The 144179-nt window shown below is 34.2% G+C and overlaps 1 protein-coding gene across 1 annotated transcript; it reads right to left on the bottom strand.

Moving 5' to 3' along the window:
• Positions 1–54104: 54104 nt before the first annotated feature.
• Positions 54105–122356, bottom strand: NEIL3 (nei like DNA glycosylase 3). Its single transcript, XM_051964262.1, has 10 exons — positions 122134–122356; positions 105127–105254; positions 83932–84066; positions 82879–83092; positions 75930–76004; positions 73947–74113; positions 71300–71469; positions 68506–68962; positions 55894–56068; positions 54105–54606 (listed from the first exon to the last, which is right to left on the bottom strand). The coding sequence occupies exons 1-10, from the start codon at positions 122290–122292 to the stop codon at positions 54424–54426; spliced, it is 1863 nt and encodes a 620-aa protein (XP_051820222.1). The 5' UTR covers positions 122293–122356; the 3' UTR covers positions 54105–54423.
• Between the last annotated feature and the right edge of the window lie 21823 nt (positions 122357–144179).

Below are 144179 nucleotides of genomic sequence, written 5' to 3'. Positions count from 1 at the left end.
GTCCCTCAAAGTGCCCATCCATTCTGGAATGTCTGAAGAAGTTATGGTGTATGATTATAATGGATTACTATTATGGATATAAGAAGTGATAAAAGAAATAGCTTCAGAGAAATCTGAGAAACTGTATAAACTGATGCAGAGTGAAATAAGCAGAACCAGAAAAACCACCAACAATACTGTAAAGTAGTTTAAATACCAACCACAATTTCAGAGGACTCAGTGAAATAGATTCTCCAATTCCTGACAGAAAGGTGATGCATTCACTGTGCATATTGAAACACACACCCCTATATTCATATACACATACACAAACACACACACAGAATGCATGTAGTTAGAATTTTGTTTGATTATATTTGTTTTTAGAAAAGGGATTTGTTTTTCTTGCTTTCTCAAATGTGGGTAGGGAGGGAGAGAGAAAAGGTAGAGCTTCATTTAAAAAAAAATAATTAAAAAATTAAAGATGAATACTCCAATTCCTGGGGACTTAAAGAGAAAAGATAGTTTTCACACAGGAAAATTGTGTCTTTAGTTTGTCAATATCTGAATATTTTCAAGTTCTCTCCCCATGTTTACAACATTTGCCTCTTTGATTTCTCTTCTAAGAAACTACTGCTTCTGAAGCATGGAAATAACTTGCAATAAGCAAGAGATGGATGATGAGGAAAAAGAAATATATAACTTTCTTTGTCAATGACAAAGGAGGAAAAGGATGGGGGAAATATTATGCAACCATGCAATAAATAAAGCATTTAGTGACTACACCAATAAAACAGATTTGAAAAGCAAATAGTGTTAAGTTTTTTTAAACTAAACATTATATAGTAAACTCAGCACAAATTGGGAAAGTATAGTCTTTATTAGGGTTTTCTTCAATTACATCATAGAGAAAATTTACTGAAATTTATTAAATAGCCACAATGAGGATGTTTATTCCCCAAACAAAAATAAAATGACTATCATTCCTAAAGGAAATCAAGAAAAACCTCTGCCTGTCCCCTTTTATAACACTAAGAAATATTTTTCTCTTCTTCAGGCTTGATTTATAACTTGATTTTTTTCCTCCAGCCCCTGAAGTGTAGAGTGATAGAATTTAGATCTGAAAGTGTTCCGATTACTTGGATTCTCTCATCGATGGTTAAATGTGCTATTATCATAAATATGTGTCTTGTCTCTACATCAGGGTGAAGTGGTCATGCCTAGGGGAGAGGGAAAAATAGTTCTAAACTTCTCCATGTGATTAAGTGTAATTCACCAAACTAGATGTGGGGGGAAAAAAGGGACTAAATTAGGTCTATAAAGGACCATCAACCTGAGAAACTAGTTAGGTTTACCTGAAATGAGGAAAAGCAAATTGTTCCATATTTCAAAGGATAATAGCACTTTTCTGATATTTTGCAATTATCATTAATCAGCAACATTGGCCTATAATCCCCATTATCTCCTTTATACCTAACTTATTTCAAAATGACTAATCCTATAGCATTTCTGAACATGCTGGCAGCTCTCCACACATAAATACTGCATTAAACATCATACACAGTCTATCCCCTGGGCAATCTTTGAATTTTTTATAAAATCTGCCCACTGATCCATCAGACCCCAGTGTTTTCCTCCAATTTCCATCATCCCTTTTGGACTTCTGGTATAGCCAGTTCTGCTATTTAAATTCACCTTGGCATTTGAGTGTTTGGGGAGAGTGTTAATGGCTAGATAGGCTTATTCAGACTGAACTTATTGCAATTGACTTACCTGCTTTTAAATGTAATTCTTGGTGAGTCACCTGTGAATTTAGGCCATTTTGCTGATGTTTTTGATCGTGGCCCATACAACAAAGCTAGTCTGAGTGAGAGGCAGTGGGGTATAGTAGGAAACAAGCCAACCTGAAATAAGGAGACAATGGGCAAGGCATTTAATCTCAGTCTCCATTTTAGCATCTGTAAAATGAGAGCAGAATTACTTATACTTTCTTTAGAAAGTTGTGATGAGGAAATACCTTTTTAAGCTAGAAAATGTTTTTAGAGAATGGCCATTTATTTTTGCTATTTTAAAACTTCTGAGATCTGTTATTTGATTTATATGGGTATTCCTTCCATCAACACAGATTGCAGTTGTTCTACACATTAGTAGTTGTCTTGAGTTACTTCAACCAAAAACAAAAGTTCCTTACCCTTTGTCATCTAGGGAATAAGCTTGTCCACACTTAGCTGTGATGGACCTCAAAGGATAGATATACAATTTGCTGTTCGTATTTGTAGCCTTCCTTACTTGATAATATCATCCAGGGTTTGTATTCCATTGGTATGTGTAGCTTTCAAGAATGTGAGTTATTCATTTCCATATCAAAAAGAGGCATCAAAGTATCAATATCTTCCTTCTAACACTTAGGGCCTCTGTGAACTTGGGCAAGTCACTTTAGTTTGCTATATTTCCATGTACTTATTTGCCAAATGAAAATATTAGATTAGATGGCCTTTGAGATCTCATCTGATTATGGATCAATGATGTATGATCGTGTGATCATAATTATTTGCTAATTTTAATTCTTACTCCCCTAATATTCATATGTAGTACCCAATAATGTTGATAGCAGGAGAGAAGGTTCCTTACTCAAGTCAAATGAAACAGGAATTATAAAACAGAGAGTACTTGAAGAAATAGAACATGGAGATTTTAGTACAGTTTCTGGTTTAAAGTAGTATCCATTTGAAGTAATCAAAAGTGCTAAATTTGTATGGAATTCTTTATAAACTGGTAAACTTGCTAGTGTGCATTGTCTTAAGATTAGGGCAGGGTAGGGATGAGGGACTCGAATGTTGAATTCTCCAAATGTTTCACATAACTCCCTACATAACTCCACATACACATACAAGGACACACATATGTTATATCTACATGTACATGTGTATGTTTATGCACATATACAATATACATACATGCATACAAATACACACATGTATATTTGTATACATATATACATACAGATGACTAAGTAGAGAATAGTTTTCCTAGAACACAGAGAAAGCCAGTCTAGATTATTAAATTGCTTCAAGCATTTTGAATTTGGGTAGCAGTATCTCTTCATTAATCTTCTTTTTCTAGGTTATTTTACCTGTCAGTCAGGTTTATTAAGAACCACTGGGTGGAAAATTCACTGTCACTGTCCTTTTTGATATGCTCTACCACCAAGTTTCACAAGCCAAGCCAGCAAATTGTCTAAAATCAATATTATGATCTAGTCTGCCCTATTTTCACAGTCAATTGAAAAGCAGTAGAAAATATTCTGAATTTGGAATTAGAGAACTTGGGTTCTTGTCTCAGCTCTACCACTTACTAGCTGTATGATCTTGGATAAGTCACTTCACATCTCTGAGTCTCAATTTCCTTAGCTTAAAAATCAAGGGTTGGAATAGTTTCTAATATCCTTTTTAGTTCACAATCTATGATGCACAAATCAATGATGGGGAGAGTAGTGCCAAGGGAAAAGTCAAAGAACAAGATGAAGATTCTTTAAAAGGTTTAATTAATAAGGACCATTGGCAAAAAAGTGTTACAGACTGTTAAAAATCTGTTGTAGGCCAGAGTCAATCTGTAGACTGGCCTTTGGGAAAGTCTCAAAATCAATTGAAATCTTCCTCATCTGAGATAGTTGTGAAATTGGGAGGGGGAAGAATGAGGAGTGATAAAATAATGATGGTATCAGGGATGAGAGAATGCTACTGAATTGAAGGACTTACATTATTACTTATTCCTTATTTGATTATTATTAATATAGCTATGAATCTAGGGAAGTGAATTTTAGTGAAAGAATTATAGCATCTTTCTTAACATGGGACCATTCTTCAATCAATCCATTCCTATGTGTAAGCACAATAGACAACTGTTTGTATGATGCTATTTTAGAGGGTAGTTAATGATAATAATAATGAATTCTAAAATTAAAATAGGAACTTAAAGCTTACAGATCACTTTTTCTTATTTGCTCCTTACAACAACCTTATTAGATAAGTACTATAGGAATTATTATCTATGTTTTCGAAATGAGTATCTGAAACTAAGGCTTAAGTGAGATTAAGTGATTGTCCTTTGGTCACATGATTAGTAAATGTTGAAGGTGATATTTGAACCCAGGTTTTTCTTGACTCTAAGTCCAGTATTCTTGTGGTACAATATAGAGGACACTGAATCATGAGATCTCCAGAATATTGTCAAAATTTGGTTTTTTTAGTTTTTAGTTGTTGAGGGGAGTATTGAGGAGTAAGAGATGATATTAATAAAAAGTCACAAATGTCAACAAACTTTCTTCAAGCATTTATTAAGAACTTATGCCAGGTAGTTTCAGCTAGGTGGTATGGGGATAGAACACCAGTCCTGAAGTCAGGAGGACTTGAGTTCAAATCTGGCCTCAGACACTTAATACTTCCTAGCCATGTGACCCTGGGTAAGTCACTTAACCCCAATTGCCTTAGGGGGGAAAAAAACTGCACACAAAAAATAACCCACAAAAAAAAAAAAAAAAAAGTACTTATGCCAGATACTGTGCTAAGTGTTAAAAATATAGAGAAAGGTAATAAGTGGTTTGGCCTAATAAATAGTTTGTTTTAACTTCAGTAAAATCAGAGAAAAGAACTTAATTCAGTTTTTCCTTTTCCTTTTTGCAGATTGTAGAGTCACTGCACTTCTGAAATCCTGATGCCTAGAAAGGACTCATTCCTGAAAGATGGTGTCACTGAATCAAAAAATTCTGGATATGGCATCTTCTGTTTGGTCAGAGTATGTATGATGGAAAATGACCTGGAAAATGAAAAAAGATGTGCCCACAAGAGATAAGCCCATCTTTTCCCCTTTTATAAGTAACCAAACAAATAAAATCTAGCTGCCTGAAAAAAAAATCTCCTCTCAATTCATCATTGGTAGAAATTGGTAGAAAGGAGAATTATTCAAGATGAATAGGGCAGCCTAAATCTTCTTTGCTGAGAGTACTCTTCCATGAACATAAGAGGAACATTTAGCAATGTATGTACATAATTATTGAAACTCGGGCAGCGGAATGTAGCCTTCGTCTCTTGAAAGAACTTGAGAAAATGTCAATGATTTAAATAAGGCTCTCCTGCTATGCCAGACCAATTAGGTGACATGTCAAGGACAGTGCTTGCTAGAAACAGCTTTTTTACCATGGTGACAGAGAAACTTAGTTAGAAATCAAATGGAGAAAAGTCACTCTTTATATTTCTTGGCATTTGATGAATTTGTGGTATTGACGTAAAAAGTTTCAGTATCTATAACATTTACAATAAGAGCATAACATAGAGGGCTTGGAGGTCAATTTAATAGCTCTTGATGACAAGAATACCGACAGAAGGCCAATGTTCTTTTCCCATGATGTCCTCCAGAAGTCTTAATATGACGGAGTGTCTGGAAGCTGCCTAACCATAGTTTCATCATAAATTTTGAGTGATGAACCACTTTCTGCCAGCCCTATACATCCCCCAGTGGGTTCCAAATATACTGATGGAAAATTCTGTGATGAATACAAATCACCCATAAAACCATGATATGCCATGCTGAATAACAAGAGAATAAAGATTAGAATGGAAATGAAACCTTATACAAGAATGTTCTCTTAGGAACTTTGGCCTTCAATTTAGAATTTTTTTTTGAAGGTGAAGTATTCTTCAATCAAATAATATGGTCTTGGCAAGGAAAAGGGCTGAGTCCTTCTAAGATACTGGAGCAAAATAAAAATGGGGAAATGATGTAGTAAGATTTTGAGGATGGAGTAGGAGAGAAAAGGGAGCTCACAACAGATGTCTTCTATTGTTTCAACAAAATAGAAGGTGAGTTTTGATGAAAGTGAGGGGCTAGGAGATAGTGTAGAAAACTTGAGGAGAGGAAAGATTTAGAATAGTAGTTGCCAGTAATATAGATAAAAACTCATTCAGAACAGAATAAAAATATTGGCATATAGTAATGAGGGTCCAGCTGAGAAAAGTTAACATAAATTTGTAGTGCTTATGGTCAGCATGGTGCCTAATAGAATTTGCCAGCATGTAAATAGGAGCTGAAAAGGTCAATGATGGGGGTTACTCAAGATTGGAGTTTCATAAAGAATGAGCAACAATAAGACAAGAGGACAAATGATTTGAGAGTAGAAGATTTTCATGACTGAACCAGACAAACATTTCAGTGGAGCCAGAGTAAGGATAGACTTAGATAATAATAAGTAGGATAAAATTGGATTGGAATTGGAGATCACAGGATAAAGAATAGGATTATGGGGGGTGAGACAGAGAGAGAAAAGGAGAGGGAAGGAAAATAGAGGAAGTGAGAGAAGAAGAGAAAAGAAGAGGAGAGGAAAATGTAAAATAAAGGAAATTATTACTAATGGGAGGAGTTTCAGAGCTTAAGATCATGGATCAAGCACAGTTATAGATGATGTTAAGATTTAAAATGTGACAAAATACAAATGTCTATGTGAATTAATCATGTAACTCATAGGCATAAAATTGATGAATTGAGAGAGCTGGGTGATTGAGGGGACACCAATGTGATATATCAAAGTTCGCAAGGGTCAAGATTTTGAGCTAAATACTGAAGTATAGAGGAAAGAGAGAGAATGATCTGGCTGGACATTTAAAAAAAAACAGCAGTCTGTATCTGGAAAAATGGACACAGGGAGAAAACCTCTGAGGAGGCTGTGTTACTGAGTGTTAAAGGCAAAAAAACATTTTTGTCACTTCTAACTGAGTGTTAAAGGCAAAAAACATTTTTGTCACTTCTCCTGGCCCTATTTTTGGAGATCATAAGAGAAAGAATACTTAGTGATAGAGAATTCCAGAGACACAGGGGAAAGCAAATTTCTGTAAATACTAGAAGATACCAGTTTATAATGATAAGAGTTAAAATGGAGAGTTTGTTAGAAACAGAACCCAGGTTTTAGAGGGCACAATGGAAAGAGAGGGCAGATTATAACATATATTGTAGAGGGATAGGACTAAGGTACCTGGGGTGATATAGCAAAGAGAAAAATGTTTTCACTTTTGTTGTCAATAACTGAATCATTTGAATATATAGAACAGATGTTGAGAGTTTACCAGCCATAAGAGAGATGGAGAGTGTAGGAGAGAGAGAAAAAGAAAAGAAGGGAAGGAAAGAAAACAGAAAGAAGAGAAGAGAGGAGAAGAGAAGGAAAGAAAAACAGAAAGATGAGAGGAGAAAATAGAAGAGAGGGGAAGATAGGAGAGGAGAGGAGAGGAGAAAGGGGTGGGGAAGAACCAATTGGTTGAGGATCCCACCATCCAGGATCCTGTCCTTAAGTCCCTTCTCTTAAGTCTTTGCCATCCCCCTCCCCCTTACATGTTGACTTTTCCCTCCCCACTTTAGACTGTGAGCTCTGAGAGCTGAGGTTATCTTTTGCCTTTCATTGTATATCCAGTATTTAGCACCACACCTGGCATATAGGAGATGCTTAATAAATATTTATTGACTGACTGTGAGAGAAAAAAAAGTCTAAGGGATAAGGGGATTTTTAATCTCTATCAAAAGCAGATTGGCAACTTTTCTTACAAATAATTTGCTTCTCAATTATTTACTACTATTATTACTTATGAATGATGCCCTCTCCCCAATATAAAAGAAAATCTAGTATCTTCTAAAATCTTTGACCTCTGTGACTAATGACAGCTGTGGGTAAAAATTTGGGAAGGATTTTGGTCTTTAGTGAAAAAGAAATATCCCTTTTTTCCTGTCTGAAGTATGAGGAAGTAGGGAAAAGAGAAAAGAGTCCATAAAATGAGGGAGGAGTATTAATATCATATTTCTAGGAAATTGCAAGTTTCTGCAAACAGGATAGTGAGCAGAAAGAGATAGCAATATGTGTATACATGTATGTATCATGCATGCATAAGCTTAAATCAGAAGCTCTTAACATAAATGGTCTGTGATTATGTCTAAATACAATTACATATATATGTGCTCATGTATACATTCATGTGTTATATAATCATCCCCATATATGCACACGTGCACATGTGCAATGTATATGGGAACATACATATACATGCATGCATATATAGGCAGATAGGTATGTATGTATATGATTTTTGCACTATATTTGCTTTCTTTTTTAATTCTATTTATTTTATGTTATGCATTTAGAAGCATCATTATGTAAAGGAGTTCATAGGCTTCACTATATTGACAAAGGGAATTGAGATAAATAAAACAATCCAAGTTCAGGATGGATCCACCTCTCAAAGGAGTAGCTGTTCATACTACATATTGAACCTTTACCCTTTAAACATGCTACAAGACTATAATAAGCCCTTTTAAGTGGGAACCAATACCACAAAAAAATAGTCTAAAAAGGCTAAATTGTCTCTTTGTGGTCCCTGTTGGTCATTCATGGAGTATTAATCCTTGTCTGTTACATATATAGCTAAAAAATATGGAATAAACACTACTAGAGATTGTAAAAAGATGTCTTTTCTCAGTTTTTTCCATAGCTGAAGATTCACACCCCACCATATTAGAAGGAAGAACAAAATGCATATCGTTGGATTTAAAACACTTTTTCTACCCTCTGGTACTTTACTGTGAGTCATAACATTATCTTCTCCTTAGTACATCAGACATGTGTATCATTGCATCCCCCATAGCAAGCATTTCTTAAATCAGAGTAAACTACTTGAAAGTGACATTTTGAACTAGAGAGCTAATATGATTAAGGGGCAAGAAAAAGTACCCAATCTATAATAATGCATTATACTTTTATAGTATTTTACAGTCTTCAAACATTTTCTTATTTCATTTTCAGAGAAATCCTGTAAAGTAAGAAAAGTAAATATTTCATTCTTTGCTTACAAAGGGATATTGTGCTTTGGAGGTTTTTTCAAGGTTGTGTGACTATTAAATGGTAGACTTAGGATTTGAACTCAGCTCTCTAGACTAACCTAGGGTTCTTTCTCCTAGACCTTCCTATCTAGACAATAACAGACCATGAAAACATATTTAAACTTCATGGTGTCATGCTATACCCAGAAAACTAAATAAGATGAGATGATGGAAATGACTGATTTAGAAATTGCTGCAGAGAAACAAACACAGAAATATTGTCAGAGTCCTTAACTAATTTAATGACTTTGGGAAACAATTATGCCCAGAATCAACTAAATCTACATTCTTTATTCCAGAAATCCTACTGTCAGAAATATTAGATTAAAGACAAAAGGCAAAAGGCATGGTATACTAAAGGCACCAAAATACTTAAAGATGGAAAAGTGAAGAGAACTTTGGCCTCTCAATAAAGGAGACCTGAGTTCAAATTAGCGGTGTGACCTTGGATAAGTAACTTAACCTCTGTCTACCTAATTTCTACATCTATAAAATGAGGTAATAATAACACCTATCGCCCAGATTAACTGCTAGAATTTAAAATTTTGCACAAACAAATTTAAGTAGTTAAAATTAGAAGGAAAACAGCTGGAGAAGATTTTTGCAGCAAATTTCGCTGATATATATCTCATATCTAAGAAACAGAGATTTAAATTTATGACTGAATCATTCTCCAATTGATAAATGGTCAAAGGAGAAATATAAAAAGGCAATCTTCAAAAGAAGAAATTCAGGCTACCAACAATCATATGAAAAAATATTCTAAGTCACTAATGATGAGATAAATGCAAATTAAAGCAACTTCAAAGTTCTATCTCATATCAGACTAGCTACGATGACAAAACAAAAGAATGACAAGTGCTGGAAGGATTACAGGAAAACATACACTGATTGGGGAGCTGTGAGCTGATTTAGTAGTTCTAGAAAGTAGATGATAGTAGAGATAATGCATACACAGTGCTTTAGGAACAAGTTTTGTTGTGACAAAGAACTAGAAATAAAGTAAATTAAAGTAAGTGTCCATTGCTTAAAGAATGGTAAAACAAAATATGAGGTGTGAATGTAATGCAGTGTTACTACCATGCCATAAGAAAAAATAAATATGAAGAATTCAAAGAAGTATGGGAAAACTTGTATGAACTGATAGAATGAAGTAAATAGAAAGGAATTAATATGCCCAATATCTATAACAATATAAATGGGAAGAATGAAAAAATAAAACAGAATGCTGAAGAATCGTAATGACAAATCTGCCTCAGAAGAGAATGTACCTTTTTGCTCCCATTAAAAATTATGGGGGTTTCAGTGTGAATTGTTTTTTTTTTCTTTTCCTTTAAGTCCTATTACAAAGGATGATTCAATAGGAAGAAAGCCATCTGTATTTGGAAATAAATAGAGTGTAAAAAAAGAAAAAATGAATAAAAACTACATTTAAAAAAATTTAATAAAAGTTTTATTGATATATTTTGTTCTGAAATCACCTCAATTTCCTCCTTATGTTGCTCTTTTCCCCTCTCATAGAACCATCCCTTTTATATATTTCTTTTATTAATCTGTTCTTTGTATTAATCTATCCCTCTACATCCTTCTTGAAACCCCAATTAAATTTTAAAAGAAAAAGAAAGACTTCTATACATACAAGAATAGTCTGGCAAAGCAAATTTCTATATTGACTATATCTGAATAGATAGATATGTCTCTTTATCATAAGTTTGTGATTTCTAAGGCAGGAAATGAATGGTATATTTCATCTTTGGCCTCTGGGTTTGTCATTTTATTCATCAGAGTATTTCATACTTTTTTGACCTCTGTAATATTATCATTCTATATATTGTTCTCCTTGTTCTGCACATTTAATTCTGCATCAGTTCATATAAGTCTTCCCAGACTATCCATTTCGTCAATTCTTATGGTATGATCATATTTCGATATATTCCAATACCACAATTTTTCTAGCAGACACCTCCTCAGTTAATAGGCCATTTTCCTATTTAAAAATTACTTGAGGATATAGGCCTAGAAGTGATATAGCTATCTTCAAAGATATGTACAGTTTAGTAACTTTTGGTATAAAATTCAAATAACTTTCCAGACCAACTCAGAACTCCACAGCAATTGACAGCTCCTATAACCTTTCCAATATTTGTCATTCTCCTCTTTGTCATCTTTACCTGATGGGTATAAGGTGGAACCTCAAAGGTGCTTTAATTCACATCTATCTAATTATTATTGATCTAGATCCTCTTTCATATGATTGTTAGTAATTTGGGGCATTTTGTAGAATGCCTCTTCATATCTCTCCTTTGACCATTTATCAATTGGAGAATTACTCAGGCTTATAAATTTAAATTATGTCCTTATGTATCCTGGACATGAGATATTTATTAAAGAAATTTGCTGCAAAGATTTTTCCCAGTGATGTTTTTCTTCTAAATTTTAACTAAGTTTAATTTGTGCAGACTTTAAAATTTCTATAAAATAAAAATTGTCCATTTAAACTTGTAATGTGCTATTTTTTTATTTAATTATTAGCCCTTTCCCTTTTCATAAAACCAGAAGATAATGTTTTGCTTGCTGCTCTAACTTGTTCGTGATGTAACCTTTTTTATCTAGATCATTTAGGCTTATATTTTGGCAAATAGTATATGATGTGGTCTAAACTTAAATTTTGCTGTCCAATTTTCCTAGGAGTTTTTATTTCAAAAAATGAACCAGTAATTGGAGTATTTGTGTTTTTTGAACGCTGTGGTATTGTAATATGTTTTTGCTTCTGTATGTTATATATCTAATCTTTTTTCACTGGTGAACCTCTCTCTATTTCTATCTCTCTAGCTTTGTATGTATGTGTGTGTGTGTGTCTTTCTCTTTCAAGCCAGAACCAAATTATTTTAATGATTACTTCTGGGTAGTAGAATTTTAAATCTGTTACTGATAGATGTCCTTTCTGTCCATTCATCCTCACCTCCCACTTTTTTTCCATTATCATCCTTAAAATTATTGAGTATGTTCTCCCCTTTTCCTATGAATTTTATAATTTCATAGCTCTATAAAATATTTTTGGTAGTTTGATCAAACAGTGAATAAAGCCTTTCATTTAGATATTATTGTCACATTTATTATAATGGCACAACCAGACCTCAAGCAATTAATGCTTCACCAATTAATTAGATCATTTCTGCAAAGAGTATTTTATGACTTTACTCATAGAGTTCCTGGATGAATCTTGGTAGATAAAATTCCAAATATTTAGTTTCTGTGCTTATTTTGACTAAAATTTCTTTTTTCAAATCTTTCTAAAGTTTTGTTTGTTTGTTTTTTTGTTTTTGCTGAGGCATTTGGGATTAAGTGACTTTCCCAGAGTCACACAGCTATAAAGTATTAAGTCTGAGGCCAATTTGAACTCAAGTTCTCTTGACTTTTGGTCTTGTGCTCTATCCACTGTGACATCTAATAGCCTCATTTGTTTGTTTTTATACACACAGAAATGAACATGTTTCTAGGTATTTATTTTGTATCCAGTAGTATTATCAAAGTTGTTGTTTCAATTAAATTTCTAGTTGAATCTCTAGGAATCTAAGTTCACTGTCTTCTGTAAGTTCAAAATCTTTTGAAAAAATGATCATTTTGTTTTCTTTTTGCTTATGTTTATTTCTTTACTCTTTCTTGTTTTATTGCTATAGTTATAATTTTGAGCATTATATTACACAGTAATGATGATAGTAGGTATTTTTACTTTATCTCCATTACATATAAGGTTTGCTTTTGGATTTCAATAAATACCATCCAATCTAATTTTTTTTAATCTACAATAAAACTAAGTGATGCAGTGGGCATAGAATAAGGAAAACCTGAATTCAAGTGCAGTGTCCAATACAGAATAACATTTTATTAATGTGTGACACAGGGTAAAGTCATTTATCTTCTATCTGCTTCAATTTCTTCATCCATTAGACGGGGATGATAACACTTATCTCTCTCTCTTTTTTTCTTTTTTTGCTGAGGCAATTGGGGTTAAATGACTTGCCCAGGGTCACACAGTCAGGAAGTGTTACGTGTCTGAGATCAGATTTGAACTCAGGTCCTCCTGACTTCAAGGCTGGTGCTCTATGTACTGCACCACCTACCTGCTTCCTCCTTTTTCTGATAACACTTATCTCTTAAGGCCATTGTGAGGATAAAATGAGATGACTGATTTTCCAAACTCAAAATTCTATATGAAAGAGAGCTACTATCATTTCTTAGATTTTTTGATAGAAACATAATAGTTTTGGCAAAAGCTTTTTCTGTAACAATTAATAGTTATGATCAAAATAAGGTAAATTGAGTCATAAAATTCTAATCCCTGTCAATTCATTCATAAAGTATGAATTTATTAATAAATAGGATCTCAGCTTTCTCAGTTAAGACTAAGGCAGGAAATGGCCACCTTTTTATAGTTGCTAGGGAAGTACAGAACAAAGAACAAGACTTCATGGCAGATCACAAGTTATGATTAGTTAAAAGAGCATAGTTTCAGAAGAGGTAAAATCAATATTATTGATTGTAGAGCTAAGGCATGAGGGCCAATATGATTGACTGGAAATTGGGAATGAGGGATAGCAACAAACCCTCCATGCCCCCTGTGACTAAGAAATGTTTACTATTTGAGTCCATCTGCAAGGTCAGAGATAATGGACTAGACTCCTTTGCTTACAAACCAGACATCCTTGAAGGATATCTTGGTGGTGAAAAGATACCAGACCAGAATCCCTGGTATCTATCTGCATTCTTCAAGGGTAACAGATTTCTTTGACACAAAAAGACAACAGTGCTTAACAAGAAAATGGGGTTTCTAAACTTAATAGGTCAATTGAATTTCTGAACTGAGTTCAAAAACAAAGAAGCATGATTTGGACAATTATATGATTGATCAATTAGATTCAATCTGATACTTTCAATATGGTCCTTTGATATTATTTATGTCATTAATATGGCGTATTACAAAGAGAATCTTGCTTACAATAAACTAATCCTGCATTCATACTATAAACCTAACTTAGTCATAGTATATCTTTTCTACTATTTTATTTTAGCCGATTTGATAATATTTTATTTAATATTTCAATTTTATTAATTTTTCTTTAATTTTCAGAATTTACCTTTTGTTTTTTAGATGGGAATTATTAAATTTTCATTTTTCAAGTTTTCTAATAATTTTCTTTAAAGGCCAACCTCCCCTAGAATTGAATCTAAATCTCTGTATGGGAATGGGAAATTCCAGCCTTCTAGGTTGTTGTAAGTGCAATTCTATAATGAACTTATATATAATTTTATATTGAAATAATTTGCATATTGATGATATTCTCCTGGTAGCTGTACCCTGTAGGAGAGCAAAAATTTTATTTGATTTAAACTTTGCTGCTACTCACAAGTGATTGTCACAAGTGTTCTGATCACAATAGATACATGATACATTTTTATTGAATTGAATTGAATTTAGTGGACAAACTTCTTCATCAAATTCCAGAATACTGCTAAAAGATATATTCTGAAACTTGAATGGGAGACAATTTCATCATGAGTTAAATTTGTGGGAACCCATTACTCAGAGAAGTGATATGCTTTAACATAACCAAGAAGATTAGGGAAATTCATGATGCTGGAAAATAGATAAATGAATTGTTTTAGCCACTCTGGAAAGAAATTTGTAACCAATCAAAAACTCAGCTTATTCTACTTTTTGATTTGATTTGATTTGATTCATAAATACTACTATTAGGCCCAGATATTAAGAAGATCAAAAAAACAGGCAAAGAATGCTTAAGTATAAAAAAAAAAAAAGTATAACAGTTCTCTATGTGGTAGCAAGGAATTAGAAGCTAAGAGGAGGTTCCTATTAATTATAGAATATGTCTAAATGTAGAATACTACCATTCCATAACAAATGATGAAATAGATATTAAAAAAAAAAAAACCTGGAAAGACTTACGTGAACTGATTCAGAAGGAAAGAGCAGAACAAGAACAGTTTAAATAGAAACAACTTTGTCATGAGAAATAACTTTGAAAGATTTAAGATTTCTGATCAATGCAATGACCAACCATGATTGATGATGAAGTAAGCTACCCTCTTCTTGATAGATGGATGATAGGCTCAATATGTAGAATGAGATATTTATTTTAGACTCAGCCAGTATTGAGATTTGTTTTGCTTTACTATGTTTATTTTTATGAGAGGAAATTAAAAAAAAAAAATCTGTTAAGGGACAGGTCAATTCTCTGAGAGCCTCCACAGCTGTGGATCATAACATCTGAAGGACTTGCAAAGCAGTCTTTGTGGACACAGGTGTTGTGGACTGGGAATGAGATAAATTGGGAGACAGAGGGAGGAGAAGGGAGGTCAGACAATGCAATGGCCTCTCACAGACTTCAGAGAACAGCAACTGCCTCTCAGTCTCCTTGTATCATCCTCTCACAAGAGGAGATCCATTCTGGGTTGGATCTCCAGCAGCCACTGTCAGGTGGCTTCTGTGTATTTCCAGCAGCTCCCATGTATTCTAACAAAAATCATTGCTAATTTATTGTTTAGGGAAAGAGAATTTGAAGTACATCTTTGTCCTTTTGTGATAATCAGTAAACAAGTAGTTATTATTATAGAGGCTGTGCTATGTATTGGGGCAAAAAGGTAGATGGGGAGACAACAAGCAGACAAATATGCACAAACAAACCACATGCAGTATAAAAAGAAAATAATTAAAAGAGGGGATTAGAATCCAGAGGGGTTTGGAAATACTTTCTGTAGAAAATGAGATTTTGATTGAGATTTGAAGGAAGCCTGATTGGCCAGGGAAAGGAAATGAAGAGGTAGAACATTCCAGGAATGGAACACAGCCAGAGAAAATGCCCAGAGTCAAGCGATGAAGTGTCTTCATAGAATGGAAAGAGACCAAGGACTATCATGCTCTCCGAGTAAATATCTCTTGATACAAATGTCAGAAATGAACTACTAGGCAATCTAGACTCTTGCTCTGATAGATATAGCAATTTATTTGCTCTTGGATAGGATGTCCAGAACCTTTTTCTTTTCCAATAAAAGCCTTTGTTTCTTCAATATTTCAATTATCCAAAAGACTGCAAACTGGCAACATTCCATATCTTAATAGTGTCTTTGGGAATTACAGTGGTCAAAAATATAAAATAAAATGCATTAACTAAAAAGGTATAACACCAGAACTTAAGTCAGTAGTTAACACGTTCCAAATCTAAGACTCCACACACTGCAGCAGCCAGCTGACTCTAAGCACAGAAGACTACAAACAAGAGAATTTTAATATAAAGTACAGCCATCTTAACTGAGGAATTAAAGTCATTCAGCAAACAAGAAAATAGATGGAAAATAAAATTAAGAGAAATAACTGAAGCAGAAAGCCATCAAATCACCTGACAACTAAAATGAGTCTTTATCTATTTACAAAGGTAAAAATGTAACAATTATCTGAATTTCTGCAGAGAAAAAAACCTTTTTCTGAGAGACCCCTGAATTTACCTTTTTCAGCTCTTGCTCATATAAATGACTGCATGGCTATAAAGAGGTCAGAACCTTGGCTCCCAAAGGTGTCTAGTCAAAGCCCCTAAGAAAGCATAAAATCTAAAATTGGCCTTAAACTTAAAAAACTATTTATAGTAGGGTTCAGAGAATGGAATTAAGAGAAAGTCCTCTTAAGATAACCCCATTTTATTCATATTAAAATTTTGATATACTGATAAAATATAGTGGAATAAAATACATATTAGAAAGTCATTATATGAAGAGAATTCAGAAGGACACTTAGGAAACAACAGCCATGACCTTTTACTATTTGGCCAAAAGCATGCACCAGAGACACTTCAGAAGATCTTCATAGAGCTTTTATCAGCTATATGATCAATGAGGTTATGAATTTGTTCCCTCTAGCAGCTCCAAAACATAGCTTTAGAAGTCCCAATAAAGCTTGAGACTTTTATTTCTAGTCATTTCCATTGTCTGCCTGAAACTCTTTTTCATACCATCAATCTCTTGCTTCCATCTTGATAAATCATTACTCTCTTATCATTTCAAGGAACTCCCTTCTTTACTATCAAGTCATGTGCACTATCCACTCTTTGGTTTTCTCTTGGAAGAACCACTTCATAGTAACTCAGAACTACAAACACATATACATTTGAGAGAGTGAGAAAATGGATATTTTTATCATTTCTACTTTAAGTTCCATGGGTCAATTCATTTTTCCAGATAACATTTTCTTAATAGGTGAATCATTGACACCTATGAATTCTTGTAGGGAGGTCAGTAATGACCTAGGAGATATAACCCTGGGTTTTCCATCCAATTCTTCTTGTGGATGCCTTAATCTATCAACCTAGTAATCTATCAACCCAAGTTTATTCTTAAATAGAAAACAATAAAGCTTGCCACTAAACTAGGAGGAACACCATGAAAATGAATTAGATAATCTTTTTAAATTGGTTTAAATTTTTCAGAAGGAAGTTGTCATATGTGTTAAAAAATAATTATTGCTGTAATTACTTTGGGTATCTGTTATAAATTCATTCCTTACCATTTGTTCTCACACTTCTGCTGTTTATAGAATAAGCATGACTCATCAGATAATTTGGGTGCAAATCCTACCTCAGTCACTTGTTTGCCCTTGTAACTATAGGGAACACATTCAGTGTCTCTAAGCCTCCTTTTCTTTACATATAAAGTTGTATACATCAAATATTTGTGAAAGAACTTTGTAAAGTATTATGCTTATGCAAGGTACTATTATTGCCTTTTATTGGTGTGTCTACAAAGTTTAAATTTGATGGTTAAGTGGGTCTGTCTAATTGCACCTGTTAGTTCCAGGATCAGTGTTAGGATGAAATAAGACATTTCTGATTTCAATTAACAAAAGCTGTTTACTTAGCAAAATATAAAAAAAAAATTATATCAATAGTGGCACTTAGCTTTGGTAGATCCTCCCTTGTGGACAAAATATGCTCATTCTAATAGTCTCAGGCACCCCCCAAGTCTAAGAAATATGAATTGTACATGTAGGATTTTTTGATGATCTTAGGTAAGTTACGTGAAAGGAAACAGGGGTCAATCTAGTCCCAGAGACAGCTTTGTCACCTTTGAGGGGAAAAATAAGTCTTCTTGGAAAGGGTAAAAATGGAACTAAATCATGTATGAAAAAAAAGGTGGCGTGAGTCCAGATTGTGGCAAAACACTGGTAGATTGTATTCCTATCACAGTTGTGTCTATATGATGACAAAACATCCAACCAATTCGGAGAGGTCATTTGGCTACTTCTAGCAAAGTTTCCCTCCTCTTTTGCTCTTCTTTGATGTGAAGGGAAGCAAACTATCTTTCGCATTGGAAGACTGGATTAGAGTTCTAGCACTGACATTAGACAGCTAGGTAATCCAGGGCAAATTAACTAATCCTGATCCTCAGTTTTCTTATCTATAAAATGGAAATAATAAAAAAATACTTGCATGATTTAATTTAGGATAGTGGTGACAAAAACATTTTCTGAAATTAGAAGTACTGCAAGGGATCATAGATAATAGTAAGATGATACACCGGGGACTTTAAATTTTGCGAAGCACTTTGTAGATGTCATTTCAATTGAACCTCACAACGCTCCATAATCACACAACGATTAAATATCAGAGATGAGATTCAAATCTTCCTGTCCAATATTCATTTCACTATGCCAATAGTCTCTCAAGTGGGAGCTACAGGATATGATTAAACAACTAAAGGGTAGGGAGATGGGTTGCAATAGACTAAGACACTCATTCCCCCAAGTATCCTCACTTCTTCCCTCTTTTGAGTAAAGCATAGACTTCTATAACAGTTACAAACTTCTATATAGTCTAACTCATAGTAGTGGCTGCTGGGCCAATACCATGGGTAACCATGGGAAAGGAATCACCTTTCCTCTCTTTTACTTTTGTGTTAGGCAAGACTGATTTATATAGGATGAATAGGAATAGATGGGCTGTGATATTCAGTAAAGATTGCATTACATCAACCTTTCCCAAGTGCTCCCCTTTTCTAGACTCCTCTATGTATATTTATGCAAATTTTAAAATAAATGAACTTGCTTATAAGGCTAAATCTTATGCAAATGAGAGCCTATGATATGCACATATAAACACAGAACATGAATGAATGGACTTATTTATACAAATCAGTGTTCCACTGTATGTACTTGTGTGGGGTTTTATGCATGAATATGCATATATATGTACCTGGATACATATAGAAGGCGCTATGCTATATAAATATATGTGTGTATATGCATATATGTGTGTATATGCGTATGTGTATGATGGATGAACTGATCATTTCCTGAAACCTACATGGATATTCCAACTGGGCTGATTCTGGTTCACCATGTGGAAATTTAGGAAGATCCTACTTCTGCTATGCATGACTGAGCGGCTTATGCTATGTATGTTAACACAGAGTATCCTAATTATTTGCTGAGCTAAGAGCTGGTGACACAAAAGTTCTAAAAAGGAAAATCACTGGGCTCTACTACTTTCCAACTATGAAGGGCGGGCAATATTTCAAGATAGTCCTTGAGAGTTGTATATACATATGAATGTACATAAGCTTAGTGGTTGCCCTATTTATTTACTTGATCTCTGTATGGCTATGAATACATAGCAACTTCTGTTTATTTTGGTTGTTTTCTCCTGATCTTACCCAAACAAGTATCTCACTGAGAGCCTGTCCAGAATTGACAGTACTCATATGATTTCAAAAAGTCTCAATGTCCTGGAAGGCTTTTGATCTTGGAGAAGTCAATTTACTTCTTTCAGTCTGTTTTCTTTTTTGTAAAATACAGATAATTGTATCTGCACTGCCTATCTTATAGCATTATCACTATTAAATATATATATATATATATATATATATAATGTACATATATATAATTCATTATATTTATATATAATATATATATATTTCTACAGAAAATACTATGTCTCATTCCTTGCTAGATTGCAAACTCCGCATAAGCAGGGACTGATTTTTTTTTTTGTTTTATGTCCATAATTCCTTAGTAATTTAATATTGTAATGTATTTACTGAAAATTTGAAGTATTTAAAAATCTCCAAGTCCTTTGTAAGTGTAAACTGGTATTATCATAATTATTATTACTCAGGATCTTTAGAGGTTGCAGATAATTTCTCTGAAAGGTCAGTCTACTATAGAGTTATAGGAGACTGCAAAGGAAAATGGTTCTGAACTCAAGAAATTTTTATGGGCTTTTTGGAGGGTTTAAATTTTTGATAAGAATTTTGTTTTCTGCTGTTATTTGCCTGTTTCTCCTAAAATTAAACTGCAGCTCCAGCCATTTGGTTCATAGTTAATCAGAATTATTGTAACTTTCCTCAGTTCTGAAAGCTGAGAAAGAGTTTATGAAGAGATTGGGATTTGGATGAATTGGGGTCAGTGGCCTGGTAAATGAGAGGCTATTCTAAGCATATTAGATGGCAGGGGTGAAGTACTGAATACAAAGTGGGAGAATAATAGAAAGAACACAAAATCTGATTGACTAGACCAAGTAATAATAATAACTCTCTTAAATTTTACAAAATACTTTACTTACAAGAATCCTAGGAACTAGGCAATAGCTTTACAATTCTGTCACTTAGTCAACAATAATTTATTAAAATATCTTTGATGTTCTGGGTACTTTGCTAGGTATTAAGGATAGAAAGACAAAAATTACTTTGCCCTCAAGTAGTTTACATTCTATTTACTGATGTGTATTACATAATATCAAATATGTATGCATATCAGTATCTATAAAATATATGCAAAGTAAATATTAAGTATTATTTATAAATATAGGATTATTTAAATACTGTCTATTAAAACATTTTTGGAGACTAGTACCTGGGAGAAGAGAAAGGGCTCGTGTAGGGCAAGGTCAATGAGCTGTGCTTTAAAAAAAATCAAGAGATTTTAAGGTTTTCTGAGTGACAAAATTGAGGAGGGAATACATTGCAGAAATGAGAGAGGGACAGTTCTCATGCAAAGGGATGGGGAGAAGAGACAGAACATTAGTGTGTGAGGATCATCAAGAAAGCCAGTTTGGTATGTATATAGACTTTGAGGTTTAGAAAGCACTTTGTTCACAATATTCTTGTAACTTATAGAATTCAGCTATTATTGAGCCCATTCAACAGTTAAAGAAATACTTTTTTTTTTTTTTTTTTTTTTTTTTTTTACTTCTGAAAGACAAAGGGACTTGCCTAGGATTACCCAGCTAATCAATGACTTGAAAGCCAGTTCTATGATCATGCAGGGCAGGTGAGAAAATACAGTAAGATGAATGAATGGATGAAGCTGTGGACAGAATGGCAGATTGAAACCCAGAGAAATGAAATTGAATTTGATACGTTGGGCTAAAGGGGATCCACAGAGAGATGGAGGAGCTAAGTGACATGGCCAATATGAACTGACAGCCCAGAAAGACGGATTTTCACAGTGGCAGTTTGAACTAAGTGGAATAGAAAATTACAGGAGACCTGGCATGAGATGGCAAAGACTTGGGCCAAGTATTTGACCATAGAGAAGAAGGTATAGATATTAAAACTGTCAGAGAAAAAAAAGGAGGCAGAATTTTGTAATTATTTGCATGTAGTATGATAAGTAAAGAGGCAAAATTGATCCTGAGATATCTGTATTGGAACAAGTGATTTGAAAGAGACATGCTTCATAGTGTTGGGAGTAGTATAAAAGAGTTTTGATGGAAAAAATTAAATATTAATCTATATTTTCTTTTCTTTAGCAGCTCTTAATCAAAAAGAATCTTTTTCACATCTTGCATTTTAGTATGTACATTCTATGGCCATTTTGGGGGGAGGAGTGACTTAAAGAGAGTGACTGATCTGAATTTTCCAAGCTTATCCCACCCCAAAAAGTAGGTTCAATGGTTATTTTAGGGAAGATAAACATGTTGCTTCCTGTGTAATGTTAAAATTTTGTTGGGAGCCATTATTCTTGTGTGGTGACCGTTATCTGCAGCTCTGGCTTGACCATACTGTGCTACTTGAAAATCAAACAGTTCCATTGCATTTGCATCCCATGTCATGCCTGGAGTATTGTCTTTTGAAATAGATTGGTCAGGGTATACTATTTCACAGTAGAGCAATAAGCAACCAGCTTGGTATTGCTCCTGGAGGTTTGTTCTCATGGAGAGAATACCAAAGTAAGTTATCACAGACTACTTCTGAAAATAAATGATCCTGTAAGGAGGAAGCATAATATGAAAAAAAATCCTTCTTTCCTTAACTAAACACTTCTATATTCAGCAGCAGTCTTCACCATCTCCAGGCATAATATAAAAGTTCCCTATTGTGCTGTCGCTTTTGTCTCTGAACTATCATTTCTGTCCCCAAACTACCCATCTGTAACTTTACTTCTAGCTGCTCTGCTGCCCATCGGAGTCAGACACAGTGACCATTCACTGATGTGATCAAATGTGTGCAGGCTGCCATGTGCAACAGTGACAGGGAAAGTATACACACCTCATTTCCTAGGAAATGGAAACTAAATGGCAGACTTTGGGAAACATCCCACAAGACATGGATTGGATGACCTGAAGCTTGATCTGGCCTTGTTTAAGGGAATGGACTTCAGATTAGCCCTGCTACACAGAGATACACTGAAGTGATTTTTTGGAAGGAAGAAAGCTTAAAAGAAATATAATACAGAGTAATGTGTACAGAATTGCCCTTGGAGACAGGAAGATCTGTATTCAAGTCCCACTTCTGGGCACATACTGGCTCTGTCACCCTGGTCAAGTCTTTTAACTTCTAAGTGCCCCCAGGCTACCCTATAAAACTATAAATTGCAGAGTTTATACCAATTTGCATTGACACCTCTTCTAGAGTTCCCTAAACCATTCATATCACCTACCTGGTTAAAAAAAAAAAAGCAAACAAACAAAAACTTTATCAGAGCACAAGAAGGTATATATTTAAGAGAATATCTTAATAATTTGCTGAAGGTGGGAAATTGGGGAAATAAAGAGTAGTGAAATGCTGGAGGATGTCAATATTCTATTGTAACCTAATCTCTATCTTTTCACTTATAACCAGGATTGTACTATCATAGAATTTTGAGCTAGAAGAGACCTTAGAAACTAAGCAGTTCCACCCCCTCATTTTATAGATGAGGAAAATGGGCTATGGGACAAGCCTACATTTATGGGAGATGACAAAAGTGTATAAACAATATAATGATTTTCCTCCTCTATTTATTCAGAATAAATCCTTCTTGATCATTGTCAAGATAATGAGAAAACAAGGTTAGTTGACTCTACAGAGTACCCACTTTTTTTCTTCCCAGGAAAGAGATGATAACTATGAGGCATCCCTTCGTTGCTGAGAACTATGAAATGGATGTGGAAGGAATCTTAGCCTCTTTCTTCTGGGGAGGCAGTTGCCCTCATGCTCACCCTTGGACAAAGCTAAATTTGATCACCGGCAATTGTCCTCTGTCAAATTAAAACAGAATTCTTATTTTGCAGAATATCATCTTGCGGCAAAGTATACTGTCTTAGAAAGGAGAAACAGAAACTAAGGGAAACCTCATTAACGAAAACTAATTGGGAGAAAGGCCAGTATGAACAGATAAAAAGTCAAAATCATAGAAATTATTTTTTAAAGAAATTCAGTTTCATTACTTTCAAATGCCTACAGTAATGAGAGCAGAGCTAATATGGTATTGCTGGGTAGAGGTAGCCCTGCTTTAATGAGAAGATAAAAATGATTGGTAATTAGCATACCAAAGTGGGCAGCTAAGCAGAGCTAGCCTCTGTTTACATTGCAATTATGCTGCTTACATGGAAGTAAACGCTTCAAAAGAACTTGATAATAGTCCTCTTCTGTAGGTAAACATTTTACTTACAATATCATTTGCACTATTCATTTATTTTATATTTTCATAAACAATGCAAAGAGAAACTGAAGCCCAGAGAGCGAATTATCCCATTTTTGAAATTAGTTTAATGTTAGTGAATGAGATTCTATTGGGAATTTCTGCATCATAGCAATGTAAAGAGCAAAAAAAAAAAAAAAAAAAAAAAAGTCTTTACAAAGAGCTTGAGTTCAAATTCTGCCTCTCTCATTTACTATTTGTGTTGATTTGGGTAAGTCGAAAGCTCCCAGAGTTTCAGCTTCTTCATGTTTATAATGAAAGGGGTTAGACTAGATGGCCTGTAAGGTTCCTTTATGCTCTAAATCTGTGATCCTGTAGTTGTACAGATCTGTAGCACTGAAAGAAGAAATAGAGATTAATTCTGGGTATTTAAATGGCAGAAGTGGAATTAGATGAGGTGGACAAAAACATCAGTTTCCACAGCTGTCTTCATTTCCACTATAAAAATCTAGAAAGCAAGTGAGTACCTATTGATTGGCTAACAACTGAATAATTTATATACTATATAAATTTAATGGAATTAAATTTTATTGGAATATTTAATGGAATATTATTTTATAATATAAATTTAATTTATATTATAAAATGTAATGGAATATTATTTTATATATATTTAATGGAATATATAAATATTCCATTAAATTTAATGGAATATTATTTTCCCTTAACAAGCTATGATCTACAGATTGGCTAAGATAACAGGAAAGAGATTGGCTAAGATGACAGGAAAAAATAATGATGAATGTTGGAGAGAATGCAGGAAAACTGGGACACTGATGCATTGTTGATGGAGTTGTGAACGAATTCAACCATTCTGGAGAACAATTTGGAACTATGCCCAAAAAGTTATCAAACTGTGCATACCCTTTGATCCAGCAGTGTTAGTACTGGGCTTATATCCCAAAGAGATACTAAAGAAGGGAAAGGGACCTGTATGTACCAAAATGTTTGTGGCAGCCCTGTTTGTAGTGGCTAGAAACTGGAAAATGAATGAATCCCATCAATTGGAGAATGGTTGGGTAAATTGGGGTATATGAATGTTATGGAATATTATTGTTCTGTAAGAAATGACCAGCAGGATGAATACAGAGAGGCTTGGAGAGACTTATATGAACTGATGCTAAGTGAAATGAGCAGAACTAGGAGATCATTAAGATGTGGGAAAGAGTCCTTTTTTGGCGATTTCCCAACCCCTCCTAGTTAATGTAATTACCCTTTGACTCACAAATCCTGGTCCCTTTGAATCCCAATAGAAGATCCGAACCTGTCTCAGCCCCACCCGGATCTGAGCCAACTTTGGGACTACACCCAAAAAGTCCCTCTAGCTAAATCTCCTGTTATAAAAGGGCCATGCTGGGAACCCCCTCTTTGCAGAGGTTCCAAACATACTAGCCATGTGAGGATCTTCTGTCCATTGGACACTCTGTCTGGTGCCCTCTTTATCTCTACCTTCACCTATCTCCTTACTTCCAAACCCAATAATAAACTTCTTTTATCAATCTAGCTTTTGGGCCAATAAATGCCTTTGTTGGTGACTCGCGCTGCTATTAGACCTCATTTACCGCCTTATCCTTGCGCTGAATCGAGGGGGATTGCAGGGGAACTCTGTTTGACTCCCTGTACCCCAAACCTGCCACTAGAACTCAACTAAACCCTAATTTCATTTAGGTACCCCAAATCTAGACCTCAACAATTATACACTTTAACTCATACACTGTATGAGGATGTATTCTGATGGAAGTGGATTTCTTCCACAAAGAGAAGATCTAACTCAGTTTCAATTGATCAATGATGGACAGAAGCAGCTACACCCAAAGAAAGAAACTGGGAAATGAATGTAAACTGTTTGCATTTTTGTTTTTCTTCCCGGATTATTTTTACCTTGTGAATCCAATTCTTCCTGTTCAACAAGAGAACTGTTCGTTTCTGCAAACATATATTGTATCTAGGATATACTGTGACATATTTAACATGTATAGGACTGCTTGCCATCTAGGGAGGGGATGGAAGGAGGGAAGGGAAAAGTTGGAACAGAAGTAAGTATAAGGGATAATGTTGTAAAAAAATTACCCATGCATGGGTTCTGTCAATAAAAAGTTACAATTAAAAAAAATACTTTGAAAAAAAAAAGAAGCTATGACCTAGAAAAATTAAAGGAAACATATCATGAATATACAATGTGAGCAAAGTAACTCAAAATCATATATGTGACTGAAATAATGTTAATGTAGATAACTGTAAAAGGAAACAACTCACATTAATTGCAATGAACAGTCTTGGTTACTTTCTTCACCACTAAGTTTCATTCAGAAACACTTGCAACACATGCCTCTATTGTGTTTGGAGAGTTGGAAGTCTACAAGCAGAGAGTACTGCATTTGCTGTCTGACATGTTGCATACATTGTGAGATGTGGTTGCCTTGATGGTCAGCTGTGATTGCTTGGTTTTCTCTGCTACAAATGAAACAGAGACCATTGTGTCCCTCATAGCCTGAAGGCCAAGCAGCTTAAATTTTACTCTTCCCCAGAGTTCTCTGGAAGCTGTAAGGGAATTGATATTCCTTCAATTGTCTTCTGTACTGAAGAAATATTTACTTCAGAAGGTATTACCAAAAATACCAAAACTCTTTTCCCCAAATCATGGGATGTTTAATGGTTGTCCCCTCCATCACTCAATATGGAGGGGAAGGGGATTTGGTTTATAGCATAGCTCACTTCCCATAGAATTCAGTTTTGGTTCCAAATCCAAAATCCCCCATGGGTTTGAGCCTCAACCATCCCAGCTTCTCAAGGCTACACTATCCTGGCTGCAATTCTAGCTCCTGAGTCAACATGGACCAAGGTTAACTTTCTTCCCATAAGAATCACATCCAGCACCTGAAAATGAGGAGGAAAAACAACACTGACCAGAAACAAACACTCCCAAGTTCACTTTTTGAGGCCAGGATAAGAGAGAATTCAAGGGAAGGAAAGTTCTTCCCCTTTCAAAGGGTCAGTTAAAGATACCCTTGCTGAGGATAAACAGTGATATTTTTAGGATTCAGCAGACAAAAGTTGCTGAAAAGAGCATAGTAGAAAGAAGAGAACTGGCTTGGGATCTCTCATCTGACAGCTTTAAAAGATGTAGGTAGCCGATCAACGGCAGCCATCCCAACCCATAAGTTAGGGGGACATAGAGCCCCATGTTAGTCAAACTGGGCATGCCCAGATGTGTCCCGGTTACACAAGTGTGTGTATATGAATTTGGGCAAGGTCATTGCAAAATGACTGTGCTATAAAGCACATATAAAAGACATCAAGAAAAAAAGAAAAAAAATTACTGTCTTAGGGGTCTTGCTATGGACCTAATCACATGGAATCTCATATTTGGTATCATTTTCAGTGAGCACTTAGGAAAGATATTGGAAAATGTGTCCCATGTAGTGTGAGTGAAATGAGAATAAAGATGTAGTTATCATTACTCTTTTTCTCTCTCTTTTTTTTAAAATCAAAACCTTGTGTCTCTTATTCAATAAAAATAACCCTGAACATGTTCTTCATCAGCAAATTCTACATCAGCAAGCAGGCTAAGCCAGCAGGAAGCACTGATTGATTCTCATCACCTAAGTAGTCATTAAAGGAAGCATGACTATAACTGAAGGTCATCAGCAATAACATTACTAATCTTCTGATAGTGTCTAGAATGACTGTTGATTATCATTACCCTCAGAGATGCTACTCTCCTTAGGTATTTTCTAATAATTGTAGTTAATCCTACTGATCAATAATAGAAGACACTTTGAAATCTTTATATATAAAATAGAAAGTGATATGATTTTATCAGTAGGGATGACATTGAAGGAGAAGCATTAATATCTGTTTTGCCTCTTCACTCTAAGGACCATGGGACATTTCTGACTGATTTGCAGCTGAAACTTCTCCTATGTGTCTGTCTTCTCCCCTATTGTAATAAAAGTTTCTTGAGAACAGGGGCCACTTTATTTTTTCATTTGTTTTCCCAGAGTTTAGCATAATGCTTGCACACAGGAAGTATTTAATAAGAACTTTATTCATTCATTCATTTTATATAAACAAACTTCAGTTAATTACCTCCCATTGATTTCCTTCCTCCCAACCTGGAATGGACAGCTTTGCCCAGCGCAAGCACTTTGATCAGTCTCAGCCTATCCAGGGCAAGGGGATATTTGCATTGCAAAAACTGTCTACAAAGGAATGAATCTGAATTCAGTAATACTTAATTAAGTCATAGACTAAGATGATGGCTATGTAGCTGAAAGATATCTTAGAGGGTATCTAATCTAAGCTTCTTATATTTTATAGAAGAAGTAAGGAAAGCCCAGGGAGGTTATTTGCCTAAAGTCTCATAGATGTGAAGCATCAGAGGTGAGATTTAAACCCAAGTTCTCTAACTTGAAAGTTGGTTATTTCCCTTACATCCCACTGTCTCTCAAGATAGCCTTTGTGGACAAAATATAGAAATCCCAGTTGGATTCATAATATAGTTATGTGGATTCAAAGCTGGCTGAGTAACTGGATCATGAGTGTAGTGAAAGGAAGAATTGAGCTGGGAGCCCCTCAGGGAAATTTTCCAGCTATTCCTAAATTGAGTCTTCAGAGTGTACCTCCATTATTTTCTTGAAAGTGTGAAGTCTTAGAACATGAACCACATCTGTATTCAAATGGGAAAAATTTCTGGATATGTTTTGGATTATCCATGCCAAGATCTTTTCCCATTAGCGTTAATAAGAATTAACTGAATTGTGGTCTGTTAGTAAAATGTTGAACAGATAGGAGTTTGCCTAGTCATTTAATCATGGCATAAAAGTTATGTTCTAAAATTTTCATCTTGAAATTGTGAGTACTCTTGCTACCTTTGTTTTTATTCTTAAAAGACTTTCTCATGCATAGCAAATGTGCATACTCCTATTATAACAACTGACTCAGTAATGGGGAAAAGACCAAATTTATATTCCTTTAAGTCCCTGGAAATGGTCCAATAAACTATTGGTTTCCAATATGGTTCTCTTCTTATTTCTCAGATGTTAAATGTATAGCATTCAAAATACTTTCACGTAAGAGAATATGCTAAAAGATTGTTTTCTAGTTTTGTTCCAAAGGAAGTTATATATTTTGCAGTCCAGACTTTGTAATTACAAGTTCTCTTTGGTTTCAAGGAATCCAAAAATATCTTTTTTATTGCCTTAAAAATTCTGTTCCAAATAATTAACTTTGTTGGTTTCAAGGAACGTCTAAGGAATAATGCTGCATTAATAGGTCACTTAAATTGCATGGCTATATTTTACTGCTTCTGATGCTTGAATATTTATTGTAAAGTAACATGCACAATCACTTCTGCGTAATTAATGAAAATATCAAAATTAATAAGTTGAATAGATGAAAGCAAAGGATACTGTCCCGTTTTATCTGTGCACACATGGTAGAAATGATTGTGTGCACATCCCTGAAATATATGCACCAAAGTTTGGCAGCTTCCTCTTTTTTATGAATTAATTAGCAGGCATGTATCTGTGTGTCTATGTCTGTGAAAGACAGAGACAGACAGACAGAGAGACGGAGAGAGACAGAGAGAGAGAGAAGATTCTGAAAAGTGAACTTGTTGGTATATAGTCTTAGATGAACCCCTTCGTACAACAACCCACATACATCTGAGTAGGATATAGTTCTCTCTGGTGTCTTCCAGCAGTTTGTCTCCCATACCTGGAAAGCTCACTCTATTAATAGTCACTTTTTAAACTTCTTCCTGAAGCCTCCATTAATTAGAACTTCTCTCTCCTTTAAATTAACTCTGCATATATTTTACATGAGCATGTTGTTTCCTCCAGTAGAATATAAACTCCTTAAGGGTAGGTATTCGTTCATATTAATTTTTGTGTTCCCAGAGTCCAACACTGTCTGGCATGTGGTAAGTGCTTAAATGTTAGTTCATTTGAACTGAATTGAATCATGTCAACCCTTCCTTATTTCATTTGATTCTAACTTGAAAATATTTCTTCAAATATGCATACAGATATTGGATTTTAATATATTTTAACACATTTAAAATGAATTGAACTACTTGCCATCTAGAAGAGGGAGTCTGAGGAAGAAGGGGACAATTTGGAACGGAAGGTTTTGCAAGCGTCAATGTTTTGTAAATAAAAAGCTATAATAAAAAAGAAAGAACATATTTCTTTGAGAGAAATATTTAGCACTGATGTACTTGAACAATTTATCCATTTCAATTTTTAAAAATGTTTTCCCCAAGGAAATAAGCATTAATTAAGCACCTACAATCTGTAGGTAGTATGTCAGGCACTGATTATATAAAGGTAAAAAATAAAATTGGATGAACTATATAAACAACCTCTCCACACCTGAGTTTTGTGAATCACCATGGTAAAAACAAAGACAAAACAAAACAAAATTTAAATAGCAATTTATATTCTCTAAACAATTAAAATTTGGATTTTGATTTGATAAAGAGAATTTAATGACAGTATTCGTTAAACCTACTCTTTTCATCTCCATATTCAAGGTCTTGTCTTTCATACTATTTTTTTATCCTGTTGTACTTCTAGTATCACCCTGTACTTTTGCAACAAGTTATTCTTCATTTTTCAAAGAATTAAGTCTAGCTTCTAAGTACATTGGCAAGTCTTTTGGTCTTGATTTTTTTTCTACCAACCATTCTTTTTCTTTTTAGACCAAAAAAATTTAGGTTTTCCTTGACCTTGAACTTCCTTTTTCCTCCTATGTCTTTGCCACCTCAAACATTTGCCATCCACTAGGAGCACTGACAGAAAGTATTGTTACCTTAATTTTGCTTTTACTGAGATTTTTATTTATATGTTAATCATTTTCTATATCAGATACTTGTCTCTTCATTTTTTATAGATTTCTTAAATTTTTAATCTCTACTTCAGAAGAACTAGAATTACACACCTAGATAACTCTATTCCTTATCTTCTTATCCCTTCACTCTGCACAGGCCTCACATTTTTTTACTTTATTCTCCAATATTTCTTCAATGACTTTTTCTTTCTTTCTGCTATTCTTTATAGTTAAGACCTGCTTTCATCTGTGTTATCTCTATGCTTATCTCTGCAGCTTACTTACCTTACTTTGTATCCACTTGATCTTTAATTTTTCCTTATCTTACTTTTGGATTTCACTGTAAAAAATCATAACATAAATCTGTTTGATCTCTGATTTTAGTATGATTTGTGATCATAGTACCCACCTAAAAGTCTTTTCTGATTCTTTCCCAAATCTTATTATCCTAAACCCATTAGCCAATGATAACCTGATTCTAACTTTTAAGGTAGATTTGACTGTATTCATCATAGGGAATTTTGAAATATGTTTTCTGCATTTATGATGAAAATGGAAAAGTAAGAATGAATAAAGGAAATATTGAGGGAATCCAATAGAATTTTGAAGTTTAACATCATAATCAGCAGCAGCAGCAGCAACAGCTAGCATTTATACAGCACTTTAAGGTTTACAAAGAATTTTACAAATATTATTTCATTTGATCCTCTCAAAACTCTAGGAGATAAGTACAATTATTATCCCTACTTTATAAATCAAGAGGTGGAGAAAAAGGTTAAGTTCCTTGCTTAGGGTCACAATCTGGTAAGTAATTATCTGAGGCAGGGCTGGAACTCTAGTCTTACTGACTCCAAGTCCAGCTGTCTACCCACTTTGCCACCTAAATGCCTCTTTCTTCTATTCTATTTTGTATATGGAAAATTTGTATGTCTGTGTGTGTGTGTGTGTGTGTGTGTGTGTGTGTGTGTGTGTGTTGTTCTGGGTTTTATTTTTTAATTAAGAAAAGACAATACAAGGGGAATTAAAAGAGACCTGCTCATGGACAATTTATTTCAGTAGTACAAGGGCAAATGATTTCATCAGGACAGGTGGTTTCTCCCCAGTAATGCAGATCATGACCTTTCTGAGCTTTAACAGATAGAAAAAGAGTTGGGGGTAAAGAATGACTTGGTGGTCAATATTATCATTATAAGACTCACTGAAATGAGTTATGCTCTATTTCAACAACAGATTTAGAGTCTATCATAAGACTGATCCTCAAACCTTTTTGAATTTGGTAGGAGATGGAGCTTCTTTTCTGCTGGCATTGTCTTCAGGAAGACAGAAATCCCTTTCTTCCATGAAAAAGCATTAGGAGAAAATTTAAAAGGCATCAATGATGGAGCATGCTCCTTATCTCCTGACAGATGAGGAGCTCAAAATGGAACATACATTTTGGCACTTGTCCAGTGAAAACAATTGTTTTACTTGACTATGAATATGAATATGTGAGCTTTATTGTCCTTTTCAATGTATGTGTGGGAAAGTTAGGGAGGAGGAGGATGGAGACAGTGAATACTTACAAGTTAAAAAGGAATTTTAAAAAGCAATAAAGTGGAGGTTAATGTTAATACTTTTGGAAATTTTTGACTCTCCAAACATGGGCCATTCTGCATAGATGATTTTCAGTAAACATGGTGACTTATCTCTTTTAATCATCATCATGACTTATCATCATTTTAACCACTAGATTTGATAATTAACAAAACACATTATAAGCATTTTAGTACCATGCTAACCAATTTTTTATTGAGGTGAGCCCAAGAAATATACATGCTATCAATTTTTTAAAGAGGAAGGGGCATATGCAATGTCAGCGATAGCTTTTGATTTTTTATGTCTGATTTTTATTCATTTTTTTATCTTCTTTGACATAACTTTTAATACTGACTCACACTTACTAATTGTGTGACAACAGACAAATTATTTTACTGTTTCGGTCTCTTCTTTTTCATTTCCAAAACATGAGAAATCGTGGTACCTAATGTACGATGTTATTTTAAAACTCAAATGAGGTAACATATGTAAAGAATCTTGCAAACTTTATAAATGTTAGGAAATATTATTGTCTGTGAGTTGTCATTATGCTTGCCATCTTCCTATTTCGAATTTGATTTGGAAGCCTATTAAAAAGAGTTGTTAGGATTGTATACAAATTAAGAGTAAATAGGCTCTGAATGAAGACCTGAAGACTTCACTTCTATGGAAAGTATATGAATTTTGTCTGTAGAGTGGTGATATCTTTTTTAGTTTTTCTGTAATTGTCTATATTTTGGTTAATTGAGATAGAGCAAATACAATGTGAATATATAAAAAAGTAAACAAGAAAGATTCAAACTTCATTCAGGCTATCAGCAAATTTCTGAAGTGTATGCAATATAAACCCGATTCCAATTTAGGACAAAGTTTGAAAATTTAAATCAGTGAAATTTTAAAGCACAGAAAAATCTCCATAATATTAAATAATGACACTGAAAAGCCATTTAAGATATTAGTGTTATTGTGCCTTTAACTTTGTTCTGTTTTTGAAATTTTATTTAAGTTATTTAGGTTTTATTTTCTTTTTAAAAAATGCTTAATATTATTTTATTTTCTCCAATGACATATAAAGATAGTTTTCAACATTTACTTTTTAAAAAGATTTTGAATTCCAATTTTTTTTCTCCCTTCCCTCTCTCTCTCCAAAAGAGCAAGTAATCTAATATAGTGCATATAAGTACAATAGTTTAAAACATATTTCTATATTAGTCATGTTGTGAAAAAAAAAAATCAAAACCAAAGGGAAAAACAAGAAAGGGGGAAAATGGGTGAAATAATATGCTTCAATCCACATTCAATCTCCATAGTTCTCCCTCTGTTTGCAAATGATATTTTCCATCCCAAGTCTATTGGAATTATCTTGGATCACTGTGGTTGCTGGGAAGAGCTAAGTCTATAATAGTTGATCATCACACAATCTTGCTATTATATATTCTCCTGGTTCTTCTCACTTCATTCAGCATCAGTTCATGTAAGCCTTTCTAGGTTTTTCTGAAATTGGGCTGCTCATCATTTCTTATAGAACTGAAGTATTCCATTCCATTCAAATACCATGTCTTATTCCTTCATGGGCATTCATTCACTTTCCAATTCCTTGCCATCACAAAAGTTGCTACAAATATTTCTGCATATGTGGGTTCTTTTCCTTTTTTTGTGATCTCTTTGGGATACAGACTCAGTAGTTGTGCCTTTAATTCTGGTTTCATGTCTATGTTATAATATTCTTTACTAGTACTACTACAACCTCCACTACAACAACTACTACTAACAACTGCTGCCGCCGCCACTACTACTACTGCTACTACTACTACCACTACTACACATTTATATATTTGCAGGGTACTCCCTTACAGTAATCTTTTCGAGGTAGACAGTGCAGATATTAGAATCCCATTCTATAGATGAGGAAACTGAGATTCTGATAGGTTAAATAAATTGTCAATAAAATATAAATTAGCTCTTTTTGTGTTCTTGCTTTTGGTCTAAAATAATATCTCGCACTTTGATTAATAAATGTTTGTTGAATTGTCCATGATAATGGTATTCCCATAGAGTATACCTAATTAAGACTCTATCCACTCTTAATTCCAAGCTCAGTATTCTAACCACTACTCATTTTCTTTATGTTGAAAAGAAAATAATGGTTTTGATTTACTTCTTTTGATCTTTCTGTCAGTGGGTGGAAAGAACATAGAAAAAATAGTTCTCAGCCTTTTCAACCTAAAAATTACCAGCCTACAAATAATTTAACACTGAAACAATAAGCCTTCATAGAGTAAAATATTGTCTGTGACTAATTAAGATTCATCATGAAAATCAGTCTTAGAAATTTATTAGCTGTGTAATTCTGTTTGCTTCAGTTTCCTCACCTATAAAATTGATGTAAATTTAACCTTTGGGGGTGCCCTAATGTAAACTGTGTTCCTTTTGGGGGAAGGGTATTACTGACTCTCAGAACTCTCCCAGTGATGAGGGGAGTCCCAAAACTCTAACTCTCTCTCAGACCTTGGGGGGAAAGCGTGGGAAACTCCCTCAGAGAAGCTCTCCCCAGGGAATCAAGATAAAGTGGTTTTATTCTATTATCTGGGTGGGACTAGTTGAGTCTAGGACTACTCCTACTTAGCTCAAGCTGGAGATCAAGATTTCTATCCAAATCTATTGAGTTGGAGATTAGTCCAGAGATACTCATTCAAATGGAAAATTTCTATTCAAATATGAAAATCTCTGTCTGATTTCAACTCAAACTGCTCCCCAGCCTTTAGCCAAAGTTTTAATTGTAAAAAGAGGCAACTTGGGGCTCATTTCTTGCAGATGACCTAATCACGCCAAGGAATTTCTCTCTCCCCTTGGCATAGCTGCGACCCTCTGCCTGCTGAAAAGACATTCTCTTTTCAGTGTTATTCCCTCTTTATCTCTCTCATCTGTTTTCCTAACAGGACCCTATTCACCTCTCTGTCAGCATTTTTCTGCAACAAACTTTCTCTGCTAGATCTTTACTTCTCTGTCAGAACCTGCCACTAAGGAAGGCTGCCTGCAAAAGCAGACTTCTCAACTCTAATAATAAACTTCTTTTGTCATTTTAACTTTTTGGGTTCGTAAACTCATTTAAGAAGGACCTGAGCCAACCAGAAGGGGGTTCCCACAACTCCTTGTCCTATACTGAACTTCATCATTTTTGGCTCCCTGACCAGGAATTGAGGGAAACCGAACCTCATCACTAGCACCCTTCCCAGACAATTCCAAGATAAGTAATTTCATTCAATTGGAAATCTTGGCCTGGGATATAGTCAACATCTTCTCTAGAGTGGCTCAAACTATTCCCCAGCCCCAGACCAAGAACTAAACTCAATATAATCAAGGGTTTGTTAACCCATCTTTGCTAATTCCTAATCAGGAAGGCCTGCTGAGAAGTTGGTTCTTCTCATTGTAAACCCATCTTAGCTAGAATGCCATTGTGGACTTAACCCACTGATGAAGATATTTTCTTCTCTGTGTGAACTCATCTTTACAATAGTTTTAACAGGACCTTACCAACTAAGAAAGCTGTCTTCTTAGCATAAATAAACTCATTCTTTGCCACAAACCTCGTGCCTGTATTCACTGGGGTTTGCAAATTCTTTCACAAAACCTGCACAATCGGCCAAAGGGATCCCATTGCTATTAGGGGATCTTTTACTCTCGATTCTCACACCTCATCAAAATGATCTAGAGAAGAAGATGGCAAACCACTTTAGTATCTTTGCCAAGAAACCCCAAATGGAGTTGGACACACATGTGCACATACAACTAAAGAACAAGAAATCTCAAGAGGTGAGAGCACAAATTCTAATTCCACTTTCTATCAAGGTAAGAATCACACAGAAGGAAGCACCCAAGATTTGCTTTAAAAGAAAGTGCCCCTAAGATAGGGGCATGAATAGGGAGTATATCCTGAATATAGAGGATGAAAAGACCACAGATGCAAAGGCAAGATGGGAGATGGAATTTAATATGTGAGGAATAAATACCAGACTGATATGATAAGAACAGTGAATAAATGAAGTAAGACTAGAAAGATAGGTAGGAACTAGACTATGGAGGACTTTGAATGCTAAGTAGATGAGTTCATGTCCTAAAGGCTAGTAGTTTACATTCTGAAGCCCTGAAAACAACAACAAAAATCAGAAGGGAGATTCTTGCTTTTGTTAACTCTCAGATCTCACTATATAAAACAAAAACAAACAAACAAAAAACCCTTCAGTTCCAACTATGTTTCCCTCAGTAGACACATAAAGAAAATAAAAGAGATGAGGAATTCTTCCCTACAAGACCTTGAGATAGTTAAGAGATAAATAACACATCAAGTAAACAGCTTTGTGAGTTGTCTCTTGTCCCCTAGCTTGGGAAGCTCCTGGGATACTGAAGGGAAAAAAAAGGGACCTATTAAATATATTAATTCTTTTCATTTTTTCCCAGTATAAAACTGATGTCTGACCACATTATCATTCTCCTGTGTTGTCAGTCTTCTTTCAGGTCTTTTATCCTTTCTCTACCTTCCCCTATCCCCAAGTCAGTTTTTCATTCTTCTGCTTGACACATCTTCCTTATTCATAGTCCTAGCCCATCATATTCCTTTGTTAAAGAAGAAAATAATGTAGTTACTGCCTAAACTTCATTTTTTTTATGGCTCACAGTTATTGGGCTCAATCCTTCCTTTTCAACTTGATACTGTACCGAATCATTTATTCTCAATGCTTAGCACAGACCTGGCATTATAAGTGATTAATTAATGCTTATTGACTGACTTTCCTCCATGTATTCTGTTATATTATAGCTGATCTAGACTTCTTCCCCACCCCCCCCTCTGAATATTAGCTGATCTAACTCACTTCTGAGCCTTTATTCATTCATTCACATTATTTATTATATCTGTAATGTCTCCACCCTATCTATCATTTATATTTTAAATTTTTGCCAATCTCCTAAGGTCAATTCAATTACTATGTTCTCTCCATGAAGCCTTTGCTGATATCCTTAATTGGGACCCTCCCTCAGTTGTGCCAAAGTTCCCTTTTTAATGTTGTGACCTACTTTCTCCTATTGTCCTATTTAGTTATTCTGCCTCAGGTTATAACCTTTCCCTCTTAATGTTTGATGAGATAAAGGTTTTATATCTTTAGGTTATAGACTTTCCTTCTTAATGTTTGATAAGATAAAGGTTTATCCATTTTAGATGTCATTAGAATATCAGTAACCTCCCTCCATTAGGTTGTTCCCACTTAGGTACCTCCATTATGTCATTGTTCTTGTTATTCTATAAAAAGCTTGCTGTCCCAATACTCGGGGCTAGACTCTTTGAGATGATAGTCTCATATAGCCCTGGGATCAAATATGGATCCATTGGTCCCAGTATTTCTCTCCATTTAATAAACTATTGAATTGGTCTCTAATCTCTGTCTTCCTCAGTTTCTTTGGCATTACATCTCCCCCCTTCCCCACCCCCCCAACCATCAAACTTCACATAGTATCTTTTCACACACATTTGTCATTCCTCATCAGACTGTAAGCTTCATCAAGGTAGGGACCATAACAAAACTTTATGCCCCCAGAACTGACCGTAGAGTTAATTATGTAGAAACTTAATAAACTTGGACTGAATTTGCTTGGTTTTAATTTGTATCATTTAAATGAGAGATCATAATTTCAATAAGCAAATATTTATTAAATACCTCTTGTATACAAGGCACTGAGAAGGGAAAGATGAATAGGGCATAATCCCCTATGATCAGAAAACTGGTAGGGGTGACACATGTGTATATATTGGAGAATTTTTAAAATAAGCTATAGTATAGAGTAAATTTAAGTTGTCATAAGGAAAGTTCACACTAGGTGTTATGGGAGTTCAAAGTACAAATTTTATCAAGATTAAACTTATAAAATACCTACTTCATCATACTGATGAGGTTTGGATCCCCTCGATTCCAGGTCAGGGAACCAAATGATGAGATTTGGCACAGGGCAGAGAGTTGTGGGAATCCCTTCTGTTCGGTACAGATCCTTAGTAAAAGAATTTACGAACCCGAAGTTAGACTGGCAAAAAGAAGTTTATTGGCACTGAGAAGTCAGCCTTTGCTATGTTGTGTCACAGTTCCCTTTTAATGTCCTGACCCAGTTTCCCTAATTGTCCTATTCAGTTACTCTGCCTCAGGTTATAACCATTCCCATAATGTTTGATGAGATAAAGGTCTTATATCTTTAGGCTAGAATCATTCCTTCTTAATGTTTGATGGTTTAATGCTGAAGAAAAGGGTGTCTTCTCAGCGGGCTGGGGGTCCTTGCAGGTGGCTATGCCAAGGAGAGGTCCCTTGACCTGGCATGTTCCTGCTTTGGCCCTCTGCAAAGTCCTATTAGGGAAATGGAGGCTGACACTGAAAGAAGAGAATGCCTTCTCAGTGGACAGGGTCCTTGCAGCAGAGCAAGCTGCTTTGGACCTTCTGCCAGGTCCTGACAGAGAAGTAGGTGAGAAAGATAAAGAGGGATTAACACTGAAAAAGGAATATATCTATTCAGCGGGCTGGGGGTCCTTGAAGGTGGCTATGCCAAGGAGGGGGGTGGGGTTCCTTGATAAGGCGTTGTCCTGCTTTGGCCCTCTGCAAAAAATTGAGTAAGCAAATGCTTATTTTATCTTGGCTGGGAGCTGGGGGCAGTTGGAGTTGAAATCAGACTGAGATCTTCGAATTGAATGGAAGTTTCAATTAATGGGAATCCTGCCCCCAGGCCTAGACTTCCAGTAGAATGGGACAGCTTATTGGGAGTGGTTCTGAGCCAGTTTTCAGCTCAATAGAGGTCTATAGAAATCTAGATTTCCAGCTAAATGAGACCACTTAAGTTCAAGCTAAGTAGGAGTGGTCCTGGACTCAACTAGTCCCACCAAGGTAATAGAATGAAACCACTTTATTTTGATTCCCTGGGGTGGGTCTTTAGCAGAGGCAAGAATTTAAGGAGAATTCCTCCCCTTTCAACAGTTTCTCAAGGTTCCCCCCCAAGTCAGGACAGTATCAGGATTCCCCCCAACAATACATAGCTTAATGTATTTACTAGAACAAAAACACATTACTTATGTAACTCTTACATCTAGGTTTTCCTCTAAAATTGGAGGCAGAGAGGAGTGGAGCAGATTATCTATGAATAAAAACATAAAATGCTTGCCTGAATGGGAGGGTGCGATGTCATCCAATACGATATTTAGAAAATTTAAAATGTGGGTTGTCTAGCAACATCCCAAGAATAATTGGGAAAAGTGGTTGCTCTTGGTAGCAGTATCTGTTTAGAAGGAAAAAGAGCTGACATCTTGATTGATCCTTTTAAACGAGTTTTCATTTTCTGAAAAGGACTGGGGCGTGAGAGGGAGGAGAAAGAACATGAGATACAGTTAAAGATTGGGAGGAAGAATATAATACAGGATTTAATAAAGTAGTGGGATGACTTAGTTTTTTTCTGAATAATCTACAGCTTATTAAAGTAGAGAGTTGGAGACCAACTAGAAGGAAAGCAAGTTGAAGAAGCAAAGCAAAGTCAGGCTACTCAAGAAGATAAAGTATAAAACTGGATAGGGACTGGCCCAGTGGCTTCATTAACATTGGGAATGCTCAGTTGAAGAAACTACCATCTTCCAATACAGGTGAGAACCCTCTCTGAAATTTGCAGTCTTAGAGAGCTTACTAACTCTGAGAAGTTCAATGGTTTTTGCCCAGCCACATAGAAAATATTTGTAAGAGATGGATCTTGAACTCAGGTCTTCCAGACTTTAAACTGCCTCATGTATATCTAGATGGATTTAAGTATTTGGGACAAAATATGAGATAAACATAGAGACTGTTCAGGATTATTATGTTGGGATAAAATCATGCCATGGGATCATAGAGTTAAAGCAGAAAAGCACCTGACTGTTGATCCACTTCCTTCATTTTAAAGATGAAGAAACTAAGGCCCAAAGAGGTTTCATAACTTGTATTAAACAAAACAAAACAAAAACAACCAAAAAATCCAGTATGAGCAATCATCTCCTTACTCAGGCATAAAATGGTAAATTGATCTGGCAATCCTGATTGTACTTGTCAGATATATTTAATGACATCATAGTTTTTAAAAAGAAGTCCATTTTGGTAAGACTCAGGAAGTGAATCATTGATCAAAACCATTTATGTTCTATAAGGAAATATGGACTAATAAAAAAGACATAACTATATTATCTTAAAGCCCCCTTTATAAGGTAGAAGCAAATTAACTAAGCATTAAACCAATTTGGAGAGGGAAAATGTAGAGTATTCAGGACAAAGTTGCAAAATGATACTCAAATAGTTTTCTCTTATAATTTCTTATTGAAAGACCAGTTGTTATTGAAAATTTGTAGATCAACTGCACATTACATTAAGGCATATTCTCAAGAATACTTAAGCAGGAGCAGCATAATATCTAGGAATAGAACATAATAGGTCTGTGCATTGGACTAAAAGAGAATACTGAAAAAAAAAAAAAGGAAATTGGAAATTTTCAATTTTAGTGCTGTGATAAAAAAGAATAACATAAAAGTTATGTTAAAAATGGTAGATGTTAGAATCAAATATATGAAATTTCCAAAGTAGTGGAAGGAGGAAAGATGGTTGAGAATTCAGAAGAGCATAGAGAACAAACAAAAATGACTGGTTTAGGTTAAATTTTGTGATTTTTTTTTTTTAGTCATTTCAGTCATGTCCAATTCTTTGTAACTCCCCTTTTTAGGGAGTGTCCCTTAGCAAAGATATTAGAATGGTTTGCCATTTCCTTCTCCAGTTCATTTTACACATGAGGAAACTGAGGCAACTTGCCCAGGGTCACACAGTTACTAAATGTCTGAGACTGGATTTGACCTTGAATTGAGACCAGTGGTCAATTCATTATACCACCTACCTGTCCCAAGATCAAATTTACAAGATATTAGTCATACCATTCTTGCTGTATTAGGTTCTCTGTAACTTAATTGCCCCTTCATTTGGATAGTTGACAATCTAGAGGGAGTCTCTTTTTAAGAGGACAAGCTTAACAAGTATTGAACAGAGGAAGAATTCTTCAAGAGAAAGATGAATACAAAACTAATTGTTATTTATTTTCTTTTTACTTAGATTAGCAAGCTTCTCCTCCCAAGTGCTTCTCATTTTTTCCTAAAATCATGACTATGATTTTAATTATAATAATAATAATAACATAGAAATATCATTACTCCTTTCAATCTTCAAACTAGAACTCTAGAGACTATATACAACAAGAGCTAAATCACTTAACTACAAACTCTCCCTCCCCTGAGATCATTCTTTGATACCCCCCCACTCCCACCCCCCACCCGGGCCTTCTCTATTATCATTTAACAGCCTCCCCACCTTTTAAATTCTTGCTTTGGGAACTCTACTCTACCACAATATCCAGAAAGGCTGTTTAGTCAAAAGACATAAACATCAAGTTTTCTAAGGGAGAAATCTATGCTATCAGTGTTGTAGTTCAGTAATTTTTCAGTCATGTATGAGTCTTCATGATTCCATTTTGTGAGCTTCCTTGGCAAAGATAGTGAAATAGTTTGCCATTTCCTTCAGTTCATCTGTAAAATGAGCTACTACTATGACCATCCCAAAAGAACAGAAAGAGGAAAAGGAACTATATATTTAAAAATATTTATGGCAATTCTCTAGTAAATCTCAATAAGCAAAGAGGTTATCTATCAATTGGGGAACAAATAAATAAATTATGATATATAAATGGAATGTAATATTATACTATCGCTTCATTCACTATCCATGTTTCCCCATATCAAAATAGCTTTCTCTGGCTACGAGTCTTATAGCATAATACATATATACCTACATTCTTTGTCTCTTTGTTTCTATCTTTCTCTCTCTTCCATCTTTCTCATTTATGTATATGGGTGTGTGCATGTGTATGTGAGTATACATGCATATAGTCTCCATATATATTTTCTCCCTCATTTAAATGTAAGCTCCATGAGGAAAGGGATTCTTTGATTTTTTCATAAAGCAATGTGTATTAAAAATAAATAAACTTACAATTAAAAAGCAACAAAAAAAAAAAAAAGGAAAGGGATTCTTTATCTGTATCCTCAGAACTTTACACAGATCCCGGCTTATGTAAAATGCTTTTTCATTCAGTCTAAGATTTATAAAGTGATCACCTCAAAACATCTAATTGAGGTAGATTTTGAAAGGAATAATAGCATTTTACAAAGAAAATGATCAGGATTTCTTTGTGATTTGAGAGTTAATAATTGCTAGAGCTAAGATTTTAAATCCAAATCTTTTAACTTCATGTCTCATGATCTTATTGTCTTTCCTATTTACTATGTGGTTAATCTGGAGAATGTTTTCTTTTCTCTTGAGCTCTTTTTCCCTATAATTTGTTGAACTAGTATCCATATAACTGTGTCCACATTGCTAGTAAGCACCGCTATGCAATTTGACTATGAGTGCTTTTTGTCTAATAGCACATTGTGAGTGTCAGGATGGGAGTTAAGTGTATATTTAAAGGTTGAGAGCTGGCAGCAATTTGTTGAATAATTCAAGACCTCAATGAAAGTCCTCCTTTAATGTCTCAACCTAGTCTGTAGGTGACCCTGGGTTCTTAGAGGAGGCTATGCCCATGGAACTCAATATATAACAGGGTCTATCAAGCCAGAAATATCTTGAATAAAGGCCTAATGCTCTTTTGTGTGCATTTGCTCAGCTAAATGTGTAGATGCTTGTCACTAAGTTGGCCACATAAGGAATTTTTCATAATTTTTTATTTTCAATTGTTCATAATGGGGAATTTCACAGATTTAAAACTGGAACCCCAAATCTTTCCTTTTCAATTAAAATCTAGAAAGGTGATCATTTATCCAAGGTCACACTTGTTGGAAATGGCAGAACTAGAATTTAAACTTATATTCTCTGCTCCTTTCCTCTACACTAAGGCTTCTTTACCATTTTTGCATCATAGACTTTTTTGACAATACAATGAAACCTGTGATCTCCTTCTTACAATATTTGTTGCCTGCATTCCTAATTGAAGGAGATACTAAATTTGAATTAGAAATGAGTAAAAATGTATTTTTCCCCCATCCAATTTTATGGGCTCCTTAAAAGGTATTCTTACACTTTTGGTTAAAAACCTCTGCTCTGTGCTTTATTCTCTCCTGGTTTAGGGGACTCAGAAATTCTCAAAGACCAGTTATTATATTATACAGGGGTGGCAATCTTCAAGATGGGTGAAGTATTCCTATAGAGAAAACTTGAAGTAATTGAAATAATTCAGAATAAAATTGTAGAACAGTCCTAAAAGCAGGAAAGTAGAAAGAAGGTTGGGGTGATGAGGGAAAGCAACATGGCAATGAGGAAGAAAAAATTAAGCAGGCTAAAAGACGAAGAATCTGTCAGGTATAATGGAGATAGAAGCTGGAGGACTTTTAAATTATGTGACAGAAGTTTGGAAGATCAAGGAAATGTCAAAAGACACAGCATTTGATTTAATTATGCTAAACAGCTGGAGTTAAAGCAGTCCATTGCATTTCAAAAGAGTCTACTTTTTAAAAACTTAGTTGCTAATCCATCAGAGTCACCTAATTATTACCCTAGTATTTATTTAAATACGGCAGAAACCCTGTACTTCAGAAGAGTAATGGCACTGGGCTACAAAAAAATAGGCAAAGGGCAATTCAGCTCCACCTCCAGGCATTTAAGTTTGAAAAGGGAAAGTGAGTGGATCCTGATAAATCAAAGTTAAATCAAGTCAAAAAAAAAAAAAAAAAAAACCTCAACAAAACAACACTTTCAATGTTGGGATTTGGGAGTCACCTGCCAATGGTTGCTGGAGGTCTAACTCAGACATGTAGAATGGATCTTTTCAAGTGAGAGGATGATGATGATGATGATGATACAAGGAGACTGAGAGGCAATTGCATTCTCTGACCTCTCTCCTCTTCCCTCTGACTCCAATTTATTTCATTCCCAATCCACAAGGAATATCTGCATTAGGCTGCTTTGCATCTCCTTCAACTGTTATGATTCACAGCTGTGGAGGCTCTCAGAGAAGTGATCTGCCCCTTCACCCAGGCATGGTCTTTAACAATTCAGAACAAAAGTGCAAAAATGGCTCAGGAGCAAAGGGATAGAAGAGACTCTGGAGTGATGGGAAGGAAGGATGGTTTTGAGTTGAAGTTTTTATTTTATTCATGCTTGTGTAGTTGACTTTTCACTCAAGACTGAGAAATTTCTAATGTTTCTATTTATGTAGAAGATTAGATTCCAGATTAGAGGAAAGAACAGGTTGAAAAAAAGTCTCACAGAACATAACTTCTTATATAAATAGTAAACTAGAGTCAGAGCTCAAACCCAAATCTACACTCATAAACACACTAAGTTCCAGAGCTAGAAGGAACATTAGTGGTCTTCTGGTTTAACCCTATCATCTTACAGAGGTGGAAGGCCAACCATTGACTTCATCTCCAGGGCTCTTTCCACCATACCCTACTGCCTAATATTAGAAAGGCAGATCTCATGCCTATGCTAAGTCTTATCTGCTCTAGGCTTAAAGAAGTCTCTATCAAAGATGAAAGGCTTGTCATGAATTTATGCTCCTTGTCACTTCAAATATAACCAAATTTTCAAAACCTGGAGCTCTGTAAAAAATTCCATTTGGAAGTGATACATGTGTGGGAGAAATAAATTTAAACTAAAAAATACAATCAAGTAGAAATGACACACATGGGAACAAACAGCCTCTTTAAAGATCATCTCTGTTCTCATTTTGAGTTGCCCTTTTAGCAGCTTGCTCCACATCAACTAAGCTTTGCAATTATTTAAAATCATTTATTGATGGAACCCTCTTCTCAGCATCATCCCCTCATATCTACAGTATGGAAATATTAGAAATTTTATCTGAGGGAATTCTGCAAATGAAGGAGATGGGAGTATTTGGCAAAAGTTTGAATTTGTTGCCCATCTGTTTCATTTTGACATTCCTGATACAAGCCACACTTGATAAACCTCCCTTCTATTTGAAGTCTCCATGACTGATAAAAAATGGAATACTTGAGTTTATGCAGCTGTTCACAAGCTAATTATCTGCAATCATTTCTGATTACTTAATAGGCCATGGTAGGATGTGTGTTTGTTGCTATGTTTGAGTTTACACATCAGGCTTTAATGTGCTGATATGGTTAATTGTTGCACTCACTGCTGCCTGCTAATAGACCGTTCCTGGAAATGAGACCATATCTCAATGGAATTTGCTTGTTTATTTTAAATAAGTAATAACTACAAGCTCAGATCCAAGATCCAGTGTTTACCAGTTTAAGAATGCACTTTTTAGTGCTGTATCATTTCTAATGCATTTAAATTATTCAAGTTTGGAGAAAATGAGTTATTAAACTAATGAGTCAATAACCCACTCAAATACTTAGATGTAACATTTTCCTGCACTGTTCAGTTTCCTAAATTGCTTTCTTTCATTGATAACAAAATAAATTTTTTTAAACACTGCCAAACAAGCTATGTATAGTGGAATAATGAGACAAATAAATACATATTAAAAGCAGACAAGTATTTATTAAAACATAAACTGAGATACCTATGCTGGTGATTTGGAGTTGCATGTATATTTATCATCTAGTAGATAGGTATAGAAATGTTGCCTAGGGACACCTGATTTTTTTAGCAGTTTATCCAATTTATAAGTATTTAGTTTGCAAATATAGATTAAAACTATGGGTTTTATTTTCTTTCTCTATCCCTAACTAAATTGTTTGTTTGTAGTATAAATGCTAAAAAAGAAAAGAAAAGAAATGTGTCCATTTTAACCATTTCTTGATACTAAGCTTTTTGAGGACTGAGATTACATATTATTTATTTTTGAATCTCCCCACTAGAATGTAAATTCCTTCAGAGTAAGTTTTGTATTTGTACTCAGCACTTTGCTTAGCCCATAGTAAGTATTTAATAAATTCTTCTTGATTGTTTGATAATCCCTCTAGTATTTGGTTTCTGAGATATCTTCTCCAATTTCCCCCCATATTTAGGAGAAATCAACATATGTCAAGAGATACATAGGCTGAACAATTCCTTGTGATTTGTATTCAATGTCCAAGAAAAGTGGGATTTAGTCTGCATCTTCTCTCTATCCCCTTCACTTCTGTTCCCATTTAGGAATGTGTATGAGGGAATGAAGCCTGAGAAAAGGCAAAGGATAAAGAGTAGAATTAAATGCAAAAGTAACTTTAATTGATTTAATCAGTGAATATCAGCTCAGTACTATTTATGGTAAAGCATTAAAAAATGCCTTTGTATTAAGATTTCTGAGTGTTTCATAACTGCATTCCATTTTTTATGTGGACATGGATTTTGTTGCTATATCACCAGTAAGTTACTGGTCCTTTCTTTTGCTATTTTCCTTTGCTGTGTCTGCTACCCTCTATGGTATCAGATTTGGCAGTTTCCCCTCCCTTCCTTATATTTGTAATCAGATTTGGTTGATTTTTTATTTTTATATAACAAGCATTTGTTCTACTTCCCACCTTCCCTCTACCTGCACTGGGAGAGGAGGGCGAAAGAAAAAACAAAAACATATACACAGTCAAGTAATACAAATTCCCATACTGGAAATGTCTAAATAATGTGTGACTTATTCTGTAGTTAATCTAACTACAATTTAACTCTGTTAATGGTCAATGGGGACCATGGACTTACACACACATAGAGTTGCTGCTTCTGGGGAAACAGGAACTCAGGAGCTTTTTGCCTTCATCTTATGCAGAACTACAGACATCCCTGCCTTGCCTTGCCTCAGAAACCAAGAGGGCTTAGGAAGGGAGCCGATATGGAACAATAGAACTACTTTAACCAACAGAGAGCAGAAGGCTAACAGGTGCTGGGGGGGGAGGGGGGGGGAGGAACATTTGTCTCCAGAAGTCTTTCTATGTGAAAATAAGTGATTCTGAGGATTTATGTAGAAGGGGATTATTAACAAATTTTGTGACATGAATCGCTACAGCAGTTTGAAGAAACAGAGTCCTTGAGGGCTATTCTGAGAGAATAATATTTTTTTAAATGCATAAAATGCATAGAATATTGGGCATGAAGTTACACACATGGAGTTGCTGCTTCTGGGGAGACTGAGGCTGGTGAATCTTTAAATTTGGGAGTTCTGAATCACATTGGGCTAATCTGATCAGGCAACTGCACCTAATCCAGCATCAATATGGTAAACTCTTGGGGCAGTGGGGAACAAGGTTACCTGAAGGGTGAACAGGTGCAGATGAGAAATCAGTAGGTCGAAGCTTCTATGCTAATTAGTAGTGAGATTGTATTAGAGAATAGCTCTTCCACTTTCAAAGTAGGTGACACAGAATAATTCTGTCATTTATTAAAATTTAACAAGAAAAAACATTGTATCTGTAGGATTACAAAAGTTAGTGGAAATAAGATATAATTTTTTCCCCTCTCATCCAAATTCATAAATTCCCTGAAATCTATTCACAGACCCATTGGCAGCCCATAAAGTGGTTAAGAATCCCTGACATAGACTATTGAGACTGAAATTACTCAAAGAATTATTATTATTATTTTTTGGTTGTTGTTTTTCTCCTTTAAAAAAAAAACAACATTATTTTCTTTAGGAATGCTGTTAACCTTGTGCTTGTAATCAAAATAATTGATCTTGATTCATTATGGGAAATACCATCAATATCTTTTTTCACCTATCGTGGGTGAATCCAAGAAGTAAAGGGATTTCCTCAAAATTTACCTCAAGTTCTTTGTGCTACTGCAATCCAAGACACAAGGGTTACACCTTTTTCTTTGTTGAATTTTAATAGGTATTATTCAGGTGTCTAAATCTCTCACTTGGTCTTCTGGGCAGGAAGACAGAGTTTCTCTTTTCTAGATCATTTATGGTCTGTCCTTTCCTAAGGAGTGGAAAGAAAGGGAGAGATCACTTGCACGTATTCAAATTTTGCCCGAGCAGTCCCACAGTTCTCAGTGCATGGAAGCCTATTAAAGAAGGGGAAAATAGTGCCAGAAGAGGCTTATTAGAATCCTGGGAAAAGCTGAACATTGCACTTGGGAACCGCAGTATATCTGTTGTAGCTTGGTTAATACTCTGCTTCTAAAATCAGAAGCACAGTCTCATTTCTCAATTTAGTTTCTTCAGATGGAAAGATGGAGACAATAATACTTTCCTCATAAGGTTATTGTGAGGGTCAAAAGATCTATATGTGAAATGTTTTGCAAAACAAAATATTACACAGAATGTTGCTTATTTGAAAATTTGGACAGTAATAAAAAAGCCAAGAGTTAATCAATTAAGTTTACATTTGCCATGTAATATCTGGGATGCTGCCTTTTGACAGAAAATAAATGCTGGCTAAACTCTATAGTCCAGGGGTCCCTGGAATGCCAAATCCACCTTGTCACCTCTTTTTGTATGGACTCAGCAAAGGATGGTCTTTAAACTTTTCAACAAAATTTTTGTCATTCTTATCAGGCTGCCACATGATATTGATGTAAGGTAAACTTGGTGAAATGGAACATTATAATTGTATTTTTTATTTCACCATTAATTACAGAAAGTGGAAAAAATATACTTTGTTGATAAAAATTAATTCTAGTCTCAACTCTAATACTACCTGACTACATGTACTTTGGGCAAATGACTATTTACCTAGGCCTTAATTTCCTTTCTTTAATAAAATGAGAGCTTTGGATTACTGTTGTTAAGTTGTTTTCAGTAGCTATGTAACTCAATTTAGGGTTTTCTTGGCAAAGATTATGAAGTGACTTGCCATTTCTTTCTCCAGGTCATTTTATAGATGAGAAAATTGAGACAAACAAAGTTAAGTGACCTACCCAGGGTAACATACCTAGTAAGTATCTGAAGCCATATTCAAACTCAGGAAAATGAATCTTCTTGATTCCAGACCCAGAGCTATTTACTCTTTGGATTTACAGTCTATTAACTCCCTTCTTCTTCCCAAGATCAGAAAATGCTCAACATTTTTGGAAGATTATGGATTTAGTGTTGGGAGGGACTACAAAGGCCATAAAAATGTAGCCCTTCCCATTTTACAGATGTGGGAGGTTATGTCTTGCTCAGTCACATAATTAATCATCAGAGGTAGGATTTTAATTTAGGTCCTCTGGTTCCAGAGATAGTTTCAGGTCACCTCCTTGTTATATCCCAATGATCTTTTCTGAGACCTATGAGTGATGGGGTTCTAGTGTTCCCTTTTCAAATTTCTGAGTTAGCAGAATTCTGAATCTTGAAACTGAGAGTTTCCGAGGTTAGCTTTGTGATATAGCCTTACTTTTTGAGAGACTTAGTTACCTGGTTTATTTTTCAATCAAATGATGTAATTAGCACATGTGTACACATATATAAAGAAGGCTCTAGAGTTGGGGATCTTGGGTTCAAATCCTACCATCTATGACTGTTACCTATGTGATTTTGAGCAAGTTAAATAGGTTTCCTAGATATCAGCTTCCTCACCTGTGAAAAAACAAGATGAGCATTTATTAAGAGGAAATATATACCAGGCACTGGGCTAAATGCTGGGGATAGAAAGAAGGTAAAAGACATTCATGGTTTCTAAAATCCTTTACAATTCTAATACTGTGATCATCAAGTCTTTTAAATAACTTCCCTTGCAACACAACTGTGTAATGACTAAACAAGTATTATCTTAATTATCCTAATGAGGAAACTGGGGCATGGAGAGGCTAACTAGCTTGTCTCTGGTCACATAGAAAGTAAGCATCAAAGCCAGGACCCAATACCACATCTCTCCAAGCACAGGGAGCTTGCTTGCTATTCCATCACATACAAATCATGGACCTCATGAGTAATAATTATCATCTATTCATTTTCTTTCTGTGATCCAATACAATAAATCATTAAAGTGGAGTTATTTTTATCTTTTCTTCTTTTTCTGTGAATATATACCCTTTAATCTGATTAGTGTAGGCCTATCTCCTTGTAAGCTTATTTCTCTAAAATTGCTCAAGAAAATAACAATTGTGAGAACTGTCATTTAAGTTACTAGAAAGATTCATCAGCCTTTAATCACTGCAGATTTTCCTCCATTTGTAATAAACTCAAAATACTCTTTTTAAATGACATTTAAGTGGAATTTATGTTTGAAGAGTGTTAGCAAGGTTAAAAAATGTGTAACAGCAGCTGACAGATTGTGTTGAAAATCTACAGGGACTCAGATTGGAACGTATTTTCATTTCAGGTCCTATACCCATTGAACTTCTCAGTAATACTAACATATGCAGGCAGTGACATAAAATTCAGCCCATGAAAAGGAGAACTTAAAGCAGAACAAAACCTCAGAAAAATTTAAAAAGGGTGAACCAAAAAGAAAATGTCCATTTTAAACCATTTCAGAGTTGAAGATTATATTCCAACTAAACATTTCATATATATGTGTGTGTGTGTGTATGTATGTATATATATATAATGTGTGTATGTGTGTATATATGTATGTATATATATAAATAATGTGTGTGTGCGCATATATATTATAAATTTAACACACATATATACATATGTACATAAGTAATTTAGGAGATGCTACATGAGTTATTTATTTCTAGAGTCATTTAGAGAAGAGTGCATTACAGTTAGATCTAGGTCAGGATTCAAGGTCCAGCTCTGATGCTTCCTAATGACTATAGTTGTCACCTCTCTGAGTCTCAGTTTCCTCAACTAGAAAACTGATTTAACCCTCCTAGTACTAACTTGCAAGGAAAAGCCTTTGTAAATCTTTCTCCTGCAACTTTAAACTGCTCATATAATATCATTAGATGAGGAACTCCCAGAGAAGATAATTCCTTTCATCAGTGCAAGCTTGCACCTACAGTGCAATTTATAATGTTAGAGAATTGCCAGGGGAAACAGGTTATATGACTTGCCCAGAATCACAGACTAAATATAAATATCAGATACTGGTCTTGCTATAGAGAACCCAGGTTTTTCTGACTCTGAGCAGAGGTTGGGTCTGGACCATGCTTTTAATGGTAAAAAGAACTTCTAAGTGAGAAAATTCTCTTTACCATGCACATTCTCTGCAATTTATAAATTTTAGAGAGTTTCCTAGAAAACTAAGAGATTAAGTAGCTTGTAAGCTACTTTTTCTATACATGTACTAGTTTTTCCCAGAAATTAGAATGCAGAAAGCTTTCCCCACATTTCCAACTTTTATTTACCATTTTGAGCGTATTTTCTATACACAATGAGGAGAGGAAAAGGGATTCCAAAGAAGGGAGAATGGAAGATTGTTCTAAGATAGGAATTTTTGGGGGAAGTGTGAAAAGAAGAACCTGAGAAGAATATGTTGTTTCTAGAAAACTTGGCTAGGAGAACTGATGTTAATTCTGGGCTCAGATAATATAACCCCTACTTTTTGTCACTGTTCCTTCCAAAACTTTCCCAGGAAAGCAAGGCAAGGTACTACATGCCCTTCCAAAGGAAAGAAAGTATTCACTTCACATCTGAGATCCATGGAATCATTCAAAGGGATACTGTGAGTAGGAATTAGTGAGTACTAATTCCTTTGCACGGCCTGGCCCTTTGATAGAGGACCAACATTCCTTAGTGATCCTTCACATTGTGTTACTAAGAAAAAATGTAAAAAAAAATCCTCTCTAAAAATACTGTAAGAGGCAGTTAGGTAGTGCAGTGGATAGAGTACCAGTCCTGAAGTCAGGGGGAATCTGAGTTCAAATCTGGTCACTTAATATGTCCTAGCTGTGTGACCCTAGGCAAGTCACTTAACCCCAAATGCCTCAGCAAAAAACAAAACAAAACAAAAAAAAACTTTAGGGAATTATTATTTCATAGGGGTGGAGACTCCATGTGCAGACTCATCTCCATTCTTATGATACTTAGTGGCTCATTTATTCTGTAGGAATTTCTCATACCTTTTACATAGTTCCCAAACTGTGGATAGCTAAATCAGCACCATGGACACTACTCAGTTCTGGGAATTGATACGAATAGTTCATTATGCAGCAATAGACTATCAGTTAGTACACCTTTGTCACAAATACCTGTAGAGTATTAAGATGAACAGCTTTGTATAATCTTTTTCTTTCATTGCTTTGAAAACCAGAAAAATATTACACACAATTGGGGGAGGGATGTCTAGATCTGTGGTTATTTCCATTTAGGAAATCCCTAGTGAAACTACAACTATCAGTTCAAATAGCAAACTAAAAGTCTTAGAAAGTTACCTAGAGGCACTAAGAGGTTAAGCAATTTGTCAAGACTTTCAAACCAGTATGAATTTATCTATAGATGTCTGGCAGTCATTTTGTTTTAAAGACCTTTAAGATTGTATTTTCCACTAAGTCCAATGTTTTGTTTTGTTTTTTTTTTCATTATTAGCAAACAATAAGGACAAGATATCATATCCTCCCCGTTTTTCAGTCAATTTTGAAATGGCAAAGATATATTTCATTGTTGAATATCATTCAGAAACTTCTGTTTCTTCCCTGAGAAGTTCTGCCACTGAAGAAGTTCACAATGCATAGATGGATGGCTCTTAAAGATATTGTTCAGATGGGATAACAGGCATAGAGATTGTTAAGTATCAGTCTTTTCTCAACTATTTTTTTAAGGAGTAAGATCTGAATACACACACTCACACACATACTTGCTTTAGTCAGGATACTTTTCCCTTCTTTCTTTTCAGAGTTTTTCTGTTTCCACTGTGTCTTAATTACTGACGTTAAGGTCCAGGCATGGTATTCCCACTATTTTGATGGAGAAAATAATTTGCATAATCATTTCCACAAGTCTTTTTCATTTTTCATTTCTAGTCCTCTTATGAAACATGATGAAATAAAAATATTTTTTAAATGAGGTAAAGATGAATAAAGAATATTAAAACTAATAGTAATAAAAACATTGTTCTCAATAATAATTTTAATGAGAATAATATGATTAAATGTTTTATTATTTCTGAAAAAGTCCTGTTTATGTCCTTAGGGCATAGAGCAAATTTTTAAATAACTGGTAGTAATTAAACAGTGATTTTAGCAAAGCAGCTAGCTAAGGAAGTAAATTTCAACACTGAAAAAACACTTCCACCAAAGCTGGAAACTAAGGCAATTTTTTTTTTTTTTTTTTTTACTTCACTGGATTTGTTATGGGGTATCCCAATGAAGAGACCTGGTGGGAAGCCTGGAATATGCTGCAGCTAGGATGAGTAAATTTTCCCAATAGTGCCTGAGTAACAGTTATAACTACAAGAAGAGAGGCTCAGTGAGAAGCTGGGAACTTGAATAGAGATTGGGGAAAGGGAGTAGAGGATAAGATAGAGGTGATGTGGGACATAGGCAAAAAAATGTGACAGGAATCATGGTTGTGTGTTCGAGACATGTCTTATGAATGGATATTGCTGTGAAGGTGGGAAATCATGTCCATTTTCTTACTGGTTGGTTTTTTACCCTCAGTAGACTGATTTATGCACCCCATGGGATGTATACATGCCACTTTGAGACCACTCCAAAAGGTCATTCATATAGTCTAACTCCCTCACTTTATAAATGGAGAAACTGAAGCTAATAGAGGTGAAATGATTTATCCAAAATTATAGCATAGTTAATGGCACTGTTGGAATACACATTCACTTTTTGTTATCATCTACCCATCACCACTCTCTGCTTTGTCCCTTTGGCAAAGAAGAGATACCAGATACAGCTGGAAAAAAATATTAGTTAGGTATCCCCTCTCTGATCAAAGTCTAGGGTTTCCTGCAATCATTACAAGTAATAACTATTTTGCTAAAAGTGCTTTATTTGTGTCATTAAATACATTCATTACACAGAAGGTATTCATATATCTGACAAAATACAATGTTCTTAGGAGGAAAAAGCAATACAGAGCAGGAGGAGAGGGAAGATTACATTTATACAGAAGAGGCTAAAAGAAATCTATTAAAAGCTCTGCAATATCAACAGTAATTTTCAAGCATCCTGGTGAACTACATAGTATTTAACCCCAAAACTAAATAAAAAGAAACTAATACCAGATATACCATTTTAAGAGATTAACAACTAGATATGCTATGCAAATGAAAAAAAAAAAAACAACAATTAGCATCCTGGGATAATCTCTATTCCTGGTCCATTTTGGGCCCACTGAAAGAAATTACATTGTTTATCCTTCCCAAGGGGACACACAAAAAAGTTTCTTCCATTATTAGGTCCAACTTTCAACACAGTTCTCATGATTGAACGTTTTCCATGGTTGCAAAATGGAAATGATAAATCAGCCCACTGAAAAAGGAAAATAAAGACATTATAAAGTTAAGATGATATAAGGATAAGTATAATAGCTGGGAATAGCTACACTATGATAACTTTAGAAAGACATGAGTTCTTGCCCCCAAGAAACTCAAGTTCTCAAAAAGATAAGTTCTTCCTTTTCCCCCTTTCCTAATCAGCTAAAATGTTCTGGATAATTCCATTAATTCTCAATTTCAATTAGCTTTTCTAAAAACACTTTTTATAGATTTTCCTCCACTTTCATAAAGACATTAATGAAAACTATATTGCACACTGATTGCAATGCAAGTCATGGCATTCCTGCCACAAGAAGCAATGTGTAAAATATAATATATGCCTAGCACCTAGCACATGATAAGCCCACTTAACAAATGTTAAATAATTAATACCTGTTTCAGCTAAATCCAGTTCAGAGTTATACCTTTAGAGACAGAGGTGACCTTAGGAGTCAACTATTTCAGTTCCTTCATATTACTCTGTAGTAAGGAGCTGGAGATTCAAATTAAGAGTTAAGCCCATAATTATATAACTTGTCAGTATTACAGGCAGAATTTGAATCCAGATCTTAATGATTCAAATATAGTCTCCACTGGAACCATATTTTGTTAAAGGAAAATTTTGAGTGCATAGTTCAATATTATATTCCCCTTTACCAAAAAGGGGGGGGGGGAGGGATGGTGGTTAAAATAAATATAACTTTTGCTGAAGTTTACAAAACAATGTTTCAGTGAGATACTGATATATTAATATTGTAATTAGTATTAATTAAATGCCCAATACCTATAGAAATTTCCTGGGGAGTAAAAATCACAGGTAGCTTAGCATGTTTTCTCTCCCATCCTTTATTATTCACACTTACACATATTTGGTGGTGGTGGGGGGGGGGGGGGTTAGCACAGGAAGTCAGTACTGTGACATCCTTATCACAGATTTGCTATATGGGTAAATCACTTAATTCTATTCTTTATACATAAGCTAAAGATAATGCTTCTTCTCTCATGGGGACAAATTAATGTTTGAAAATTTCTGTGGAGAAGGGAAGTGATAAGTCCTATTAACTGTGTTTTTAATAAACTTTTTGCTGAGTCTCATTGATTTTCAAGTTATTCATTATCTGGTCTCAGAAAGGGGGGAGCTTTTTTTTTTCTCTCCTAATGTGAAAAAGTGTTTGGAGGAAAATTGTTAACCTATATCCTAGAGTCAATATATGCAAGAATTTTAAATAAAATATTATTTTATTATCTTTATCAAATAATATTCAATAAACCTTATACTTACTTCAAAAAATCCACACTGGCTTCCTCTAGGTAAAGGACAAGCATAAAATTGCCTGCCCTTGTTTTCTCCATCCTTTCTCACAACTCGGAGAACGCAGAGGCGCTTATGTATATTGCAGCGAGGACTGTCAGTGGTTTTTGTACAAGTACTATCTGTCATATTAACTTGAAATTCACTGAAATGACAGGTTACAAAATAACTCCAGCTTATTCGCTCCAAGGGGATCATTAACAACATCACCACTGCCCCCCATCTACAAGAAGTCAACTCTTAATAAAATGATAGACCTCTCGTCAACAATAGACAGGAAAGTAAATGGCATAAATCTTTTCTATGAAATTTTGCATATGATTTTCATGATGTCCAAGATTTTTCCATATCTAAAAACCACAATGAATATTGGAGAGAAAAGCAATAACTAAAATTTTCATATATGACACAAGCATGACTATTCATTTCTTTTCTTATGTTCCTTTTTCTTGTCCTGCTTGCCCCATGCTGAAGTGTTGCCACTTTACATTCTTTAAAATATTCCCAATTTCTCTCTCCCATGAATCCTCTTTTTTCATATTAAATTTTGTTTTTGTCCAAATATCACAAATTTTCTATCTTTCTTGCCCTTCCCCAAATCCTACAAAAAAGAAAATATTCTTCAATCTTTTCCAATGATTATTTTTACAGATAGTAAACTCAAATAAATTATTCTTATTAATCATAAAAACATCCCCTTTATTGTGCAATTAAGGGCAATTTTTCCACACGTCTTCCTTTGTCAAGGACACTATAATGGTACCAATCAAATTACAGCAAAAAACAGTCTGGCTAGCAGAGTAGAGATGGCTACTTTATAAAGCTGCTAGAGAAATTTTTTTCTACTTGCCATCATATATACATAGGGAACAAAAAAGGAAGACCAAAATAAGTTGTTTTTATAAGTCTGCAGAGTACTCACTTTGAAATGAATACTTTCATTATGATGATGATTCTTTATTTTTAAATTTTTTATATCTTTTCATAATGCTGTTTTAATAGCTTACTTAGTCTTTTATGGAATCAGTCAGAGGAAAATAAAGCCTTGCAGTTATTAAAACCAAAGGTTAAAAAAAAATCACAAAGGGAGGTACTCCTTTAAAATAAAAGGTCAGCAATAATAATAATAATACTGATAATAATATGAGATTTTTATCTATAATGTCCATAGAGACTTTCCTCAGGAATTTACATTTTTACATTTTTAAAAATAGTAAATACTATAATGAACTTAATATCTTTTGCATCTAAAATGAAAATGTGCTTTACAACTCTTTTAGAATGGTCCTATGAGAAAGAATAACATCTCAGTGGATTCCAAGTCTTTACAATGAAAGAATTCCTCATTCTGACAAAATTTTAGCATAATCCCTACTGCTAAATATTTTTAGATTATAGCTTAATGTCATAGAAAACGAGCAGGCATGGATGGGCTGCAACCTGTTTCACTAAAGGGATTGTACATTGATGAGCTCACAGGTTCTTTTAAATAAATGAATCAACATATTAAATTTAGGCTTAGTTTTTAAATGACAATAGTTTTTTTTTTTTTTTTTTAATTTTTCAAAATACACGCAAAGAAGATGGCAGAATAAAGCCAGGAAGCTTTCCCAGTTTTCCTCAAAAACCACATGAAAGCAAGCCTCTGAACAAGAATCTGGAGAAATGAAACCATTCTCCAGCTCAAGATAGACTGGGAAAAACTTCAAGAAAGGTCAGTCTCAGTGGGATGAAAAGAGTGTTCACCCCAGCTCAGACAGATTCTGGAAAAGCCACAACAAATTAGCAACTAAGACTCTCAGTCCTGGCTTAGTAGAGGAACAAATCAATGGAACAGTTTCCAGTCCCAGCTCAGAAGGCAAACAAATTCTAGAGACCAGGCTGTTTCTTGAAAAGAATAATCAAAGCTACTCCCTGAAAACACAAAGAGTCTCTATGCTCAAAGCCATGGTTCACAGCTGCACAGGAAGTTTGAGCCAGTGTCCTCTTTACCCTAGGAGCAGAGTTCAACTATAAATGTAAAAAAGAAATGTCAAAAGAAAAGGAAAGAAAAGGAGCAAGAAACAAAAAAGAATCTTGATCTCAGAAAACTACTATGGTGACAGGGAAGACCAAAACACCAACTTGGATGAGGGCAAAATATCCACAGAAGAAATCTCAAAGAGTGATATGAATTGGTCTTAAGCCCAAAGAGGCTTCTTGAAAATGCTCATAAAAGACTTTAAAAGGCAAATAAGAGAGGTAGATGAAAAAAGGAGAAAAGAAATGAAATGTATGCATGACAGAAAATCAATAGTTTAGAAAAGGAAGGAAGAAAATGGACTAAAGAAAACAATTCTTTAAAAAAAAAAAGTAGAATTAATTAAATGGGAAAATTAATCAAAAGCTGACTAAAGAAAATCACACATTAAAAACCAGAACAGTGCAAATGGAAACTAATGACTATGCAACAGCAAGAATCAATCAAACCAGAAAGAAAGAAAAAATGGAAGAAAATTTGAAAGACCTCATTGAAAAACATGGAAAATAGATGTAGACGAGACAATATTAAAATTACTGGCTTACCTGAAAGCCATGGAACCCCCCTTCTCGCCACCAAAAAAAAAAAATCTGCATAGGATTCTACAAGAAATCATTAAGGAAAATTGCCCCAACATTCTAGAAACAGAGGGAGAAATACCAACTGAAAGAATCTATTGATCAGAATTTATTACGCTTCAGCTGAAGTAAAAAAGAAAGAGATCCCACAAGAAAAATCCCAAGGAATACTGCTGCAAAATTCCAAAACTACAATTTTAAGAAAAACTATTGCAAGATGCCGGATAGAAACAATTCAAATATCAAGGAGTAGCAGTCAAGATTATCCAGGATCTGGCAGCTTCTACAAGAAAGGATCAGAGGGCCTGGAATACCATATTCTGAAAGGCAAAGGACCTGATGTTATAACCAAGAATTAACTTCTCACCAAGACTCAGCACCATCTGTCAGGGAAGGCGATGGAGCTTCAATGAAATGAGACAACTCAATCATTTCTATTGAAAAAACCTGAACTAAACCAAAAATTTACTTTATAAAGGATTCAAGAGAAGCACAGAAAGATAAACGGGGGAAAAACATATATATATATATGTGTGTGTGTGTGTGTGTGTGTGCATATATGTGTGTGTGTATATGTGTATATATATATATATATATATGTATATATATAATTTAAAGGTTAAAGTGTTTACATCCCTAGATGGGAAAACAATATCTATAACTCTTGAGAATTGCATTTGTTACTAGGACAGACAGAGTGGGGCATCATATGGACTGAGGGTATGGTTGTGAATGTACTCTGATGTGATGACATCAAAGAAAAAATATTAAGGGGTGGAAAAAGGTTTGTACTGGAAAGAGGAAGGGGGAGGTATACTGGGACAATTAGATCACATGAAGAGGTACAAAAGAACTACTACAATTAAGGGAAAAAAGGGAGGGAGATGAGCATGATCTGAAGTTGATTTCATCAGTTTGGGCTCTAAGAGGGAATAACAATTATTCAGAAGGGTTTGGAAATTTATCTAACTTTATTAAGAAATAGGGGGAGAAAAAGGAAAGAAAAGAGAGGGCAGAAACACTAGGGGGAAAGTAAGAGAAAGGGGGAAGGGGTGACAGAAGATAAGGTAGTGAGTGGAGTGGCTAAAAAACACTATTACGATTAGAGTGGAAAGACAGCAAAAGTATATACAGGGGGAAAATACGATGGAGGGAAATTCAGAGCTGGTAATCATAACTGTGAATGTGAAAGGGATGAAATGTCCCATAAAATGGAAGCAAGTAGCAGAATGGATTAAAAAATAGAATCCTACAATATGTTGTTTCCAAAAAATACATCTGACACAGAAAGACACAGAGTAAAGGTAAAAGGCTGGAGTAGAATTTATTATGCTTCAGCTGAAGTAAAAAAAGAAGCAAGGATAGTAATTCTGGTCTCAGATAAAGCAAAAGTAAAAATAGATTTTATTAAAAGAGATAAGGAAGAAAGTACATCTTGATAAAGAGTACTACTGTAAACAATGAGGTAGTAATGACACTAAATGTGTATCCACCAAGTGGTAAAGCCAGCAAATACCTAGAGAAGATTTTAAGCCAGTTATCAGAACAAATAGAAAAACTATACTAGTGGGGCACCTCAACCTTCCCCTCTCAGAATCAGACAAATCTAACCACAAAAATAAACAAGAAAGAAACTAGGGAAGTTAATAGAATCCTAGAAAACCCAGATATGAAATCTCTGGAGAAAATTGAATAGGGACAGAAAGAAATACACCTTTTTCTTGGCAGTACATGGTATTTATGCAAAAATTGACTGTGTATTAGGGCATAAAAACTTGGAAAGATTAGTTTTGGTGGAATAAGGCTGGGAGTCTAATTGTCAGGAATAAGGAAGTGAGTCAGAGAGAAAGTGAAAATGGCTATTGTAAATGGGTTTTTCTAGGAGGTTAGCTAGTAAGAGTAGAAGGGATATAGAATGACAGAGGGAACAAAATGACTAAGTAAGGACTTTTTTCAGGACAGAGGGAGACATGGGCATATTTGCAGACGATAGGAAATGAGTGAGTAGACAGAGAAACTGAAAAATAAGTGAGAGTGGGAATGACAGAAGTGGTTATCTGTTGAAGAAAATAGGATGGAAGGGAATCTCTTGAACAAGTAGAAAGGTTAGTCTTGGTAAAACTAACTCATGTGAAATAAGTGTGACAGAGGAGAAAAGGCAAAAGAGTTATTGATTTCATCAGTTTACTTATTTTTCCCACTATGTAGATAATAGCATATATGTCACATTACAATGTATCTAGAACTTCATAAGTGACATCTGAGCATTGCTGACACTGAAAAAAAATTTCATCACCCAATAGACAGATTAATGATCTGCCCTTCTGATCTGGTCATTACTGGGAAAAAGGCATAGTTCATCTCAGAGACCAATAATAAAAGTTTTCTAACTTGGTAGGACCAGCCACATCTTTTTTCTTATTGCAACAGGTTTTGGAATCCAGAGACAACTCCATTTCATAATAAGATGTAGTCAGTTTAAATGTTTCTGCCAGATTAGCTTGTAGTTCACCCTCAAACTATCACTTGATTCTTACTCTTTAAAACATTTATTATATCAAACTCTAGGATGATTGTAGAAACACATTTGACCCAAAAATTCACATACAGAGTAAAGTTGCCAATTTTTTTCTACAATAAGTTAGCTAAAGCTTTCCTCCCAGTTCATTATAGATGCTAGTTAATAAACTGGAGAACTATCCTTTCCCAATAGTTTACTCTTATTTTAATATATAGCAAAAATATCTTAACCTCACATATTAAAACCAATGCATATATAATTTGTTATTTACAAATTATTGTAAATTATTGTGAAGTAAATTATTGTTATTGTGAAGTGCAAAAAGAACACAGCCAGAGTCCACTTGATTCCTCATTCTAACATCCATTGACTTCTCTTTACTTATAAAGACTCAGTTATGCAGTTTCTTTCAAGAAACAAGTACAATCACTTCTCAAAAATCCTCTTAAAGATAAAAGTGAAAATAGCTTCACCAGAAAAGAATATCTTTCCATCTCCTTTCTTTCAGTCTTCTCCAATTTCTCCTCAGTCACAATAGGAAACAATCTCTTCATTTCTTTCAAATTATCACTTTTGATAGTCTCTCTCATAGATCTTTATAAATCAAAAACCAAATCTTAGAATCTCTTCTTGACTCCATAAGGAAAAGCAATTCATGGTAAGATATTTTTTAACGATCACCTCAAAACTGGAACATTGCAATGGCAAAAAGAGTCTCTAAAGTCTCTATGAGAAAGATATTTGAAATAAGAATTATATACATGACTAGACTAGGAAAAACATAAACATGATTAGACTAGGAAAACATGTATGACTAGAGAAAGTATAAAGGACATGTGGGGGGAAGTAAGTAAAAAGGAGAAGAGATGAATATTTTCAAAATAAATAGAAACACTGTTCTTGTGACTTGCCTATTTTAAACACCAGCCTCAGTTAATACAAGATAGATAGGCAATAAAAAGAAGGGAGAGACTCCTTCATTTTTCAAATTAAAAAAATACATGTGAAGATAGTTTTCAACATTCACCCTTGCAAAACTTTGTGTTCCAAAGTTTTTCACTTCATTTCTCTATCCCCTCCTATAGACAAGTAATCCAATATAGATTAAACATGTGCAATTCTTTTAAACATATTTCCACATCTGTCATGCTGTGCAAGAAAAATCAGATCAAATCTTGTGAAGAAGAAAGCCATCTACCCAGAGAGAGGACTGTGGGAACTGAGTGTGGATCACAAAGTAGCATTTTCACTCTTTTTGTTATTGTTCACTTGCATTTTGTTTTCTTACTCATTTGTTTTCCTTTTTAATTTTTCTTGTGCAGCAAGATAATTATATAAGTGTTTACATATATTGTATTTAACATATTTTTAAAATATATTTAACATTTTAATATAACATATATTGGATTATTTGCCATCGTGGGGTGGGGGGAGGGCTGGGGGAAGCAGGAGAAAATTTGGAACACAGGATTTTGCAGGAGTTAATGTTGAAAAATTATCCATACATATGTTTTGAAAATAAAAAGCTTTAATTTTTAAAAATTAATAAAAAATGTTTAAAAAAAGAAAAATCAGAACAAAAGAGAAAAAAAAAACATGAAAGGAAAAAACACATGCAAACAAATAATAACAATAACAAAAGTGAAAATACTTTAAGAAAAACAATTGGAATGATAATAAGTAACTTAAAAAGTAAAGTGATAATCGTTATCTAAGAAACAGATTCCCTGATAACCAGGATAGAACTGAAATATTACATTCAGATCTTAAATACCTATGCACAAAATAAATCATAACATCTTAGAGTCAGACGTAGCCTCTTTTTAAGCCTTTCATTTTAAAGGTGATTTAACTGATGTCCAGAAAGGGAAGGGGCTTTCGCAGAGAAATTACCCAGATTAACAAAAAAGCATTAAAGAAAGCAGAAAAAGGCCAAGTACTGGACACTGCATGAGGGATTTAATTAAGACCACTTGAACATCACTTTAAAGATCACTGTATATAAATGTCACTTTTGTGGGTTTTTTTAAAGTCTTTTCACCTCCTTAAATTATATATCTATGTTGGGCTCAGTTTACTTATCTGAAAAATGAAGTAGAACTAAATTGGATCTCTAAATTTTCTTCAAATTTTAGAGCAAGAGTTTTTAAATCTTTTTTTTAAATTTAAATTATAGACCCCTTTTCAGAATATTTTTAAATGCATAAAGTACATAGTATTAAGAAAAATCAAATATATTAAAATAGTTATCAGAATATTTTCTTAAAAAGCCCATTTCCATTAAGTTGATAAACTCTAGTTTAACAGCTCTTAGTCTAAAGTAGTATTGCTGTATTTCTAGTTATTAAAATGCTTGTTAAGACATCTCACAGTTCTTAACTAATAAAATAACTGACTCAATCAACTGATTTTTAATCTAGTTGGATGAAATTTTTTTATATTTTTAAAGAATTTCTTAAGGGAAAAGGGATTGATTACAAGTTGAAAAAAAGATTAAGAAGCCCTGATGTATATATACAAAGTACTAGCATTTCTAAGGAATATGCTGTGCCATGTTTAATCATATAGTTTGGCTGCCAATAGTTTGCAAAGAAATTATTTTTAAATTATCAACTTTAAGCCCTCAATTAATTAAATTGTTCAAAATTGCCAATTTAGTAAACATAGAGATTTAATAATTTCACATAATTTCAGTGTGTTTAAAAATGAGCACTATTTATCTCTTTTCTAAAAATAAAGAGCCAAGTAGGATGTTGAAAGATTATTTTCATGCGTGAGACACTTTCCTAAATTAGGCAGAATACTTTGCTTAATCAGATTTTATTTTATTCCAGAGGATAGGCAGCTAAGATGAGAAAAGTGCTAGGATTGATATTAAGAAGACATGAGTTTAAAATGGGAGCAATAATAACACCTAACTATTAGATTGTTATAGGGATAAAATGATTTAGTTTGTATAAAGTGCTTTGCAAACCATAAAGTTCTATTAAAGCATATATATATATATAAAGTTCTTAAATATAAATATTTACTATTCTTATTATCACTACTGAGAATTACCAACTGAAGAAATCCTTGTTCCATTGAATATTGTAATTTTTTTTGCTACTTAGGAAGTTGCCTGAGAAGTTAAATTACTTGTCCAAGGTCACAAAACCAGTATGTGTCAGAGGCAGGACTTAAATCCAGATCTTCCTGACTTCAAGGCCAGCACTCTAGTCATCTCCCTCCTTTATGAAAGATTACTTCTAGGGTGCTAATTAGAGTCAAAAGTAGCTTAGTGGAATGGATAGACTGAAGACAATCAAAAAGCCTTCGATTGAAATCCTACTTGTGATTCCTATTAGTTGTGGGACCTGGGTAAATCAGTGAATTTCTAAAAGCTTCATTTTCTTATCTCAAAAACAAGAAGGATGGATGAGGTAGCTTTTTAAGATCCTTCCTAGCTCCAAATAGCCCTATGGCAAAAAATGTCATTTATTCATAAAGTCACCTGAAAGCCCCATCTCTATGATTTATCTCCAACTTTTTCTTTATCCAAAGAATAATCTGACTTAGAGGTGACAATGAAAATAATCATATTGTTGAAAAAGTCCTTTAAGCCTTAACTATAATCCCACCTTTTACAAGAAGCTTTCCCCATACTTAATTCCAGTGCCTTCCCTCTATTATTTTCTATTTATCCTGTAAATTTCTCATTTTGTATGTATTTCTTGCACATTGTCTCCCATATTAAATTGTGAATTTGTTGAAATCAGATGACTATCTTTAGCCTCTTTTTGCATACCTCAAGCACTTAGCATAGTTCCTGACAAATAGTAGATGCTTAATAAATGTTGATTAATAAATTGAAAAGAACAGATCATGTGTGATTCCACCAAATAGTGAATAAGTCAGGGATAAAGAGCGCTCTCCTTTGCCTAGGTATTAAGATTTTAGAGACAGAATTTTCTGTTTAAGCTAGTTAAAGTAGTATCAGGCAGGTTGGAGAGTTGTCACTTGGGATAAGCCAATAAGCTATGGTAGAATTGTCATTTGTCAAGAATTAAGTTTAATGACTCCGGGAAGTCAATCTAGCCATAGCAAGTCTATTGAGCTCTTCAAGAATAGCTGATCTGACTAGTCAGAAAAGGAATCACATTAGCAAATCCATATCCAATGAAGAAAAAAATTTTGCTGAACAAATTGGAGTATATGAATATAATGAAATACTCAATTACACCATAAGAATAATGGATATTAAGAATTAAGATATGTAGAAAGACTTGTAGGAACAAATTTAAAGTAAAATAAACAGAAGCTGGGGAACAAATTACAAAATAGTCACAATAATGTAAATCAGAGATTCTTAACCTCCAGTCTGTGAAATTTTCTTTTAAATATCTTGATAGTAATATTTCAACATAACTGGGTTTATTTTGTGATCCTATGAATTTTATTTTATGCAATTAAAAACATTATTCTAAAAAGAAATCCATAGCAATTGCCTAGACTGCCAAAAGGGTCAATAAAAGTTAAGGAGTTCTGATACAAAGGAAAACAATATGGAAACATCTCAAAACTAATCAATGCAAAGGCTAATTATGTCTTTGTGTGAAGAATATTTCCCACCTTATCAGTAGGGTAGTGGCCTACCAGTGCAGAATGAGGCATACCTTTTTATACACCATTGTATTAATATATAAATATACATATATGCTTTATTTTTTTCAATTATTTGTTTTTAATTTTTATAATATTTTGATTTTATAATTTACTTTTATAATATTTTGAGTTACATTTTTTCTCCTTTTCTTCCTCCCTTCTCCTCTCCCCAAGACAGTAATCAATCTGATATAGGTTATACATCTGTATATATATTTTCATAAGGAAGGATCTCATTGGCCCAGAAAGGAATCATTGAGAAGTAAAAAAGTTGTTCTAACCAAAAAAAGACCAATAAGAAACAATTCAAAACTTAAAAAAAAAAATGCTATTTTGTATTTGAAGGCCCATCTTAAGCCTGTTTCTCTTTAAAATACATATTTGAAAGAAATATGTATTTCAACTCAAAGAAAATTTCCCCTTAATGCTAATATCTTCCTCTATTGACTATTTCCAATTTATTCTGTCTGTATCTTGTTTGTATATAGTTTGCATGTTGTCTTCCCTATTAGATTATAATTCCTTGACAGCAGGGACTATCTTTTTCTTTTCTTTGTATCCCTGGTGATTTTGCCAAGTACCAGGTAAGTACTTAATAAATTCTTACTGAATGACTTAGAATGTAAATTCTATTAGATCAGGGTTTACTTTGGTTACTTATTTAACATTTTGCAAAGCAACTAACATGTTGAACATGGCCTAACTAAATGCCTAGAGAACAAGTGAAAAACTTTTAAAGAAGTTCACTGAATGTGTCTCTGTGAATAAAATATACTGCTTACATAGAGAACATTGAGACAAAAGAGTAGAGGTATGAACCAAAGTCCCTTATTAAACTTCTAGTGTGAATATTTATACCTTAAAAATTAGCAAACATTACAATTCAGGGCTGAGTGACTGTTTTGTTGGTTGTTTAGACTTAAAGGAGTGACAGGGAGCTCCAAGAAAAAAACAATGTTGACCATCATTTGTAGGCTGTTGATAATGATGTAGTATGGCTTTCCACTGAAGTTCTATTCTAATAAAAACCCTTGGTCCTTGAAAACTATGCTGAAAGCTCTTATAAGACCTACCCTAGATGAAAGAGTTTCAGTTACAAATTTAACTCCGTGACTGTCTCCATAAGACTAGTCTGTTTGAGAGTTGCATTACAAGGTTAAATTTGGGTTAATGAATTTTGGGGAAATGAGAACATCATCTTAGGAAGACAGTTGACTAAGGCTCAGAAGAGTTGTGGTCTACACTAATGGATATAGTGCTCATATCAATGAAATCTCAGGTTCCTCCCTCCCCTCCCGCCCCCCCCCCCCAAAAAAAAAAGGTGTTTCTGGCATTAAGCAGTGGTTGAAACTTAGTCTATCACAGTACGCACCAGAAGTACAAACATGAGGCTTCTTCAGCCAAAAACACTCCAGAACGTGGTTTGAACCAGATTAAAATGTCATTGGGAAATAATAAATCAAGTAAAATCAACAAATCAATAATAAATAAAATACAATGAAATATAAATGATGTTAAGTGGGATTTTTTTCCCCCCTAAGTCAGCATGTAGTCTACAAGAATACTACTGTATGGTTTACTGATCACATTTCTATCTGAGTTTGATATCACTGTTGTATATAACTACATATCTAATAATAATATAGCATGTTTATGTACTTTCACATTTTTCACCAAAAAGCAAAATATACACTTTGGGAATGAAGTCTTCATTTGACATATAGATAGGATTCATTCTTATTTGTATGAGGAGAGGTCTTCCATTAGGGGAAGTTGGAAAGTAGGGAATAAAGGGGGAGAAAATAATAGTGAAAATAGGAAGAAAATCAATAAAATGATTTAAAAATACAGGAGAATAGAAAGTTTAGAAGGGACCAAAGAGAAGCAGAATAGTTCTGTAGTTCTTGTTTAATTGTGTTTTTATTCTTCATGCCAGATTCTTCTATTCTTCACTATCTTTTGAAATCTGTTCAAGTTTGTTTTGAAGTCTGTCAAGTTCATTCTCTCCATCTTATTCTCTGCTATTCCCTTTTCCTTTAGCTTTCAATCAGTTTTATTAGTATTATATTTAATACATACTTTCCCTTTGCAAAACCAAAAACATTTGCATAATTAAGTTCAAAGTAACGTACACAATTCTTTCTTCTATTCTTTGTATGCTGAAATGTTCATATTTCTTAAGTTCATAATAAATTAGAAAAACATTTGTTTTAAAGATTGGATCATGAGATCTTAGACCTGAAAGGGCAAATCCAAATCTTTAATTTCACAGATCTTGCCCAGAGTCCCATAGCTAAGAAGTGACCAAGGTTCAACCTTCCTCCTACGTAGATTTTTTATGGCTATGACAATTCAAGATTTCTTAGTCCCATCAGTAAGTAGTTGAATGCTTGATAAATACATATAGGTCATGACATTCTTATGATAAATTTGAAAAACTATCTTTTTATGAATTTGGCAAGTTCCAGGACTTAAGTAATATAGAGTGTCACAAAAGTTTGAGTTCAGTTTAAAGCTTTGATAGCCCATTTGCTTTGCAATGTCTTGGTAATCTGGCTTTTGTTTCTGTGACCAGATGGAAATTACCTCCTCCTCAAGGTCACTGATGATTTCTCTATTGCTAAATGCCCTAGCTTTTCCCACTGTTTAGCAGTACCAGAAGAGAAAATAAAAAAAGAAAGGCTGGTAAATATAATAGCCTCAAAGGCTGGCTTATGCTACTCACAATCAAAACCAGCTATCTCAGCAATTAATACTCTCTATTTCCCCTTCCCCTACTCCCTTATAGCATCATCCTTTTATGATTTTAAGTGAAATACCTGAAAGAAGTAAGGCCATTGTTGGAAGCATTATACATGCTTGAGAAGTTAGGGCTGCAACTTTTGGGTTCTGGAAATGAGTGGTTAGTCTTTAATTTTTTGTGTGCTGGACTCAAACTAGATTGAGAGTCAAATACTGGTGATCCATTGACTTTGTCTGATGTTAGAGTCATATATTTGTCTTTCTCCTTGGAGGTATGCTGCGCATTGCTAAAACAAATGTTACCAACAGATGAGTTTTGAAAATCTCCACTGGGCTTCAGGTTTTGGTTTCTGATATTTTCTAAAGAACTGGATTTATTGCTTAGGTCTGTCAAAACCAAGGTTGTCATTCCAAATGTAGTTTTCCGGTTAATCTTCACTTCTGGACGCTGTTTGACAAAATTATTACAAGGATATTTCATCAAACTGTTGTCATAGGTGACAGAATTATTGGCATCCTCCTCTGCTTTTGCATCTTAAAATGGAAAGAAAAGGAGTTTTAATATATTGAGGCAGCTCAGTGGATAGAGCAGTAAATAGTTCTCTATATCTAAAATTAAAAATATCTAAGTTCAAATTCTGCAGGAGACACTTTTTGGTGTCTTAGCCACTTAATCCCTGCTTATCTAAATTTCCTCATCTATTACTGGGATAAAAATAGCACTTATCTCCCAAGGCTATTGTTAAAATAAAACAACTTAACATTTGTAAAGCACTTTAGAAAACTCAAAGTGTTACAAACATGCTAGTAATTATATTTCACATAATGTTTTGCTAGTTATTTTTAGAAAAAACATTATTGAAAAATAATATATCTTACTTGGAGGATAAAACTTACTCTGTATATTTCAAATTTAACTATTTTCAGTTAATAATAATAGCTAGCATTTATATAGCACTTTGTAACAGCACAGCTGCACAGTGGATAGAGAAGTAGGCCTTAAGTCAAAAGGACTATTCTGAAGAACTTAGGATGAAAAATCCTATCCATACCCAGAAAAAGAACTGATTGTATCTGAATATCGATTGAAGCATTCTCTCTTTTTTAAACTTAATTTTTCTTGAGGGTTTTTTTCCCATTAGATTGGGAGATCTATGTTTTCTTTCACAACATGAAACATGGAAACGTTTTGCATAGCTTCACATGTGGTTTCTTAATTGAAGGTGGGCAAGGGAAAGAACCTGGAACTCAAAAGTTTTAAAAACAAATGTAAAAAAAATTGTTTTAAATATAACTGGAGAAAATATTTTTAAAATTTTAAATAATAAAAGTAATTTTTAAAAGGGCAAGATCAGAACTCATAGCTTTCCTGACTCCCAAGTGCCTAACTCTATTCACTGTCCCACTTAGTTGTTAGCAAAATAGATTATAATTTGAGTATCATGATTTTCACAGAATACGTTTATGGTACCACAGATGGGATCTACAAAGCCTTTCATTGCCTTCTATCATGTTCCAAGAATCCATATGTAACATTGAGCTATCAGCTTCCAGGAACTGGGGAGACTATAGATATAGCAATAATGATGTAGAGTTTTATAAAACTCTCTCCAAAGAAGCTGCAGTTGAAACCAGTACAGGTGTTTTAAGTTATTATGGTTCATAAAGGGGTAGAATCTGAATGGCATTATAAGCCTTGTTTCTATGGGTTAACAGGATTTACCAATAAAAGCCTAATATGAATATAAATGAATAAAAAGGACTATTCACGTTTATTAAATATCCCTGAATTGAAATCACAGTCTGCACCATAATTCTTTGTATTTAAGAACTATGGAACCTGTGTAAAGAACATGTTCTATGAGGATGTTATTCTGATCTATATCTTTGTTGTACAGGTTACCAAAGAAAATGGTAAGAAAGATTATTAGCAAAGAGTAAGAATGTTGTGAATGGAGAAATAAATTTAGAAACCCAAGTTTGCTCTTATCTAGTATTTGTAATGCTTTGTAATCTTGGAACATGAGGGTAAAGACCATCAAAGCAGCTTCTACTGAATCTCTGCTCTCAGCAAGACCTGCTTCCTTGGCCCAAACAATGAGAGGCAGCATTTCAGCCTACAAAGTGTGAGAGAACATAAGTCAAGAATGAACTTGTTCTGTTCTAATTGAGGGGGGGAAATAACACATTGAGAACACAATAGAATCAACATCAGTGAGATGGGTCTTAATCACAGGTTTCTATGGAGGGTTTTATATTTCTCTGAACATACAAGATTGCAAGTTGCAAAGAGTTATTTTGAAGGATTTCAATGAAATCAGTACAATTGTCTATGTAAAGCTTTTAATAACAAGGGGTGGGAAGGATAAAGAAGAGAGGAGGAATTTTTCCATTCCACCTGCAAACACATTCTTTCAGAAAACCTCCCTTTCAATTTATAACACTTGGACTGAATAACAAACTAGAAAGTTGCTGAAATCTGCATAAAACAAAGCTTTATTGAATAATTCATTAGAAACAGGGGAGGAGAACAGATGTGATAATCTCAATTTTTGAGATACAAAAGAACTTACTGTTTTAGCACAAGCATGTTTTCCCTCCCCCTAAAATAAAAAGAGGGAAAAAAAACAGGTGCTTACAGATCTCTATGGAGATAGTTTACATGCAGAAATACATATATTGCAATGAATGAATACTTGTACCATGGAGACTTGCTCAAATTAAAGTTAATTTCTTTGAGCTTTCAGGAAGAAAGTATTATTCTTATATTATGATTATTGAACAGCAGGAAAGAATAAAATAGATACTTGACTTTGTATAATTAACAGTCTTGCAGATAACATGATCAAAGAAATCCAGACTCAATCTTACCATTGGGCCTTGAAGTCATGCAAGCATCACATTCCTTAGCAGAAGGTTTGTTTATTAGGGTGCAGACAGCACATGTCCATTCCTCTTCAGTTTTCTGAGCAACATGTTCATTAGGATACAGCCCCCTGCTATATGCCCAGCCAATTAGACTGTTTCTTGTGGACAGCTTGCTGTAAGATGAAACATTTAAAAATCAACATTATAAGCAGATCTACTATAAATTATTTTGTCTGTAGGTTTTCGATATTTCAGAAACAAGAACAAGAGAAAGATCCTTTATTATGTACATCTATAATTAGATTTGTCTATAAAATCATCTTTCTTGCTCTTCATTATAATTTCCAGACCCTCCCCCAACTGCCTTTACTCATTTAACTGTCTTCTTTCTGAAATCCACTCAATCCACATACATCAATCTATCTGGATTCTGGTGGATATTAGTGCCCAATTCCCAGGTCATTTTCCCTTTAATTCTTGTGCACAAACTGGAATTTCAAATTTGCATACAGGTGTCCTCTCAAATACCTTTGTTTCCCAATTTGTCACTCTCAACTAGAACTCTCTCAATAATACACTGAGGACAACTATGACTTTAATCATGCCATCACCCACAAGCCTTCTATATTCATTATCCATATCTTTATTTCTTTCTAACCATATCTAATCCTTCCAGCTCACCTCTTCTAAAACCATTCTCAGTTTTCAACTCTGATCTTTGTTTCTCTCTTTCCAAATACAAACTTGCCCAGGAAATCCTACGCTAATTTGAGTCCCCTAGAAATTTGAACTCCTCATTTCACCTGGACCCTTACTGCTCTGAGTCAATATTTTTATTCTATCCTAATCAGTTCTCTATCTCACACTCCTCATAGAGGTTCTAAGCCTTTTCTTCTCAAGTCCCCAACCACCCTTCTCTTTCATATCTATCAACAAAGATATTTTCATCATACTTCACTGAAAAAAAATGAATCCATTGCAAGCTCATCCCTAGTTTTATAATTCAAATCTCCTTAGCATCATTACCAATTCTTTCCTCCTTTGCTATGACTGGATGAGGATGAGGGAACCTTTCTTGCCAACATCAAATCATTTTCTTCTCTTCTTGACCTTTCTATTATTTCCAAGAACTTGACTCTTTAATTATAGCTATTCTTCCCCTAATTATCATTCACCTTCTCTCCCCACACCCCCTCCCCCCCAACTCCTTCCCTTTTGCCTAGAAAACATGCCTTGCTTGATCTTACCATCTCAAGCTTTTAATTGCCCTATTTTCGGCCTTCCCTTAACAGCCAAACAACTAGAAAAAGCCAAGACCCAAACCAAGACCTTTCTCACTGTTCATTCACTTCTTACCCCCCCCCCCCAAATCTGTCTTTTATCTCTCTAACTAGAAACTGTTTCCTCTCATGGTCAGCAATGGTTTCTTTATTACTAAACCCAATAGCCTTTTCCAATGGTTAATATTATCAAATATGCCCTCTTGTTAGATACTTTTTCCTCTTGGGGTTTTCTTGACACTCTCTAATGTGATTTATCTTCTCCCTTTTTAGACTAACTTCTCTTGGTCTCCATTGTAGGATCATCACTTGTATTTTGTTCCTCATGCATAGGTGAAACAACCCTAGGCCTCAGTCCTAGGTTCTATTCTTTTCTCACTATTTTGATGATATGTAATGCTTAATAAATATTTATTGAGTAATGAATTTAATCATCACTTCTGGAAACAACTATCATTTCTATTTAGATAACTCTCAAATACATATCTAGCCAGTCCTCATCTCACTTAACCGCCAGATTCATTTTGTCAATTGTCTTGTAGAAAACTCCTCTTGGAAGTTTCAAATTCAAAATCCTCAACAAAACTCATTGTCTTCCATTCAAACGCATCCATCCCTCTTATCTCAAGGTGCCACCAACTTTCCAGTCATCTAAGTTTACAATTATATCCTCCGATTTTACCAGTCTTATAAATTCCTTCTATTATATCTCTTATACCTATTTCATTCCCTTCACTCACACCTGAAGTACCCTTATTTATTCAAATCCTCCTTCTAAGTTTTCATAAGCTCCTATAATTCTTTCCTATAGCTACTTTCTCTCCTTTGCAATTCATCCTCCAAAGATTCCAAAAAGATACTTCTAGATCTCTTGGTAGTTGTTTCATGAAAGAGATGCAGTTTAGCTGAGGATGGAAATTAACCCAATGACCAAAACTGCAACAGGTTATCACCCAAGGACAGAATTTGGGCCACAAAACCTCCAGAAGGAATATTCTTCTGATTTTATTATGAGATTATTTTTTCTTTCTCAAGACAACTATTGCAGAAGACTCTCCCTGACCCGTGATCTGCTAGTATCTTCATATCTATTGTTACCTTGAGTCTATTTTAGATGTATTACATCTATATGTATATATGCCATTTTCTTCATTAAAAGTAATTAAAAGTAAGTTCCTTGAGGGTATAGACTGTTTTGTTTTTATCTTGAAATCACTAATATCTAACACAGGACTGGCACATAATTAATACTTAATAAATATTCAGTGGTTGATTTCTTCACAGAGGGGTAACCAATGCTAGCTATAGCTTCTTACTAATCCTTTTGGCATTCTTAGGAAGCATTGTTATAAGAAAGTTGAATATCTTACCTTATATTAAGAAATTGAGGGTTTTCCTTTTGACATTGAGGACAGAAATATGTCATTCTATTATTCTCCCCCAAGCGACATACAGTTATCTTGCTGCAGCACTGACCACAGTCAGAACGTTTGTACACCTTATAATGTCTATAAAGAGCTGAACCTGTTTTGTGGCACTTAAAAACAGAACAATCATATGATTTTATAGTATAACCTACCACAACAGTTGTCTTGCTAAGGAATCAAATTTATAATCTTCAAAGTTATTCACAAATGTGATATCCTAAAGAGATTTGAAAAGATCTGCATTTTTTTAATTTTTAGGGAAAAAAAAAAAAGTTGCCAAGTCTTAAACATCTGTGATTTGACACAATTGCTTCATAATCTTATATCTTTCCATTTCTTGTACTCTGCTTAGAGTCATCTTATTATCTATAATGGGATATAAAAACTGTCTGGGATCCACTTCAAATACAATGAAGTGGTATCAAAAGAATTCCATGCCTGGTCACTTTTCAAAAAATCTAATCCTTGTGTTAAGTCAAATTTCAATAACCCAGAAGACATCTTCCTCTCACTGGCAATGTTTTATTCTAATTTCATGCATAGATATGGTTTAAAGCATTAAGCTTTATGGTACAGCATAAATTACATTAGATTTGGATTCAGAAAGATCTCAGTTTGAATCCTGTCTTCACTACTTACTAGCTAAGTGCAAGATCCTTATGTCCTTTGTCTTTACAGATCCTTTATCTGTAAAACTAGAATAATAATAGGACTTATTATAAGAACAGAAGTAAAGCAGATTGCAGACTTTAAATCACTGTAAATAAACAACTAACTGTTGTTATTGTTGTTATTACTCTAACCTACCTCAAAGAGTTGTTGTACAGCAAGATAATGTATATAAAATTACTTTGTTAATTACAAAGTACTATATAAATGTCAGCAGCTATTAATATTATTATCATTGTCCTCATCATCTTACACCTACTTTTAAAACATTCAATACATTTCCAGTACAGAAAGTATTCTGTTTAGGTACAACACATGAACAATTTCAATGCCATTTCAAAAGACATTTTGACAGTTTCTGTCAGATATAATCCTACTCACAGACTATTTAAAGAGAACACTGTAGCTTTCAATCAGCAGTACGAAATTGCAGAAACCCAGAAAGACTGTTCAGCATACATTAACTGAAAATTACATACAGACTTAATATTAATTTGGCACAGTACTGAAATTTCAAATTTACAGAACAGGAAATTTTCTGTAACCATTCTCTCTGGGAGAATAAATGAAAATAGAAATTGAACATGTGAAATGCAAATGATAGTCAGGGGTCCTCATTGGGGATACCTACTAATGAGCCAGGAAGTATATGTATACCTTTCATTAGATGATGCTAAAAATTGCCAAATGCTCTAAATTCAACTGAAGCCTTTTTTTTTTTTATTACAGTAAACATGAGTACTCAACAGATGCACTATATAAAAAAGCTAACACAATTATATATGTTGTATAGTCACTACCAGGGTAAATGTGTCTATATTTTTAAAGAAAAATATTTTTATTAACTTTCTGAAGACAGTCTCTTCCATTCTCCATCTTTCATCTACACTAGTCCATTCTATATGAAATACAAGTAGAGGATAGAACACATGGTTTGGAGTAAGGAGCTATATGACACTGGGAAAATTACTTAATTGATTTGATGACCTCTAATGTATCTCTTCTAGCTCCATACCTATGATTCTTTGAAAGACAATTGGACATGAGGTCATCAGCCTTGCCATGTTTGGTCAAACACAGACCAACACCTACTTTATATTATTTAGGAGAGAGTTACTTTCTTCTTTTAAAATAGCAATGGGACCATAAGATAGTTTTATAATTTTTTCTGTTAGATGGCTATAAACAACCTTTACATTTTGTTGCCAACAAAAATAAAGTTGAATATTTAGCTAAGTTCAAACATTTTGCTCTTACCCTATAAAAGAGAATTGTGAAGTCACGTATCATTTTTACGAGGTGATGTGTCTGTTCGTCTTTTAGCTGAGAAACCTTAAAATGAAGGAAAAATGCTTAAGGATATTTTGATCACTCCTTCACTATTTTAAAATTTAAATTAAAAATACATCAGTAAGATGGACAATGAAGACTGCTACTCAATACCTGACAGAGAGGTGAAAGATTAATATGCAGAATGAGACATATTTTTTTTGGATACAGATAATATGGGAATTAGGTTTGCTTATCTATATTATGTTTGTTGTTTTTTCCCCCTCTTTTGGGGAGAAATACAGGAGGGAGAAAAATGAAAAAAGTAAAAGTATAAAAAATGTAAAGCAATCAGTAAAATGATTATGTATATATGAATGAGTACATAAATATATAAAGATAACAAAATATAGCAAATAGATAACCAGATTCCAATATTTTTGCTATCCTTAACTGGTGTCACATGTTAATTTATAAATACTATATTCTGAAATGTTAGTATTAAACAGAATATTCTTTTTATATTTAATATTTTATTTTCCCCAATAACATGTCAAAACAATTTAACATTTGTTTATTCCTTAAATTTTGAATTCAAAATTCTACCCTCCCTTCCATGTACCCTATCATCACCCAATCAACAGTAAGCAATCTGATGTTATACACATATAACCATACAAAACATTTCCATATTAGTCATTTTGTACTAGAAAACTCGAATAAAATTTTAAAAAGGAAGTGAAAAATAGCATGTTTTAGTTTGTATACAATCAATATCAGTGCTTTCTTTGAAAATGGATGGTATAATTCACCCTTAATCCTTTGGGATTATTTTGGATCACTATCATTCACAGTTCTCCATCAAATAATGTTGTTATTGTGTACAGCATTCTCCTGGTTCTGCTAACTTCACTTTCCATTAATTCATGTACATCTTTCCAGGTTTTTCTAAAATCATCTTGCTTGTCATTTCTTATAGCATAATATTATTCCATCACAATCATATACCACAGTTTGTTTATCCACCCCTCAATTGATCCCTTTGATTTACAATTCTCAGAATATTTTTATGTACAAATATAAATTATGCATTCAAAGTCAACATACTCAATATATTTCTATCATTGTTCTCTAAACCTGTATAATGAGGAATTTGATCTAGATGAGTTTTAAACCCATTCCTAAGTCATTATCCTATGATCATTGGTATTTTTTTTTTAATGGAAGAACATATTCAAAGACCTGATGGAAGGACTTTTTAAAAAATAAAAGTCCTAAATAAACTTCAGTATTATCCTCGAAGAATTAATTATATTTTGCATGTACTTTGTAAGGCTATTTCAGAGGAAATACCTTCCACTTCAACCTAAAGCACTCTTAGTTTTATGTAGCAGACTCAACATAAGGATTTAGATATCCTTGATAATATCCTTCATTTCTTAGTCCTCATTATATCCCTAAAAGTTGTAGTTCCAGCATTCCTATTTTATAGAGGAATGAGAAACTTATTCTGCCTTCTGACAGTTTGAGCATCTTGAGAGATACAAGATTTTCTAATTTTTTAAATATCTAGTGATCTATACATTGCAACTTAATTCCTAGAATTCAGGGAGTTTTGATTCTTTTAACTGACTTCTGGGGAGTTAACATTGACTATGAAATGACCTAATCTAAGGGCGTAAGGGACTGGATGTATTGATGGTAGGTTTTTTAGAACAACCTTACTGGAGTCAGGAGAAAAAGGATATTCTGTGTTGAACTAAAATATAGCTCTAGGAGGTGAGAATGTCACTACTTCTAATATGTCAGGTAAAGTTACAAGACTATATGTTGGGTTAGATAAAGTTACAGGGCTTTAGGCTTGGCTTTTGATGCAGGACATAAAAAGGGAAATTCATATATATGCAATAAGATAATTTGAGATATACAATATGTTGTAGTTTAAAGTGCAAGATCTGAAATAAGGAGATACTTAGAGTCCAATTCTAGTGGAGAGGCTAATTAATTCTGGGTTCTTGGGTTTGTTACTTACTCTTGTTGACCTTCAGTTTTCTCATCTATAAAATGAGAATAATATGGGAATAATGTATCTCTTACAGGACTGTTATAAGCAAAGTGCTCAGTCAAGCTTAGAATATATGTAAATGTGAGTTATTATGCTTATTAATAACTAATCAAATTCCAAAAGGTAGAATGCACAAAAGACATTTATAGTAGCACTTTTTGTTGTAGCAATAAAGTAGAAACAAAAGGGAAAGGCTAAACAAGCTATGGTAAATAAATGCAATAACTCTAAGAAATGAGGAAAAAAGATGATTTAAAAGAAATCTAGGATGGTTTGCCTGAACTGATACAGAATGAAGTAACTCATTAAAACAATTTACATGGTGACATTACATAAAAAGAAATCTGAAAAACTTAAGAAAACTGATCAGAGTATTGACTACAATTCCAGAAGACTCATGAAAAATGATACTCATCTCCTGAAAGAGATGAAGGAATGAAAGCAGAATAAGATATATATTTTTAAAATGGCCAATGCATAAGTTTGTTTTGCTTGATTATGCAAATCTGTAACAACATTTCTTTTTTCTTTTTTTTTCTCATTGGAGGAGAGAGGAAAAGGATGACATTTGCCAATTAAAAAATAGTTAAAATAATAAAATGTACAGAAGAGAACTAAAGAAATTTCAGAAGGAAACACTGACAAGTAGAGACAGCTCTGATTGTTATATAATAACATTTTATTATTTTCTTTGAAAAGAGCAAGCTGCATAAAACAGGTATTGTTTTTTCCTTTCAACTTTGTATATGGAAGTTTCTTTTGTTGATGTTCATTAAATTCAGAATAAAAAAAAAAATTAAATCAATGAACCAAATTAAACCAAAATAAAATTTTGTGTTTCACACTACTAACCTTGTCTGAGACATCCTGCCCCTCTTTTTAGAGGAAAGAAGCCTTTTGCTTCCAATGCTTTTAAGACAACCAGTTCTATTTATGTTGCCATGATTTGTTGTTGTTGTTGTTGTTGCTATTCTCTTGCTTTCTTGTTTTATTCTTAGATTGTATCATCTTTTCCCTCAGATAAAAGTTACTGAATCAAATACATGCCTAGTGACATTTTTGCTTTTTAGCTTTCTCATGTTTCTATCAATATTTTAGTTCTCTGTTATTTTGCAATTTAATTGCTTATTCCTTGCTTTTTTTCTTATGTACGTTTTGGGGTGAGGGTTGAAATGTGCTTACAAACTAATTTAACTTATTATTTACATTTCTAATAACACTGTTAGTGTAGATTTACTTTGCATTTCTGAAGTTGTTTTGTCTACAAGGGATAAGCCATTTGGGTTGTTACAGGACATTAAAAAAAAACCATTTATTTCAGTTTAAAGACTTTGGCTTAAATGCTAGCCCTCCCTACTTGCTATCTAAGTGATCTAGAGCAAACACTTAACATTTCTATAAGAATCTACTTAGCTTATCACATGTAATCTATTTAATTATTTGTAAAATGAGGGCATTAGATCCAATGTTCTTTCAGATCCCTTCCAACTCTAGATTCATGATGATTTTACAGTCTCTTAATGAAACTACTTTGGCTACTTCTGTGGTGATGGGCTTTCTTCAATCTTACAAGTAAATTAATACTACAGTTTACATTTGATTTTATTCTATAGCCATATTCTTTCAAACCTGAGTATCTTCTCTGATGTTTGAGTAAAGTAGCTCATGTGGACTAACGTTCAGTCTCTCTCTCTCTAAAGGCTTAAGCTTATTAGTTAAAGAAAAACTGTGTTCTCAATCTTCTCATAACACATTATCTCAGCATTTCCTGCAAGGTTTGTGGGATATCCTTTAAAAAACTAGGACTACCTGACCGTGTGCCATCTTGAACAATCAAGGGGTCCTATCTAATTTCCCAGTTGGCATTAAGTCTTTCCTTACCAATAACTCAGAATGTTACCAACACCTATAAAATTCACAAATGCATTTCTTAGAGATCATGAAAGGTGGTTATGCCCACTTCCTTTGATGTCACTAATAACTTCTCCCTCTATAAGGCTGGCCAGTTACATGGTTTTGGTTCTGTTCTTTTTTCTATACTTATAAAAATATATTGCAACTTCACTTTAAAGTCATCTATCATTTAGAAGATCAGGCTGCATGCCCCATTAATAAATGATATCTTGCTTGGGAAACTGCCTCAATTTACTCTTTTGTTAAATTTTATTTATCACACATTCCTTTATTCTACCTTACCTAATCTGCATCCAACCAATAACTGGGGAAAAAAGTTGTAGGGGTAGCAGATTAAGCTTCTTCTCTTTTTTGTTCTGTCTAGGACTCTGGATAGTTCAGATGTCCTTCCCTCAGCCTACCGTTTCAAGTGATACAAAGCTTCCTTCATATCTCTGGTTGATTGTAGATATTTTTTCATTAGTTTCCCCCCTCCCCCATTGGTGTATTTTTGCTTGTGATGGGGAAGGGGAAGTGATTTGGAGCTGCTTGGCTTATATTCACAATGTTCCCAACTATCTTCCTCTTTCCCTTTTCCTCACCTCCACAATTGTACTTCTAATTCTAGGTAACTTAACAGATGCAAAACTTCAATGAAGACCCAGAGAAAACCTTCAATATCCCATAAGGGGTTCTAAGTAGATACCAAGAATAAAGAAAATTTAAAGGAAGAAAAGTATGCTTACTAAAATATCTGTTAAGGTTTATTTTCATATAGCTTTGTAGTCAAATTGGAATCAGTATAAAAAGTGATTATAATAGCTTGCTAATGTTAAAGGATTCTGTTTCATTAAGAGGCCAGACTAACATCTTTCAAACCAATGAAGAAATTAAATAAGCAAAACTGAGTTTATGTGTTTAATTGACTTATAATAACACAACCTGAATTTAGACAATTTAATAATTCTAAGTAGTATCCTTTTCTCTTTTCTTTATTGCAATAAAACTTTGCTACCTGCCTATTATCAACAAAAATAATTCATTCTCCAAAGTTATAATGACTAGCTTTTTAAAAAAAAGAAAAAATACCACCATCAACAAAAATAGATGTTTTCTCATATTTTCTATTAGCAAGGCACTGACTTGTTTAACTTTTCCTTACTTGTACAAATATATTTCTACTGATCCATACTTGACTTCCTGCTAAACCTTTTAGATCAAATATCAACGTTCATTGGAATCAGATCTGTAGTCACATGTGATAAACATAAGTGAATTCAGATACAGATCACAGTAAGTAAGGCATAGGTGTCAGACCCAGAAAAAAATGTCAAACTCTGAGGTTAGTTTTTGAGATCCATGAACTATAGGGTCTGTGAACACATTTGAAGGGATTCATAAACTTATATGGAAGAAATTTCATCTTTATATTTCCTACAATCTAACTGAAATTTAATACATTCTTCAATTAGGAAAGGAAAAACAATGAACAACATGAATCTGAGAATGCTTCCAGAGTCCATTACATAAAACAGGGTAAGAATGCTTGGTCTGCTAGTACAGTAACCACACGAAACATATTTGTAAGGTGCCATTGACTGAGATATAGTAGTACTACCAATCACAGTCTTGCTATAAGGCAGTTGTTTTCATGGAATATACTTTAATGCTAAATACACACACACACACACACACACACACACACACACACACACACACACATTTATGTTTTGTTTTTTGTTTTACTTTTATCACAAATAACTCTCACAGGGATTTAAATATGTCATTACCCAACATAGTCCTATTCTAATGTTTCCCAATCACATAAAGAACAAGCTCTTGCAAGGTCTTCTTTTGCATTATTTGCTCTACAAGTATAGTACATCATCAAAGGATTGATCAGCGGGCAACATATTTTGTCTCTATTTCTTTGTCTCTAGTTTGTCTTTTTTTCTTATGTTTCTTATCTCTCATCTGTTTCTCTCTTATCTCCCTTGTCTACCAACCTCTATTGTCTCTCCATTTTTGTCTCTTTGTCTTTCTCTGTCTCTGTTTATGAAACCTTTCATTTTGGCACGGCAAGGTTATAATCTGCTGCATCAGTGAAAGGAGTGCCCATTCCAGGATCTACAGATCCTGGAAATGCTGAAGTAAATGTATCAGCACTTTCGCAGTAGTTATATATTTTTTCAAGAGATCATATGTGGTAGGCATATGTTTGTCATAAAAGTGGCTGTGAATGTTACTTTACATATAAAGTGGGACATTATGGTAATAGTTCATTATTACAGATTGATTCTGGGCTAAAGCAGCCCACATTATCACAGAGCATGTATGCTCTGCACCTTTCTCCCTTTTTGGCAGAGGTGGGAGGCAATGGGGAGAGAACACTATGTTTACAGTCAGTCATAGCTTCTGTTATGGTTTATTTTGCTGATCTAATTATTTTTTCTCTGTAACAAGAAAATGCTCATTGAATGAGTGAGTAGGGAATATATATTTCAGAATAAAGAATATGTAAAAACAGAGTAGAAGTGACCCTGATTTCTCCAAGGTCACACTGATTGGGCATAAGCTTTGGCAGGTGCTATCAAGCTAAAAATGCTTTAAGTACAAGTTTGGCAAGAATAATTTGTCTTTCATCCAAGGACCAATCTAGTAAACTTTGGGGAGGCTTACAAAGAAGTTCAGGGCAAAATGATGGATTTTTGGCCACAGTCACACATAAATAATTTTTAAAGATTGATATGGAAAATATTGGAGAAAGATATGGCAAACTGCTGCAGTACTTTGCCAAGAAAATCCCAAATGAGGTCAAGAAGAGTTAAACATGACTGAAAAGTGACTGAACAACAACATGATACAATATGTGAGATGAAGGCTTGTTTTACTCCCTCATTCCTAACAATATAAAGAGGTCTTAGTGTTTCTATAAGTAAAGAAATATGAAAAACTAAAAAAAAACTCTTTAAAACATACTTTAACAGCTGGGTGGAGTCCACTATCAAAGAGGGCTTCATTTTTGATGATGTTTCCAACCCCAGGTAACACATTCTGATCTAATAACACATCACATAACATTCGATCCTTTTGTTTTTTCACTTCACTTTCTGCCCTTGAGAAGTTAAATTTGGGTGAGCAGACATCTAAGTCTTCCATCATTCTTATTCTCTGTTTGCTTTCCAGAGAATTCCTGCAGAGAAAGAAAATATATCACCTTTGAATAATTTTATAGTGTTGTTAATTAAGAAAAAGAAATCAAAGTTTTTGAGCTTTGTCATAAATACAAATAAATTATGGGAACTTGAATATGCAAATTTATGTGAAATATTGACATAATAATTGGAGAATTTGTTCCTCATTATGAGGCAGCTCAACGGCAAAGGGAATAGAGAATTGGACTTGCAATCAGAAATTCCCGTGTTCAAATCAAGCCTCAGACTATTTACTCATCTGAAAAAAATGAGGCCAGTTGGATTTCATGACCTATAAAGTCCCTTTCAGCTTGTCAGTGCTGAGAATAACCCTGTGAAAATTTTGAGATGATCATAAAGTTCTTTACAGTGAAAACAACAATGAAAGACATTAAAACTCTGATCAATGCAGTGACTAATCATACTTTAGTGAATTTTTGAAATATTACTCTTTTCTAACAACAAAAGTCATGAAGAATAGATATAGAATGGAGTAAGTTTGGAAACTTGGTCAAGATTTCGATTTGTTTTACTCAGCTGTAATTTAATTTGAGAGGTTCTATAGCAAAGGAATAGAGGAGATTCATTAGGATGTGACCAATGGAAAAAAAAATTAAGTTATAGGTCAAGAGCATCAATAAACACTTAATTGTTTTTTCCTCCTAAATCTGCCTTACAATAAGTTAGGAAGCCAGAGAAAGCACTCATTCTAGGATGGAGCTGATCAACATGTCCATTTAATATATATATATATATACATACTTATTTTTTGTCTAAGTTTCTGGTCTCCAAAGATTGGATGTTGATTTTTTTTTTTTCAGAAGTGATTTCATCTTACCTGAGTTCTACAGTTGAGTCATAGAAACAAATCAAATCCTTGGTGAGCAGCACTTCAAAAGCAGGGGGTGCTCTAGCTTGATCTTTACTCTTGGGAGGATTAATCAGGACAGAGCCATTCATTCCAAAATGAATTCTGTAAAACAAATACAATTCAAAGAGATGCTAACTTGCCAGGGGCAGAGATATACAAAGTATTGACTCCCTACTACCTAATTTCTAAAAACTATGGTTTTCAGGTTTAAAACAAATACTTTGATACCATAATTATTCAACACAAGTCTTCAACCTTTGAGTCGTTTTTTTTAATCTCAAATTAAAATTGCAAATGAACTGTTTTTACTAAAGTAAGACTGACCTCCCAAGAGAAATATTACTCTTTTCTAAAGGATACAATAGTAAATCCAAATAAATATAGTCCTACTTTTTCCTTTATAGTTGGATCATTTTTAATTGGAAGAAAGGATTGTTTTCTTAAGAAGACCAGAATATGGACAGCCCAGCCTTTTCTGAATTGTGAGCAAAAATTATAAAAGGGGAAAAAAGACTAGGCTGCATTATCTGCAATATATGTTTAAGAAAATACTTTAAATCCTTTAATATATTTTATTTCCATTCACTCCAGTGGGAAAAGTGTACTTTCAATAATATTTACCATCACAAGATTTATCCTAACCATAAGTCATAATATTTATCCTTCATAGTGTACATTAGGGAGAATAATATAAGAAAATTTGAAGACTTTTCTACATTTCAAAGGAAAATGAGCTAAAACACCATTATCTCCTAGCCACTCTAGGCACTGATCTCCTTTTAAGAAGTATTGGAAGAAAAAGCTTTATAAATATTTACGGTTAGCTTTAAAGTTACAATGTTGCTATGAAAAATTCATAAGCTTTCAGTTTATATAGGATTGATTATTAGCATGTCCAGTTTTTTTTTTTTTAACTGTGCTTATATAAGACCTCAGATGAGAAAGATCAAAGATGATTTTCAAGATAAAGAACCAGATCTTGGCTTTCAAATACTCCCTCTCATAGCTCTGCTGAGTTAATAAATAGAGCTAGGTTGGCAACAAATGTTACTGCTATATGCTTCTAATTCTAAAGTGCCGTGTTAAAGTATCGTACAAGGTTAAGGAGGCTCACTTTAAAAATGTGGGTTTTAAACTCTGTATGCCCTGCTATCCGTCATAAGTGCATTTAACATGCCCCATGGTATCTGAAAGGAAAATGAGGGCCTATAAGTACTCCATAATTTACTTCATGGACATTCACTCCCTGGAAAAGGTGCACAACTGTCATGCCCAGAAGTCATCATATCCAAAGTCTTTTCAGTTGCATGGCTCATAAAATAACTCCTCCATCATCTTCTATAATGAAACTTCATCTGGGTTATAGGGCTTGGCTGGAAAACCTCTAGTCCTACAACAGTATTAATACAGAGAAGTACCTGGAAATAAATTAGTCTTTAAAAAAATGATTTTTAGGTCATTTTCTCATTTAGTCTTGGAGATGACCCTGAGTTCTCCAAGGTCATACTGATTGGGCATAAGCTTTGGCAGGTGCTATCAAGCTAGAAATACTTCAAGTACAAGCTTGGCAAGAACTATTTGTCTTTCATCCAAGGACCAGTCTAGTTAACTTTGGGGAGACTCACAAAGAAGTTCAGCACAAAGTGATGGATTTTTGGCCACAATCACTCATGAAGACTGATTACTAAGGTTTTTGGTGGAGGGAAAATTGACACTGGGGTTCTAGCCATAATGACAACATTTAAGATCCTTCAGTTGTTCAATTTTCTTTACTTAGGGAGAAATGATTGAAATGTCAGATTTTATTTTGCCATAAGCAGATGCTATTAAGCAATATGTGTGTGTGTGTGTGTATCTTTAAACACACATACACACAAAGACACACATGTTATATATATATATATATATATATATATATATATGTAGTATTTATATATTGTATGTAATACAATTAAGTAAGCATCATTGAATGAATCATATTATGTTATATATCATGTTATGACCTACTTGAGCTAGGCTGTATTGTAATAATCATGTTATATTTGACATTAACAGATCCAATTGGTTTTGGAGATTAGCTCTCAAATTTGCCACTGATATGATAAAAACAAATTACTCCATTCCTTTGAGACTTAGGTTCCATATCCATAAAAGGAAGATAGGTATATTTACATTATTTATCTTACAGCATTATTCTAAAGAAAACATATATAAATGAGTTATTATCTTGTATGTATTTCAAAATTTATAATTATTAGGAATTAGTCTGTCAGTATATATTTTTGTTTTTACTATTTTAAAACTAAGAATTATTTTCTTTTAATAAAAAATTATATATTTCCAAATATATGCAAAAATACTTTTCAACATTCACTTTTGCAAAATCTTGTGTTCCAAATTTTTTCCCTCTCCCCTACCCCAAGACAGTAAGCAATCTTATATAGCTTAAATATGTACAGCTCTTATAAACATATTTTCATATTTATCATGCTGTACAAGAAAAATCAGATCAAAAAACATTTTTTTTAAAAAACATAAGAAAAAAGAAAAAAAAATAAATGCCAAAACCGGTAAAAACAATATTTTTAATCCATATTCAGTCTCCACAATTCTCTCTCTGGATGTAGATGGAATTTTCCAGCCCACGCCTATTGGAATTGTCTTGAATCATCTTATTGTTGAAAAGAGTCAAGTCAATTACAGTTGATAATCACATAATCTTGTTACTGTGTACAATGTTCTCTTGGTTCTGTTCATTCCACTCAGCATCAGTTCAGGTAAATCTTTCCAGGCTTTTCTAAAATCAACCTGATCACTTCTTATAGAAGAATAATATTCCATTACATTCATATATCATAACTAGTGAGCAACCGATGGGTATCCACTCAATTTCCAGTTCCTTCTACTACAAAAAGGACTGCTACAAACATTTTTGCCCGTTTGTCCTTTTCCCTCTTTTTTGCATTTTCTTTGGATACAGACTCAGTATATACTGCTGCATCAAAGAGTATGCAGTTTTATAGATAGCCCTATGGGCATTAAAAACTACTACTTTCCATTTAGAGATGCAGTGCTGGGTAATGGGGAAAAACACTGGATTTAGCCTCAAAAGATCTGGATTAGGTTAACCTTTATCTTTTCATTTAACCCCTCCATTTCCTCTTCTCTAAAATAATAAGGTTGGATTTAGGTAACATCTGAAGTCTTTCCTAAATCTAAATTCTCTGAACCTACTAGGTATACTGTTTCTATAACCCACAAGGATATCAGCTACATCAAGAAAAGATAAATGAAAAGTCAATAAGTTTATTTTCTTATTTCATCATCCATTCTTCCATAATCTGAGACCAATCTTCATTCCCTACCAGTCTGCTGAAATTGCGCTCTAATATTATCCTTTTTTCCCCCAAATTCAATCTTCTTTTCTCTGACCACATTTCCCCTGACTATTCTGTGGTATTTAATAATGGTGATATTTTTCCTTTCTTGGCTTATTTTTAAAAACTTTTTATGTGGTTCATTGATCTTCCAACTTCTATTTTACTCATTCTAGAAGGGAGATAATTTTCCTTCTCAGGAGCTCTTTGGTTACATCTAGAAATTTTGGTAAATAGTCTCATCAATACACATCTTTAGTCTTCTTAAGATTAAGAATAATCAGCTTTTATAATATAAAAACCATTAGAAATCTAGTGTTTGATAAACCCAAAGAAAGACCCCAGATTCTGGGATAAGAACTCGCTATTTGACAAAAATTGCTGGGAAAACTGGAAATGAGTATGTCAGAAGCTAGGCATTGACCCACCTAACACCCTATACCAAGACTGGGTTGAAATGAACTCGTGATTCAGACATAAAGAGTGATACTATAAGAAAATTAGAAGAATAAAGTCTACCTCTCAGATCTGTGGAGAAAGAATCTGTGGCCAAAGAAGAGCTAGAGTACATTATAGTATGCAAAATGAATAATTTTGACTCTATTAAGTTAAAAAATTTTGTACAAACAAAACCAATGCAGATATGATTAGAAAGGAAGCAATAAACTGGGAAAAATTTTTTACATACAAGGGTTTTGATAAAGGCCTCATTTCTAAGATATATAGAGAATTGACTCAAATCTATAAGAATTCAAGTCATTCTCCAATTGATAAAGGATATGAACAATTTTCGGATGAAGAAATTAAAAGCCTTTATTGTCACAAGAAAAATGTTCTAAATCATTATTAATCAGAGAAATGCAAATTAAGATATCTCTGAAGTACCACTACATACCTCTCAAATTGGCTAAGATGATAGGAAAAGATAATGATGAATGTTGGAGGGGATGTGGGGAAACTGGGACACTAATACATTATTGATGGAGTTGTGAACTAATCCAACCACTCTGAAGAGTAATTTGGAACTATGCTCAAACTATGTATACCCTTTGATCCAGTTGTGTCTCTAATGGGCCTGTATCCCAAAGAGATAATTAAAAAAGGGAAAAGGACCAACATGTGCAAAAATGTTTGTGGTAGCCCTTTTTGTAGTGTCAAAAAAGAGAAGACTGAGTAGAGGCCCATCAGTTGGAGAATGGCTGAATAAGTCATGGTATATGAATCTTAATGAATATTATTGTTCTATAAGAAACAATCAATAGGATGATTTCAGAAAGGCTTGGAGAAACTTACATGAACTGATGCTAAGTGAAGCAAATTTAGAATCAGGAGAACACTGTACACAACAACAAGGAGATTATATGACAATCACTTCTGACGGACATGGCTCTTGTCAACAGCAAGGTGATTCTGGCCCAATTCCAATGGTCTTTTAATGGAGAGAGTCATCTGCACTCAGAAGGAGGATTGTGGGAACTGTGTGAATGTTGCTTGCTTGCATTTTGTTTTCTTTCTCATTTTTTTCCTTTTTGACCTGATTTTTCTTGTGCAGCATGATAATTGTGAAAATCCATATAGAGGAATTGTACATGTTTAACATATATTGGATTACTTGCTATCTAGGAAAGAGGGTGGGGAGAAGTAAGGGAGAAAAAATTGAAACATTTTCACAGGAGTGAATGTTGAAAACTATCTTTGCATATGTTTTGAAAATAAAAAGCTTCATAAAAAATAAATAGAAAAGTTAGTTTTGATAGACCATAGAATAAATGCAGAAAGGAGAATAAAGCTTGAGGCTGGAAAGATATGCTGGTGTCAGGTTATAAGGGACTTTAAAAATAAACAGACATGGTAAGTTAATCTTTTTTTAATAGAAAAAGAATTTTTTAAAATTAAACAAAATAAGAAAAAACAAAATGCAAAAAGACAGAAAAGGAAAATACAAAACAAAACAAAACATTATCATGTGCCCAGCAGAACATCAGAGATGATTCAAAATATATATAACGATAAATTTCCATTCTAAGAAATCATATATCATAATAGAAAATGTTATATTTATGACTGTCCATCTTTGCTTCCTTGTGGGTTATTCTTTTATTCTCTGCTGTGCACTTTTTTACTTTATAAAGAAATCACTTTTTACAGAGCTCTCTTATTCTCTAAGCCTCCAAAAAAAAAAAAAAAAAAAAAAAAGGGAGGTATGTGTGATTATGTCTGAGATATAAAATAATTACAACTAAGTTTAGATCCCCTTAAAGTAACGGTCCTTATGAATGTACACTAGGGAACTCAAGTCTTGTGCTTAGGTAGAAAGCACAAACTAAATTATAGTTTTTTACCTTGGTCATGTTGTGGGATTCTCCACATGGCAGACTGCCAGAATGTCCTATTTCCTTCCTGTCCCTCAGTCTGCAGCAAAGAGCAAACACTTACTTTGTCTATTCATGTGAGAAGGAAGAGAGGAATAAAAGTATATTGCCTTCTTAGGTTCCAAATTGGTTAGGAACTCTACCTAAAAATGTCTCATTATTCTCTCATCTGCAAAAATTTTACTTAATTATAGGAATACTCATTTAGCTCAGGCAAAAAAGGAAAGGAGAATTGAGTAAGAAACTAGGGGAGCTAGCATGTGTCTGCATTAAGGCAAGGTAGAGGCCTGTTCTGTCATTCCTCTAAGCTACTTCAGACTCAGGCTGGTAAAGTTTAATTCCCTACTGTTTGAGAAGAGTGGGATATCTTTACGTACCAGTTGGAGAAAGTATATGGATGGGAATAGGGAAAATCAGAAAGTGAGTGATGAAAGAATTTTTTTTGCTGAAAAACCAAAGATTTCATGAAGGAAAACTAACCAACTCCTTCCCCCCCCAAAACAAGAATATGAAAAAGCCAAACAAACAAAATAAGCAAACCAAAGAACCTAGGACAAAAGTGAATAAATCATATTTTAAGGTTAAAAGGAAGGTTAGGCACTAAGAATCCTAAGATCAGTAGGAAGGATAGCACTAAATCTTCAAAGCTCTTTTGACAAATGATACAAAACAAAGGAAAACGAACCAATGCCTGATGAAATTCTTATACTCCAAAGATCTAGTGTAATGATAAGAAATTTGACGATTCAATAGATAAATGAAAAAAAAAAAAAAAAAAGGAATCAGTAATGACTATAGTTCAAAATTTAGAGTTCTCAATGAAAAATTTTTCAAAAGTCAATTAGGAGAATAGAGAAACTTGAATCTACAATGAAAAAATTCTCCAAAGGAATGAAAGATTAAAATTTTGAAACACAAAAATATTGAGGAAAAAAACTCTAGCATAAAACAAAAGGCAACAATGTTTTTTAAAAAAATATGAACTATGAAACTAAAGCAGTGGATTGTGAAGACAGTATATGCAGAAGTAATTTCTGTAATACAGAACATAATCCAAGAAAACTGTGCAGAATTTCTGAATATAAAAATAAAGCATAAATGGAAAAAACTCACAAATAGCCTCCAGAAAAATAAAAAGAAAAACTAGCTCTTTAAATTGGAAGATACAGTAATTAAATTTTAATAATGTCCATGACAAACGACAAATTCTAGAAGAAGCCAAGAGAAAGATCTCCAAATATAAAAGGAAGGAAATCTGAATAACATAAGATTATTCCTCAGCAATGAAAAATCGCAAGTAGGAATGGAAAACCAGTCTGAAAAGCAAAGGAAATAAAACTGCATTTCAAAAATAATGTATCCTCAATGATTTAAGACTATTCTGAAAAACTTATGATGAAAAATGCTATCCACACCTAAAGAAAAAATTATGTCTTAATACAGACTGAAGCACACTTTTTTTTCAACTTTATTTTTTAAAGATTTTTTTTTTTTTGGAGTGGGGATGAGAGGAGACACGCTTTCTTTCACAACATGATTTTTATAGAAATGTGTCTTCTCAGTGGGGAGGGATAGGAAGGGAGAATATCTGGAACTCAATTTTAAAAACAAATGTTAAAAATTTGTTTTACATGTAACTAGAAAAATTATATATATATACATATATGTATATACACACACACATATGTATATATGTCTCTTGCAAACTTGAATTTAATCACCAATGAAAAGATATTGATGTTAAATAAAAGAATAAGTAGAATATTCCTAATAAAAATACAACAGAAAATAAGCACAAAAAAGCTAAATAAGTACAATTATTATGGAAAGAATAAATAAGGAAAAAATTACTCCATTCTAAAATATTTTGATGTAGGGTTAACAATAAATACAAAGATATTTATATATTATATCACAAGAAGTAGACAAACACAGAGTTTACTAACTAGGGGGGAGAAATATGGTCAGACATATATAAGGAAAATCATTGACAACCGAGAATTAGATGCTCTCTAATGTTTATTTCAGGTTTTAGCCATATGTTGTTTTGACAAAAAGAGTATACTCATAGATAAGCTCTTTTTCAATTGCTGTTTGTGCAGTTGGCCTCATTATCTTGGACTTTGGATTACATGTATGATTTTGTTTTCATAGAAAATTCCTAGTGTGGAAAATGCCTCTACCAATGCAGACCTATAATTTTTAATAAACTTATAGTCTTTGAGAGTGGCCTGAGAGTTAAGTGCTTTGCTGATGGCCATTCAGAAGATTATGTGCAGATCCAGAACCCAAGTTTACTTTGCCAAACTGCTTCTCATATCAAAATTACATTCCTTTTTTCAAAACATTTTCATTAAAAGAATATAAATAGCAAATTAAAATGCCTTAAAAACATAAAAGGAAATAAGAGAATATTTAACAATTTTCAAATTTTCAAATGGTTAGCTACCACTATGTCAATTGCAGATCAATTGCTATTTCATTCAATTTGAAGTTAGCTTGCCCTGTGAATTAGATTTTTAAAAATTTCATCTCAAACAGCAGATTTATGGATGGAAGTTGCAGAGACAACAAAATAAATTTTCACTAGAGTTGCACTAGAATTAAACAGTTTCTAAAGTCCCTTCCAAACTCTGTGATTCTATGAATACAGTCCCCTTAACAACCTTGCAAATGGTGAGCCTATCTCCTTTACTAAGAAAAAAGTTTAAATGCCTTTATATTTGTGAATGCTCAATAATTATTTGTATTATTATCATCAGTCACTTTATTGTGTATTCTTTCAGACCAAGAGCTAGGTGTAAAATACTTAATTTTTTTAACCAAAAAAGAAAAAAGTATATAGCATGACAATCAATTATGATGGATATGCAAAAATTTTTGTTAGACTCACAAATTTAAAGTTGGAGTGCAATCCCTCAATTGTTAGATGAGAAAATTAGACAGTTATTTGGAAATAAAAAAAGTTCTATTTAACAAAAAGGTTCTCTAAAACAATATTTTAGCATTTTGGTCAAGATGTGATTTTTAAACATAATTAAAGAGAACTTCAAAGCAAACACTTTTCTGTGATATCACTATTAGGAGTACATTTTGAGCATCTGTAAGCCTGAATGAATCAATAGTAGGTTTCTCATTACTGTCGATGAGAAATGCATTATGGCAAATGGGATAGTTTCTCATGAAAATTACCAAGAGGCTTAAAATTACCTAAGGGTGAGAAATGAGCCATATATTAGTAATTGAATAGTAGTCTGTAAAAGTAGAATTCATTCTGAGAAATTATAAGAAGCATTTGTAAGGAGATGTGGTTTTTAACTATAGGAGGAATAAAAGACGGGTGAATAGGAGCAATCAACCAGCATTTATTATGTAGCTATTCATCAGGCACTGTATTAGGCACTGGGACCAGAAATAACAAAAGTGACACAGTTCTAGTTCTCAATGAAATTTTAAATTCCGTTTAAGGAAGGAAGACATACACACGTAAACAAATATGATACAAAGTGAAAACAAAGGAATTTTGGGAGTGGGGAGGCACTGGCATCAGGAGAGGTTAGGAAAGGGAAGGACAGGTGTCCTGATAATTAATTTGTCAATTATAAAATGGGAGCACACACACCTGGATCTTTGGGTCCTTGCCAAGAAAAACCACAACTGGCAGCAGAAAATAAAATGGCAATCACAGACCACGTAAAAACAAACAGGAACAAAGATACAGAAGAAGATGACAGAAATAGGGTGACAATGGTGAAAGAAGTCAAGGAGCATAAGAACAAGGATGAGGAAGGGGAGAGACCAAGAATATCTCTCATATGACCATGAATTAGAACTGAGTGCATTAAGCAGCACAAACCCAATGGAAATGGAAGACACCTCAGGAGACAACAGTTTGAGGTCTCCTTTTTATATGATTTTTTTGGGGAGGGGGAAATAGACTAACACCTATCTGTGCCACTTTGACATCAGCCCATTAACATATCCAAAATATGTCAAAGCACCTTTTTAGATATTCTCATAGTCTAGAATTTAAATGGCACAAAAAACCAGAAACTTTGACAAGCACTGGCTAGAAAGCTTTCCCCCATTCATCATATATTATTAGGATACAAATTTTGGTTAATATGTGATATAATTTGTAAATGATGTTCCTCTAATCTTTGTGATAGTCTGTGTGTGACTTCCAGGTTTCCCTATGCAAGAATTTCACCAGGCATTGGTTAGTTTTCCTTTGTTTTGTATTATTTGTCAAAAGAGCTTTAAAGGAGAAACAGTAAAAAGAAAGACAAATATAAATGGGGGGAAATAGGATGGAGGGCCATACCTGTGTATGGTGTATGTAAGTAATCATAATTGTGAATACGAATGGGATAAACTCTCTTTTAAAACAAATAAATAGCAGAGAAGATAAAAAACCAGAATCCTACAATATGCTATTTACAAGAAATACATTTGAAGCAGAGATACATACAGAGTAAAAGTAAAAGGCTATAACAGGACATATTGTGCTTCAGCTCAAGTAAAAAGAAAAAAAAAAAAGCAGGGGTAGCAATCCTGATCTCAGACAAAGCAAAAACAAAAATAGATCTAATTAAAAGGGATAAGGAAAAAAAAACCTATCTTATTAAAAGATATCAGAGACAAATGAGTAATAGCAATACTAAACAGATATTCACCCAGTAGTATAGCATCCAAAATTTCTAAAAAAAAATTTAGAAGTTAAGTGAATTATAGGAAGAAACAATCAGCAAAACTATACTAGTCGGGGATCTCAACCTCTACCTCTCAGATCTAGTTAATTTTAATCATAAAATATATAAGAAAGAAGTAAGGAAGTGAATAGAATTTTTAAAAAATTACATATGGTAGCTCTCTGGAGAAACTTGAAATAGAAAGGATAGAAAGGAATATACCTTTTTCCTCAATGCTACATTGCCCTTACACAAAAATTGACCATATATTAAGTCATAAACACCTCACAATCAGTAATAAGGGCACCTAGGTGGCACAATGGATAGAGTACCAACCCTGAAATCAGGAGGACCTGAGTTCAAATCTGCTCACAGACACTTAATACTTCCTAGCTGTGTGATCCTGAACAAGTCACTTAACCCCAATTGCCTCAGCAAAAAAAAAAAAAAAACCCAGAACCAACCAAACAAAAAACCTCACAATCAAATGGAAAAAGGCAAAAATATTAAATTCATTTTTTCAGATTATGATGCACCAAAAATTGCATGTAACAAAGGGCTATGGAAAAGATAGACAAAAAACTAATTGGATACTAAATAATCCTAAAAAATGAATCAAACAACAGATCATAAAAGCAATCAATAATTTCATCCAAGAGAATGACAACAAGGAAACAATATACCAATACTTTTGGGAGGCAGCCAAAGCAGTTCCTAGGGGAAATTTTACATCTCTTAGAAAGTGCTTACATGAATGAAATAGAGGAAAAAAAGATTAATGAATTGGGTGTGCACTAAAAAAAGCTTTAAAAAGGGAACAAATTAAAAACCCCAATTAAATGTCAAATTAGAAATTCTGAAAATCAAAAGAGAGACTAATAAAATTAAAAATAAGGAAATGACAACTAATAAATAAAACTAACAGCTGGTTTGTGGAAGGAAAAAATAGTAAAGTAGACAAAACTTTGGCTAATTTGATTTTAAAAAATGATAAAAAATTTGATTAAAATTATTGATAAAATTATCTATTACTGTAATAGAAATGTTAGTATTAACAATAAGAAAAAGAAATTGAATAAAATAAAGAAACAAAACTATCATTCTTTACAGATGAAGTGAAGGTTTACTTAAAGAATCTTAGAGAATCAAGAAAAAACTACTTGAAATAATTAAAAATGTTAGCAAAGTTACAGGATACAAAATAAACCCACATAAATCACAAGCATTTTCATTATTATTAACAAAGCCCAGGAGCAAGGAGTAATAATTGTAGACAATATAAAATATCTGGGAACCTACCTGCCAAGACAAACCCAGGAACTATATGAACACATTACAAAACATTTTTCATATAAAATCAGTTCTAAACAATTGAAAAAATATCAATTGCCCATGGGTAGGCTGAGTTAATATAATAAAAATTGCAATTCTACCTAAATTAATTTATTTATTCAATTTATTCAAACTATTAAAAATTATAAAGTTATGCAATATCAAACTACCAAAAATATTTTATAGAGCTAGAAAAAAAATAATAAAATTTATCTGGAAAAACAAAATTGGAATAATAAGAGAATAAATGAAAAGTCAAAGAATGTTGGCCTAGCCACATCAGATCGAAAAGTATATAGTAAAGCAGCCATCACCAAAACTATTTTGTAGTAGCTTAAGAAACTATGGCTCAATAGAACAGGTTAGATAGACAAAACATAATAATAAGTGACTGTAATAATCTAGTGTTTAATAAACGCAAAGATTCCACCTTCTAGGATAAGAACAATTTGATGAAAAAACTTCTGGAAAACTGAAAAATAAAAGTAGAAACTAGGAATAAGACCAACATCTCATTCTACATACTAAGATAAGGTCAAAATGGGCCATGATTTAGATATAAAAAGCAAATTAGTATAGCAAAGAATATTTTATCTGCCTAAGAAAATTGGAATACCAAGGAAGAGTTTACCTATCTGATCTATGGAGAAGGAAAGAATTTATAACCAAACCAAAGATAGAGAAAATTGTGAAATGTAAAATGGATAATTTTGATTACATTAAATTAAATAAGTTTTTTTTCCAAACAAAACGAATGTAGCCAAGACAAGAAGGGAAGCAGAAAGCTAGGAAACAATTTTGTTATCCAGTGTTTTTGATAAAGGACTTATTTCTGAAATATATAGAGCACTGAGTCAAATTTATAAATATACAAAATCATTCCCCAATTAATAAATAAAGGATATGATGAGGCAATTTTCATATAAATAAATTAAAGGAATCTACATGGAAAAAATGTTCTAAATGACTATTGATCAGAGGAATACAAATTAAAACAACTCAAATTATTACCTCCTGCCTCTCTGATTGGGTAATATGGCAGGAAAGGAAAAATGATAAATTTTGGAGAAGATGTGGGAAAATTACACTAATGCATTCTTGGTGAAGTTGTGAACTGTAGATACTCTTTGATCCAGCAATACCACCAATTCCGATAGCAAAATTACATCATTAAAAAAAAGTAAAAATGTACAAAAATATTTATTACAGCTCTTTCTGTAGTAATAAAGAATTGCAAATTGAGGGGATGCCCATCAATTGAGGAATGGCTGAATAAGTTATTGTATATGAATGTAATAGAACATCATTGTTCTATAAGAAACGATGCACAGGTGGAATTCAGAAAATCCTGGGAAAGACTTAAATGAACTGATGCTGAGTGAAGTGAGCAGAATCTGAACATAGCACACATTAACAAATTGTACAATGATCAATTATGACAGACTTGGCTCTTCTCAGCAAAACAATAATCCAAAATAATTCCAAAAGAATAATGATGGAAATTGCTACCCATATCCAGAGAAAGAACTATGGAATCTGAATGCAGATCAAAGCATAGTATTTTCAAGTTGGATTTTTTCTCTCTTTCTCATGGTTTTCGCTTTTGTTCTGGTTCTTCTTTCACAACATGATTAATATGAAAGTATATTTAACATCATCGAACATGTATAACCTATATCAAATTGCTTGCTATGTTAAGGAGGACACAAGGAAGGGAAGGAAGGAGAAAAATTTGGAACACAAAATCTTACAAAAATGAATGTTGAAAACTATCTTTACATGTAATTTAGAAAAAAAAAAAAAGTACTGTTAAGTGCAAAAAAGAGATGCGACCAGAAATCATGAAAGTATAAATAAAAGGAGACTGAAAACAAAAACAAAAAAAGCAAAGCAAAAAAGACATGACTTCCAGTAGTGGTAGATAAGGGCAAACTAGAGCCTTAAAAAGAGAAAAACAATATCTCCATTTCTTAAACTAAAAGTGATCTGCTTGTTTTCCAAATCATCTTTGATATTTAGAATCCACATTTTACTATCAGCTTTTCTTACCACAATAAATTAAAGTCTATGAAAGTATATTGAAGCAGAAAAACTTTTGCTAAGTAGCACTCTGGATTCCAAAAGGATCTTTTGGCCTTCTAAAAAGCACTGCTATATAATCTTCCATAATTCTGTTAAAAGGCTGATGATATCACATGTCACTTAATACTCTGAGATATTGACTCGATGGCAATACATATGCTTCAAAAGGTTTCAAGTATACTTTCTGGAGCTTATATGTATCTGAATTTTCAAAATAATCAGAAAGTCACATTAGAAAGCTCAAATATATTTTGAAAAAAGTTTTTTTGTTGATAATATTTTCCAACAAATATTTTAACGAGAAGACAACTCTGTCCATTTGGATTAGAAATACATGTTAATAGCAGTAACTGTAGGACAACAATCAGAAATGAAAATGTTAAGTAGTATCAAAGTTACTTTATATGAAAGACTGAACTGTAAAGTCAACTCCTTTAAAGCCCTTTATAATTAGGTCCTGAATATCAATCTAATATGAAATAATGTCATTTCATATTTCTTCTCCCATTTCATGGGCCTGTGAACTACTTGCAGTAAGGTGACCTTCCATCTCTTCCTACTGTGTGTTTGCTCTAAGTGATCTCCTGGTATGTCCAGAGGATAGTTCTTCCTTACTTCCATGTCAGAATGGAATCCCTCAATTTCTTTACACATAGGTTCAATCTCTTATGAGAGGATTTTCCTGATCTCTTCCCATCCTCCAATTTTTAGCACTCTCTCACTCTTGAAATATACTATTGAATAAACAGAGCCAAGAAAAGTATTTAAATAGTGACTATAAAAATGGAAATGGAAAGAACAAAAAAAATAAGAAAACTGAAATAAAATGCTGCAAAATCACAAAGACTAAATTGAGCTCCAAAGAATAGATATTAGACACACTTTTCAGTCCTTGGGAGATGTGGGGAGTTCACAGGAACTATCTATTCTATACTTCTTTGTGGCCTCTCTACTCAGATTTACATAACAATTGAATATTAACAAAGCTTATAACAATTCTATTAAAATGGTAGTAATTCAGATGGTTCTGTGATCACCTCAATTTTTATATTTCTTCTTACAATGGTGATTACAATCTAATCATGTCTTCCCACTCTTATCCATGTCCTTCAATAAATTAGCCACACTTAAATATAACACATCCTTCCTCACTTTCTTTTAACATTGCAAGGATATCAGTGGAACACTGTCACCTGCCACCCCTCATTTGAAACATGATTTATCTATGTTTTTGTTCTAGCAAACAATTATTTGATGATGAAATCTTTTGCTACTATTCTTCTTCGTTAATTATGTTGTAACCTGCTCATATCTACCATTCTCCCCTCTACAGACTGACTGCTGTAATATTCATTTTCATTTCTTCATGCTCTCTGTTTCACTGATATAGCAATAATGGTAAAATGCTAATATTAAAAAGATGAACCTTTTCTTTCATGGGAAACTTGGGCTTATTAAATGAGTTTTACAATTTCCTAAAAGCAACAATGACCACCAGCTTTCTCCTGCTCAATTTAAGTCAAATTATTACCTTCCTTTACTTGATGCCCTAGATATAAGTATTTTTGGCTAGGTTGTATTGAGTTTTTCCAATCAAAGTGTACAATAATCTGGGCAAATGGCATTCTTTATTTGTTCTTTCTTGTGTGAATCATTTGGAAACATTAAATACTGAATCATTAAAACATTTCCAAGAGTTTTGGGACTTAATACAATGAGTATAATGTCATCCTCAAAAAGGAGCACCTGGAAGAATAAACTTTCTAAAGGAAATAAATAATAATTACTTCTATTTGAACTGTTCTCTGAATCTTTTCATCACAGTGTTTATGATAAACATTTTTTCTTATTTTATGCCTTATCTCATGTTTATGATCATGTTTGTAATCATTGAACATGATTATTTCTGTTACATATTGTATGGAAGCTTCAATTTTTAATAATAGTTTTTTTATTTTTCCAAATACATGCAAAGATAGTTTTCAACATTCATCTTTGCAAAACCTTGTGTTCCAAATTTTTCTTCCTTCCTTCCCCTCTTCTCTCCATCCCAAAAAGCACGCAATCTAATATGGCTTAAACCTGGGCAATTCTTCTAAACATATTTCCATATTTCCATTCTTCACAAGAAAAATTAGATCACAAGAGAAAAAAAGAAAAGATGAAAAAGAAAAACAAGTAAACAAACAACAAAAAGATGCAAATACTACGTTTTGATCCATAATCAGTCTCCATAATTCTCTCTCTGAAAATCTATTGGAATTGACTTGAATCATCCTATTATTGAAAAAAACCAAGTCCATCACAGTTGATCATTTTACATGTTGTTGTTGCTACTATGTACAATGTTCTCTTGGTTCTACTCACTTAACTGAACATTGTAAATATTTTCAGGATTTCCTGAAATCAGTCTGCTCATTATTTCTTATAGAACAATAATATTCCATTACATGCATATATCCTAACTTATTCAGCCATTCCCCAACTGATGGACATCCACTCAATTTCCTTGTAACCACAAAAGGGGCTGCTACAAACATTTTTGCACCTTTATGTCCTTTTCCCTTTTTTATGATCTCTTTGGGATGCAGACTCATTAGGGACACTACTAGATCAAAGGATATGCATAGTTTTACAGCCCTTTGGCCATGTTTCCAAATTTCCCTCCAGAATTGTTGGATCAGTTTACAACTCCACCAACATTGCTTTAATGTTCCAGTTTCTCCACATCTCCTCCAACTTTTATCATTATCTTTTCATGTCATTTTAGCCAATCTGAGAGGTGTGAAATGGTACCTCAGAGTTGTCTTAATTGGCATTTCTCTAATCAATAGTGATTTAGAGCATTTTTTATGACTAAAATGGCTTTAATTTCTTCCATCTGAAAAATGTTCATATCCTTTGACCATTTATCAATAATGGCTTGTATTCTTATAAATTTGAGTCAATTCTCTATGTATTTTAGAAGTGAGGCTTTTATTAGAAACACTGGATGTAACAATTTTCCCCCCACTTTCTGCTTCTGTTCCAATTTTGGCTGCATTGATTTTGTTTGTACAAAACCTTTTTAATTTAATAGAATCAAAATTATCTAATTTGCATTTCATAATTTCCTCTAGTTCTTCTTTGTCCATAAATCCTCTCTTTTCCACAGATCTTGTTCTCCTTAATTTGCTTATAGTATCACCCTCCATGTCTAAATCATGGTATAAAGTATTAGGTGTTGATCAAAGCTTAATTTCTGCCTCACTATTTTCTAGCATTTTTTTTTTTTTTTGCCAAACAGTGAGTTTTTATCCCAGAAGCTGGAGTTTATCAAACACTATATTACTATAGTCATTGACGATTGTATCTTGTGAACTTAATCTATTTCCACTGACCCACTATTGTATTTCTTAGCCAGTACCAAATGGTTTTGATGACTGCTGCTTTATAATATAGTTTTAGGTCTGGTAGAACTAGGCCACCTTCCTTTGCATTTTTTAAAATTCCTTTTAAAATCTTGACCTTTTATTCTTCTGGATGAATGTTACTATTATTTTTTCTAGCTCTAAAAAGTAATTTCTTGGTAGTCTGATTGGTATGGCAATATAAATATCAAATATTTATGTAGATTAATTTAGGTAGAATTGTCTTTTTTATTATATTAACTTGGCCTACCCATGAGTACTTGATATTCTTCAAATTGTTTACATGTAATTTTGTGTGAAAAATATTTTATAATTCTGTTTATATAGTTCCTGGCTTTGTATGAGCAGGTAGACTCCCCAAAACTTTTATATTATCTACGAATATTTTAAATAGGGATTCTCTTTCTATTGCATTTGCTGCTGGACTTTGTTGGTAACATACAAAAATGCCAATAATTTACATGGGTTTCTTTTAGATCCTACAACTTTGCTAAAGTTAATTGTTCCTAATAGTTTTTAAATTGATTTTCTATGATTCTCGAAATATACCACCATACTATCTGCAAAGACTGATCAATTTTGTTTCTTCATTACCTACTCTAATTCCTTCAATTTCTTTTTCTACTCTTTTACTAAAGTTAACATCTCTAGTACAATACTGAATAGTAGTGGTGATAATGGGCAATCTTATTTCACTCCGATCTTATTGGGAATGCTTCTAGTTTATCCTTGATACAAATAATGATTGCTGATGATTTTAGCTATATGCTACTTATCAAAAAACTCCATTCATTGCTATACTCTCCAGTATATTTAATAAGAATAGGTATAGGATTTTATCAGATGCTTTTTTGGCATCTATTGAGATAATTCTATTTCTGTTAATTTGGTTATTGATATGATCAATTATGCTGATAGTTTTCCTGATATTGAATCAGCTCTGCATCTTCAATATTTTTTATGTGTGACTCAGATTTTGTTGGGAGAAAAACACTCAATACTGATGTGACAAATGCTTAATGACTGATACATTACAACAATGTAATCTATTGTTGAATACTGCTTGTGAAAACCTGTTTGGTTCCTACTCCTGGCCCCTTCATTCCAAATACCCTCAATTTGTACACTGTTAAAGCTTTTGTATGTAGTAGAAGTTTTATTACATTCATTAATATGAGAAAAAGTGGAGAATCAATTTTATCCTGATTTTAGCAAATTTATAATCATGGATTTTAAAATATATGAAAGCTTCATCCAGCATTAATATAAATCTCCAAACTGTCGTATCAGACTGAAACGTCACTGTTTAGATAGTGAGTCAGCTAAAGAGAGCAAAGTGAAAGAGCAGTGTTGTACACATATTACATCATATACCACAATAAGCTTTAAATTGATAGCCTAAATATAAAGTGCAATTTTTTTAATTCTAGAAGAGAATGAAACAATATATAAATCTTTAAAAATTATGGCAAGGGGAAGAAATCTTAATAAATTAAAGAAAGAGATAATCACAAAAGATTAAACTGATCCAGTTACATAAAAGTGAAAAGCTTCTAAATAAGCAAAGTCAATGCAGCTAAAATTAAAAGATACATAATTAATTGGGAAAAATCTTTGCAGCAAGTATACATCATAGATACAATTTATATCTCATATTTTTGGGAAATTGATATGAACAAGAGCCACTCTTCAATGAATAAGTGATTAAAACACAAAAATTTTCAAAAGACAAAATACAAGTTATTAATGAAAAATGAAAGTCTTTCAAATTATTATTCAGAGAAGGAAATCAAACATCTCTGTAGTTCCAATTCATACTCAATAAATTGGCAAAAGATGATAAAAGACAGAAATAGTCACTGCTGGAAGAGCTATAGAAAATCCACCCATTAATACTCCACAGTTAAAGTTGTTAATTGGTCCAACAGTTAGAAAATGCAATCTGGAATTAAAATTTTAAAATTCACTAACAACATAATTCAACATATTACCCACCATAATAGTGGGTAAAAAATCCCAGGAGGTTAAAGACATTGGTAATTACCTCATATAATAACAAACATTTATGACAGCACTTTCTGTAACAGCAAAGAATTGAAAAGTGCCTATGGGTTGTGAAATAGCTAAACAAATTATGGCACAAGCATATAATAGATCATTAGGCAGCAAAAATGAGGAATATCAAAATCTCGATAGACTTGGAAAAACTTATATGAATAGACACAGAGTGAAATTAGCAAAATCAGAACAATTCGCATGAACACAACAGTGCAAAAGAGAACAAGAGTGGTGAGAATTATGACTGATGGAGTGACAAAGCCTAACTTTTGAGTACTAACGATGAATTATGCATTTTACTTCTTGGAGTATAAGTGTGGAATGGCATGGCCAATGGTTTGAGGGTTCTGTCTAAATTATACTTATTATTTTTTACGTGGAAGGGTTCTTATTTGAATGAGATAAGGAAGTGGGGAAAATCATTGTAAAATATGAATGATGAAAAAAAGAGGCACATCGATTTTAAAAGAAAAAAATATAAAACTGGAAGAAAGCAATGAATAAAGGAAAACAAGATGGAATGCAGCAGAATGAGTGTCATTTTCTAGTCTTGACTGGTACTATCTTGAATTAAGCAAGTCAATTTACTTGTCTTATTAGTAAAAATATTTAATTGAAATTCATTCTAAAATCTCTTCCATTTCCAATACAAGTCTACAAATAGCAAATAAACTGAATTATCTTCTATATTCAGAATACTAAATTAAGTTGCTACAGAATAAACAATTGATTTTAGGTCCCTAAGTCCAGCTTCAATTAGAGGCTTTCTACCAGCCTCAGAAAATGCTACCTTGGTGTTTTCTTTTGGTAGACAATGAGTACAAAAGAGGCAGTCTTTAGGCATTTTCTCCATCTTGATGCTGAATCACATATTTCTCAAGGATAAGAACAGAATGCTCAGAAAGAAGCCAAAAAGTGTTCTTATTTTAGTACTACATGAGGGACAACTGATATCCCTGAATTTAGAAGTAGTGGGTTTTTTTCCCCTTATAAACATAGTAAAGGACATTTTGATTTAAAAAAAAAATTGAAATAAAAAAATCTCTTATTCCACAGAAATAAATTCATACCTTATGTCTGCTCATTGATAAGGTATCAATGCTTATACATCTGTAGAAGATTCCATGGTAAACTGCATTGTTCACAGCCAAATTCCATAGCACCTTCCCCAATCACATCTATCTCTTACAGTAATAATGTAACTTTCAATATATCATAACTACATGCATTTGCAGATATTTGATGATGTTACATATTTTAGAAAAAAGGATCACAAGCTGATGTTGTTATCCAAGGACAGTAGCTGCTAAGAAAGAGGCAACATATGACCTCACAGAAAAGAGGAGCCAAAAAAACAAACCCCAAAACAAAACTCAAAAAAAAAAAAAAAAACCCAACAAACAAAAACACAAATTTGATAAACACTGCCGGGGAAAAACACTAACAAACATTGAAGTCACATTCTATATTTGCAATAAAAACTTGAAAAAAAAAAAACTCCTTCTTACCTCTCAGGATTATTATAAAGAGAAAACTTTGTAGAATTTAAAGCACATTGTAAAGGAGTTATTATTACATCTAGAAATACCAATTTATTATTTATATGTATACATATCTGTACTTATATAGTTAAACCTACACAGAATATACATATATATGAAAAATTGTTGAGTTACAATTTTGATATAGCCTGACTTTGGGCTGCTACTTTATAATAACATCACAGTTTCTTCTTTAGGATTTTATCAGTCATGTTTTACTAGGACATATAAGAGCAGGAAGAATCCTATAAGAAGAACCTCTTTAAAAATAAAGACATGCTGATACACATTTATCTTACCTTAAAGCTTTTAACCCAAAGAACATAAAAAGCTCCTTCCCCAAAGTTTCCACACCATTGTAAACACATCCATTAAGCAGTTCTGGGAAATACCAACAGGAATCTTTCTCACTATTCATTGGAGTGATCTGGTAGGAAACACAAGCATACAAATACACAAACACAACAAACAAAATTATAATTCAATTCCTAAATATATTTATATTACTGCATGCACAGGTGCATCTAAATGAGGTGAGATCTTCTCCAAAGTCAGGTAATGTAATCAGCTGTTTATAAAGAGAGATCCTGCCAAACTGCTCTGCAATCATTTAAAAAAAGAAAATGGAAGAAATTGGGGGGCGGGGGATTAGAGGGGAAGAAGTAGTTAGCAGACAGGTGGAAAAATAAACTAAAAATTCTTGTCATATAATTTGTCCCTTCATGACCACGGTTCTGAACATCATTATTTTGTTGAAAATTGAGATCTATGTGAAAAATTTTTGTCTATACACAGAAACATGCACACACATACACACACATTCTCTCTCTTCTAAGACAAAATATAAAAATATGCCTTTCAATCCATATCCCTCCAGAGCTATATTTCTCATAGTGAAACCAAGAATTCTCAGTAGATCTTGGGAGAGATTTAAGGGCCTTGTGGAGACTGGTGCTATATTGGTTCTAAAGCTATTGGGTGGTGGCAATGCCTGAATGAAAAACCAGACATTTTTTTCCCTCCTTCTCCTGCTATGAGGGTGATATAGGTCATAAGATTGCAATAATTCTCAAAATTTTCCATCTTATGACCCTCAAGAGATCTCTCATAAACCTCCATACCTCACATCACTCATTCCTCCCTTCTCCAGGCCTTTCCCACCAATTTTCTTTAAAAAAGGAGCCCAAAGCAACTAGCTGATTGATATACTATCCTAGGATGAAGAGCATACAGCCTTGGAAGTTTTACATATTGTTCAAAATATGTATTTATTAAATATTTTAAGTAGCTAATCCAAAGATAAATATTAGATTAGTTTTCATTTAAAAATTTAGAATGAATTTTAAATCTAAAACAGATCCTCAAATCACGTAATGCAATTCTTATGTTTTACAGATGAGAAAAATTCAGGCCTGAAGAATTTAAAATAAAGGTGGGGCTGAAACTAAAACCCAGGTGTTCTGACTCCATTGTTCTCTTCACTTCACCAAATTATAATTCCAAATTAACCAACTTTGAATTAATGAAGTTTTAACCACAAAGACTTGAAACAGTTTAAAAAAAAAAAAAGTTGAGAATTCTAAGTGAACTCTGTCAGCTTTTATTTACTTCCAGTGAGAGTTAAACTCCAATACCACTTGTTCTCAGTTTCCCATAATTTCAGGGGCAGTGTGATGAGTTAAAAGGACACTGACTCTAGCTTCAGAATACCTGGGTTCAAATGCTGTCTCTGATGCACACTCCATGTCTATGACCTTGGGTGAGCCAACTATATTCCATGGACCTTAGTTTCCTCATTTTTAAAATGAGTGCGGCTGGCCAAGAACACCTCTGAGGTCCCTTCCAACCTTGGATCTATGATATCTAAGAACTATTTTCTACTACATAAGTGCAGTTTTTGTCATCAACATATGATTGAGAAGGTACTGTTGCTTAATAGTCCAATATGAAATATGATCATACTTTTTCAAGACAACTAACCAGGTACAATTTTTAAATTAGCTGCTGAAAACTTATCTTGGACCAAACTATAAACAATTAGACAATGCACTTTCTCATGATGCCCTTTGTAATTCTATTCAGCAGTTAATATATTACTTGACATTTACACTTTTCTCCATTCCTCCTTTGTCACTCCTAAGTATGATTGAGAGAGGTTTCCCCTTACTATTTTAGAATGGCTTAATAATAAGAAATCTTCAAAACAACACACATTTTTTGGAGTCACAACGTATGATTTATTGTGCTGATTACCATTTATCCTGCCTATGCATGATTGAACACGGAGAAGATACTTTCTCATTGCAGAGTAAGGTTTTTCCATAGATAAATATCTCAGCTTCAGTGCAAGTTACTTTTTTCTCACATATGAAAAGAAAAATTAGTTGGAGAAATATAACTGTAAAAGCAATGTAGGATCATTTCAAGGAAGGAATACCTACAACAAGAACAGAATGCAAATATGCTATTTTTGAACCAGGAGAACAAATTCACATGAACATCATTACTATAAAGACAAACAACTTTGATAGACTCCGGAACTCTCATCAACACAATAACTAACCATAATTTTGGAAGACTGGTAACAAAATGAGCCATCTACCTCCTGATAAATATTTGACTCAAAGTGCAGACCAAGGAAGAGACACACACACACGCGCGCGTATATATGCATGCATGTCTGTATAACTACACATGTGTCTTTATATGTTTACATATGTCTGTATGTTTATATGTGTTTATTTATTTTGGATATGGCCAATATGGGAATTTGTTTGTTTGACTATACATATTTTAATGTCAGTTTTTTGATAATTTGTTTGCTCTCTCAAAAAAAATGGAAGTGGATGAGAAAGAAAGAGGATTTTGCTGAAATATATTTTTAAAATGTTTTTATATGGTCTGTTCCTAGTTTTCTATCCTATCCCCATAGCAACTACAAAGAGATCAATCATTAATTTCAGACCTATGTCCTTATTTTCTCATTGCCATAATATTTCTATGGATATATCAAGTCTCTATTGTGTTATTGATGAAAACGTAAGGACAGATATGCTTTCAGCTGACTCTAGCAGAATATATTTTTATAGGTATATAATACCCATAGATTTAGATTTAGATTTAGATTTAGAGGTGTAGTTCTTATTATATGTATTGTATGATGATTTCTAGCAAGCATTTGACTAGATGGAATGTGAAACACAGCTTTTAAAGCTCTCCTATAGGCCAGCATTTATCAAAATAATTACACAGAAATTACTACAGAATGCTGATATCAAGCAAAGTTTCTTCATCATAAGGCTTGATGATTAAGTTCTTTATTCCTAGATGATGTATTAATTGTACTGAACCTTAGAATGTTATAAATGCTCTTCAAATAAGTCACTAATTATTCAAAAAAAAGATCAGTGTAACTATCCACACTGAAAAACAAAGTGGATGAGTGTCAAATCAACATGCAACTGGATGAGCAGCTTGAACCAATGAAGAAGCATACTGAACTAATTCTTCAATGTGGTACATTTTGGATAATAAGCACTGCATATGAATAAAATGGAAATTAAAGAGGAAGGACATCAAGTTGTACAAAATGTGTAAAAATGAATAATTAGTGCTCTCATTGACCTCTAACTTTCCACCACAGTAAAAGACTATCTCTTTCATGCTAATAGTCCATCAATAATGCCATGGGGCTGCAAATTTGTAAGATTATCATTAAATTCCAAACAACCCCAGGAAAATAGAAAGAGGCATGAAGAGATAAGCAGACTGTAGTTTGTCACCAAGAGTAACTTGTACACAGGGACCAATATAAGGTATTATCAAGGATGTATATGATCAACAAAGGAGGCAGACTGATCATGTGGGCGAATGAGAGGAAAGAGGGAAGCAATTTGCATGGCTGGAATTGCTGTACAATAAGAACAAAGGCTTCTGAATAATTGATCTTCTATGAAAGATTAATAGAGAAACCTCAACAAGAATTGCAGAAAGCATGGAATTAACATGATTTGCATCAGTGGAGGGAGTACTTCCACTAAAAAAGTCATGGATGCATCAAAGCAAGGAGGGGGAAAGTCATTGATATGGTTTTCCTTGATACAGATATGCTCTAATTATAGAGATTCATTTATGCTAATCTTTATGTTTCCTTTTTTCTTGATATTCCAGAAGCAGCTTCACTGACATGGAAGCAAGATAGACAAGAGAAGGGGATATTCCCCCCAGACTTAAGACCTATTAAGAAATGATGACACCAACAGAGAACAAACCACAGAAATCTTAAAGGACAGACAGAAAAGATAGATAACAATGACTTAACATAAGACTCTTAGGCCTTCTAGGACTAAAAACAGGAGATTTCCTTTCTGGTACAAGAAGGAGGGGTTCCTACAGCCATCTTTCCATACCTAAATTGACTGATGTGATGATGGATCAATGGGTACTCCACACAAAAGTAAGCTAAAAGTAATGTTTATTCTATTTATTATATGTTGGTGGTCATTCTTTCAACACACTAAGAGATTTGTCCTGTAACAACTAAGTTTCATAAAAAAGGGATGAGGTTATCTTTGCTGAAGAAGAGAACTGCTGAGAATTATAAACTGAGCAATCTAAAGCAATGATACACAGCACTTTCTGGAGGCAAATGGAACCCCTAAGTGACTGGACTGGGGAAGAGAGAAGAGCTGATAGTAGGCTAACTAACAAAAGCTGCCAAGGATGTCAGTGACAGCAAAGTGACTATGAAATGCTGGAAGTGAAGAGAAACTATAGCAGAATGCAAGGTATCACACGAAAAGAACAATGGGAGTGCTGACAAGTGACGCTTGCTGAGAGCAGCAAAGTGTTGTCTGAAGGAGGTAAGCAATACGGAGTGCAGAGGGATGTAGAGACAGACCTGTAACCTCCATAAATGGAAGCCTACCCAGAGTGGTACTGTAAGTTATAAGCACTTTATAAGTTTCAGAAGGGAAGATATTGTCAGGAAACCTTTACTCCCTTTTAAGATATTGTGTCTTGATAAAAAGTAGGAATAGTATTCATTCCAAAGCCCTCATATTAATTTTTATATAGTTATATTTATGCTATAGTATCTTCATGTATTAATGAGGTCTGAAGGAAACAAATTTAAATAATATAGTTTTTTTTTTTAAGTATTTAGATGTCATACAATTTTGCAAACATATGTTGAATATTGATTGTTTCATTATATATGGTATTTTCAAACAAAATAAAGTTTCCCAGAAAGGAACATTTGGAAATTTGGAGTTGTTAAAAAGCTCCTTTTTTTTTTTTTTTTTTTTTCTTTGCAGAATTATATTGTTTTGAACTATAACTATGATTTCCTCTTTAGTACAATATCACATTTCAATTTTTCCTTTTATTTCTTGTTGATAGTAAGTGATTTTGACTGGAGGTACTCAGTATGTGATGTATTAACTAGATCATATACATTATTTTTTATTTGACCTAGAATTTCTGGAGCTTGGTAATCACATGTCTTTTGTTGTTGCTGTTCAGGCATTTTCAGTCTGTCTGACTTTGCGACTCCATTTGGGGTTTTCTTGGCAGAAGCTGGAGTAGTTTGCCATTTCCTTCTCCAGCTCATTTTATAGATGAGGAAACTAAGGCAAACAGGTTAAGTGATTTGCCCAGGGTTACACAGCTAATAAGTATCTGACAAAGATTTGAAATTAGAACTTCCTAACTTCAAATCCAGAGCTCTATCCACTGTGCTACTTACCTGCCCAAAAACAAAGCCCAATTTAAATAATTTCAATGGGTTGGTCCTTTATCCAAAACCTCACTCTTTGGTAGAAATACTTCTAGCTATATTTTATTTTTAATAAGGCCTGAAAAATATTAGTTAGGCTTTGTTTCATTACTTTTTGAAGGCTAATGAATCTTAGATTACATTATCTCAGCATTATCTTGCAAGTTGATTTTGGTTGTATTTTAAGAAGAATATATGGAGCAAATGTGTTTCAGCAAGGCAAAATCAGTTTTCTCATCTGTAAAATGAAGAGGTGAGACTCAATCAATGCTAAGATCCCCTTCCAGTATTAAAATTCTGTGATGCTAAATGAAATTGGAAAAATGATTCTTCACAGCTCGTCAATTAGATGTGCTTCATTGATATTCTAGATTTGTTTCTTGCCATAAGGTTTTTGCAGCATCCAATAGTTTTACAAAATAAGCTTATAATGCTATCCGCATAAGATTATGCAACAGTAGTATATATAGTTCCAAAGTCATAGAATATCTAACTACTAGAGATGGTACTCCTTATATGGCCAATGTTTTTATACTGTTGTGTAATAAAAACAAAGTTATTATTACATGAAGATAATCTGATAAGTGGACTATTACACATATATAGATATAGATATATACAAAGATATATATTAATTAGGCTGAGAGATAAACTTTATGGCAAATGTTCTTAATATTTTTGTATGTCATTGACTCTTTTGGCAGTCTGATGAAGCCTCTGATCACCTTTCCAGATTCCCTATTTTTCAAATTTTTGTAATTGTCTTCCCCAATTAGAATGTGAGCTAAAAAACAAACACTGTCTTCCTTCTTTTTTCTTGCATTTGTACTCCCAAAATTTAGTCCAGTTTCTAGTATAAACATGTAATAAATGTTTGTTGACTTGAAAAATATTTTAATTACATAAAAGAATATACAAAAAATTACAAAAAAATCATTATGTTGAAATACAGTTATCAATTTTTTTTTTTAAATTTCAATGATTCAAAGCCAAGATCCTATGTTATATGGAAAATGGAGAGCTAGAAATCTACTAATAGTTACTAATGATTCCATGTTATTCTTCACCCCTTCCATCCCACCTCACCCCACCATAGTCAAATGTTAAATAAATGTTCCTTATAATTTCATTCATTCATTCATTCATTCATTTATTTATTTATTTGCAATTTAAGCTTCAATTGCTTAGTGCCATGGTATGAGAAACATGTGGTTTCCTTAAGTATGTTTTAAATGCTGTACTGTGGAATAATAAGTGTTTCAAATACATAGCAGAAACCTTTTAGTATCTTTGGCTTTCTGTCACAAATGCCTGAAATACATGGAACTTGTCTTATGTTTCTTGACCTTTACAATCTTTGACACTATTGATCATTCTATTCTTCCTAGCTTTTGGAGACACTTAATTCTTCCTTGTGTTTCTCCTTTTACTTGACTTCTCTCAATTTTTTTTAACTAGATCTTCATCCACAGCACTCCTAATCAGGGGTGTACCACAAGGTTCTGCCCAAGATTTTTTCTTTTCCTTCTATACTACTTAGCTCCCACAGAGTCAAGTATTCATTTGATTCCCAAATCTACTTAACCACCTCCAAATTCTCTGCTTACTTCTAGAATCATATCTCCAAATATCAATTGAACACCTTAAACTCAACAAGCTGAAAATTTAACTAATATCTTTCCCCACCCCAAACCTCTCCCCTTCCAAACTTCACTATTACAATAGAGGGTACCATCTTCCTCTCAATCCCCAACGATCACTACTTAGTGGTCTCAACTCTTCACTATCTCTTCCCTCACATCCAAACTGTTGTCAAAGCCTAATAATTTTACTTTTGCAACATCTCTCTCTGACATTGCTACCACCTAGTGCAGACTCTCATCACTTTTCACTCATCATTACTGAACTAGTAAAATAGCCTGCTGGTTGATCTCCCTGCCACAAGTCTCTGCCCACTCCATTTAGCTTCCCAAGTGATTTTTCTACAGCACTAGTCTAACTAAGTCATTGCCCTTCTCCAAAAATTCTTACCTCCAGGGTGAAATGTAAAATAAAAAAATTTAAAAGGGCATTCCAAGCCCTTTATAAATTCACCTCCCCCACCCTTTTAGTCTTCATATATCTTATACCCTGCCAAATAATCCCTTAGCTAGTGATACTGGCCTCTTTACTGTTCCTTGAATCAGACACTGGGCTCCAGACTTTTCAGTGGTTTTTCTCCATGTCAGGAATATTCTTGCGCCTCATCTTCATCTCTTGGCTTCTCTGGATTCCTTCGGTTAATCTCACCTTCCATAGGAAGTATTTTCTAATCCCTCTTAATTCTCATTGCTTCTGCTTGTTAACTATGTCCTATTTGTGCTGTAAGTAGCTCATTTGTACATATCTGTTTATATGTACAAAGAAGACCTCTTCTGCATTTGTTGTTTTTTTTTCCTTAACAGTATTTTATTTTTCCAAATACTTATATAGTTTTCAACATTCATTTTTGAAAGATTTTGTGATCAAATTTTTTCTCCCTCCCTTCCTTAAACTGCCCCCTCCTTCCCCAAACAGCAAGCAATTTGATATAGGTATAGGTATAGGTATATAAAAATAATCATTTTAAACACACTTCCAGATTAGTTAAGTTGTGAGAAAAATCAGAACAAAAGGGAAAAACCACAAGAAAGAAATAAAAGCAAATAAACAAAAAGGTGAAAATAATATTCTTTTTTGATCCACATTCAGTCTTCATAATTGTTTCTCTAGATATGGATGGCATTTTCCATTCCATTCCATTTATTGGAATTGTCTTGGATCACCACACTGCTGAGAAGGGCTAAATCTATTATAGTTACTCATCATATAATTTTGTTGCACTATGTACAATGTGCTCCTAGTTCTGCTCACTTCATTTAGCATCAGTTCGTGAAAGTCTTTCCAAGCTTTTCTAAAATCAGTCTGTTCATCTCACACACTCCCCCCACCCCCCCAGGCAATTGGGGTTAAGTGACTTGCCCAGAGTCACACAGCTAGGATGTGTTAAGTGTCTAAGGCCAGATTTGAACCCAGTTCTTCCTGACTTCTATATGCACTGCGCCACCTAGTTGCCCCTATCATTTTTTATAGAACAATAATATTTCATTACATTCACATATCATAATTTATTCAGCCATTCCTCAACTGATGGGCATCCACTCAAGTTCTAGTTAATTGCCACTATGAAAAGAGCTGCCACAAACGTTTTTGTACATGTGGGTCCTTTTTCCTCTTTCATGATCTCTTTGGGATATAGATCTAATAGTGACACTACTGGATCAAAGGGTATACAGAGTTGTATAATTTGCATTTCTTTGTATCTGCAGCAATTAGCATAATACCTGGCACATAGTAGGCACTTAATAAATAGTTACAATCTATTACAATAACATGATCTTGCCTGAGAGAATTAAAACTTGCCATGATTCAGAGCTCATCTTTCCCCAAAATATCTTTCCACACATTATGTTTTACTAAAGATTATCTTTCAGATCAAAAGAACCAGAAAATGAAAAGTCAGAAAAATATTTAAGGCTGTACTGAGAATTTAGAGAGTCTAATAACATTTGTTCTAAAATCTAATTTTTAAAAGAGAAGTAGATTTACAGTTTTAACTTCTGTGCTCCATCCTAGTTTCTGTTATCTTTCCCAATGAGGTAATCATTTCTTATTTTCTCAGCTAAGTTCCTCCCAGCACAATTTAGGTTTATTTCCTCTTGTCTGTAGTGTTGGACTTCTTTGGGCTATCTCATTACCACATTATACGTGACATGATAATAATTGAGGAATCATTAGGAAGGCATGAGTAAAACATAGTGCTGCTCTCTTGTACAACCACTGCATGAGAGGCCAATTCAAATGAGTGGAATCTGCCTGGCAAAGGAAATAGATGATAGCCTGTAACTAAACACAATAACAAATAAACCCAAAACACCAATAATAAACAATTGCCTCCTAAATGGTTTCCCCGACCTCTAATCTCTTTGCTCTCCAAACCAATCTCTTCTGCTCTTCAAAGCATCATCTGTTCAGCTGCTAAACCAGTATTCTAAAGTACAGACTTCCAAGCATGGCCCCAGAGAAAGAATGAGAAAATGAGCTGCCATTCTTTTGTTAAAGAGGTGGAGTGAAGGAAATGGTATAGGCATGAAATATTACATATGCATTTAGAAAGGACTGAACTGTTCCTTGACAAATAGATTGGTTTATATTTTATCCCAAAGGCAATAGAGAGTCAGGCATTAAAGTTTATTAAGTGAAGTTGGCCCCAATTGCAGCAAGTTTCTCTGATAAGGGGGTTATTTCCAAGATGGATTAAGTTTGCAAAATGGACGTGGCTAAATAGAGGAGTTTGTTTTGCTTGATTATCTATATTTGTTAAAACATTTTTTTGTGGGAGGAAGAGAAAATAGTTTTGTTAATTGAAAGAAATGTAACATATTTTTAAAAAGATAGCTGAATGACAGACAACTCTGGGCTTAAGGAAAATCTCTTGGGAAGCAGTGTGGAGGATGAATCACAATGGGAGAAAGACTTGAGGCAAGGAGATGAATTAGGAAGCCACTGAAATAGTCTAGGAGAGAAGTAGTGAGTGGTGATTGTGAGTAATGAGAAGCTTTGAGTTGTGAAGGATGTCGAATTTGACATGGTAGGATGTGGCAACTGTTTGATATGCAGAATAAGGTACAATGATGAATACAGCATAATGCTCAGGTTAAAATCTTAAGGGCTCAGAAGAATTGTGGGCCAACAACAAAAAAGAGGGAAGTTTAGAAGAGAAGATGGGGGGAGAGGGGAAGGGAAATCCAGTTTATAATGTGTTGCATTTGAGATATCTTTAGGACATCCAGTTTGAAATATTCAGTAGGTAATGTTAACTAGTAGTAAGAAGACAGAATAGGTCTGGCTACTTTGTGACTCTATCCACTTTGCCACCTAACTGCCCCTTAGTTAGGGTTTAAATGAGCTAAAATTGAAATTGAAAAAGAGTCAGACACGCAGGAGAAAAATCAAGAGAAACGAGCATTAAGAAAACCCAAAGAGAGAATGTTCAAGAGGAGAGGGTGGTTAACAAAGTCAAACACAGCAAATAGGCCCAGAAGGATGAATACTGATTAAAAAAAAAAAAAAGTCATCAGCTGTACCAAGTAAGAGATCAAAGGTAACCTGAGTGTGAACACTTTTAGCTGAAGGGTCAAAAGTCAAATTACAGATATTTTAGAAAAGAATGAGAGTAAGTGTAGGTACCAAATGTAGGCAGTTTTTTTTAGGAATTTGTGAAAGCGAAGAGAGATACAGAACAATAGCTTAAGGGAGTTTTAGATCTGTGGAAGTTTTTTTTTTTTTTAATGTTTGGAAAGACTAGACATTTTTAAGGCAGTATGGAAGGAAACCACAGATAAAGATAGAGTGAGGGTTCGGGGAGCATGACAGATTTTTTTTTTAAGTAACAGAGAGGAAAAAAGGAAATAAGAGAGAATAGGATCAAGCATACATATAGAAGAACTGGCCTTTGCATGGAGAAGGGCCATGTCATTGTCAGAGGCAGACGGGCAGAGATGAGTTATGACAGTGTAAAGGGATTCTGAAAAAAAAAGGAAGGAGAGGGAGTTCAAGAGAGTTTAGGAGAGTCAATTTTCTTAGAAGGAGGAAGGCTCCTTAGTTGAAAAAGATTAAAATCTGACATTTACAATTTAAAAGGAACTAATATAGGAGTAACATAAACTACCCAATAGGAAACTGGTCAAAGGACATAGTAAATAATTTTCAAAGGAGGAAATACAAAAAGTTAATGGCCACATGAAAATCTCTTCAGGTTCTCCATGCCACTAATCTCTCCATTTCAATACAGTTTTCACCTAGATGACAACCTTCATAGGAAAGAGTTTTGACTATCTTTTACTTTTAACCATCTCCCTAAACTCCAATGTTTCCCTATTTAGTCAAACAGTCAACAGGTATTTATAAAATGCTTACCATGTGCCAATCACTATGCTAATTGTTGGGGATATAATGAAGGGACTTAGGCACTTTTTACCAGGGGAGACAATGTGAAAAACAAACATACCTATTAACCATAAGCTATCTCCATCTTTATTTCATATTTCTCTTTCACTCCAGTAGACCATCAACTCTGAGAACAGATACTCTTTCATTTTTATCTTTGTTTTCCTAGCAATTGACATGGTTGATGATTTGAAAGATTAGTTCTCATTTAGTTTAGAAATCAGACAAGTGACAATTAGGAGGAAAAAAAGGCTACTGAATTAATTCATAAACAAGAACATACATATGGGTTCGATTATCATCTCAACAGAGATGATTCCCAGACATATTTATCCAAACCTAGTCTCTCTTCAAGATCCTGTCCATCACCACCAACTGGTTATTAGACATTTCAAAATGGATAAACATCCCATGTGCAAAATAGAACTCATATCTTTGCTCCAAACCCCTGCATTTTTCTGAACTTCCATCTTTCTTTTGAAGCTATTGTCATCCTTTTGATTACCCAGGTTCACAGCCTCCGGGTCACACTTGATTCCTTTCCCTTGCTCATCTCACATAAAACAATCAGCTACCTAATCTTGTAATACTTTCTTTGCAAGATCTCTTGCATACATAGCATTTCTTCTGTTCACAAAGTTACTATGCTAATTCAATCCCCATCTTCTCTCACTTGGATTACTATAATGGGCTCTTACTTCACTTTCAAGTCTTTCTCCACTCCAATCCACCCTCCCCACTGCTGCCAAGGTAATATTACTAAAACAAGACCTGAGATATCATCCCTATCTACCCAATATACTTCAGTTGTTACCTATCACTCCGAATCAAAGGCCATCTTCAATCATCCTGATCTCTATCTGGCCACTGAACCCAAATGGCTCTGGAGGAGAAAGTGAGGCAGGAGACCTCACAGAGCCTTCCCCTTCTGGTTTAAATCCAATTACATGTATGTTATAGCATCACCTCCCTGATATCATGAGCCTCTTCAAGAATGAAGGACAAAGAACAACAACCTCTAGTCTCAAATATAAGCTCTATTTAGCATTTAAAATGCTCTAAATATGGCTCCTTCCTATCTTTTAATCTTTTTGACGAGGTTAGTGGCAGTCAGAGAGTTATTAAAATCTCCTTGTGGTCAGCGCAAAGATTCTTCATGAAAGAATTCATGAAAACCCAAATTGAAAGTTTATGGTTGGACAGGAAGTCAATTCTGCTAAGAGACTGACTTCTTTAGTGGCAAAGTCCTATTAGGGAAATAGAGACTGACCCTGAGAAGAGAATGCCTTCTCAGTGGGCAAGGTCCTAGCAGCTGAGCAAGCTACTTTGGACATTCTATAAAGAGAGAGTTTAGAAACTGCCCTTTAAAAGGAGTCTTGAGGCTTCAGGAAGCCAAGGTACCCAAGCCTAGACACTTATCAGTATCTGGCCAGATCTACTGGAATTAATAACACTTCAAAGGGGTGCTTTTTGACCAAGATTTCTAATTGAATCAAAGGGTCTAGCATCCCCAAAAGATAACTTATGTGGCGGGAGATTCCAAAGGGATCACAGTTTCAGAGTGATAATCTTAAAGGGAACAAACAGTTTCCTTCCCCCTTCATTTTAACATTCCTTTTAACTGTCCCCCCTTCTCAGTTCAGCCTTATTGGCCAACTTGCTGCTCCTCAGACACACTCCATCTTGTCCTGAGGCATCTTCAGACTAATAGCTTCCCATGATCAATGCTCTCTCTCTCTAAAAGCTCAATTGAAAATAAGATTTTTGTCAATTCCCACAAAGAAGCTTGTGCCTTTCTCTATGAAGCTACTTTCCATCTACTTTGTATTTATCTTGTATGTGCATTCTTTTAATTTCTCCTTTCTTCCTTTCTTTTTTTTCCCCCTCTCTGTCTTTTTAATTCTCTCCCTTCCCCCACCCCCTCCACTTTTCTCTCTCTCCTCCAATAGAATGTAAGTTCCTTGAGGGCAAAGTCTATTTTTTCTTTTTTCTTTTCATCTTCCATACTTGGCATTATACCTAAAACATAGTATGAATTAAGATATTCTTTGTGATTGTTATGTTATTTCAGTTTCCTTAGCTATAAAAGTAGGAGAGTTGGGCAAGTTGATTTCTAAAGTCTTTCTTATCTTTAAATCAAGGTTCTTATGACCAAACCAAAAACAGCTTCTTGATAGGGAAAAAAAAAAAAAATACACAGATCACTCACAGGAAGAAAACTGTATGATAAAAGAAGGAAACACGAGTGGCCAATAGATTGAGTGCTGGGCCTGGAATTAGAAAGACCTGAGTTCAAATTCAGCCTCAGGCATTTATGACCTGGGCAAGTTATTTAAACTCTGCCTGCCTCAGTTTCCTCATGTGTAAAAATGAAAAATAGTATCTATTTCCCTGGATTGTGGAGAGGACAAGAGGAGATAATATTTGCAAAGTCCTTTGTAAACCTTAAATTCTATATAAAATATATAAAATAAAGTATAGTCAAAAGACTTGAATTGAGAGTCCTAGATCCACCACTTACGGGTTTTATTCTCTGACTTGGATTTAGGGTCAGAAAACCTAATTCATCCTGGCTCTGCTATTTGTTTCCCATATGACCTTCACAAAATAATTTCAATCCTCTGGGTCTCAGTTTCCACAGCTGTAAAATGAGGAGTCTGAGCCAGGTAATGTCTGAGTCTCATCTAGCTCTGAAATCCATGAACCTATATCATTGGGTAAGCCACTTCAATTCTTCCAGGTTCTTTTCCATTTCTTTCAGATTAATCAGTCAGTCAACAAATATTTAAGTACCTTCTTAAATTCTAGGCACCAAGAAGAGCTAGAAGAGGCAAAAGACTGCAAAAGAGGGTCCCTCTTCCAGGAGTCACAGAAGGAGATAAGATGCAGATTACAAACAAATAACTAATAGATAGGAAGGATAATTTGGAAAGAGTAAATAAAGGGAAAGCTCTAGCATTGGGAAGGGATTAGGAAAGGCTTCCTGTAGAAAGTAGAATTTTAGCTGGTACCTAAAGTCAGGAAGGCTAAGGAACAGATTTCTTGAGATTCCTGACTGGACTCCTCTTACTACAAGGGACCTTGTTGGAAGTCAATAAATATTTGTTGAATGGATTTCTTTAAGATCTGTGGATGGAGTGTGTTTTTTTTTTTTTTTTGTTTTTTTTGGAAAGATGATATGCTAGTTTTCATGATTAGCTACTTTCTTTTCCCTTCAAGGACCTAAAGTTTTGCAGTCAGAATAAATGTATAATACAATGTGAAAACCACCCAGTAATAGTCAACAGCCACATCTCCTGGGGGCTCTTGTACAGGATGGTTTAACCTGAATCTTTTGAGGATGGATTCTAAATTCTTACTAGAGGAATGCCCCCCATCTCCAATGAAAGCTAGAGCATCACAAAGCAAGAAGTAATAGTTGTGCTAAGGCAAATTAAACATAAATAAATAAATAAATAAGCCACTAACTTCACTTCAGGGAAGTAGAAGTCCCCAGACATATTTATTAGAATGCAAAACTGTGATGAGTGGAAAATTGAACTAAGCCTCTGGTATGCATTTGAAGTGTTACATATTAGGTGTGAAATATCTATCAGTTGTAGAGTTGTGGAACATTAAGAGAGGCAGAAAAGGGAAATAAATTATAGTTAAAAGCTTCAAAGCATATCTATCAACTTAAAAGAAGAGCAAGAGAGCAGAAAAATAACTTCCCACTCCTAAGGCCAATTCGTAGCATCACAGTTATAACTTGAAGGGGAACCTCAGAGACCATCATCTAACCTGCTTTTGTTATAAATGAGAAAACTGAGTTCCAATGTAATGCAGGTCTTCTTGTCTGTGCCTTACACTACATCATACTTCTTAGCTGTGTGATCTTGGCTAAGTCAGTTCCTTTCTCTTCACCTCAGCTTCTTCATCTGCATAATAAACCTATGTCATCTCAAAGATTCTTCTACTCTATAATTCTACAAGAAGATCTTGAGTAGGAATTGTGGCCCTATCATTCATCAGTTCTCATTAGATCATTCAGTAAAAAAGTATTTATGAAATATCTAATATGCATCAGAACTGTTAGAAGCAATGTTGTGCCAACATATAGAGAATTTTCAATTGGGGAATTTATTAAAGTTAACTTTGGCCACACAAGATTCGCATCCAAAGTTCGTGGCCTCAAACAAAAGAACATAAGGCCTTTTTTAGGATCTAAAGAAACCAGCAAACAGGTTTGTTAGCCAGCTTCTTATCTGACATATTTGCAACTGTTAGTTCAGGGATATATCAAAGACATCGGCAGGGAGACAGAAGTCTTGCATGAGATTTACACTGCTAATTTTATGCAGGAGGGAAGGAGACAAGAGTTTTTAAAGAGTGCAAAAAGGGGGTTGGGATTCCTGGGTCATTTTAAGTTCTCAAACCCAGTTTTCCTGAGGAGCTGGGGCTATGGTTGTAACAGCAGAAGATCCTAAAACAAAATGAAACAATCTTTGGCCTCCTATTCTATTGTTGAAGAAGTCATTTATAATTTTAAACAAAGATATACCAAGATAAATAAAAGGCAATTTGAAGATACTGTCTAAGGTCTATTGTTATTCTAATAATCTATTAAATGAAACACCTGGTACAATGGAAAGAACCCCGTTTTTGGCATATGAGGCCTTAAGTTCAAATCCAGGTCATGATTTTATTTTATCTGTTTGACTATGGAAATCACTTAAATTCTGTGGATTCCATTTTCCTAAACTGTAAAATGAATGGGATGAACTAGATGACACCCCTCAGGCAATCAAGGCCCTCCCCACTCCAAAACTATAATCTTGTCATATCTTCACCCCAGGAAATAATATATTTAAGGAAGACACTAAGGATGATTCAGGCCTATGTTTTTACCTTTCTAGTAAGCTTGTACTTACATGATAATTCTTAATCATATAATCATCCCCTAACTACATGATGAAACCTAATGACCCACCAAACTCATGCTTACCACATAGTAAACCCCAGCCCATAGACTAGAGCAGAGTCAAAAAGGTCAATTTGAGATGAAATTTCTGAAAGGAATGACTTTAGGAACAAACAAGGCTGAGGCTTGTTCCCCTCTGGAAACTGGGTGCACCAGGAGGACCAATGTTTTGCAAGCACAGAGAGGTCTGAACCAAGGAAGGAAGCCTCTAACTCAGGCCCCAGGGAAATCCAGGTACCAGAGGGCACTTTAGGGCAGGATGGTCCTTTACTTCCAGTTTCTTCTTTTAGACCTGTAGGTGCGGTGGATGGGAAGAATGTTTGATTTCCAGCCAAAGGATCTGGGTTCAAATTCTGTCATTTATTACGTGGGGGATCTTGGGCAAGTTATTCTACAGGCCTCAGTTTTCTAATTTGTAAAAAAAAAAAAGTAAAAAAGTATGTGTGGGGGAGAAAGGCAAGCCTAGAGGAGCTCAAAGGTTTCTTCTAATCCTAAACATAACATTTCTCCCTCTTCAACCGCAAGGAAGCAGGATAAGCTTACCCAGGGAGAGGACGCAGAAGCCCCGGGAAAAGCTGCTGGGGACCTGGGGGGCCCGGGCGGCTGTATCGCGCTTCCTCTTACACTGGTCACCGCCTGTCCCGGGCGCACCCGGGCCCGGATTTTCTCTGCATTCAGGACGCATCCCGGCCCTTCCACCATCGCCCTGACTGGCTTCTCCCCGACTGCTGTGGCAAAAAGCAACAGCCCGGCCAGCTGTGCCCAGCCCAGGAAGCTCCCCGCGCTTCTTAGTCAAATCTCCCGCGCGCTGAGCTCCGCCCAACCCAACCTCTGGTCTTCCTCTCCGAAGTCCGCTTAGGACCGACCAAAGGGAGCTTCCACCCAATCAGCTGGCTCGGCCTCTCAGGCCCCGACCCCTCCCCGCCTTCGGGAGTCCGTCTATTGGCCCGGACGGAGAGGGGGAGCAAGGGGGCGGGAGCTTAGATTGTCTGTCAATTAGGAGCTGGGATAGGTGGCTGGAGCGGCTCCAGTATCTGTCTCTACTTCCTGATTTCATCAGGCCCTTGGAATCGTTGAATTATTGTCCGGATTAGAGAGGTCTTCGGGGTGGAATTTTATCAGCCCATCAATAAACACTTATTTAGTGCCTGAGATGGGTCAGATACGGAATAAACACTTCAAGTGTCTGAGATGGGTCAGATACTGCACTAAACTACGGAAATGCCCAGAAAAGCCCTCACAATCTCATAGAGATAATTATGTACAAACAACGATAAATGGGAACTTGAGGTTCCCTTCACCAGTTTACTATCTGTGTAACTAGGCAAATGACTTTAAGCCTCAATTCCCTTGAATCGAGACCATTTCATTGATTCTCTTTGTAAACTCCAAATTAGGAAACCATGTCCTCCAGAAATCAACTAACCTGCCCCAAACCCCATGGGTATTAAAAACCAATCAGGCTACCAAGCCAGGTCTTCTGATCCTAAAATGCAATACTATTTTTCTATGTAGCCAGAGGAGTAACGAAAACATAATTATATATGTTATAATTATGCTTATAATAGCTAAACTTTTATATAAACAAGGCCTACAAAATTCTTTGTAGATATTTTTTCAATAGGATCTCACCACAACTCTGAGTAAATGCTAAGTACAGCTATAAAATGAATACAGCTTTAATAACTTAAAACTGCCTTAAGACATATGAGGAATTCCATATAAGGCAATCTGAGGAGGGAGAGACAAACAATAAGAAAATTAGATAAATTGGAATATGCCCTGAGCCTGAATGAAAGATACAGATTCAGAAAAACACGAATCCTTTCAAAGCTTGTGTAGACTTTATATATAGGTGGGAGAAGGAATGAAGAATCTGGAAAACTAGAATAGTAATCCCTTTTAGCTAAAGGCAAACTCCATCAACAAGTATTTACTAAGTATCTATTACATCCCAGCACTGTATTGGGCCTTGGGGATAAAAATTTTTTAAATGATTTAACTCCTACATGAAGACCAAGTAATATGGAATAAGACAGAAAACATAGTTTGGAACTAGATTGTAGAAGGCCTTAAGTACCAGAATGATAAGACTGCATTTTATCCTAGAGGCAATAAATAATAGAATCACTAAACATTTTTGAGTAGGAGGAGGTGGTCAGTGCTATGTCTCAGGAATATTATTTTGGCATCTAGGTGAAGGATGGATTGGCAATTGGAGAGACTGGAAGCAAAAAGCACAATTAGAGGCTATTATAGCAGTCTAGGCAAGAGATAAGGAGATCCTGGTGTTCTTGTGAAATAAAGAGGAAGAAATGTGAGAATTGCTGTGGCAATAAAATTGATAGAACTTGACCTTTAATTGAATATGTGGGGTGAGAAAAGGGGAACAGGCAAGAATAAATCCAAGTTTAGATGCACCTGGGATGATGGGGAGAATAGTAGAGCACTGAATATTGAAAGATGAAAGTCTAGGAGCAGCACAAGATTTGGAAAAAAAAGCATGAATTTCTTTTGACAGAACACATGAAGATCAGGTGATCCTGGTTTTGTCTTTAAGCAAATTCCCATATGGAATTCTTTCTCATAGATGAAAAAGAACCCATCCCGCCCTGGATCTTTACATTCATAATCATTTTTTTTCTCTATGAGATATCCAACATCCCAATAGATCTATAGAATGTGCTTCAAGCTACAACTATTACTTGGAATTTCTATTTGCTTTTTTTATCACAAAGGAATAATTGGCAAATTACAATTCTTAAACTTGGTTGGATGTGCTTCAAATCAGAATTTCAAAGCACTATTAAGGCATCAGTGTCAAATACAATGGTCGTTGAATGAAAAAAATCAAATGAATATCAAAATATTCAATATTTATTTTTCATGCCCATATATTTTTAACAATTAAAAAAAATAAATAAAAGCAACAACAGGACAGGACTTTAAGTTACCTGAGATTTAATGGGAAAGTGAGTATTGAATCATACAACTTAGGAAGATTTCAAAACAAAACAAACAACAAACCTCTAATGTCTTCATGTTTTAGCCTAGGTTTTAATCTGCTACAGGTGAGGAAATTGCACTCTTCTCCTTAAATGGGCTGTGGGCAGGTTCCCAGAAGGGATGACAAACATATCACATGGGGAAGATTTCTTTAATTTTTGCTCTCTCACATAAATTAACTGAATCAATTTAACAAGGGGAAATGGCATTCATCCACACTCAACTCCCCACAATTTGAGCTTTGGATCTAGGAAACTGTCATTAGTGGGCATTATGTGCAGGTGTTTTGCATTGTATTTGTTAAACTGCTTCCACTTCTTCACATTAAGAGAAACTTTTAAGCATCAGACTATCCAACATGTAATAAAATGTTCTGTAACAGACACTTTTGTATTTGGAAGTAAATCTCAAAGGCAGGAACTTCAAGTTGGTTATTTTTGTTCCACATAAGTGTGGAAATTCACAAGTCACAAGGGCTCCACCAAGAGGAAAAGAAGAATACCTCTAGACTCTCAGTATAATCTAACTAGATTATATAAAGTGTGGAGACCTGGAATACAAAACTGCCTTTGTTTTATAAGCAAAACTATCTTCACTGTGTACTGCTAATCTGTGCTCTTTTCTGGATATAAGACAAGGAATTGTCACCGTTGAGGTTTCATCTGTCACTTCCATTTTCCATATAGAACAAAAAAACAATCAATCCATAGCAAAATCCCAGTACAAATAGGGATAAGATAAAGATGCCCTTCTGCCCCCTATTAACGTCATCCAAAAAACATTAGCTCTAACAAAAACAGAAGAGTGAAATTAAAGGAATAAACACCAAAAAAGGACAGGAAAATTATCCCTATTTGCTGGTACAATGAGGATATACTTAGAAAACCTCAGAGAATTAGCAAGAAACTAAAACCATAGATTCAAAACTATTACAATGAATAATAATGATGAAAATAATAATTGATATTGACATGGCAATTTAAAATTGGGGAAAATATTTTTGTATACATATCTTAATTGAATCTTTTAATAATCCTGTGAGGAAATCTTATGTTATTTTGGTTCCCGTTTTTATAAATGAGAAACCTTACCTTCAAAAAGACTAAGTGGTTTTTGTAATATTATGTAGCTAGTATTAGAGAGGAGATTTATTTCTAGTTTTCCCTATGTATTCTATACTTTATACTGTAAAGAATTTTTAAAATGTTTGACTGTGAGTGATTAGCTATTTAAACAATCTAAACTAATGGACTTCAAATATTTTTGACTATACTTATCATCAAAAATTTTCAAATACAGATATTAACATATTTAATTATTTAGAATTTATATAAATGTTACTCTACTAATATGTATGGGATACAGTTTACATAAAATAGACATTTAAAAGTTTCAGTTAAAGAGGAAATAAAATATTTTGTTCATTAATGACACAAAACCTTTTTGTAAAACAATGCGATCAAGTTTTAATTTTTGAAAGTCTTAGTTTAACACTGTGATATAGTGATTAGAAAATCTAGTTCTAGGTTCAATTTATTTTAATAATTGGTTTTAATCATTATTATAGTTTAAAAATATCCTTCACAAAAATTGGTGGCTCCAAATGGAAGACATCATTGCTATGGTTACTAAATCATGATAATAATTTTTCAGTCCCATTCACCACTTATACAAAAATTTTTGTTGAAATTTGACTAATAAATATCCCTCTTCAATTCAGGAGTCCTCAAACTACGGCCCGCGGGCCAGATGCGGCAGCTGAGGACGATTATCCCCCTCACCCAGGGCTATGAAGTTTCTTTATTTAAAGGCCCACAAAACAAAGTTTTTGTTTTTACTATAGTCCGGCCCTCCAACAGTCTGAGGGACAGTGAACTGGCCCTGTATTTAAAAAGTTTGAGGACCCCCCAATCAATTATCATTGCACATTAATTGAAAGGAATTGCATAATTATAATATTTTTTCAAAAATTGGTTCAAGACCCACTGAAATTCTTTATTTGGAAAAATTTTAAATAGCTTAAAAATTCCATTTGCAATTTTGGAGGGATATAGGAAATTTGCCCATATACACACACACACACACACACACACACACACACACACACACACATTTCCTTCCATAGGAGACATACTTACATCGTTTTCAGCAAACCAGTGAAAAGAGAATAAGAATTTAGGAGTGGAGATAGAACAACAAATCAAATGTTACAGAAAGGTCAAGAAGGATGAAGACTGAGAAAAACCCATCAGATTTAGTAATTAAGAGAAATGGAATGGGTATATATATAAGATGCACATATGTATGTATGTATGTGTGTAGAGAGGTCTATATATAAGTTATATATAGATATAGATCTCTCTTTCCACACATACACATTCACCAACATATACACACACACATCCATATGGCCAAGGAGAGAATTTGTTTTGTCTACTATACATGTTTCTATGGAGGAAAGGGAAATCTTCCTCAATGAGAAAAAGCATATTTTCACTGAAAAAAAATAAAGTTGAATTTAAAAAATTCAAAAAATGGTTCTGTTCAACATATGTAAATAGACATGGCATTCACCTTCAAGGACTTGCATTAGGCAAAAAATAAACAATAAAATAAGTAAAGTAGGAAAGCCCCCTACAAAATCATGATTTAGGAAAGGAAACAAGTATCCTGTTTTTATGCTTTTCTACATATTCCTTCACTGTTTATTTCAGAAAAAAAGAACAAATCCTAAAATACCCAAATTCTCCTCTTGGTACTTTTCACTTTTCTCCTAAAGGAATAGGATTAGTCTTTAGCAATATAATAACACTAGCAATTACAATAACAGCAATAACAAAACCAATATTTATGTAGTGGTTTAAGGTTTACAAAACTCTTCTTTCCCGGTGTTAACTCATTGATCCTCATAACAACCTTAGGAGATAAGTTTACTTATGGTTTCCATTTTACAAACAAGGAAATTAATAAATAAAAATTGATAATAAATAATGAACCCAAATTTCTGTTTTATAGGAAAGACAGGATGTTTTCATAAATTTATAAAATAATGTTTCCCAGGAACTTGTAGATGGAAAATATATTCCCAAAGCTTAGATGGATAAAATGAGCTTTGTTTTGACATTTTGAGTTTGACATACTCAGGAACATGTAAGAGGAGATATCCAGCATTCAGTTGATGGGTATGTGGGAAGTTTAAGAGAGAGGTAAGGCCTGTATATAGACTTGAGTTTTCATACAGAGAGGAGAACCTAAAAAGAGAAGAGAATCTAGAACAAAACCTTGGAGAATACTCACACTAAGAAGTTAGGAGATGGATGATAATCCAACAAATGACATTTTTAAAAAGTGGTCAGACAGGTAGGAAAAGCACTCAGAAACAGAAGAGAATGTGCTCAAGAAAGAGGTGGGCAAGTGTGACAGAGGTCAAGTACATGAAGCCTGAGAAAAGGCCAGAAGTTGTGCTCTGCTGGCATAACCTCTGAAAATCCAGGGTCACTTCTATCATGATGAAATACTGGAAGAGGGTTTTTCTAAAGGGTAATAATTGCAGTGCACCACAAATTCCACAACGTTAGTTAATTATACAGGCCTAATTTTGCCAAAGGCTTTGCAAAAAATACAGTGTACAGTCCAAGGAACAGTCTTAGATTTAGAAGGAAAATGAATATTAAATGTCTCCTCCTTAGGCAGATATCATAATCTTTGTGATTAGTATATGCAAGGCTAAGACTAGGGAGGCCTTTAAATATCCCAATTTCTGAATTTATAGACTGAAAACTATTAAATTCTGCATATCTTAAACAACTTAGTGAAAAATGAGAAGGCAATATAGTCTCTGAAACTTCAAGAGGGGATAATTTCAGCAGAATAATCAAGTACTTTTTTCATGAAAGAAAATTGCATTCAAGGCAGTAACATTGCATTTTTAGAAGTTAATATGGCAAAAATCAAGAGTTTATTGCAATTTACCACAATAAAAAAAAAATAAGCCTTATAGCTTCACAGAAGAGTTAAGAATAGACAAATATACATGGCACTGTTAGGAATACGGTTGTGGTAGAAGTGATAAATAATACAATAATAATAAAAAATACTAATTACAACAGTAATAGTAACTGACATTCCTATAGGACTTTAAGATTTTCCAAGTGCTTAAACATTTTCTTATTTATTTAATACTTAAAACAACTAAGTAAGTCTACAGATATTATAATCACTATTATACAAATGAGGAAAGTAAAGTTCAGAGAGAATATAAATCATTTAGCTTGACCAGGATAATATAGCTAGTTCATGTCTGAGGCTAGATTGAAATTTAGTATTCCCACACCAAGACTAGTAATCTTTCCTCTTTCAGATTGCTTGAACATCATGTGTGCAATCTATTATAGAGCTAGAGTTCTTTGCTGACCTCTTTTGAGTGATTTATCCTACATGGAAAACCAAAAAGATTTGTTATTCCATTATGGCCTAATTCAAGGAACTAAAGCATTTGGACTAACAATATGTCTGTAAAAACAGATTTAGGTTTTGAGAGATTTTCAAGAGCATCTAAAGCAAAGGATATTTCTACACAGGCATGGGTATGACAATACATGGAACAAGCAATCATTCAGTCTTTCCTTAAGGAACTCCAGGGAAGGTTAACTCAACAACACAAACTAGGTCATTCTATTTTGGGAAAAGATGTTTTCTTAACCATTTTTTTTTTGTCCCAGAGATCCCTTGAACAGTTTTGTAAGGCCTATGGACCCCTTCTCAGAATAATATTTTTAAGTACATAGGATTATGGAAGAAAGTTATGTGGTTACCAAAATAGTTGTGTGGTGTTTTTTTTTTTAGACCAAGTGCAGAGACCACAGGTTTAACAACCTTAGATGGAGCCAAATTGCTGCCTTGTATTAACTTTTATTTGTTGTTTTTAGTTCTTCCTTCTGGATGGTAAGCACAATGATATGAAACCTTCATCAACATTCTGAACTTTTCAAATATTTAAATTCAAATATTGTTTCCCTTTCTTCTCTTGTTAAGGATAAATATTTCCAGCTCCTTCAACAAATCTTCATGTGTCATCAGTTAAAGACCCTCTGACTGTCCTGTGATTGTGTCTCACTGTCAATGTCCTTTGTAAAATGTCGCCAGAACTGAACACAAAACTCTTGGACAGAATATAGCCAGAATATAATCTGCCTTCCTTGAATTGAATTTTATATGCTTGCATAGTCAAATTGACATGAAGGTTTCAACTTTTTGGTTGAAGTGTCACACTATTGATAGATATTAAACTTGAAATCCACTAAAATCCCCAGTCTTTGTTATGTGAACTATTGCTTCTTATGTTTACAGTTTGAATTGTAAATGTAGGATTTTATAGATATCTTTATTTTTAGGGCTGTTCTTACTCAGCCCAGTTCAGTGGTTTGGGCACAGAATTGGAACAAAATGAGACACTTGTAGACAGGAGTACAATGATAAAACTTTAACAACTGATTCTCTGGGAAGGAAGAAAAAAAATGTGTGACACACTTTAAAGCTTCATCTGTCTTGTTAACATTTTCTCCATCACTCTCTTAAGTCTAGACAATCAATAAAACTATAAATCAGGCCCTGATTTGTAGTCTTTTTCCCAATTTCTGAGGTGTAAATGCTCACACTGAAATTTTAACAATCAGCTCTTGGGAGTCAGTACAAGTCAGCTTCAGTGTATCCCTGTTTGTAAACCATACAGTTAACAAATCAGCTTTACTCAGCAATAGCATTAAAAGGATGTGCCTTAAAGATATGGTGTTAGAGCATGAGGGTGTGGTTCCCATTACCTTCCAAAGTCTCTTGGAGATGTATCTGGTCAGGAGGGACTATTAATTTGAATAACAGTGGACAGTACTGAGACATTGAAGATTAAGTAACTTGACGGGGCTCAAACATATAGCTCTTAGTTTTTGAACCAGTGTTGCCTCAAACCAACTTTGGACTTTCTAGGCTTTCTGTTTCCCAATTCAGCTTAGAGGACACATACAGAATTTCTTTCTGTACTATGGTCCTTTTTTGGGTCTTCTTTTCTTGTCCTTCAATATTATCTCTTTTTCTGATCTCATGAACTTTTGTTGTCATGTCCACATCAAAGAGGCTCTTCTTATATCTTTGGCAAGGTATTGCTTTAGGTAAAGTTCTCCAGTTTTTCACAATAAGCGTTTAGAATGTAGCCCCCCTTCCCCAACCCAAATCATTATTAAAAATAAATACTGTTTTAAACTTTATAAATAAAATGTAAACTTCAAAATACTAGTTTTTTTCTTGAACAAACATAACAGCAATGCATAAATTTAAACTAAACACAAAGCAAATTAGGCAAAGAACCGAAAGGAACACGACCAGTTTAGGGGTTACAATACAGAACCTCAATATTTACTCAAGTTTGGGACAGTCAGGTGAAAGACCCCCTTCCTAATCCAATTAATTAATCAGAGACATCATCCATACAAAGAAAACATTTATTTAATCCCTGCAGGGAGAGACCCAGACACACACCTGGGAGCCATCCCAACTCCCACCATGTGCTCCTGGAATCATGTGCTTCTGGCTTATCCAGGGTTTAAAAGCAAAAGACTCGAGCCTTCTCATTGGATAGACTAACAAGATGTAACCATCCTTGACCAATGATCACTAATGCTGGCTGCCTCCCACAGGTCAGGTCACTTCCTGCAACTTCCTGCATCTCAGGTTCAAAGTTCATTCCTTCAGAGAGTAAATGACCTCCCCAAGGTCTCAGTTCTGGAATCAGGGATCATGTGACTCAAGACTGAGAAATACTTCATCCAATCAGTCTCATTCACTCACATGTTCAAGGCAGTTATGTAAATGAAAAGAAACTTCTTCCCTTAACTGAAACAGTTTAAGTGGTCCGCTTTCTTCAAAGAAGGCAATAACGTGCAATGTGACAGGTAAAAACCCTGTACCTCTTGTTCATATTCAAACTAAAGATATTAAGAAGTTTTAATTCAAATAGTAGCACTAAAAAACTCATATTCAGTCATGTCCAACTCTTTGTGACCTCATAAAAGTTTTCATGATAAAGATATTGGCAAGGTTTGCCATTTCCTTCTCCAGCTCATTTTACAAATGAGGAAACTGAGGCAATGAGGGTTCAGTGACTTGTCCAAGAACACATAGCTAAGAAATATGTGATGCCAGATTTGAATTTTTTTAAATTAAAGCTTTTTATTTATAAAACATATGCGTGGGTAATTTTTCCAACATTGATCCTTGCATAACCTTTTGTTCCAAATTTTCCCCTCTTTCCCCCTACCCCCTCCCCTAACTGGCAGATAATCCAATACATGTTAAATCCAATATATGAATACACATTTATACAGTTATCTTGCTGTACAAGAAAAATCAGATTAAGAAGGAAGAAAAAGAAAAATTGAGAAAGAAAACAAAATGTAAGTAAATAACAACAGAGAGTAAGAATGCTATGTTGTGGTCCACACTCAGTTCCCACACTCCTCTTTCTGGGTGTAGATGGCTCTCTTCATCACTGCACAAGTGGAACTGGTTTGAATCCTCTCATTGTTGAAAAGAGTCATGTCCATCAGAATTGATTGTCGTATAATCTTCTTTTGCCATGCATAATGATCTCTTGGTCCTGCTCATTTCACTTAGCATCAGTTCACGTAAGTCTCTCCAGGCTTCTCTGAAAGAATCCTGCTGGTCATTTCTTACAGAACAATAATATTCCATCGCATTCATATACCATAATTTATTCAGACATTCTCCTATTGATGGGCATCCACTCAATTTCCACTTTCTTGCCACTACAAAGAGGGCTGCCACAAACATTTTTGCTCATGTGGGTCCCTTTCCCTCTTTTAAGATCTCTTTGGGATATAGACCCCGTAGTAACACTGCATAGTTCCAAATTATTCTCCAGAATGGCTGGATCCGTTCACAGTTCCACCAACAATGTATTAGTATCCCAGTTTTTCCACATCCTCTCTTACATTCATCATTATCATTTCCTGTCATTTTAGCCAATCTGACAGGTGTGTAGTGGTCAGATTTGAATTCAAGAAGTCTTCCTGATTCCACACTTTGAACTCTATTCACTGTGTCACCTAGCTGTCTTTTATGCATTAAAATGAATTTAATTACTATCTCTTTGATGACAAATTTATTTTTCCTCACCTATTCTTTCTCCTAATTTCCAATCTTGGATCTCCAACTGCATAATGGACATCTTAAACTGTACATCCTACATATATTTTTAAAATTCCACTTATCCAAAACCGGGCTCATTATCTTTTTCCACATGGTTTTCTCTTTTCCTAATTTCTCTATTACTGTGGACAGTTTTTCCCTCCTCAAATCTTCCAATTTCAGTTTAAAATCCTCTTCATCAGATCTGAAATTGTTTAGACTAATATCCTTTCCACAGAACTTTCTTTTGTTGAAGAGGTAGATGATTAAGATCAGTAATCTTGTATTATCTGTCAGATCAGTTAGTCAATATGTACTTATTATACATGTTCCTCCCTCTGTCCACATGGGGCATCATATCCTTACCTACAGATGCTCTTCAAAGCATTTTTTTCTCTTTTGCACCTCTGACCTCTTCCAACATATCTTGGGATTTCCTAGTTAGATTTCTTTCTTAAAGACCAGGTTTTAAACCAAAATCAATTTGATTCTAATTGGCCATGAACAGCATCTAGGCCAAGCCCAATTTGCTCATTGTTTGGGTCTTGATTGACTCAGATTGAATTTAAATAGCAATCATTTCTGCTTGACCCGAAATCCTGAGGTCTATCCCTCCTAGATTCATTCAATCATTTATTTATTAAGATTTTTTTTTTTTGGATTAGGTGAAAAAGCAGATTCTTTGCCTCATTTACTACCTACCCTTAATCACTGAATAGTCACAGCCTCAGTAAACTGAGACCTGTTGAAGATCTTAGCTTAAAAAGACCAAGGTCTCCCATTGCATCCAGGACCATCTCCAATCATCTTGATCTATATCTGGCCACTGATCAAATGGTTCTGGAGGGGGAAATGAGGCAGGTGACCCTGCACAGCCCTCCCTCACTTAAATCCAATTCACTTGCATGTCATCATATCACCTCCCTGATGTCATGGTCCTCTTCCAGAATGACAAACAACAACTTATTATATACTATGCTAAGAGCCAGAAATGCAAATATAATGCTTAGATGGCGTGGGTTGATTTTACATGTTTTTTCCTTTGTTGGAGGGAAGAAGGAGAGTTATATCTGTAAATAACTTTGGTGTTAAAAGAAAAGATACCACTAAGACTTTAAAACAGAAAGAAATTAAAAGATGTGTTGATTAAATTGTAATCATAATAAATTCATTCCTGCCCTAGATAGCTGTAGTCTCTTCTGGTGAAGAAAGGAATGAGAGGGAAGGAGAGAAGGGGAGAGGAAGAGGAATTACTATCTCTCTGATAATAATTCTAAAATCTGTTTTTCCTCATCTAGTTTTTCTCCTAATTTTCAATTTTGTACCACTAACAGCATAATGGACATCTTGAACTCTCTCCTGTGAAGGAAAGAAAGAAGGGAAAGGAAAGGGAAGGGAAGAGAAAAAGGGAAAGGAAGAGAAAGAGAGAGAAAAAATGTCATTTTTGCACTTAAATTGTCATCCCTGTCCTAGAAACCATCTTTGTAACCAACTATTCACATGCCATACCTTCCCTTTTCTTCTGAAGCTGGAGGAACAGCATGATGTAGTAACTAGATAGAGAGCTGAGCTGACCTCAGATCTAGGACAACCTGGATTCAAGTCCAGCCTCTTACACATCCTGGCTCTGTGATCCTGGGCAAATCACTTAACCCCTCATTATCTCAGTCTGTAGTAAACATGCTGATTTGCATTGATAAAAGAAATTCTGCCCCTGGAGCTTCTCACAATGATAAAATCACAGCACTACCAAATCAGGTTGCCTGTATTTCACAATAGCTCCATGAAAGTAAGACTTCTTACAGATACAAAGCCAGGGCAGGTTTTCCCCTCTGATTCCTGCCCACTTTCCAACACATTGTTAGTTTGAAATGCACTCTGTAGGTGTTCCAAGTTATCTTTGATTCCAATGAAGCGTGGTTTGAAGCAATGCTACACCCCAAGGACCGTCAGCTGTGAAATGACAGCAACAGATGGACTTTGCTAGAATGAAGCAATCAAAGGTAAGCAAAGTTTGAACAAAAATACTCCACTGAATTATGATGACACTCAAACATTGGCAGGCTCTGTAGAAATAGGTTTTGTCATTACCCAAAGGTCAAATTCCTAATAAAATCTGTTAGGTAGGGATTGCTCTTCACAGAGCAGCCTTTTCAATCACATTTGGACTTGAGGGAGAGGACTTTGTCAGCTCTATCCATGTACATCTCCCGGGATGTCAAAAAGCAATAGAAAGAAATTTCAGGACTTGATCACCAAATTCACCTCTATGTGGAGTAAAGTCTCAATGATAACTTATATAGTACTCCCTTTGAGGCTGAAAAAAGGATAATCATTCACCAGTTAGAAAAACACCACCAATTATGTATCTTAACCAAACTGCTATTATATTCAATTCCACAGGCTTTTATTAATTGCCTATTATGAGTATATAGCTCAGGGGAATAGGTATAGAAAAATTTTTTTAAAATGAAATTGTTTTGGCTTCCAAGGAATTTACTTAAATGGCAGGGGACAAATAACAAGTAGCAGCTTAGACTGGTGCTGAGGATAGAGCTCTGGGCTTAAAGTCAGGAAAAGCTGAGCTAAATTTCCCTTACTAGTTGTGTGTATGTGGTGTAGAGTGCTGGGTCTAGAGTCAGGAAGACTCATCTTCCGAAGTGCAAACTTGGCTTCAGACATTTGATAGCTGTGTGATCCTGAGGAAGTCACTGAACCATTTACCTCAGTTTACTCATCTATAAAGTGAGCTGGAGAAGGAAATGACAAATAGTCCAATATTTTTGCCAAGAAAATCCTAAATGGGATCATGAAGTCAGAAACTGTAGCTGTATGACTCTCAGAAGGAAGATCCTCTTGTTTTCCTCTGTTTTCTTTTCTTTAAAATGGGTATTAAATAAGGACTGGCACATAATAAGCATTATGTAAATATTAGCTATTATTATAATATGTGTAAAGACAAAATAGATACAACAAGCATTACTACCAAGTAATTTCCTGGGAGAGAACACCAGTAAAAGGGGCAAACATGCGTCAGGATAGGCTTACTTTGTCTCACAAAATTACCTGGCATTAAAAGTTTGGGGAACTTTCTATTCCCTGCTTTCCACATATACCTGAAGTATGTCCATTCAATGGATTTACAGTAACTGTATCATCTGGGAAACAAATGGAAAATATGGACTTTTTTTTTAAAGCTCTTCAGTGCTAACTAAGCACTCACCTTTAAGGAACTCTCATTTAGATTAAAATAGTTGAGAAATAATGTATTCTATTCGTGTATTGGCTTTCAAAGGGAGCAGCTAGAGCCCTATGCCTGGAATTATGGTGTCTTTCAGATAGGGGAGCTTGCTTCAGTCGACATTTATGTGGCAGTTTGATTATAAATAACATGCATTAATTCTTGAGCATGTGCTTTCTGGAACTTGCCTCTGAGGTTGACCTATCCTACAAAAGAGATTATCTTGACATGCTGGAAATTCAAAAGTCCTGACACAGAAGGGTTAAGCAGCCTAGCCAGCACGATAGAGAAGGCCATGGTAGTTACAGAAACACATTTGTAGAGGTTTTAGATATGAAAATAATTTAGTCCAAACCTCACCTTAGAAATGCCTTTCAAACTAGGTAGGAAGTTGAATTGTTTTAAGGAAGGGCAGTCAATAATTTTCTACAATACAGCTTGGATTTAATGTTTCATTTTCAGGTAAGTGCTGCAAGGAGTGCCAACTGAGGCTGACTGATTCCAAATGTTCTGATGAATGGGAAAACCAGAACTACTCAGCCTGATAATTTAAGAAATTTTAAAGTTTTTTTCTTAGTTGCAAATTCCTTTTGAATAGAGAATCAAAATATAACTTCAGACTACAGTTTTACTTTTCTCTGACTTTATAAATTTCGTGAGACACACATTTTTGTACGTGGTCAGTAAGGGAATTTATTTTGCTTGACAATGCAAATCTGGTTTTTATATCTTGGGTCTCTAATCTCTTATCATAATTACCCATCACACAAAACAAAAGAGAGAGAGAGAGAGAGAGAGAGAGAGAGAGAGAGAGAGAGAGAGAGAGAGAGAGAGAGAGAGAGAGAGAGAAGAGAGAGAGAAAGCTTGTTAATTGAAAAAAAATTAATTCATTTTTAAAATTTCGGTTAGTTTCTATCCACAAAGCACATAGGTGATAAACATAGAGATGCCACAAGAATTTTCAGCCTGTCTTGGGAATTTTCATATTTTTTCTTCTAGGTGTTTTCTTCTACTTTATAGGGGCATCCTGGCATAGTAGATATATTACTTCAATCTAGGAAGACCTGGATTTGATTCCTGTCTTTGACAAAAACTAATTACTTGACTATGGGTAAGTCTCCCATTAAACTTTTTATGAATATTAAGATAGTAACAAGTTAGTTATTTACCTGCATCTATGGAGAGAATTTCCAAACCAGAAGTTCCTTAAATCCATGAAATCACAAGTCTGGGCCAAAACCAAAACACTCCCACCACCAACCACCAACCACTACCAAAAAACCCAAAACCAAACAAACATTAAAAAGAGTCAGAATATTGTTATTGAGAATCTGTATGGTTTATGAATTTAGACTGATACATTTAAATTTCCTGTTAAATCATTTTTATTTGATTCTATTATTTTCCTTGATCATAAAATAATCATACAGTTTCAAAAACATTTTGACTTCTGCTTTATAGGCTCCCTAGAGTTGAGACTGATATTCACTCCAGATATTATTATCTCTGAGCCATTCCTAGGCATCTCCTTCATTAATCATTTTATCATTCAATAAACATTTATTAAATATGTAATGTGTGCCAGGTACTATCTCAAGTGTCAAGGAATTTACTTAATTGGGGAAGATAACATGTACATATAAGTATATGTGAAGAATAAATATAAACTAAAATTTCTTCTTTCCTATAAAGCTTCCAAATTATGGCAACCAGTTATAGCTATTTGCATAGATGCTTTGTCTTCTCTACTAGACTAAAAAGAATGGTGAAAGCAGTGCCTCCTTCATTTTTGAATCCCTTAAGTACCTGGAATCTACATAGTAGATTGTCCATAAGAGAATTGAACTGAATTGTGTTTTATTTCTTTCTCAGGTGAGAAAAATCTTTTCATTTAAATATATCAAGAGAATAGAAGGCTGACCCTCTCTAGAGAATCCCCAGTTGCAGTTTTATCATCCTTCAACTCAATTAAATTCATCTCAACAAGCTTGTTGGGAGCTGAGGACACTACAGTGTTGGGCATGAATATAGAAGTGAAGCTGACAAATCTGAGAAGTAAGGAGTGTGCTAGGTAATGAAAACTGCATTCTATATTGTGTAATCCTGGGAAAATCCTTTGTAAGTTTTGTAAAACCTCCCCCACGTCTGCCAATGAAATCTGCTAATACTAATAATCCAAATAGTTGTCATTTTAATAGTATGTAATGTCCCTACGTATGTTTATATAGGGAAGTTGAATGGACGACACCCTCCCCTTCTTGTATTCAGAAAAGTAGTAATGGGCATTTGTCTCATTTTTAAAAAATCTCCCTGTCATTTCATATAGTGAACTACCAGAGAGACCTGAAACTGTCCTGACCTCCCTCATATCCCACATAAATAAGATCTATTTCTTAAATAAGCAAAATTCACAACACATATGAAATAGTAAACATGTTGACTGTATGATCTTAGCTAAGTCACTTTCCATGTTTTATCATTTTTAAAATGATAAGGTTGCCTCTCAGGTCTCTTCTGGGGTTACAGCTATGATCATAAGAACCAGAACCAATGAGGAAAATTTACAGGAGTAAAGATTTAGAATTCATACAAGGAAAAAAACCTTCCTAATTAGAGCAGTATAAAAATGAATCTGGGCTGTATTAATAACTCATATTTACATAGTGCTTTACAAAGCACATTTCTCACAATCACCTTGTGAGGTAGCAAGTATAAATGATCCAATTTATAAATGGGGAAAATGAAACTCTCAGAGTTAAGTGACATGCCTAAAATAATACAGCTGGAAGTTTTCAACTGTAGACTGGAGGACTACTTGTCAGAGAATGTTGTCCATCAACTCATAGTATGGGGAATTAGGTTCGATTAGATGATTGAGGTTCTTTATAGCTCTAGGACTCTTTTGAGGATTCTATCATTACCACCTTAATCATCTATCCATCTATCTATCCATCTATCTATCCATCCATCTATCTGTCTGCCTTTCTGTTTAGCTATATTGGCTTAATCTTTATGTGCCTCCCTTACTCTCTCCCTCCCTCCTTCCTTCCTCCCCTTCTTCCTTCCTTCCTTCTCTCCTTCTCTTCCTATTTTCTCTCCCTCCCTCCCTCCCTCCTCCCCTTCCTTCCTTCCTTCTTCCTTCCTATCTTCCTTCCTTTCCTTCCTTCCTCCTTTTCTTCCTTCCTCCTTCCTTCCTTCCGTCCTTCTTTCCTTCCTTCCTCCCTTTCTTCCTTCCCTCCTTTTCTTCCTTCCTCCCTTCCTTCCTTCCTTCCTCCCTCCTTTTCTTCCTTCCTTCCCTCCTTTTCTTCTTTCCTACTTTCCTTCCTTTCCTTCCTTCCTTCCTTCCTTCCTTCCTTCCGTCCTTCTTTCCTTCCTTCCTTCTTTCCTTCCTTCTTTCCTCCCTCCTTTTCTTCCTTCCTTCCTCCTTTTCTTCCTTCCTATCTTCCTTCCTTTCCTTCCTTCCTTCCTTCCTTTCCTTCCTTCTTTCCTTCCTTCCTTCTTTCCTTCCTTCCTTCTTTCCTTCCTTCCTTCTTTCCTTCCTTCCTTCTTTCCTTCCTTCCTTTCCTTCCTTCTTCCTTCCTTCCTTCCTTCCTTCCTTCCTTCTTTCCTTCCTTCCTTCCTTCCTTTCCTTCCTTCCTTCCTTCCTTCCTTCCTTCCTTCCTTCCTTTCCTTCCTTCCTTTCCTTCCTTCCTTCCTTCCTTCCTTCCTTCCTTCCTTCCTTCCTTCCTTCCTTCCTTCCTTCCTTCCTTCCTTCCTTCCTTCCTTCCTTCCTTCCTTCCTTCCTTCCTTCCTCCCTCCCTCCCTCTCTCCATTCCTCCCTCTTTCTCTCCTTCTTTACACTTTGTAAGCAATGATCTTCCAGCCATGGTAGGTTATATGACATCATGGAAAGGGGATGCTAGAGGACCTGATTCAAACCCTCCATCTGTTGCCCATGTGATTCTGGACAAGTTCCATAGGCAAAAATCTTCCTTTCATCATAAATCCTTTTTTTCCTCTCTTATTCTTTCCCTCTTCTATCTATCACTAGAACCTGTCTCTCTGTGGATGAAAATCTCCTTGCTCCTCTTTCTAGTAGTGACTATACTTTCACTCATTCCCTTCAGCTGGCTGGTTTAAATAAAAGAGTAGGAACATTATTTGCTTCCTGTCACCATTACCATATGGTCCCTCTACCTCCACAATCAAGTGATCTTTCTTCCTTTGATATTCATGCTATTTATATCTATCCTGGTAGCTGCTATCTACAGACCTTCAAGTCATCCTTCTTCCTTCCTTAATGAGTTCAGTACTTAGCTCACAAATTTTTCCTCTTCAACATATATATTGACTTTTCCTCAACTGCTCAACCACACAGTTCTTTAACATTTCCTTTTTGTATTATATTCCTTCATCCCTTCCCAATTAAACACAAAGTGGTCGTTGATCTTGCTTTCACCCACAAATATACTTCCTCTACATTTAAGAATTTTGAAATCCCTTTCTCTGACCATAATCTATTGGCTTTTCACCTCTCCCTCTGCCTTCCCTTACAAAATCTTACTTTTTTTCCACACTATGGCTTCCCACTTTCTTTACCCCTCAGTTCTCTCCTGGGCCCTCTCTCCTCACTAGCCAATCACTTCTCTTTTCCCCATTGTTTCTGGTGAACTAGTTCAATTGCATCTGTAGTGTCTTCTTGGGTCCCTAATCTCTTATCATAATTACCCATTTCACAAGTCAAGCCTCAATGATGGCTGACTCTGACAGTCTACCACTTTCTTTCCTATACACATAATTGGTGAGGGAAAGAAAAGAAAATCACATAACTATTCTGCTTGGGTTCACTGCAAATTTATATTATACAATGCAAACTGCATCCTTATGGCTGCTGGGCAATACTACATTTTTCATAGTGTAGTAGCTCTTTCAGACTTTTTCAATCCTCCTCAAACCTCTCATGGATCATCCTCTTTCCATCCTCTTAGCTGAGGATCTTGCCTCATATTTTATAAAAAAAAAGTTTATTGATTAAAGTTCTTGAACCTCACTGAACTTCAGATTCCTCATTTCTAAAAAGAAAGAAGAAAGAAAGAAAGAGAGAGAGAGACAGAGAGAGAGAGAAAGAAAGAGAGAGAGAGAGAAAAGGAGGGAAGAAGGGAGGAAGAAAAGAAAGAAAGGAAGGAGGACAAAAGTTAATTTTGGTGATTAACTGAGATTATAACTCTAGGATTCTTCTGAGAATTCTATTATTACCATTTTAATCATCAGTATATTTATCTGTCTGCTGAAAAGAAAGAAAGAAAGAAGAAAGGAAAAGAGACACAACGAGAGAGAGAAAGACAGACAGACAGACAAAGAGAGAGACAGAAAGAGAGAATGTGCATATGTCTAGGAAAAGTAATCATCATATCAATTTAGTCTGACAGTATCTGCTGTGTTCCACACCCATAGATTGCTACCTTTGTTAAGAAGGGAGAGAGGTACATTTTCTCAGTTCCTATTCAGAGAAATTTTTGATATGCAGACCATTCTGAACAAAATGTGAACAAGGTTCCTGAACAGAGACTTAAAATAGTTTCTTGTCAGATTGTAAAAATACTTGGTTTGCAAGAAGAGTCCTCTATCTTCTCAACAATTCCCTGCTCTTCCCTACAAATCCTTGACCTGTATGTAGCCAGGTTCACAAATTTGCACTCAGAATGTTTCAAGGAGGTAGCCCCATCCTTCCTAATAAGTACATGTCTTTCACTTAATAGCTCTAGATGCTAATTGCAAGACATGAGCTTGATCATTATTGTCATAATCTTCTTAGATTACATATTTTTGAGTGCCCATAGGAGGCATGACATGTTTAACCATAATATTTTTTACCAAATGATTGTTTTGAAATCCAGTACAAACCTGCCCACTGTTAGCAGCTACCTACTGTTAAAATTTATTTTCCATTAAAGATATTCCCTGATGGAGTATGTTGAAATGGTAATAATATGAATTTCACCATTATTTTCAATATTAATTAATTTTCTAAACATGGCTATTAGTAGTTGGCTTTTTTCTTTGTTATAAAATCTAGCTGTAACAGAGCTAAGCTGCTAGTTTGCCAGTTATCAGAAAAAAGATGGTAGAAATCCCAATTCCCCCACCAGAGGTCAAAACAATTAAACCTGAAGTCTCAATGAGAAGCCAGTCAATTTAGTTACCGATCTCTGATATCCATTTTATTAATGTATAGGCAGGGATATGTTAATCTCATACATTTAGCTTTTCTAGAACATAAAAGATAAACAGAGGTACCTGCCAAATAAAATGCATGTAGTGTCACATCCATTAACAACTGTTATTATTTATGTTACATTATGATATCTGCTCTGATATACAAATGGAACTGTGATTCTATTCCCTATAATGGTACAATCTTTAACTCATCCAAGTTATATTATATATAATCTCTGTATATATAGATATATACATATGTAAGTATAAATATAGATATATGTGTGTATGTGTGTGCATATGCATACATGTAATATGCTTGTATGTGCATACGTACACAAACGCTACATAGAGGCAGCACAATATGAGGGAGACAGCCTATATTGAAAACAGGAAAACATGGATGCAGGTCCTACCTCTGACATCTTTTAGCTGTGAATCCTAGCCAAGTCACTCAGTGATATGATATAAATATCAAACCCAGAAAGAAACAAAGTCCATTAAATATTAAATATATAAAGATCCCTATAGGAGGACATTGATTTAGAAAACCACATATTAGTATAATCTCTGTTTGGTTCTTTATTTATTTTGTTAAATATTTCACCACTTACATTTTAATCTGTTTGGGGCTGCACTTGATAGTGTTGTATAAGCCACATTGGAAAATTGCTAGCTCAGGACTGAGAGCACCTGAATTCAAATCCTATCTCAGATACTTAGTACATGCATAACCTTAAGCAGGTCACTTAACCTCCCTGGTCCTCAAGTTTCTTTATCCGTAAAATGGACTCAGAGTATAGAATATGATTTTTTTTTGACATGGCCAATATGAGAATTTCTATTTGCTTGACTATGCATATCTGTTACAAGGTTGTTTTTTTGTTTTGTTTTGTTTTGTTTTGTTTTTTTATTTTCTCAGTGGCAGAAGGGTGGCCTAGAGAAAAATATCTATTTTTGTTCATTGAAAATGATATTTTTAAAAATTAACTTAAAATAAATGAAAATTAGAAATTTGACCTCTGAGGTCTCTTCTGTCTCCATCTATGAATATTTGATCTCCAGACCTATAATTACATTATCCTATGATCTTCACAATGTTCTAGTGTTCACAACTCTTTAAAAGGATACATTTAAGTGAAACTATTTTTTTGCATTGGTTCATGGGATTCTACACCAAGAAGTTCCTTATGCTAATAAAATGATTCGTCCAGTTGCTTTCTTTAAATATTATATTTACTTATCTGTGAACATGTTCTATCTCTGTGGTAGAATACAGGCTTTTCCAGATCAAAGATTAATTATTTTTTATTTGTACTTTCAGAGCTGAGTATACACTCTTATTGATTGTCTGGCCTTTGGTCTTATATTAATTGTTCCATACATTCATCATAGGGCATCCACCCAAAATGTAGGGACTTTATTCACATTTCCTTGATATACAGAATATACCAATGATAGACTGGGTCTGTCCAAATTTTATATTCCTTTTCCTCATATGACAAGTTCATCTTTTTTTTTCAACCACATTTCTTTTAATAACATCTACATATCTGCTCTTTTAGCCCGAGTCTGAATCTGTGTAGGATTTAAGTTTAGGATACCTTGTTTTTTCCATCTACACACATTTATAACTTTTCTTTCCATTTGTTCCCTTCAAAAATAAGTCTCCCATCACAGAGCATCGTTTTCCTCATAGTATGCTCTTGTTCTTGACTCTTTTTTGTTCCTTTTGCAATTTGTGGTGTGACCCTATGAGTGACACATGCCTTCTCATTTATACATGAGAGCTCTCACAATTTCCTTAGTCATTCTCATCAGCCACATTCTCCTAATGCATTATTATTTCTGAGTGGTACTAACTGCACATTCATTTCCTGAGGGTGCTTTAGCTTCCTCCATCTCCCATCAGCATCCCTATTCTTTATTCTTCCAAAGCATGATTATC

Source organism: Antechinus flavipes, chromosome 6, assembly GCF_016432865.1.
Source record: "Antechinus flavipes isolate AdamAnt ecotype Samford, QLD, Australia chromosome 6, AdamAnt_v2, whole genome shotgun sequence".
In the NCBI taxonomy this organism is placed as follows: domain Eukaryota; kingdom Metazoa; phylum Chordata; class Mammalia; order Dasyuromorphia; family Dasyuridae; genus Antechinus; species Antechinus flavipes.
The sequence above is the reverse complement of the archived record's forward strand: the minus strand, read 5'-3'. Positions and strand labels throughout refer to the sequence as shown.

What these genes read in the sequence shown, in the direction of transcription:
- NEIL3 (XM_051964262.1), bottom strand. Translation starts at nt 122,292, where the DNA reads ATGGTGGAAGGGCCGGGATGCGTCCTGAATGCAGAGAAAATCCGGGCC. An exon ending in CTTCTGCGTCCTCTCCCTGG is followed by an intron (nt 105,255 to 122,133) that starts GTAAGCTTATCC and finishes GTTTCCTACCAG; the next exon opens with ATCACTCCAATGAATAGTGA. An exon ending in TTTGGGTTAAAAGCTTTAAG is followed by an intron (nt 84,067 to 105,126) that starts GTAAGATAAATG and finishes TTTGTTTTACAG; the next exon opens with AATTCATTTTGGAATGAATG.